The 144,179-nt window shown below is 40.4% G+C and overlaps 1 protein-coding gene across 16 annotated transcripts; it reads left to right on the top strand.

Annotated features, from left to right (window-relative positions):
- Positions 1-17,068: 17,068 nt before the first annotated feature.
- Positions 17,069-96,852, top strand: GK (glycerol kinase). Of its 16 annotated transcripts, none has more exons than XM_015127125.3 (22): positions 17,069-17,259; positions 28,905-28,978; positions 31,738-31,844; positions 41,654-41,731; positions 51,758-51,841; positions 55,331-55,407; positions 58,659-58,796; positions 60,811-60,920; positions 61,386-61,452; positions 62,798-62,815; positions 64,837-64,872; positions 65,267-65,334; positions 72,277-72,319; positions 72,774-72,854; positions 83,740-83,818; positions 84,640-84,736; positions 85,232-85,316; positions 85,840-85,960; positions 86,070-86,213; positions 88,999-89,079; positions 92,687-92,773; positions 94,976-96,852. In XM_015127125.3, exons 1-22 carry the CDS (start codon positions 17,182-17,184, stop codon positions 94,984-94,986), a joined length of 1,764 nt encoding a protein of 587 aa, XP_014982611.1. In that variant the 5' UTR covers positions 17,069-17,181; the 3' UTR covers positions 94,987-96,852. The 16 variants fall into 16 exon arrangements, with proteins under 16 accessions (XP_014982611.1, XP_077844418.1, XP_014982615.1 ...); XM_077988292.1 differs by having other exon boundaries at positions 88,999-89,076; XM_015127129.3 differs by lacking the exon at positions 92,687-92,773.
- Positions 96,853-144,179: the final 47,327 nt, after the last annotated feature.

Genomic DNA, 144,179 nt, shown 5'->3' on the forward strand with positions numbered 1-144,179 from the left:
GAGTAAATCCCTGTACATGACTTACTTCTATTACCTCTTCCTCCTACCATCAGTTTTACACTTACTGGGTCTTCTGACTTTGTAACCCTGATTTCTTAAATAATCAAGATCAAACAAAGAGGCATGGGCCTGATCTGAATTTTATTAAAAAATAGTTACAATATATTTCACATGATCCACACCTGACAAATTAAAGGAACAGATAAGGTGTAACATAATGAATTGACAACCAAGTCATTTAGATAATAACATGGTAGGGTGGGATGGGGCAGGGGATGGCAAATTTACAAGACAGAAAAGCACTGTGACGTAGCAGGATCAGTCCCATTTTTCTGGCAGGCCCTGAGGACCTTCAATAACCTTGTGTCTCTGGCCTGACCAAAGTGCATCTTCTGGATTCTGAAGTGGTCTTGCTCTCTTAGTCTTGGACCAGTGCTTGCTGTCATGCTCACACCTTGCCATGACCTCTACTATGTTGGTCTGATCTGTAACCATGTAGCTGTGTTGCTTTCCTGATGTGCACAGCAGTTTTCTCATTCCAGAGGGTACAGCTTTGCCCTGAGTTACTTGGCAGGCTAGCTCTTCACTATGGGCCATGTTACGCCTAGCAATTTCAGCTATGATACCATATTGGAACTCCTGGAATAATAGTATTGATCCAGAGCAAGCCCTTCAAATTCTGTAGTTTTGACTGCTGACAACTTTGAAAGCCATTCTTTGTTTGTTTGTTTGTTTGTTTGTTTGTTTTTGAGACGGAGTCTCACCCTGTAGCCCAGGCTGGAGTGCAGTGGTGCCATCTTGGCTCACTGCAAGCTCTGCCTCCGGGGTTCATGCCATTGTCCTGCCTCAGCCTCCCAAGTAGCTGGGACTGCCGGCACCCGCCACCACACCCTGGCTAAATTTTTTTGTATTTTTAGTAGAGATGGGGTTTCACTGTGTTAGCCAGGATGGTCTTGATCTCCTGACCTCGTGATCTGCCCACCTTGGCCTCTCAAAGTGCTGGGATTACAGGCGTGAGCCACCGCACCCGGCCTGAATGCCATTCTTATAGACAAATTAGTGCCTCTATCCCCTGGACCCATTTCTTCTGGCTCTTTACCGTTAGCCACTGCCACTACCATCTCTGCTGGTCCAAAGATGAGCATTCAAGACTGCTGATACCAGCTCGGTTGGGGAGATCCTAACCCAGCAGCGCTAGAGGAATTAAAGACACACACACAGAAATATAGCATGTGGAGTGGGAAATCAGGGGTCTCACAGCCTTCAGAGTTGAGAGCCTCAAACAGAGATTTACCCACATATTTATTGACAGCAAGCCAGTGATAAGCATTGTTTCTACAGATTATAGATAAACTAAAAGTATTCCTTATGGGAAACAAAAGGATGGGCCAAAATAAAGGGATGGGCTCTGGCTAGTTATCTGCAGCAGGAACATGCCCTTAAGGCACAGATCGCTCATGCTATCGTTTGTGGCTTAAGAACACTTTAAGCGGTTTTCCGCCCTGGGTGGGCCAGGTGTTCCTTGCCCGTATTCCGGTAAACCCACAACCTTCAGGGTGGGCGTCATGGCCATCACGAGCATGTCACAGTGCTGCAGAGATTTTGTTTATGGACAGTTTTGGGGTCAGTTTATGGCCAGATTTGGGGGCCTGTTCCCAACACAAGACCTGAAAAGAAGGTGTGCTAGGTTGCATTATTGGCCCTAATTCTTCAGCCTTACCTTCATGCAGACACTGCCATGGTCTCATCATGGATGCATAGTGCTTCCTTGCCCCTTGTCTTTGGACCTAGCCATGTAACTTGCTTTAGAGAATGATATCTGAAGGGAGTGTCAGTGTGACACTTTTGAGCCTAGGCCTTAATAGGCTTACATGTTTCCTCTTGTTCTCTTGCACTTTTGCCATCACCATGAGAAGAACATACCCCAAAACAAGCTATCTCACTGGTCCGAAGAAGAAAACACTCATAGAGCAAGCCACTCTACCCAATATGCAACCTACAGTGAGAAAAGGGTCCATGATAGCTAGCACAGCCTGAAGCAGCAATACCCAGCTGAGCCCAGCCTATATCTGCAGAACTCCAATCAACCAGCAGATAAATCTTCTTGCCCACCCCATCTGTCCCATGTCACCACTTCTCACTAGGTCAGGGGTGGCCACTTGACTAAAGGTAGTAGGCAAATGAGTTGAGCCAGTCAGATCTTCCTGAGGGTTTGTATTTGGAAACAGATTATAATCAATAAAGGATGGAATCTTCTAGACTTGGAGACTGAGGTGTCATTTGGAACCCTGTACAGCCTGATGAATAAATAGAGAAAGCCAATCTTCAGAGTGAAGTAGGAAAACAGAATGGATGCTGAAAAAGTTTCAAAAGAGTTCCAGAGGGAATGAAGAATAAAAATTGTGGAGAGCAGACTCAGTTCTCAGGGGCTTCCCAGCACCCACAAACATGAAGTCTGGCTGAGCTGCAGGTCTTGTGTCTAAATAGTTCTCTGTTCTAGGCCAGGCGCAGTGGCTCATGCCTGTAATCCCAGCACTTTGGGAGGCCGAGGCGGGTGGATCACCCTAGGTCAGGAGTTCGAGGTCTGATCAACATGGTGAAAACCCTTCTCTACTAAAAATACAACAATTAGCTGGGCGTGGTGGTGCATGCCTGTAATCACAGCTACTTGGGAGGCTGAGGCAGGAGAATCACTTGAACCTGGGAGGCGGAGGTTGCAGTGAGCCGAGATCACACCATTGCACTCCAACCTGGGCAACAAGAGCAAAACTCAGTCTTAAAAAAAATAAATGTTCTCTGTTTTAGTATCAAAACCATCTCTTACTTTCTACTCAGCACATGCCTCTGTGCTCATGTGCACGCAATCACACACATACACACACACAGAGTTTGGTTTTTAACTAACTTATATGAACATTTTTTCCCTTGCAACTGAAGAATTGACTAAGATACTTTCCATAATGGAAGAAGAGAAAAGATGGGCAACCAGGTGTGTAATTGATATTCCTCACAGAGTGGAAAATGGAACTCACTGTGCATGTGGGATGTGTGCCACTTAGCTTTTCCTGACTGGGTGTATACCCAAAAGAATATAAATCATTCTATTATAAAGATACATGCATGCATATTTTCATTGCAGTCCTATTCACAATAGCAAAGAAAAGGAATCAACCCAAATGCCTGGATATAATAGACTGGATAAAGAAAATGTATATATATATACAATGGAATACTATGCAGCCATAAAAACGAATGAGATCATGTCCTTTGCAGGGACATGGATGGAGCTGGAGGTCATTATCCTCATGCAGGAACTAACACAGGAACAAAAAACCAAACTCTGCACGTTCTCATTTATAAGTGGGAGCTGAACAATGAGGACACATGGACACAGGGAGCGAAACAACACACTCTGGGGCCTGTTGGTCGGGGAGGTTAGGGGAAGGAGAGCATCAGGAAAAACAGCTAATGCATGCTGGGTTTAACACCTAGATGATGGGTTGATATGTTTACCTATGTAACAAACCCACACATCCTAAACACATGTACCCCAGAACCTAAAAACCAAAAAAAATCTTGAAATTTTGGGGCTTAGAACAGCAGAATATTTTATTTAGATCACAATTTTGTGGATTATCTTGTGATAGATGGGATGTTTGTGATGTTTGTGATGGCACTTCTAGTCTAGGCTGGCTGAGCTGAGACTCCATGTTCTAGAATGGCCTCACTCACATGTCTGGTGATTGTCAAGCTGGTTTTTCTAGTAGGGCCTCAGTGGCAATGACTTGTCTCTGCTCCATGGGGTCTCTCATTCTCCAACAGGCTAGCCCAAGCTTCTTCACATGGTGGTTTGAGGATTCCCAAAAGAACTACAAAGGAGCCCTAGCTCTACTGAAGAAGTTCATTTTAACTCTCTGCTCATGTCATATTTACTACTGCCTCCTTAGCCAAAGCGAGTAACCTGGTCAAGCGTAGACTCAGAGTGGATAGGGACTAAACAAGGACTTGGATACAGGGAGGAGTGAACACATTGAGAGCCATTACTGCGACAATATAATGTACAGGGAGGGGGAAAATGCTGAGAAAGAATGGCCTGTGAGTAAAGGCCAAAGGCCAAGGGAGTGGTGTTTTTACAGGAGTGAGTCTATGAAAATCTCCAGTTTGTTATAACTTGACCTTACATATCTTTGGAGGTGTATAAGATTTTAACTTGGGGACTCATAATTCTACAGCCATAAAAACATTAGTCTAAATAGTTATAAAACATACAATAATTACCTATAGGCTTTCCATTCTCATTGGAGTACATAATCTGCCTTTCTTCCTTTAGAAAAATATAATTTCGGCCGGGCGCGGTGGCTCACGCCTGTAATTCCAGCACTTTGGGAGGCCGAGGCGGGCGGATCACGAGGTCAGGAGATCGAGACCATCCTGGCTAACACGGTGAAACCCCGTCTCTACTAAAAATGCAAAAAATTAGCCGGGCGTGGCGGCGGGAGCCTGTAGTCCCAGCTACTTGGGAGGCTGAGGCAGGAGAATGGCGTGAACCCGGGAGGTGGAACTTGCAGTGATCCGAGATCGTGCCGCTGCACTCCAGTCTGGGGGACTGAGCAAGACTCTGTCTCAAAAAAAAAAAAAAGAAAAAAAAGAAAAATGTAATTTCAGCAGAATTAACAGGAGAAATATCAAGAGAATGAAAATAAACTATTTCCTGAATACAATCCAGTTAACAAGCTCTCTTAGACTTGATAGCAGAGAAGGATCCCAAATAATAAAACATAGCTACGGAGTGAAAAACTATTTTGCTGCAAAACACTTCACCAGGGGATGCCACAGAAAGTACAAAACCCTTCCATGAAATGGGGCTTGTTCCTTTAAACTTTGGAACCACATAGCTGTGAATCATAAGTTAAAAGTGTTCATTCTGTTCCCTATTCCTGAACACATATGCCAGTCTGAGTGTCCATATCAGTGTGAAATTGACAGACTGGAGCTCTCCAATGGTCAAAGCATATGAACTCTGTCTCCTGTAGAATATGCAAGTCCCAAAGTATCTAACATAGGCACTACATCAAAGCAAGTCATCTTCAAAGCAAGAGACGTCACCCCATTTAGGAGAAGAGAGAGTCATGAGAGGAAAACCATACAAACATATGGTTTCCACATTGTACAAATACAAATTTACAAACATAAGTTATTTCCTCTTTAACCAGGTTCCTCTTGCTATGTTGCTTAACTTCAAACCAACAGTTGTGAGATCATCATTTCCAGGCAGTCAGACACAAACTACGAAAGAGAAAAGTTCCACTTGTGTACTGTAATGTCTTTAACCAGCAATCAGGGGAAGCGATATGCAGGAGTGGGGGTGGAGAAGTTAAGGTACATTTGAAAATGTAAATAGAAAATGTACTTGAAATTGTCCTGAATTGCACAGATTTTGGGGTCAACTGTTTTTTTTTTTTTTTTTTGAGATGGAGTCTCGCTCTGTCGCCCAGGCTGGAGTGCAGTGGCCGGATCTCAGCTCACTGCAAGCTCCGCCTCCCGGGTTTGCGCCATTCTCCTGCCTCAGCCTCCCGAGTAGCTGGGACTACAGGCGCCCGCCACCTCGCCCGGCTAGTTTTTTGTATTTTTTCAGTAGAGACGGGGTTTCACCGTGTTAGCCAGGATGGTCTCGATCTCCTGACCTCGTGATCCGCCCGTCTCGGCCTCCCAAAGTGCTGGGATTACAGGCTTGAGCCACCGCGCCCGGCCAGGGTCAACTGTTTTTAAAAGAAGAAAAAAATTATTCTACTTAAGTCAGTGATTTCATGTTGTGCCAACAGCTTACAAAATACTTAAAATAGCCTTAGCTTTTAAAAATTAGTAAATTAGGCCGGGCGCGGTGGCTCATGCCTGTAATCCCAGCACTTTGGGAGGCTGAGGCGGGCAGATCACCTGAGGTCGGGAGTTCAAGACCAGCCTGGCCAACATGGAGAAATCCTGTCTCTACTAGAAAATACAAAATTAGCCAGGCATGGTGGTGTATGCCTGTAATCCCAGCTACTCAGAAGGCTGAGGCAGGAGATCGCTTGAACCCAGGAGGCGGAGGTTGCAGTGAGCCAAGATCATGCCATTGCACTCCAGCCTGGGCAAAAAGAGTGAAACTCCGTCTCAAAAAAAAAAAAAAAAAAAAAGAAAAGAAAATAAAAAGAAAAAGGAAAAAGAAGAAATTAGTAAATTAAGGCTGGGTGCAGTGGTTCACACCTGTAATCCCAGCACTTTGGGAGGCCGAGGCAAGCGGATCACCTGAGGTCAGGAGCTCGAGACCAGCCTGGCCAACGTGGCGAAACCCCCGTCTCTACTAAAAATACAAAAGCTAGCCAGGTGTGGTGGCTCACGCCTCTAATCTCAGCTACTCGGGAGGCTGAGGCACGAGAATTGGTTGAACCCAGGAGGTGGAGGTTGCAATGAGCTGAGATCGCGCCACTGCACTCTAGCCTGGGCAACAGAGCAAAACTCCATCTCAAAAATAATAATAATAAAAATAATAAAATAAAAGTAAATTAATATGATTGCTTAAATATAACTAAAAAATTTCTAATAAAATCTATTTTATCATAAGCAAGGAAATATACCAATGCACACGATGTGGCCAACAGTAAGAGAGGTCAAGAGCAGGGAATGGAAGTGGCAATGGCAGGGAAAGAGTGATGATATCTAAATCAAGGTAACGAACACCCAGTAACGTGCAGTCAGCTGAGGAGAAGTAGGCAACAGAACCATCCAAATCTATTGAAATTATTTCTATGGTGTTTTTGGTTTTGTTTTTGTTTTGAGACAGAGTTGCTTTTGTTGCCCAGGCTAGAATGCAATGGTGTGATCTTGGCTCACCACAACATCTGCCTCCCCAGCTGAAGTGATTCTCCTGCCTTAGCCTCCTGAGTAGCAGGGATTACAGGCATGTGCCACCACGCCCAGCTAGTTTTGTATTTTCAGTAGAGACAGGGTTTCTCCATGTTGGTCAGGCTAGTCTTGAACTTCCAACCTCAGGTGATCCACCCGCCTTGGCCTCCCAAAGTGCTGGGATTACAGGTGTGAGCCACTGCGCCCGACCTATGGTGTTTTAAAATACATTTTATTTTTTAGGGCAGTTTAAAGTTCACAGCAAAATTGAGTGGAAAGTACAGAGATTTCTTGTGTACCCTCTGTCCCTGCACATGCATAGTCTCCTCCATTACAATTTTTTTTTTTTTGGAGACAGCGTCTTGCTCTGTCACCCAGGCTGGAGTGGAGTGCAGTGGCACAATCTCGGCTCACTGCAACCTCCAACTCCTGGGTCCAAGCGATTCTCCTGCCTCAGCCTCCCAAGTAGCTGGGATTACAGGTGTATGCCACCATGTCTGGCTAATTTTTGTATTTTTAGTAGATATGGGGTTTTGCCATGTTGGCCAGGCTGGTCTTGAACTCTTGACCCCGGTGATCCACCTGCTTCGGCCTCCCAAAGTGCTAGAATTATAGGTCTGAGCCACCGCACCCAGCCAGCCTCCCCTATTATCAACATCCCCCACCAGAGTGGTACATTTGTTGCTATCGATGAACCTATAATGATACGTCATTATCACCCAAAGTGCATAGTTTACATTAGGGTTCACTCTTGGTGTTGCACATTGTATGAGTTTGGACAAATGTATAAAGACACGTATCCACCATGATAGAATCACACAGAATAGTTTCACTGTCCTAAAAATCTTTTGTGCTCTGCCTATTTACTCCTCCCCACCAACTCCTAGCAACCACTGATCTTTTTACTGTCTCCATAGGTTTGCCTTTTCCAGAATGTCATGTAGTTGGAATCATGCAATATGTAGCCTTTTCAAATTGGCTTCTTTCACTCAATAATATGCATTTAAGCTGCAGTGAGCCGAGATCGCGCCTCTGCACTCCAGCCTGGGTGACAGAGTGAGACTCCTTCTCAAAAAAAAAAAAAAAAAAAAAAAAAAAAATGGCCATGTCTTTTCATGGCTTGATAGTTAATTTATTTTTAGCATTGAATAACATCCCATTGTCTGTGTGTACCAGTTTGTTTATCCATTCACCCAGTGAAGGACATCTTAGTTGCTTCCAAGTTTTGAAAAGTATGAATAAAACTGCTTATAAACATCATGTGCTGGTTTGTGTGTGAACACAAATTTTAAACTCATTTAGGTAAATACCAAGGAGTGTAATTGCTGGATCATATGTAAGAGTATTTTTCATTTTGTAATAAACTGCCAAACTGTCTTCCAAAATGGCTGTAACATTTTGCAACCCCACCAGCTATGAATGAGAGTTCTTATTGCTCCACATCCTTTCCAGCATTTGATGTTTCTCTACAGTACTTAATTCCTCAGTCTCTACCACAGACAGATTGATGACACAGATGAAGACTTGGGTTTTGTATACAGTAGTGAGGAATGGAGCTCTGGGAAAATAAAGTATAGAAAGCATGATAGAAAAACTCCCTGAAAAAGGCTGCAGATTTTATCAGTGATGGCTCAATTATTTACACATATAGTGTTTATATGTTTACAGTAACTTGGGGGGAAATAGTACTGTTGATTGATTATAGGTTGGCTTATACTCTGAGTTCTTTTTTTCATGAATAATAGTAAATTCGTAAAACACACATGCATCTCACCACTGGGTGAACAATATCATGCATTAGAATGACCTTGGACAACTTACCCTGATTCTTGCCCTCATTTTCTTCATCTCTAGTAAGTGCTACACAATCCTGAAAGTTCTTTTTAATCCTTTAATTAATAAAAATTGATCTAGGCCAGGCGCGGTGGCTCACACCTGTAATCCCAGCACTTTGGGAGACTGAGGCGGATCACAAGGTCAGGAGTTCGAGACCAGCCTGATCAACATGGTGAAATCCCATCTCTACTAAAAATACAAAAATTAGACGGGCATGCTGGCAAAAGCTTGTAGTCCCAGCTATTCGTGAAGATGAGGCAGGAGAATTGCTTCAACCCGGGAGGCGGAAAAAAAATTAAATCGATATATGTTTTCACAGAGAAATATCCCCAAAGATAAATGTGACCTCAGTTGAATATTTCAAAAAAAAGTAGAGTTTCCCATTTAAAAGACAAATAATATATTTCTTTTTTTTTTTTTTTTTTTTTTTTTGAGACGGAGTCTCGCTCTGTCGCCCAGGCTGGAGTGCAGTGGCCAGATCTCAGCTCACTGCAAGCTCCGCCTCCCGGGTTCACGCCATTCTCCTGCCTCAGCCTCCCCAGTAGCTGGGACTACAGGCGCCCGCCACCTCGCCCGGCTAGTTTTTTGTATTTTTTAGTAGAGACTGGGTTTCACCGGGTTAGCCAGGATGGTCTCGATCTCCTGACCTTGTGATCCGCCCGTCTCGGCCTCCCAAAGTGCTGGGATTACAGGCTTGAGCCACCGCGCCCGGCCGACAAATAATATATTTCAATTAAGATCATCATTCCTCTTTCTTCTCATGCCATTATTGAGTGATAAATGATACATTTTCTTCCTACTCAAGTTTAAATACAAGACCTAAACAAATAAAATGTAGTTACCTTTTCTTTTCAATAGCATATTTGTTTAAAGTCAGCAAATGAATGATTGTAATCTCATGGAGATTAGTGAATTCCCTACATCCATTCAACATATATTTTGTGCCTACTATGTGACTTGTCAAAGGAAGCATTACATATTATTTTCTTTGTATGATTTGAATGTGTGAATGGAGCACTTGAAGAGTCAGTGTCCCACGATTATAAATGTAATATAAATGTAGTACATGAACTAAATTGTGGTTCCTAAGGCTACATTTTTTTAATCAGTATCCATATTTTTTACTGTGTACATATAGTAGCAAAAGGTAGAAAATAAAAAAGAACGTACATCTTTGGGCCGGGCACGGTGGCTCACACCTGTAATCCCAGCACTTTGGGAGTGTAGAGGTGGGAGGATTGCTTGAGTCCAGGGATTCAAGAGCAGCCTGGACAACATAATGAAATCTTGTCTCTACAAAAACATCAAGAAATTAGCTGGAAGTGGTGGCTTGTGCCTGTAATGCCACTTACTTCATAGTTGGGAGTTTGAGGTGGGAGGATCTCTTAAGCCCGGGAGCTCAAGGCTGCAGTGAGCCACGATGGTGCCACTGCACTCCAGCCTGGGCAACAGAGTGAGACGCTGTCTTGAAAAAATAAATAAATAAATAAATAAAATAACCTACATTTTTGTCTTTCTTCTATTAGCCACTGGAGGCTTAGAGATGGACATAGAAAAATGAAAGATAAATAAGCACACAAAAGAGAAAGCATGAGGAAAATGAGAAGACTGTGAAACTGGAAGACCAAAGGGATATGGAAGAAGGAAATAAAACAGCCAAAGTTACCAATGGTCCCACCTTGAGCACCACTTTGCCCTTAACAGATCCAACCATGACCTCAAGGGCATTCCAAGTATAATCCTTACCCCAGACCCTTAGAAACAACAGGTTTTCAAATTGAAAACTGCTCGGGCCAGGTGGCTCATGCCTGTAATCTCAGCACTTTGGGAGGCTGAGGCAGAGGATCTCTTGAGCCCAGGAGTTCAAGACCACCCCGGGCAGCAAAATAAGACCCTCATCTCTACAAAAAAAAAAAAAAAAAAAAAAAAAAAGAAAGAAAAAAAAAATTAGCCAGGTGTGGTTGTGCAACCTTGACCTCCTGGATTCCAGCTACTCTGGAGGCTGAGGTGGGAGGATTCCTTGAATCCAGGAAGTCAAGGTTGCAGTGGGGTATGTTCATGCCACTGCACTCCAGCCTGGGAGACAGAGCAGGACCCTGTCTCAAAAAAGAAAGAAAATAAAAGAAAATTTCTCAATTTGCACCAGTAGCAAGTTTTTCAAACATGTTTGGAAAATGAGAAAACTTCTGGATACTCATATTTTTATTTTTCCAAAAGGCCCAATGCCTTGGTTATAACCAGATATGACCAAGAATTAGATTGTGAGGAATGGAGATCACACCAAAATGTACCAATTGCATCATTTATCTATTGCTGCATTAAAAAAATGACTCCAAAACTGGGTGGCTAAAAACAACAACCGTTTGTTATTTCTCATGATTCTGTGGATTCTATTTCTCATGATTCTAGTTGGGCTCAGCTGTGGCTTTTTTGTTGTTGTTGTCTTTGTTCTTGTCGTTTTCCATTCTCTGTGCTATTGGTTAAGGTCATTCATTCAACCAGGTCACTCATTCAGCAGCTGCAAACCGCCAGGACCTCGGACAGGGTTTAAATATGCAAGATGGTTTCATTCACATATCTGGAAGTTGGTGCTGGTCAGCTGGGGGGCCTTAGTTCTCCTTCACATAGCCTTTCATCTGCTAGCAGTTTAAATTATCTTTCTTACAGCATGGCAACTGAGTTCCAAGAGGGAAAGGCTCACTGCTCCATAAGCAGTTATTGAGTCTGCTTGCATTATGTTTGCTAACATCCTATTGCCCATGCAAGTCACATGGCCCAAGCCCAGGGTCAATATGAGAGGGCACAACACAAGGACATTATTATTAGAAGGCATGAGTCATTAGCAGCAGCCTATGTAGCAGTCTACAATATTCATTCATTCAACAATCACTTACAGGACTCCCAGATCCTAGGGATATAATAATTATCAGGGCAAAATCCCTGGCATCAAGTAGCCTAGCTCATTGCATTTAGGGGGAGGTCAGGGTAGGGCAAGTGTGGAAGGAACGAATATGCATCCTTAACAAGTACCCCAGGTGATTCTGACATAAACTAATATTTGAGAACCTCTACCTTAACCTTTACCTACCAATATTCTTTTTTTTTTTTTCTTTGAGATGGAGTCTCACTCCGACATCCAAGCTGGAGTGCACTGGCGAGATCTCAGCTCACTGCAACCTCTGCCTCTCAGGTTCAAACGATTCTCCTGCCTCAGCCTCCCGAGTAGCTGGGACTACAGGCATGTACCATCACACCTGGCTAAATTTTTTTTGTATTTTTAGTAGAGACGGAGTTTCGCCATGTTAGACAAGCTGGTCTTGAACTCCTGACTTCTGGTGATCCACCCACCCTGGCCTCCCAAAGTATTCCCTGGGAATACAGTTTTATCTACCAATATTCTAAGTGGATTGTCTAATTGTTAGCAGAGACCTAGGATATAAGAGAAAAGGGCAGTAACAACTCATAAAACAGAGTTCTCTTACCTAATGGTTTTGCCACAATTTTGTCAAACTAGAAAATTAAAGGTTCCAGCATATGCATAGCCCAGTGGTTCTCAAAGTGTGGTCCCTGTATCAGCAGTATCGGCATCACCTGAGAACTATTAAAACTACAAACTTTAAAAATCTGGGGCGTTTGCAGCCTGGCAACCTGGATTTTAACAAGCCCACTAGATAGTTTTGAAGTAGGTATAGTTTTTCTTGTTTTTGTTTTTGAGACAGAGTTTCGCTCTTGTTGCCCAGCCTGGAGTGCAATGGCGCGATCTAGGCTCACTGCAACCTCCTCCTCCTGGGTTCAAGTGATTCTCCTGCCTCAGCCTCCCGAGTAGCTGGGATTACAGGCATGCACCACCACACCCGGCTAATTTTGTATTTTTAGTAGAGACGGGGTTTCTCCATGTTGGTCAAGCTGGTGATCCACCCACCTCAACCTCCCAAAGTGCTGGGAGTACAGGTGTGAGCCACTGCGCTCGGCTTGAAGTAGGTAAAGTTTGAGAGAAACTACCAAACCCTAACTCGATTATAACTGCAACACTGCATAAAATGAAACATTATTCTGGATAGTTATAATTTAGATTATTAACATGCATGTGAGTGGATGCTTCAATTTATAGCGGGTAGGGGTAGGGTCCCAATTTGCCTATTTTTCTCAAGCAGGTTTAAATTCCAAATCTGTGGGCCGGGCGCGGTGGCTCACGCCTGTAATCCTAGCACTTCTGGAGGCCGAGGAGGGTGGATTGTCTGAGGTCAGGAGTTCGAGACCAGCCTGGCCAACATGGTGAAACCTCGTCTCTACTAAAAATACAAAAATTAGTCAGGCGTGGTGGCACACACCTGCAATCCCAGCTACTTGGGAGGCTGAGGCAGGAGAATCGCTTGAACCCTGTGGGCTGAGGTTGCAGTGAGCCAAGGTCAGGTCATTTCACTCTATCCTGGGAGACGATGAGACTCCATCTCAAACAAACAAACAACAACAACAACAACAAACTGAGTCCCGAATCTGTCTTTAACTCCCTCTGCTACCTTGGGCAAAATACTTTGTATATCTGCTTAAATCATCCCAATTCCATAAAATAACAGTGTGCCTGTGCTCTTTACTATAGTCCTTTCCAGCACTAACTCCACGTTATACTTCCAATATCCACATCAATCCATATCCAAGTAATCATTAGAATAGCAAGGAGGGGTTAAGGAAAGGGTAGCTTTCTGAACAGACTAAACTTGAACAAATAAGTGCTACTTCTCAGACTAGTACGTGAAGACCAAGAAGCACTTCCGGGGGAAAAGGGGGTGCAGAGATTCTCGAGGGAAGCATAGGCTTTCTGCTTACATAAATTCTGTGTAAATTAACAAAAAACAGGAAAAAACAGAGGAAGAGTAAGTGAAACACCTAGGTTCTCTCCAAGAGGGAAGTTAACATTGATTTCCTGCTTTACCAGTCAGAAATCATCACAGTGAGCTTTAGGTGACTCAAGCTACTTCATTTGCATGAAGGATCTTGATCCTCATCTCTGGGTTTTTGGTGGAGATAGGACAGTGAGATTGCCTCTTGCCTCTCATGATTAACTGTTCTGCTTGTACAGTACTTTAGCAGGCATTACATCATTTAGGTCTCACATTAACCCATCTACATCAGTGACATTTTCCCTATTTTACAAACAAATAACAAGAAGCCATGGAAATAAAGGAGTTATTACTCAAGCTCATGATGATTAAGTGTTGAATGGCAGGGCCAAGATCAAACCAATGTCCTTCCTTTCCCAGTCCAGCGCTTTCTCTATTGCTTTGCCTTCAGATCTGGGGTGGGTGGTGAGAAGAAGGTGAACCAGCATCCTATCTTTTTCCTTTTTGTTTGATTTCCTACCTAACTTCCTTCAGCTTCCCTTCCCTCAGATTCCTGTAAAAGGGCCCTAGGTTTGATGTCAGGAGACTGAAATTCTAGTTCTGATTCTGCCACAGGAGGCTAGCCAGTCTTAATGTGTGTCACTTATGCGCTCTTGGCCTCAGAGACCCCATTGTTTTTAATACTTCCAACTCTGTCTCAATGATAGTATGAAAAATGGAATCAGAGGGTCTATTGGTTGATTTTTACATTTATATAAAGGTTTTGGACAATAGCTGGGGCTTGAAGGAGTGAGAAAGGTCAAGCAAAAGGGGATTTGTCCCTCTGGGGATTAATTCCAGGACACCCCCTCCCCTGCCGCCCTCGCCACACACACTCACCCTCCCTACCCCAGGATACAAAAATCTGAGAATGCTCAAATGCCTTATATAAAACGGCATAGTATTTGCATATAACCTATGCACATCCTCCAGTAAATTTAAATCATCTTTAGATTAACTACAACACCTAATACAATGTAAATGCTATGTAAACAGTTGTTACATGTTATTGTTCTTATTTGTATTATTTGTTATTGTTGTACTGACATTTTTTCAAATATTTTTGATCTGCGGTTGGCTGAATCCTTGGATAAGAGACCCACACATATGGAAGGATGACTGTAATTCTAAAAAAATAAGACAAAGTGGACTTATAGGAATTCACAGTAGGCCGGGCGTGGTGGCTCACGCCTGTAATCCCAGCACTTTGGGAGGCCGAGGCAGGTGGATCACGAGGTCAGGAGTTCGAGACCAGCCTGCCCAGCATGGTGAAGCCCCGTCTCTACTAAAATACAACAAATTAGCCAGGCATGGGGGCACGGGCCTGTAGTCCCAGCTACTTGGGAGGCTGAGACAGGAGAATTGCTTGAACCCGGCAGGTGGAGGTTGCAGTGAGTCAAGATTGCACCACTGCACTCCAGCCTGGGCAAAAGAGCAAGACTCCATCTCAAAAAAAAGAAAAGAAAAGAAAAGTTCACAGTTAATATTTAAGATAGGCTGAGCTCAACTCTTCCATCTAACATCTTTCCCCTTATCTTTACTTTGTCTTTAACATGGTGCTGAGATGTGACTCCTGAAAGGCCAAATAATATTTTGGCTTTTCAGTTTTGATTTGGTGAAAGGAATGAGGATGTGGAATACACATTGTTGTAGGAACCACAGGATCGACAAATTTAAGAATCCCTCATGTACATCTAGCCCAATTTATTCTGAAATGTCTGAATTCTGATCCCATTGTGCTGCCAAACAAATAATTTGCTGTCCTGTTGGAATCTGAGAGTCAAAAGTATGTGAAAGTTCAAACGTGGTCAGGGATTTTTTTTTTTTTTTTAATGGATCGATGTGGTAGGTTTGGTGGCTTTGTTTTTACTGCCTTCTAGAACCAAGACAATTCTTTTCTATATCATTCACTCAATGCCTTTCACTGTTTTTAGAGGCAAGTTGGCCTAGTTCCTGTTTATATGCCTGTCTCCCTCTTTTCCTCTTCCAGGAAATTCAGAAATACTGACTCATCTTCACTCTTATATTAAAGCAAGCCAGTTTATCAATAGTTATTAAATCTAGTCTGTCCATAAGCAGGCTTCTTCTGGAACATTAGAATGTGAGGTCTAGACGGTGTTTAGGAAAATTTGCTTTCAGATCATGTGTGGTAAAACTATACAGAGATGGACAAGTGACGTGCAAGGCAAGAAAGGAAAAAAAAAAAAAGAAATGATGTTCCATAACACAGACATTTGGGAAAGGGATGGAAAGAAATGACAGTGAGTATAGCGGAGTGCTTTTAAAATTGATAGAGAGCATGGTGGGTTACAAAAGCAATTCAGTGATTTTCAATCAGCATTAAAAAAAATGATATGCCATAGAATAAAAGTACAGAATGCATACTGTGGAAGGACAAATATTGTTTTGGAAAGTTTTTCTCTCTATATATGTATATTAGATGTATATAACATGTATTTACATGTGTAACGATTGTAACTACAAATGCTCCCCGCACACACACACTCCAGCCTGGGTTTGTTTTGTAAACTGTTTTGCAGTGTGCGTCTTGGTTCCAAGTTTGAAAGCCCTTAGAACACAGGATCCAGAAGCATCCGGGCAAGGTAAATTCAAGGTCAAGGGAGAGACCCTTTTCTGTTCCCTGCCATGCAAAGCAGTTAATGGAGGGAGAGGAAATGGCGTGTGGAGGAGGGGACCGCAGAGTGAGGCCAAACGAGGAGCAGGGGCGCGTCAGGACTGGGTGGTGCCGGGCGCCTTCTGCCTGAATGGTCGATTGAGGAACTTGGGGAGGTTGATTTTGGGTGCTTTCCTTAATGCTAAACCGAAAGAACTTCCGCGTTTCTTGTCCCTGAAAAGCTCGCAACGGTGAAGGATTCGCGTTACTCCTTGAGGTGACCCTGTAAGGGGTCAGTTCCAGCCAAAGGAATGATTACGATTATTACCAGGGGTCAGATGCAGGGAGGTGGGCGGGGCGTGGGAAACGCGGGAAGGCCGGGCAGGTCGACACAGAGACTTACGTCGTGCTGTGCACAGCCCACCGGAGGGAACAAGCAGTTCTACACACTTCGGGACCCCTATCGAGGCGAGCCCCTGGACACGAGTGGAAGTGCGCTCTTTTCGCCGGCCAGGAGCGGTGTCTGCCAAAGGGCAGTACTCGTCTCCGCCCCAAGCCAGGCAGCTGGAAGGCTCGGCTGTCGACTCGCCGGGCCCCCACGTGACCTATTGCGCGGGCCACCGCCTCCACCGCGCCCAGGCCCCGCCCCCGTGACGTCTCTTCGCCCTCCGCTTGTCCGAGCGTTCGACTCTTTTGCGTTTGCTGATTGGCTAGCCCAGGTGACAGCGCCCACCCCCACCCCCCTGACCCGCCCCTGGAGCCTTGGAGAACGCGGTGGGGGGCGGGGCCTGAGCTGGAGGGGCGGGGTGAGAAGGCTGCGCGCGGGTAAAGGGGCCGCCTGGAGCGCGGTCCGAGCGTTCAGCGGACGCGCGCGGCCTCGCTCTTTGGACTCGTCACCCGCCCCTCCCCCTCCCGCCGCCGTCACCCAGGAAACCAGCAGCAATCGCCGGCCGACCTGAAGCTGGTTTCATGGCAGCCTCAAAGAAGGCAGTTTTAGGGCCATTGGTGGGGGCGGTGGACCAGGGCACCAGTTCGACGCGCTTTTTGGTGAGCCCGGGGTGACATTTGAAGAGGCGCTGAGCCGGGGCGGGAGTCGGGGGACGGAGGGGGTGGCTGTTGTGTCCCCATCCCGCGTCTCTCGGACCCGGGGCCCCGGCCGCTGGGCAAAGGAGGGAGGCCGGAACGGGACCTGCCACACTGGGGGTGCCCCACCCAGGCCTGGGGGACCTCGGCCTCTCATGACCCCCACGGCCGAGTTGAATAGTCGCAGTTTTGGTGGCGGAGCTGGGTCACCTACTAATGGGGTGACCCTTCCCCCAGAGGGAGCAGGGACTCTGAGCATCCGCTTAGAGCGGCCGGCTTGCAGGAGGGGACAGGTGGCCACAATGAAGGCTACCGCGGTCTTCCCTAGGAGCATTTGGCCTGCGAGACACAGGACGTCCTTGGATGGGGGGAAAGCTGTGTCACGGCTGTGGTAGCTAACACAGCGTCCTTTCCAGCAGTAGAACGAATAAAGTATTGGAGTGACGATGCGTTGTCATCCTCTCCCACAGAAATTGCAGAGGGTTGAATACTGGGGAGGGTGGCAGAACAAATTAGGAAACAGTCATACTACACTGCTTTTGCCAGAATCTTTATTTAATTCCGAAGACTCGCAAATTTCAGTTCTGAGACTTTGCCCATTACAAACAAATGATTGTCCTTACTGTGCTTCACAGCATAAAGCGAGACGGAAATTCTGTTTCTCTTTTTATTTACCATGTGTGACAGCACAGTTTTACCGCAAAAGATCGCTATTTAAGTGACTCTGCTGATTAATTTTTGTGCAATTAGGAAACTTGCTCTTAAAGTGACCTAGCACTGAGTTCAGTAAGATAATTTAAAAGTAATTGAGACCGGGCGCGGTGGCTCACACGTGTAATCCCAGCACTTTGGGAGGCTGAGGCCAGTGGATTACCTGAGGTCAGGAGTTCGAGACCAGCCTGGCCAACCTGGCATAATAGAAATTAGCTGGGCGTAGTGGCGGGCGCCTGTAATCCTAGCTACTCGGGAGGCTGAGGCGAGAGAATCACTTGAACCCGGGAGGCGGAGGCTGCAGTGAGCGAAGATCACACCACTGCACTCCAGCCTGGGCAACAGAGGGAGACTCTGTCTCAAAAAAATAAATAAAAATAAATAAATAAATAAATAAATAAAGATAATTGAAATGAATGCCTGCTGATAAAAGCCCATGCTTTCAATGGATATTTGACTAACTTGGCAAGTTGATGTAAATATGTAATGATTATTTAGCTCTTCACTTTACCCCAAATCATGTTTTCCTGCGTTATTTAGTATGTATGTATCTATACATATATACACTTATGTGTATATTTATACATATGCATTATACATACAGTGTATATATTTTTTCAAAGTTCTGTCAAAGCTGGCACTTGACTAAAAACTGCATTTGTGCTTTGATCCTGACATATCTTTTTTTGTCTAAAGTGAGAAGCTTTCAGTCTAATTTTGGTTTGAATCTTATTTAATGACTTACCTTGGTTTGAGCTGCCAAGCATAGTTCCACTGTCTCTTGCACTGTTTATCTTTTGATCACCCAGAGCAGGTTTCACTTTGTCTTATATTGCTAGAAATGTTTATAAAGTAATCCTGAATCAGAAGTAAGAAAGTCTGCTTAACTGGATTTGATTAATACATAATATACACGATCATCATCATCTTCCCACTTAAGAAAGACCATTAAGACATGTGCCAACTAACTGTGGGTTGATGTTTAAAGCCATATTCAAGAATTGCCCACACAAATGCCTGCAGGGACCAGGCAGGTAGAAGGGGGAAAGCAGACTAGAGAGATATCCAGGCCAAGGGGACAGCTAGTAGCTGCCAAGCAGGAACGCAAGCCCAGTGCTGCCAGATTGTCAGAATAAAAGCAGGTAGTCCAGAGTTTTCAATGAAATCTTTCAATTCTTAAATGTTGGCAATTAGTTTATAAGGCACTGTGGGGGCCATACCAAGCATGGCAGATGTTCTCAAGTTTATACAGCCTTTGCTCAGTATGAAAATGGGTAAAATATTTCATAACTTTGTAGGCTTCCTTTAGGAGTCAGCTTGAACTGTCCATGCCTTCTTTTTGACTCATCATTGCTGTCCATGTAGCCCAGCAATCTTCTTTATCCACTGCAGGTTGTTCTTGGTCCCTCAGGTTTTGTTGCCCAAAAGACATCTTTCTACATCAATGAAGAAGGACTTGATCAACTTCATATTGCTACAATTAATTGTTCAGTGTGTAACATGAACAACATGAGCCTTCAAAAATTGGCTCCTGTTTACTGGGCTCTGTGAGGCCTGGTCTCATTGCATGTAAGCGAAGATGCAAATTCAGAAGATTCTCATCCTGCTTAGAGAAGGATGTATAAAAGTTGATCAATAAAATGGCCCGCTCCTTGAGAAACAACTATGAAAGAATGCCCTAGAGGCAAATAAAAAAGCTTAGAGATCCTGTGTGAAATAGTGAAAAACTTGGGAATGGTTTCACAAGGTATTTTTTCCTTTGTTTATAAGGAAAGAGGTTGCTAAACCACTCCCTGCAAAATGCAGATAAAAGATTTGCTGAATAAGTGCTTCAATCACAAGGTGATTCCCGGGAGTTATTCCATATTACTCCATGTTGTAATTATGACTGAAAAATAATTGCTTACCTGTCAGGAAAGAATACAGTGGAAAAGAACTGTCATAAGGAAACTTATAAGATTAAAGATATTTAAGTAATTTCCTGACTATTATTCATTAATTTGCATATTTAACTTGACTTTCCTGAGACCAATAACCTCTGCAAGCTTCCTTCTTTTTTCTCGGTTAGCAATATTAGCTTTCTCCCATAAGGAGAAAAGACTTTATCTGAGCTCTCTCATTCCAGGGAAATGCCTCCACCTCTATCCCCCATATCTGCTTCTCTACCTCTAAATAGTGGCTTAACTGCCACCTTTTAGTGTAAGTCTTCCTCAAACCGTTATTCAGAATTTCCCCCCCTTCCTATAGCACTTTAAAAAATACTTCTATTAGTAGCTCTTATTACACTCCCCCCTTGTATTATAATTGTATACCTGCTGTACTTGGGAGCAGGGACCTCCTTTTAAGCTATTTGTCATGTTGACCAAGATGTTTTATGAAATACAAAGATGAACAGCACTTAAAGACTGTTCAGAGTGTTTTATACATGTTTATTGAGTAGATTTTTATTTCTCTTTAATAAGTTAACTGAATTTTTTTATTTTTTATTATTTTTATTATTTTTTGAGATGGAATCTTGCACTGTAGCCCAGTCCAGAGTGCGGTGGCATGATCTTGGCTTACTACAGCCTCTGCCTCCCAGGCTCAAGCGATTCTTCTGCCTCAGCTTCCTGAGTAACTGGGATTACAGGCATGCGCCACCATGCCCGGCTAATTTTTATATTTTTAGTAGAGACGGGGTTTCACCATGTTGGTCAGGCTGGTCTTGAACTCCTGACCTCGTGTTCCACCCACCTCAGCCTCCCAAAGTGCTGGGATTACAGGCGTGAGCCACCGTGCCCGGCCAAGTTAACTGAATTTTAATTCTGGTTTTCTTTCTTACCTCTTAAAACTTTCTTGGGTACATTTGGTTACTTAATTTCTTACATTTTAGTGGTAGACATACAATAGAACATGTTCATTTCCTCGTCAAATTGTCGAATAATTAATCTTGGGACCCCATGCATATGCTTTGTACAAGCGGAACATTTCCAACTTATCTGATAGGAAAGTGAACTGCGGTTGGCACATGGTAACTCAGATTGCAGAGTAGGAACTTCTTGGAAAGAGAATTAGTGTAACAGGAGCCATTTCTTTGTAAGACAAAAGTTTCAGCTTAAACAATCAACTTCCTTCTTTAATTTGGTAACTTAATTTTTTCCCCCGCTATGATGATTTTTTTAAATACTTTAGTATGTTGTGGCTTGAAATGTGTCAGGTACTATGTTGAGGACTTTTCCAGCATTATCTCATTTAATCCTCATAACTCTGTGATGTAGATAGTATTAGTAAGCTTCTTTACACAGGTGATTAGACTGTGGCTGAGGATTGCGCCCAAGGTCACAGAGTAACTGGTAGAGCAAGGATTCAAGTCCAGGTCTGTTATAATCTGAAACCAGTCCTCCTGACTACTGCCTTGGGTTCCTCAGCTGTCTAGAGTACTGCAGAGGGGAGATGAGAGAAGGGGGAGGCCACCTTCTCACCTATTAATCAAGTGTCAGTTCTGATTATCATCACAAATGAATGAATCTTCACCATGACAAACATACTTATAAATTGGTTTTGCAATCTATAAAAAATATTGCATTTGAATGAATACTGTGGGTTATGATCATCTTGTGACTCAAATTCAGTGGGTCCTAGGCAGGGCTCAGGTGTGTCACTGTGGATAATGGTTGCGTAATCATTTTGTTTCAACAGACAATACATATAAAGAATGACTAGAATTGTAGCTCAGTGTTTGCTTTGGCAGGAAGCATTCCCTTGGCCCCAGCTGTCCCATCATACTTAGAGATCTCATAAGGCTTACAGATGGATTTCCTCTTTCCTTCATTTGTTTATTCAACACATATTTATTAAGCACCCATTATGGGCCAAGGACTAATGAACAATAAATTTGGTAAAACTGATTTGGCTCACAGCTGGAATGAGGCCACTCTTGTGATAACTAGAGTTGTGATTCTTTGTTTTTTTCTGAGTCAGAGTCTCGCTCTGTTGCCCAGGCTGGAGTGCAGCGGCACGATCTCAGCTCACTGCAACCTCCACCTCCCAGGTTCAAGCAATTCTCCTGCCTCAGCCTACTGAGTAGCTAGGATTACAGGTGTGTGCTACCACAGCTGGCTAATTTTTTTGTATTTTTAGTAGAGACAGGGTTTCACCATGTTGGCCAGGCTGGCCTTGAAATCCTGACCTCATGATCTGCCTGCCTCGGCCTCCTAAAGTGCTGGGATTACAGGCGTGAGCCACCGCACCTGGCCAAGTTGTGGTTCTTTTGTTGTTTCTTTCTTTCCTCGCTACATTTGCTTGTTTCCTTGCCCGTCACGTTACACAAGTACCAGGAATACGTTCTCAACAGAGAGCTGCCACCCACTCTTGTCTTCTTGTCTGTCACAAGACTAAGTGGTAAGAGCTTTCAATTTTGAGCTTCTTGAGGGATAGAACCATGTCCTTTTTCTTCCTCAAAGCCTGACACAGCATCTGGCACATGGTAGACACATGGTACATGAATCAACATTAGCAGCAAGGGACCTACAAGGACTCAGGTGTGTTGACTGGAATGCTTGGTTTAGAAGAATAGACAGATAAAACTTGAGGCATCTTGAAAAAAGTCAAAATCAGAAACTATAGCTGTATTTGATGTATGTATATGCCATTTACTACAATTTCTTTCTTTCTTTTTTTTTTTTTTTCTTTTTGAGACAGAGTTTTGCTCTTGTTGCCCAGGCTGGAGTGCAATGGCGCGATCTCAGCTCACCGCAACCTCCGCCTCCCGGGTTCAAACGATTCTCCTGCCTCAGCCTCCCCAAGTAGCTGGGATTACAGGCATGTGCCACCACGTCCAGCTAATTTTTTATATTTTTAGTAGAGATGGGGTTTCTCCATGTTGGTCAGGCTGGTCTCGAACTCTGGACCTCAGGTGATCTACCCGCCTCGGCCTCCCAAAGTGCTGGGATTACAGGTGTGAGCCACCGCGCTCGGCCAATTTCATTTTTAAGAAAAACATAATTTCATTTGCTATGTTTTATTTACTTCTGTGGCTTGTTGGAAGATGCCTTTTCTGGTCAAATTTGGCATGGAACGTATTTGTGGCTAATATTTTTATTTTCAGTCACTCACATTTATGTAGTATCATGGTGTTCTCAAGAGGGAGTTTACATTTCTGAATAATGTCTTATCACATGGTAAAGTTTAGTGTGTCATAAAAGAGTAGGCTAGGCTAGTGGGGAAATCACATGGGGAAGGAAATGAATGTGCACATTTATGATAGGACAGATGAATTAGTCATAGGATGAGTGAGGTAAGCCTATAGGGCAGTTACTTAGTCAAGAGAGCATTTCAGCGCCCCACAACTCTCCTTCTTATAAGGCAGAAAATACATGTGTTGTTTCAGAAGCTAATTAAAAAAAATTTTTTTTGTTTTTGAGACAGAGTCTTGCTCTGTTGCCCAGGCTGGAGCGCAGTGGCATGATCTCAGCCTACTGCAACCTCCACCTCTTGAGTTCAAGTGATTCTCCCACCTCAGCCTCCCCAGTAGCTGGGATTATAGGTGTGCACCACCATACCCAGCTAATTTTTGTATTTTTAGTGGAGATGGGGTTTTACCATGTTGCCCAGGCTGGTCTTGAACCTCAGGTGATCCCCCTACCTCGGCCTTCCAAAGTGCTGGGATTACAGGCGTGAGCCACTGGGCCCGGCCAAACATTTTTTTATAAAAACAATTTTCCTTGTTTTTTCAGTTTTTAATTATTCTCCTCCTCCAAATCTGGAATTGAGTCATAGTTTGTGCATAGAGCTGAATATAGACCTGGAGACTTCCAATTCTAATACTACCACTTATAGGTAATAATAATAATAATAATAATAACGTAGCAGTAGTAGCAGCAGTGACAGTAGTGGTTACATCTTTCGAGTGTATACTGTGTCTGCACTGAGCTAAATTCTCATCCTATGTTCACTTGCCTTGTTTCTTCCTTTTTAAATTACCCTTCACCCAAAACAAAATCTGGAATTGAGACATGATTTGGGTTTAGAGATGAATATAGAACTGGCTTCCTATATTCATTATTCAGAATTAGTGATTTCTAATCTTTATTCTGTCATCTATTAGTGGTGGTGGGAGTAGTAATTGTAATAATAGTAATTATAAAATTAGTAGCGGTAGTAGCAACAGTAATAGTGTTAACACCTTTTGGATGTATACTCTGCCTATTCTATGCTAAATACTCTTCATTAATTACTTTAGTATCCTTTTACAAACGAAAAACATAGAGGCTCAGAAGAAAATGTCAAATAGCTGATGTGGGCAGAGCTGGAGCTTGATGTCCCCCAGCTCTCTGTGCTTCCGGGGTCTGTGTGTGCTCTTTGCCTCGACATCACACCAAGCATGACGTTCTCAACTACCTTTCTGGCCCACACAAAAGTCTGAGAACGGATCTTTTTTTTTCCTTTCTTCTTTTTTTTTTTTCGAGACAGAGTCTCTCTCTGTTACCAGACTGGATTGCAGTGGCGTGATCTCGGCTCACTGCACCCTCTGCCTCCTGGGTTCAATTGATTCTTCTGCCTCAGCCTCCTGAGTAGCTGGGATTACAGGTGTGCGCCACCACGCCTGGAAAATTTTTGTTGGTCAGGATGGTCCCGATCTCTTGACCTCATGATCTGCCTACCTCAGCCTCCCAAAGTGGCTGGGATTACAGGCATGAGCCACAGTGCCCAGCCTGGATCTTTTTCTTTAAGCTTATGACCTGAAATAGAAGCAACTGATCACTGGATATCTCCACTTCAGTGCCCAAGCAACACCTCAAACACACATTATCTAAAACAAAATTTGCAATCTCCTATGCGTTCCTATCCTGAAACTACTGCTCCTACCCTATCCCTTGTCTGGTAAACACTGCCTACTCAGTTGCACTGACCTGTAACTTCTCCTTCCTGAGTGTTGCTCTTTTTCCTGCTTGTACCTCCTGAATTAAGTATCTCTCTGCACTTGCACTTCACTTCTGTCAACCTCATCGCAGCTGCCCTCCTAGTGGAGGCCTCTGTATGTCTCACCTGAACTGCAGACACATTGCAACTGCTTTTCCTGTCCCAGCCTTGCCTCCCTCTAATCCTTTCTCATCAGCAAGTACTACGCACCCTCGCCCACCTGTACACCCTGCACTCCTACGCACACTGTCCCACATGGACTCCCTCTGTTCAACCTGAAGTCTTAGTTTAGAAGTTACCACTTCTGAGAGCCCTTCTCGGACCCTCAATTCTGGGTTACCTGTCCTTTCTCCTCTTCATAGCCCTGACACAGCCCTATGTGAGGCAGAGGTTGCAGTGAGCTGAGATTGTGCCACTGCACTTCAGCCTGGGTGACAGAGCCAGACCCTGTCTCAAACAAACACCCCCCAAGAAAACCAAATGACCAGGCTAGACATTGTGTAAAGCAAACGACACAGCCACTGCTGTCTTTAATTGACAATGATTTCTGAAATCTACTTGAAAAAATCAGACTAGCATTCTTGCCTCTGGGCACTGTGTTTTAATGTGGAGTTAATTACCCTGTACCATAGAGTCTTGTGGAAACATCATTAGCCTTCTTTGTACATTTGTCCATCTGCAGACAAATGAATGGCCAGAAGGCTTCATATGAACCTAGATATATGAGGAAAAAATTACTCTAGAACTTCATGTCCAGTACAATAGCCACTGGCCACATGTAGCTACTGATTACTTCAAATATGGCTAGTCTGAATTGAGTAGACTATAAGTGTAAAATATATACCAGATTTCAAAGACTTAGTAAAAACAAATCATTAATATTTTATATCTATCACATGTTAAAATAAGTTTATAGATATATTGGCTTAAATGTGTTATTAAAATTAATTTCGTATGTTTCTTTTTACTTTTTTAATGAGACAACTTAGGTAGTATGTGGCTTGCATTTTTGGTTTGGGTTATATTTCTATTGGACAGGCTACACTAAGGTGGTGTCAGTCTCCTAAGTTTCAGAGCTTTAATGAAGTCGGGAGGTTTAGGCTCCATCCTGGTACATCCAAATGTTGTTTGATTGGGTGGCTTCATGGTCTAATACAGCAAATAGAATTTACCAAAATCCTTCTGTTTTCTGTGTCTCTTCCAAAGATCCATGAATTCATTTTAGCATAAGGGCCCTGACGTTGCCCTAATTAAAACTAGGAGGTGATGGAAGAGGGGTCTCACTCCATTCAGAGCCCCACAGGTCTGCTATTGAGGTTTTTATGAATTCAGCCAGCAAAAAGGGACACCTTGTCTCCCTTCCTCCCTCCCTCCCTCCCTCCCTCCTTTCTTTCTTTCTTTCTTTCTTTCTTTCTTTCTTTCTTTCTTTCTTTCTTTCTTTCTTTCTTTCTTTCTTTCTTTCTTTCTTTTCTTTCTTTTTCTTTCTTTCTTCCTTCCTTTTTCTCTTTCTCTCTTTCTCTTTCTTTCTTTCTCTCTTTCTCTTTCTCTATCTCTCTCTCTTTCTTTCCTTTCTTTCTCTCTTTCTCTCTTTCTCTATCTCTCTCTCTTTCTTTCCTTTCTTTCTTATTTCTTGGAGTTTCAACGTGTGTACCGGGCTGGAGTGCAATGGTGTGATGTTAGCTCATTGCAACCTCCGCCTCCTGGGTTCAAGTGATTCTCCTGCCTCAGCCTCCTGAGTAGCTGGGATTACAGGCATGTGCCACCACACCCAACAAATTTTTGTATTTTTAGTAGAGACAGGGCTTTGCCATGTTGGCCAGGCTGGTCTCAAACTCCTGACCTCAGGTGATCCACCTGCTTCAGCCTCCCAAAGTGCTGGGATTACAGACATGAGCCACTGCGCCCAGCCAACACTTTGTTTCTTAGCCTAGAGTCCTTTAGGAATTTGAGAGTAGCAGGGAGCAGCAGTAATATGAATAACAGTAATACAGCTGGAGTTTCCTATTGTAGTGAAGTTTTTCTGCACATAAGTGTTTCTCACTTTATGTGATAATTTTTGTCCTAATAAGTATATGTAATACACCATATTTTTTGGACATTCAACAAATACTTATTGAGCACCAACTTTGTGCCCTAGTTCCTAGGGATACTTCAGTGAATAAAACAGGGCAAATGGAACTGACTTCCTAGAGACACACCCTAATGCTAATGGAGCTGGCATCCTAGAGACATGCCCTCATGCTGCCTTGTAAATCACAGGGCTATCACATGGTATATGATGTATGATGTGTCAAGTTAACCTTTGACTTGTAAGATATTTTATCTTCTCAAAGGACTTCAGAATTTGCCCTCTTGCTTTCATTATGTTTATTATTTCCTCCAGAAAAGAGGAAAGGGAGTGTGTGTGATGTAGAAGGAGGAAGGCAGCAAGTCACAGACTCAATGCTTTTTATTTTCTTAGTCTGCATTGAACAGGTAATTTTCTCCCACAGGAAACCTAAGCATGGAAACGCTTTACTAATTGGAAGTTACTTCACTGCTGTAATTAGAGTAATTTTGGAAGTTAATTTTAATCAAAATATGCATCTTACTCTGTAAGAGTAAGTACTTTGGTACTCAAATATAGATACTACAACATGGAAAACAATATATATGAAAAACTTGCATATAGCATCTTTTTTTTTTTTTCTTCAGACAGAGTTTCACTCTTGTTGCCCAGGCTGGAGTGCAATGGCGCGACCTTGGCTCACCGCAGCCTCTGCCTCCCAGCTCCTGGTTCAAGCAGTTCTCCTGCCTCAGCCTCCTGAGTAGCTGGGATTACAGGCACGCGCCACCACACCCAGCTAATTTTTGTATTTTTAGTAGAGACGAGGTTTCACCATGTTGGCCAGGCTGGTCTGGAGCTCCTGACCTTGTGATCCACCCGCCTCAACCTCCCAAAGTGCTGGGATTATAGGCCTGAGCCACCGTGCCCAGCAAAACTTGATATATTTTAAAAAGTGTTGTTTTTAGTAGTGCTAAAATTGTAGAGGATTGTATAGCACTTCTTTGTTAGTTTTCATCCATTGGTTTTAATGTTTTATATCAAGGGTCAGCAATTTATGACAAGCATGTCACAGAGTACTCAGCTGGATAGAGCCAAGTATATACTTATTCCTCTACTAACAAGGACTCTATTACCTTTTTGTTTTTGTTTTTTGTTTTTTGAGACAGAGTTTTACTCTTGTCGCCCAGGGTGGAGCTCAATCTCAGCTCACTGCAACCTCCATCTCCTGGGTGGGTTCAAGGGATTCTCCTGCCTCAGCCTCCCGAGTAGCTGGGATTACAGGCACCCACCACCACGCCTGGCTAATTTTTTGTATTTTTAGTAGAGATGGGGTTTCACCATGTTGGCCAGTCTGGTCTCAAACTCCTGACCTTAAGTGATCTGCCTGCTTCGGCCTCCCAAAGTGCTGGGATTACAGGTGTAAACCACTGCGTTGGCCTTCTATTTCTCTTTTATAAGAGCTAGATGCGTAGCCGCACTTCCCTTCAAAGGAATCTACACAGTACGCATCTATGTGCTGAGTATCTGTGACCCTTTCTGTCTCCACGTCCAAAATAAATGGAGTGGAACCTTACACCATTGCTATTAGTATTGTATCAGCTCTCTTTTATTATTCTTGTTTTTCCTATTCTGTAAAGGAAATCCATACTGTTAATTAATGTGTTAAATTTCCTACAATTAGAGAACCATTTTGGTTTTTTAAGGAGTAGGGAATTGCCTCTTAATTTACCTTTATCTTCAATAGGTTTCTTTTTACCTAAAGAGAAGTTATTTCTGATGCTGCCTTATATCTTTTATGAATCCATATGAAAAGAAAGTCGAACATCTTATATGGCATTTCATCTCATTGGACTTTTTCTACCAGTGAACAAGAACTTCAGTTACTGAATAACTTTAAACATCCTTGATATCTGCCTGCATTTTTACCTTAATATTACAATATATTTTTCAGGTTTTCAATTCAAAAACAGCTGAACTACTTAGTCATCATCAAGTGGAAATAAAACAAGAGTTCCCAAGAGAAGGGTATGTTTCCTAATTCGATATGTAAAGACACATTATGTTTGTTAGTCCATCTCACCTGACTTGCCCTGTGGATTTGTAAAGTAAACTTGGTCAGACATCCTCCTGAAAAGATTTGAGAGGTTGTTATTAGTCAAGAAAATATGCAATAACTTGGTATGTCTTACATGTCAGGAATTGATGGCTTAGGAATTCAGTTACCAACAAGGAATGAATAATAAAGTAATAAAGCAAAAGAGTATTAAATATCAGAAATTTTACGTTAACTTTGAAGTCATTGAGTTCTGTGTTCCTATTATTGCAAAAATGCTGCTTTGCTGATTTGAGTGTCAGGTTTGATTTATAATAAAGGTATCTTTTAAAAAAGTATTCACATATCTTAATATCTAATACTAAAATCACATTTTTGGGAATAGTATTCATAAGTAGTAATTGTAATTAAATATAATGTTAAGTATATTATTTAAAATTTAATAATGTTTATGATATAACCACTTTGAAAAACTGTGTTGCAGTTTATTGCAAAGCTAACCATACACCTGCAGCATTTCACTCTTAGGAATTTACCCAAGAGGAATAAAAGCATATGCCCATCGAAAGACTTGCACACGAATGTTTATAGTTACTTTATTAAAAGTAGCCCCAAACGCCAGTTGCGGTGGCTCACGCCTGTAATCCCAGCACTTTGGGAGGCCGAGGCGGGCAGATCACGAGGTCAGGAGATTGAGACCATCCTGGGGAACACTGTGAAACCCCGTCTGTATTAAAAATACAAAAAAAATTAACTGGGCGTGGTGGCGGGCACCTGTAGTCTCAGCTACTCGGGAGGCTGAGGCAGGAGAATGGCATGAACCCGGGAGGCGGAGCTTGCAGTAAGCAGAGATCGCGCCACTGCACTCCAGCCTGGGAGACAGTGAGACTCCATCTCAAAAAAAAAAGGTAGCCCCAACTGGAAACCACCCAAATGTCTGTCATCAGTAGGATGGATAACAATGGAATACCATTTAGTAATTTTTAAAAAGTGAACAGATACTTGCAACAACATGAGGGAATGTCACTGGAATTATGGAAAATAAAAAAGTTGGATACAAAAGAGTATATACTACATGACTCCATTGATCTGAAATTTTATAATAGTCTAAACTAATCTAGGATGATAGGAATCAGAAAAGTGGTTGTCTGTGAGGTGTGTCATTCACTTGAAAGGAGCATGAAAGAACTTTCTGAGATGCTGGAAGTATTTTGTATCTTGACTGGGGTGTTGCTTAGATGGGTATTTCCACTTGTCAAAACTCAGCAAATTGTGCGCTTTAGATCTGTGCATTTCACTGTAAAGTTTACCTCAATTTAAGAAAGAGAGAAAAAAATTGATGTGTTTCCAAATTGTATTGTCTTCTTCACATGAAAAAAATGTTCTATTTTTTAGAGTTCCTTTGTTTAATAATAAAAGTTATTGATACATTAGCAGCATTAGCATGACTGTCCACAAGACTGAGCCCAGTGCAATTTGTAAAGAAGATACCTGAGTCTTGGCTAGATGAAAATTATAAATACACAGAAGGAGACTGGGTTTTTAAAAATAAATTAAAGACGGCCAAGTGCGGTGGCTCACGCCTGTAATCCCAGCACTTTGGGAGGCTGAGGCAGGTGGATCACAAGGTCAGGAGATCGAGACCATCCTGGCTAACACGGTGAAACCCCGTCTCTACTAAAAATACGGCAAATTAGCTGGGCGTGGTGGCGGGTGCCTGTAGTCCCAGCTACTCGGGAGGCTGAGGCAGGAGCATGGCATGAACCCGGGAGGCGGAGCTTGCAGTGAGCCGAGATTGTGCTACTGCACTCCAGCCTGGGCGACAGAGCGAGACTCTGTCTCAAACAAACAAACAAACAAACAAACAATAAATAAATAAATAAAATACATAAAAATAATAAAATAAATTAGAGACAGAATTCAAAGCCCAGGAAAGGGAAGAATTTAGTTAGGCCTGAGAAAGGCAGAGAAGAAAGGCAGTTGGAATTCCCTTGCTACTTCTGGATCCTATGGTAGAATCATTTTAGGTTGTATCATTTCTACTTTTGAACTTCCTCAAATTACCATATTTCTCCTAGGCTTCTCACCCTTCTCATTTACTATTAGCCTTTCATCCTTCTGAGGCCCTGGTACTTTACCAAAATTGTACTGAGATTGGGTCTAAGAACTTGGACCAATCACTTATCTACATGAAATAGTTAAAAGGAGTTTTAAATTTTTCCCTAAATTTCAACAAAACATTTTGGGAAAAAAGTAGCAAAAAAGAATATTATACTTATTTGACTTTTCGGAATTCCTTTTGCTTCACAAATATATCATTCTGAATAATAATAAATATATTTCTGTCTACCTAGAAATAACCAGCGATTAGTGAAACATGCAGATAATTTATCAAAATTAATGGAATCTGCAGGATATAAAGAAGGGGAACAAATTTCTTATTGGACTTGGAAAAATAATTTAAAATAGGTAGATATTTGCTGTTTGTGGCCTGCTATTAGTGGCCTCCTTGAAAATGATTAATTACTATGTGGAGAATATTAAAATTGTAAGGAAATAGGCTTTTATTGAAATCGTTTCTTTAAAATGTGGAATGTAATTTGCTTTGCTTAATCTGATTTTCTTTAATGTATGCATCAGCCATACCCTCATAAGTTAACTTTTCTATAGAAAAAAGTTATATTTGTGTTGCTTTCTTACTGACTAACCAAATGCCTTCTTTTGTTCAAAGATGGGTGGAACAGGACCCTAAAGAAATTCTACACTCTGTCTATGAGTGTATAGAGAAAACATGTGAGAAACTTGGACAGCTCAATATTGATATTTCCAACATAAAAGGTATTTTAATAGAATATTTTACCCACATAATAAGACTCTCTCAATCAAATTCATTAATTTATTCTTTCAGCTTATAATTGAGTGTCTATGCAGTGCCAAGCATTTCTGTAAGAACTTGAGGATACAACACTAAACAGGAAGGTTCAAGTTCTTGTCCTTATGGAGCTTTTATTTGGATGGGGGCAAGATAATAAGAGCAGACAAATATAATTTCAAATACTAAAAAGTTCCATCCAAAAAATAAAAACCAAGTGGTATGGTGGGTTGTGCCTAGAAGGGCTTGCTTTAGATTAGGTGGCCAGGAAAAGCTTTTCTGAGGATGTGACACTTTTGCTGAGCTCTCAAAGGGCAAAAGGGGTCAGCTATGTGTCTAGAAGAGTGTTTGAGGGAAAGGATGCAGCACGTACAAAGGCCCTGAAGTGGGAATAAGCCTGGGACATTTCCGGGTCAGAAAGAAGGCCAGCATGTCAAAAGAAGACTAAAAGTGTTGAGCAGTGAGAGTGGGTAGGGGGTTTCCGTAGGAGATCAAATTGTGGAAGTGGGTCAGGCTTCATCAGCCATATTTAGGATTTTGGATGTTATTCTTAGTATCATAGGGAGCCATGAGAAAGTTTAAGCAAGGTGGCAAGGGATGACTTGCAGTTTCAAGGCAACTTTCTGACTGCTGTGTGGAGAGTAGATGGTAAAGGCAAAAGTGTGGACACAGGGAGACCAGTGCGGAGGCTGCTATGGAAGTCCTGAGAGAGGATGGTGGCTTGACCAATAATGGTAGCAGTGGAGGTGGAGAGAAAGGGTCATAATTTGCTGATAGACTGGATGTTTCGGTAACAGAGAGAGTAGAGGGAAGAGATTGGTCAAAGGTGATGCTTGCATTTTTGCCAGATCTCCTGGATAGATGAGGATGCCTTTTGCTAAGGAGAGAAAGACTAGAGGAAGGAGTAGGTTGTGGGGAAGGGGTGTTTGAAATCCAAACTCTTCACTTATAAAATTTCCCTGAAATAATTGCTTGAGAGTATTAGATTGTTATGAATTTCTCTGTGAAGTCCTAGTAGTTTTTTGTTGTTGTTGTTGTTGTTGTTGTTTTTGAGACAGAGTCTCAATCTTGTCACCTAGGCTGGAGTGCAGTGGCACAATCTCAGCTTGCTACAACTTCTACCTCCCAGGTTCAAGCAGTTCTCCTGCCTCAGCCTCTCGAGTAGCTGGGATTATAGGCACACACCACCATGCCCAGCTAATTTTTTTTTTTGTATTTTTAGTAGAGACAGGGTTTCACCATGCTGGCCAGGCTGGTCTCGAAATCCTGACCTCGTGACCCACCCGCCTAAGCCTCCCAAAGTGTTGGGATTACAGGCGTGAGCCACCGCGCCTGGTGAAGTCCTAGTAGTTTTAATTGAATATCTACGTTTGACTTTTCATCATTCATGTAGGGAAAAAAAAATCCAGCCACCCAAGATAGATGTAATAGCATAAAAGATGGAAGCGTAATGTGGAAGTTTGCTGTCTACTTTATAGCCTCAAATTTTCAAGTTCACCATTCAAGGGCTCTTTTTTTCCTCCTTAGGTAGTTTGACTATAGATAGAGAGATCATCAGTTGGTGGTGGTGGCTTGATTGCCATCATCTTGGCTTTGATACCATCACTCCTGAGCCTTTCCTCTGTTTGTATAAATTCAAACTCACTTAAAAAAACAGACTACAAATCTGTAGAGTGCCTACTATGTGCCAGATGTGCTAAGGATACAATGGAGCTAATGCTTAAGTGCAGACATGTTAATCTGATAATCACAAATAAATGGAAATGCATAAAATAATAGAGTTATTTCTGTTTTTGCAGATTTTTTAAAGTATAATTTGATATTTTATTAACAACTTTTAATATCGTGCACATATTAATCCTATCCTCCTTTCATCCCTATATCTAAGTGGAAGGGCTTCAACTTATTTTAGGGTTGCAGTCCTGAACTTTAGGTTAATTGTGCATTAGTGATTGTTGTTGATCATTTCCTTGAGCTGTTCTTGCAGGTCTCACAGTCTAAACAGTGGGAACAAATAATAGGTAATCAGTAGCACGCTCTGTCAAAATTACCAAAGACATAGGTAATCCAGGCAGCTTAAAGCCATGTTTAGAATGTAGAGTCCAGGGTGATTGACCATGGCTTCGACATCATTCTACCTCCCTTACAGGTAAGGTAGGCTGTGATATGTTGGCTTTCTGGACCCACTTGGGTGCTATTCCTTTTTCTCTTGCTTTTACGGTTTATGTGAAGATGACACACAACTCCTGCCCAAGTGACTTGTCTTCCACATGCACTACCTGGTCTAAGAATTGAACAGGCAACTTCTCTATACTCCTCTGTTTCTGGCCAGTGTGAAGTCCACATCTGAGCCAAAGTGACCCAGCACTTCCATCTGTACAACTACCATCCTCTGGCTACAGAAGAGAACATCCCACAAGCTCCTACATACCAGGCCAGTTGTACTATTTTTTTTTTCCCAGAAAATTTATCCAATTGGCATTGCCAAGGGCCAAGCTTTTGCTTGCCTGTGTAGAACTCTAGATCACAAACTGTTAAAGCTGTAAAGGAGACCGGGTGCAGTGGCTCATGCCTGTGATCCCAGAACTTTGGGAGGCCGAGGTGGGTGGATCACGAGATCAGGAGTTTGAGACCAGCCTGGTCAACATGGTGAAACCCCGTCTCTACTGAAAATACAAAAATTAGTCAGGCGTGCTGGTGGGTGCCTGTAATCCCAGCTACTTGGGAGGTTGAGGCAGGAGAATCGCTTGAACCTGGGAGGCAGAGGTTGTGGTGAGCCGAGATTGCCCCACTGTACTCCAACCTGGGCAACAGAGCAAGACTTTGTCTCAAAAAAAACAAAACAAACAAAAAAGGCTGGGCACACAGTGGCTCACGCGTGTAATCCCAGCACTTCGGGAGGTCGAGGCAGGCGGATCACCTGAGGTCAGGAGTTCTTGACCAGCCTGGCCAACATGGTGAAACCCTGTCTCTACTAAAAATACAAAAAATTAGCCAGGCGTGGTGGCACACACCTGTAATCCCAGCTACTCGGGAGGCTGAGGCAGGAGAATCTCTTGAACCTGGGAGGTGAAAGTTGAAGTGAGCTGAGATGGCGCCATTGCACTCCAGCTTGGGCAACAAGAGCGAAACTCCAACTCAAATAAAAAAAAAAAAAAGGAAAAACTGTAAAGGATCTTCAGTCAACTAGACCAGCTCCCTCTATCTGCAAATTAGGGAAGGGGACTTACTGCAGGTTACGTAGCTTTTTAATGGTGGATTAGCATTAAAGCACAGCTCCCCTGACTCCTAGACCAGTGTTCTTTATCCTGAGCCACACTGATGATAATCTCACAAACCACTTCTGTTTTTATTTCTTGTATGGCAAGTAAATTAACTTTGCCAACTGAAGAGTGATATCATTTATAGTCTTACCTGACAGTCATTAAGGGTTCTTCATGTCTGGTATTTCCTTGGCAAATTTCCATTTCATTGGTTTTGTTGTCCTTATCTGACAGAAGGTTTGTTGATTTCAGGTCACTAGGAGCAATGCCTCCAAAATTAAAATTAACTCTCCAACTGAGCAGCACACACTAGCCCAAGGCAATTAAATAGACTGCTTCTTTCCTTCTAGGGGTAGAGTCAGCTCTGTTTGCCTGTCACTGGGCTCAAGGAATTACGAAGTATAAAGAGTTACAGTATCAATTACAAAATATAAAGAGTTACGGCTGGGCATGGTGGCTCACGCCTGTAATCCCAGCACTTTGGGATGCCGAGGCGGGCGGATCACCTGAGGTCAGGAGTTCGAGACCTGCCTGATCAACTTGGAGAAACCCCGTCTCTACTAAAAATACAAAATTATCTGGGCGTGGTGGCTCATGCCTGTAATCTCAGCTACTCGGGAGGCTGAAGCAGGAAAATCGCTTGAACCCAGGAGGCAGAGGTTGCGGTGAGCCGAGATCACACCGAGCCAAGATTGCTCCATTGTACTCCAGCCTAGGCAACAAGAGTGAAATGCCGTCTCAAAAAAAAAAAAAAAAAAAAAAACACAAAACCAGTTACATATTCATTCATGTGATAGAACCAAAACATAACATAAACTGTTTCAAAATTGAGAGCATAAAATTCTCAGAGATTAGATTATCTTGTATCTAAAACAATTATTTCCCTGTTAGAGAAAAGGGAAACCCACACATCCATTCCTCCACTGCCTTGCCCTACCCAACATATTCACACACATTTCTATCACCTCTTAGACTCATACTCTCAGGGGCCTCTCAGGGGTTTCAGGAAGGCACCTCGTTCTCCAAAATGTTTCCAGCAGCAGCCACATCTCATTTGCAATTTTTCTAACTCACCTCAAGTACACATATTGCAGAGCCTGTTTTAAAAAGCTTTACCAGGCCGGGCGTGGTGGCTCACGCCTGTAATCCCAGCACTTTGGGAGACTGAGGCGAGCAGATCACCTGAGGTCTGGAGTTCAAGGCCAGCCTGACCAACATGGAGAAACCCTGTCTCTACTAAAAAATACAAAATTAGCCAGGCATGGTGGCACATGCCTGTAATCTCAGCTACTCGGGAGGCTGAGGCAGAAGAATCTCTTGAACCGGGGAGGCAGCGGTCGCGGTGAGCTGAGATCGCGCCACTGCACTCCAGCCCAGGCAACAACAGCAAAACTCTGTCTCAAAAAAAAAAAAAAGAAAATAAAAGCCTTATCTCTCTTCCCATATGGTATTACTTTTTGTAGCCAGAGAACCTTCCTCTGAAGCTCTTATTTTCTGTGTGTTTTTAGTTTTCTCCCAAAAAATGTGTTATACATTATGATTTGAATTTTAAAAAAGGATGCATCTCATCCATAATTCTACAGAGACAACAATTATTAACATCCTGGAGTATTTTCAAAGGCTCTTTTTTCTAAGGTATATTTTCTTTTTTTTTTTTTTTTTTGAGACAGAGTCTCGCTCTGTAGCCCAGGCTGGAGTGCAGTGGCCGGATCTCAGCTCACTGCAAGCTCCGCCTCCCGGGTTCACGCCATTCTCCGGCCTCAGCCTCCCGAGTAGCTGGGACTACAGGCGCTGCCACCTCGCCCGGCTATTTTTTGTATTTCTTAGTAGAGACGGGGTTTCACCGTGTTAGCCAGGATGGTCTCGATCTCCTGACCTCGTGATCCGCCCATCTCGGCCTCCCAAAGTGCTGGGATTACAGGCTTGAGCCACCGCGCCCGGCCCTAAGGTATATTTTCGTAACTGCGATTATAACTTCACACGTAATTTTAAGAAAAATTAACCAGAGATTTTGAGTGTAGATTTTAACTAGTTTAATTTTACTACTGACGTTCAGTGTAGAGAAAAGTGCCCCCAAAGAGAATATGTGGGTAAAGTATGAAGCTGGTAAATGCAAGAGTAATACAATATATGATAATGGTTATGATATCCGTAAATGAAAGACTTTGAGGCCAGGAAATATATGTTTTATTCATGTGACTTTCATATTATCTTAAATGGTGCACATGAGGAGGAGTGGAGAATTATAAAACCTGAATGTGTTATTCCAAGAAAGAAGGAATTAAAATTAGGAACCATTAGGAATGGCACATGTGCTGAGATTAGCAGTCAGAAACGTTTTCTTTAAAAAACATAGAGGATTTTAGGGTAGGAATGACAAGACACTGGAACATTGAAAGAGTTCGGAGATAAGTTCACACATACGACTTGTGTGCCCTGGGGAGAAATGGGTAATAAAGACATGTTTGTGGCCGGCAGAGAATCCTGGGAAGCTGTTTCACTGGACTTTGTCTGCAAGCAAAGCAATTTTACTTGGCATGAAGGAATCCAATTAAGATAGAAGAGAAAAAAGGAATGCCCAGGGAGGAACCCGTGACTGAAGAATCAGATTGAAATACCTCTAGATTAGATTCTGAAGAAAAGTTAGAATGACCCAGTAAAGATAGGTAGCATGAGAGGCATAGAATAGTTACTCAAGGATTGTGAATAAGAAAGCAGCCAGCTTATTGATGGTAAAATTAACATAGTGAGGAGGAATAGGAGATTTTAGTTGACCATGAGTTCATTTTGATCCCATGTTGTAAAGTTGTCACATACACAAAAAAATCACATTCACAGTATGTGCCCATAGAGCTGCTGCAGAATTCCTTTATTTGCCCTGCTTAGCTCAGTCCCATTCTCTGAAACTGTTACTCTACTCTCTTCTCAATAATGATGACCAAGGCAGCAGCAGTAGGTAATATTTATTGAGTGCTTACTGTGTACCAGGCATCTGTTTTAAAATACATTGACACCTCACTGTAACCCTGATTCCTCACTGTAACCCTGTAAAGTTGGAACTATTATTCTCTCCATTTCACAAGACACAAAACTGAGACTCAGAGTCACACTGCTAGGAAGCACAGGAATTGGAATTGGAATCCCAGCTATCTGGCCTCAGAGCCTGAGCTCTACTGAATGGTGCCCCAAACTCTTGCCCTGTTTTGGCAGATAACCTTACCTCCTGCTTCACGGAGAAAGTTGAGGCTCTGCGGCCTTAAATCCTCACCTTCCTGTTCCTGTGCTTAATATCTGGATCTCCTGCCAACATTCCTTCATCACAAGGGCAGCAATAGCCTTCTGCCCTACTTGGAACTCCTCCCTCCACTTGCGCTGGTAATCCATCCTCTCCTGTCACTACATCAGTCAGAACCAAGTCCCCATTGATTCCCAGCCCCATCCATCCCCTCATTCTCCTTTCTGTTTATTTACTTTTATAAACATTTTTGTCTTACCCAGAATCTCTTCCCTGTACCCAATGCCTCTAAATTTCTTTGGAGTAGAATCTCAATCATCTTTGTATCTCTAGAAAAGATTTAATATCTATATCTATATATAAACTTTTATTTTCGATACAGAGGGTACATGTGCAGGTTTGTTATGTAAGTATATTGCATGATGCTGAGTGCTGAGGTTTGGGGTACAGATCCCGTGACCCAGTTAGTATACCGCCCGATAGGTAGTTTTAGAAAAGATGTTAAAGTAAGTCAATCTGCATTGGATAAATAGTATTAGAACAAGGGAGCTGATAGTTCCCCCTCAGCTCTGTGCTGGTCAGAACATTCCTAGAGCATTGTGTTTTATTCTGGGTGTACAATTTGAGTGATGTGGACATATACTTGCATGTTCCTAGGCGTGGTGATAAAGGGACTTTAAACCATGCTGTGTTTAGGCAGGGTCAGCTGAAGGAAATTGGATTGTTTAGCCTACACAGCAGAAGACTTGAGGTACAAAAGAGCTGCTTCAAGTTTTTGAAAGACTGGCATGTAGAAGGATTACCCTTACTCTATATATTTCCAAAGAATATGACTAAGATTGGGAGGTGGAAGCTACACAGAAAATGATTTTTTTGTTTTGAGATGGAGTCTCGCTCTGTCACCCAGGCTGGAGTGCAGTGGCCCAATCTTGGCTCACTGCAAGCTCCACCTCCCAGGTTCATGCCATTCTTCTGCCTCAGCCTCCCAAGTAGCTGGGACTACAGGCGCCCACCACCACGCCCAGTTAAATTTTTTGTATTTTTAGTAGAGACGGCGTTTCACCGTGTTAGCCAGGATGGTCTCGATCTCCTGACCTTGGGATCAGCCCACCTCGGCCTCCCAAAGTGCTGGGATTACAGACGTGGCCGGACACAGAAAATGATTTTTATTTTTATTTTTATTTTTATTTTTTGAGACAGGATCTAACTATGTTGCCCAGGCTGGAGTGCAGTGGCACCATCATAGCTCACTGCAACCCCAAACTCCTGGGCTCAAGCAATCCTCCTGAGTAGCTGGGACTACAGGCGTGCATCACCATACCGCCCTAATTTTTAAAAATTTTTTTGTAGAAACAAGGTCCCACTATGTTGCCCAGGCTGGTCTTGAACTCCTGGGCTTAAGGAATCCTCCTGAGTAGCTGGGACTAAAGGAACACACCACCACACCTAGGTAATTTTTTTTTTTTTGAGATGCAGTCTCCCTCCATGGCCCAGGCTGGAGGGCAGTGGCGCAATCTTGGCTCACTGCAACCTCCGCCTCCTGGGTTCAAGTGCTTCTCCTGCCTCAGCCTCCTGAGTAGCTGGGATTACAGGCACACGCCACCACACCTGGCTGATTTTTTGTATTTTTAGTAGAGACAGGATTTCGCCATGGTGGCCAGGCTGGTCTTGCTCCTGACCTCAGGTGATCCACCTGCCTCGGCCTCCCAAAGTGTTGGAATTACAGGTGCAAGCCACCGCGCCAGGCCATCTGGCTAATTTTTAAAAATTTTTTATAGAGACTGGGTTTTGCTATTTTGCCCAGGGTGATTTTGAACTCCTGGGCTCAAGCAATCCTCCTGCCTCAGCCCCGAGTGGCTAGGACTACAGTTGTCCACTACCACATCTGGCTAATTAGTTTATTTCTTTGTAGAGATGAGGTCTTGCTACATTTTCCAGTCTGGAGGATTTACAAAAAGAAGAAAAGCACCAAAGTTGTCCAATAGAGATTGCTCTGCCTTGAGAGATGTAGTGAATATCTTGTCACTAGAAGTGCTGTCTGGATGGTCATATGCCAGGTGATTCTAGAGAAGATTTGAGCTTAGAAAGTATTTTTTGTTATACAGCCTTTAAGGTCTGTCCTGATCTTAAATTCTGGAAGAGCTGGATCCTTTAGCCCAGTGTGTTCTAGCCAGGATGCACATTAGAATCACCTGGGGAAGTTTTAGGAACCCATAGCAATGCTCACATCCCATCCCAGGTCAGTTAAATTGGAATGTTTTGACCAGGGCTTGGGCATTGGTATTTTTTAAGAGCTCCTCAGTTCATCCTGGCTAACACAGTGAAACCCTGTCTCTACTAAAAATACAAAAAATTAGCCAGGTGTGGTGGCAGATGCCTGTAGTCCCAGCTACTCGGGAGGCTGAGGCAGGAGAATGGCGTGAACCTGGGAGGTGGGACTTGCAGTGAGCCGAAATCGCGCCACTGCCCTGCAGCCTCCAGCCTGGGCCACAGAACGAGATTCCATCTTTAAAAAAAAAAAAAAAAGCTCAGTGGATTCTAAAGTACAATCAAGTCTGAAAACCTCCAATTTAGCTCAAGCAAGCTGAATTGAGTAAGATAGTGTGATAGTGTGGGTTAGTGTTTTTTACATTAAATACAGTACTTGTACTTGTTTTATGTAGGTCAGTGTAATGTAAATGCCATTATATATTATATTTATGCCTGATTCAAATTCTTATGTATTGTGACATATTAAATACAGGAATAAAACTGAATTTCTAACAAATCATAAGGATGCTCAGCATAAAGGATTTTGTCCATAGCTATTTTCTTAAAATGTAGGCATGTACATGCACGCACACACACACGCGCACACACACACACAAATGCACACACATAAGGAGGAAAATTTCTTGTAGCATTTGGTAAACAATTGAATGAGTTGATTATTGGTCTGCTCAGAATAATAAATTGGGTATTATAAATTTGCAAAGTTATTGCATTCCTTAAAGCAACCAGTGTGCCTTTTATTTGGGTATTGATCTGGGTCCATGTCATTGTGTGCTAGTAGTAAAGCTGGAAGGAGTATGTAGAAATGAAAAGAAATACTTGGCATTGAGTATTGACTTTTTCTGGAGCCACTCAAAGAAAATAAACGAATCACTACAAATATTTCAAATATTTTTTTGATTTGTTATGTTTAGTTGCGTCTCTAGTAAGATGAGAGCTATTCTCCTGAAGTAGTTTCCTACTTGTTAAAATTTCGACTTCCTTCTGTTTAACTTTCTCTTTAAAGCTATTGGTGTCAGCAACCAGAGGGAAACCACTGTAGTCTGGGACAAGATAACTGGAGAGCCTCTCTACAATGCTGTGGGTAAGCTGTCATGCATGGATGTCAAATGTAGGGCCTTTCTTCACATTGCAAATGTGGTCATGTTAAAATATCTTGCTAAAAAAGCATTTAGTTGCCAGGCGTGGTGGCTCACGCCTGTAATCCCAGCACTTTGGGAGACTGAGGTGGGTGGATCACGAGGTCAGGAGTTCAAGACCAACCTGGAAACCCCTTCTCTACTAAAAATACAAAAATTAGCCGGGTGTGGTGACACATGCCTGTAGTCCCAGCTACTTGGGAGGCTGAGGCAGGAGAATTGCTTGAACCTGGGAGGCAGAGGTTGCAGTGAACCAAGACCTTGCCATTGCACTCCAGCCTGGGCAACAGAGTGAGACTCCATCTCAAAAAAAAAAAGGAAAAAAAAAAAAAAAAGCATGCAGTCATGGTCACTATAATCTTGATGGGATGGGCAGAAGAGTCTGCTAAGAAATTGACTGCTGTATATTTACCATTTTTGGATCATACATATTCACATATTATATGTGAATTAACTCTCCTATGCTCTCTCCTCTTGCTGATTGTCTTACAAATGGGCAAATGTTTGCCAAATTGTTTTGACATCTAAAAGAGATCTTACCTCCTTACCCTCAAAAAATTGAAATAACGTATGTTCACAGTCATTTTTCTACAAAGTACTTGTGTGTTTGTCTTTCCATCTAGGAATCTGAATTCTTCTTGTAAGGTTATAAAAATAGAATATTCAAATTTTAGCTGCTTCTGCTACACATGTGGCTATTTGAGCAGGGATTAAAAAGCCCAAAATCTCAAATATACCACTTTTAGGTATCACAACTTATTAGGTGTAAATGATCCTAAGTATATTTTAGCATCATTATTAGCATATGACAGTTGTTGAACACTGAATGACACGACCACTTCCTAAAAGGAAAATTTTGTTCTAAATTGCAATCACTAAAAGACTTCATTGTGTCAGATAGCAAAGCACAATTTTTTATCAATAAAATACTAGGTTGTGGGGTGGGGAATGGAATCAGAAATTATCAGAGAGGGGATAATTTTGGGAGAATAATCTTTATTAAAAGTTAAAGTAATGTTATCGTATTATAGGAAAGCATTTACTATGTTTTCTACATTTATGATAAAATAAATTCTCAAAAAATTTGAAAGAATTACAACTAAAGATCCTTTTAGTACATCTTTTTCTGTAGTTTTTTTTTTTTCTTTCTTTTTTTATTGAGACAAGGGTCTTGCTGTCGCACAGGCTGGGGTGCAATGGCACAACCTTGGCTCACTGCAACTTCTGCCTCCTGGGTTCAAGCAATTCTCCTGCCTCAGCCTCCCAAGTAGCTGGGATCACAGGCGCCCACCACCACACCCAGCTATTTTTTTTTTTTTTTTTTGTATTTTTTAGTAGGGATGGGGTTTCACCATGGTGGCCAGGCTGGTCTTGAACTCCTGACCTCAGGTGATCCACCTGTCTCAGCCTCCCAAAGTGCTGGGATTACTGGTGTGAGCCACCACGCCCAGCCAAAAGTATATCTTTTAAATGTTTATTTTGTTCTCATTCTCATGAGTAGTTCATTTTGAATATAAGTAAGACAAATGACTAGTATTTAGGAGAGTATCCTTTGATAGATCAGTGTTAGCTAATTTCCTGAACTAGTTAAGGTTTTACTTTCTTTTGTTTTCTTAATGAAAGGAAGAGCCTACTCAGGCAAACCAGAAAGTTCCAGTTAAATTCTGAGCTTTTTTTTTTTTTTTCTTTTTTCTTTTTTTGAGACAGAGTCTTCTCTTTCACCCAGGCTGGAGTGCAGTGGCACAGTCTCGGCTCACTCTACCTCCCAGATTCAAGTGATTTTCATGCCTCGGCCTCCCAAGTAGCTGGGATTATAGGTGTGCACCATCACGCCCGGCTAATTTTTGTATTTTCAGTAGAGACAGGGTTTCACCATGTTGGCCGGGCTGGTCTCAAACTCCTGACCTCAGGTGATCCGCCCACCTTGGCACGCCTGGCCAGTTCCAGTTAAATTCTAAACACTGAATTGTAAAAATGGAACTTTGGACTTTGAATTGTTATTTTTCAAATAATGCAACTAGGTAAGCTGAAGTTACTCTTACAGTAAAGATTCAAGTAAATGTTTTACTAGAAAATCTTTCTGTGATGTGCTTATTTACTTATTTCCTTCTCTTCTGCCTGTGTCTCTCTGCACCCCTCCCCCATTCTACGTGCTTTGCAGTATTAATTCAAATGTTCATAGAATATGAGGAACTCTTTTCTTCTATCCTGAGCTACATGCATGTTTTGAGAACCTCTTACATGTTTGATGTTATCCTGGGTACTATAAAAGATACAAATTATATTGGCTGTTTTTGTAAGCACTTTATAATCTAGTTTTGGAAAGGAAAAACTAGATTAGGGAACAATCCATAAAACAAAATTAGGGAATAGTTGATAAATCATGTGTTGATAAGTTGAATAGGAATTAGAGCAAGTACATATCAGTATGGATTTTGAAATTTTAGCATACTTTTCACAGTGGAGGTTGAACTACACTTGGGCCTTGAAGCGTATGTTGGATTGCATTAGGAAAAGAGAAAATTGAGGAATAATGTGAACAAGCTATGAAGGTGAAAATGTGTACACATATTTTGCCAGAGTAAAGAAATGGATGAGTTTCACGCATAGGTTGACTCATTTTTTTATTTTTAGTAGAACTAGCAGTGATAATAATACTCAGTAAGTGCTAACTGCTATTACTTTGGGATTGTGCTAAGTATTTTACCCATATTATTTAATCTCACTGACCCTGTGAAACAGATTTTACTACCCCTATTTTATAAATTAATTGTGGAAAAGCTCAATAACTTGTCCAATGGCATGTAGCTATAAGTAGAGTAAAACCACAGTTTAAACATGAACACCCTCCAACCTCAAAGCTTATGTTCTAATTTGGATAGACGGGGGTTGGTGAGGATATAGAGGGGGCTGAAAGCCATGCAGTGTAGTGTAGACTTAAAGCATGGGGCAGCTTGAGGCAAAACAGATGATAAAGGAGAGTTTAGCCATCCCATGATGGTGGAATGGGTTGTTTCAAGTGCATCAGTATGCTGAGAACAGCCAGAAAACCTGGATGAAAATGAAATAGAATTCTGAACAACTGGAAGGCTACCAAGACAGTGAGGAGAGGAGGAAAGCCCAGAGATGTAAGCCTAGCACTTGGTGTTGCTTATCTCCTAGAGATACCAGTAGATTCTGAAAGGAGTATCTGACAGGTCCATAAAGATAAGGAGGCAAAAGGTGGAGTCAAGGGCTGCCAAGGGTCGGGATGAGTATTGGTAAAATCCCAGACTTTGAACTGGAACTGTGAAAGGTCAAATCCTGAAAGTGAGGTAGACTGAAAATAAAGCAACCCTCACAGGAATTGAAGCACAGATTCAAATGATCTTTAACGCTAATTGGATTAAGATGATCTGAGATTGCTAATGCTAGTAGCCTAACTTCCTTTCAGAAATAAAAGTAAATCCTTTCTGGAGGAAGACAACATCAATTAGAGCCTCAAAAAATCTCTAGAATTTTTCATATGCATTATCTAGTTTTCTATTTAAAAAAAAAGCATGCATACAAAACAAAACGTGACTGAAAAGCAACAGAAACAAGTGACATTAGAAACAAACTCAAGAAATTCAGATACTAGAGTTTTTAGACTTTAAAATAGCCATAATTAATATGTTCAAGGAATTAATTGACAAGATTGAGATCGATAATCTTGGCAAAGAATTGAAAGTGCATTTTAAATGGACATTTTAGAACTGTATTAAGAACTCAATTGATGGGGTTTTACCATCAGAGGAGACATAGCTGCAGATGAATTTGTGAGCTGGAAGATGAATCAGAACTGCAAGAGAGAGTAAAATATTTAGACTGAAGCACAGAGAAACAAAAGTTTAGAAAATGCACAAAAGAATGTAAGAGAAATACAGGAAAAGGTGAAGAAGTTTAATGTATTTGTAATTGGACTTCCAGAAGGAAAGGAAAGAGAAAAAACAAGGCAGAAATAACATTTGACAGATAATGGGAGAAAGTTTTTCAAAACTGATGAAAGATGCCAAGCTGTAGATTCAATAAGCACTATAATCCCTAGGCAAGATGAATATACAGAAGACCATACTTACGCTGGGATATGAAGATATAAAGTTTTGAAGTAGCCTGAGGAAAAAAGATATGTAAACTTCAAAAAGAGTGACCCTAAGACTTTCAGCTAAGTTATCAATGGAAGCAAAGGAAGTCAGAATGCAATGGAATGAAACCTTTAAAGTACTCAAAGAAAGTAACTTCCACATACAGTTCTATATCCAGTGAAAAAATTATTAAGAAATGAAAGTGAAATATACTAGGAGTTGGTGAGGATATAGAGGTCACCAAAAGCTATGCAGAGTAGTGTAGACTTGATACACTAGGCAGCTAACCCATTGTCTTAGTCCATTCAGGCTACTATAACAAAATACCCTAGATTGGATAATTTATAAACAATAAAAATTGTATTGTTTATACATTGGATAGGGCATAAAGAGGAGGGAGAAAATAAAGCAGGCCTGTGAGATTTTCAGCCTGAGAGAACAGAAGGAAATTAAATAATATTTAGGGGGTACCAAACTGAGAGAAAAAATGGCCTTGTTTTGGACAAGGTGAGTATTGGACTTGTAATAGAAGCTAATTTTGGGCAATGAGAAATTAGATGGTTCCAAATGTAGACTTGGAAATTGATAACATAGATGTGATAATCTCAATTTATTATAGATGAACTCACTATAGTAATTAATGTAAAATTAATTCAATGAAAGAATAGGTGCCTTTCTGTGTTCCAGGTTTTGTGATAACCCTTGGCATATAGTGACAAACCAGGAAGACCTTGTACTTGCCTTTGTGCTACAGAAACTAAGGATGGGAGTTTGGAAGCTAGAAGGAGAAAGGGAAATAGGAAAGGAGGAGAGCCACTAAGAAATAACAAGGATAGATTCTGCCTCCAGTTATATTTCATCCAGGAAAACACTGAAGTGTCATATCTCCATGTAGGTCTTCAGTTGAAAATATCAACATAATATTAAATCTTCAGCAGTTTTATTCTAAAGCAACACAAGGTAGGATGAATGGAAACAATGAGATTTTCACATATATTTGTCTTTGAACTTCTTTTGCTTTGTTTGTATCACAGTCTGTGGGTTTTATACTTTTTTCTCTGTCTCAGTTCATGCTGCTTTAACAAAAATATCATAGGCTGGGTGGCTTATAGAGTAGAAATTTATTTCTCACATTTCTGGAAGCTAGAAGTTCAAGATCAAGGTGCTCACCCATCTGGTGTCTAGTGAGGACCTACTTCCTGGTTTGCAGATGACTGTCTTCTCATCCTCATATGGCAGAGAGTGATAAAAAGAAAGCAAGCTCTCTCCTCTTTTAATGAGGGTACTGATCTCATTAATGAGGGCTCCACCCTCATGACCTAATTTACCTCTCAAAGGTCCCGTCTCTAATACCATCATATTAGGAGTTAAGATTTTAACATGTGAATTTGGAAGAGACATGTACATTCAGTCCATAGCATTCTCTTTGTATGCTTTCTTCTTTCCTTGTCTATTTCTCTTGTAAATCTCTGTAACTCTAGGCCTGTCCTTCTCCTCTTTATTTCTCTGTCTTACTAAATTATACAACAGATGATATATGCATATATATAGCTGTATGTAAATATATATATATTTTAAATAGAGATAGGGTCTCACTGTGTTGAGTAGGCTGGTCTTGAACTCCTGGCCTCAAGTGATCCTCCCATTTCGGCCTCCCAAAGTGCTGGGATTACAGGTGTGAGCCACCATGCCCGGCCAGATGAGCAATATTTATTACAAACAAGCATATGAGAGGAGCACCTTATGTTTCCCTTTTTAAAAACTTCTACATGGCCTCCTTTCTTTATGGCCCAGGGATACTTGATAAGCAGTAATTCACTCACCCCCACTACAGTAACAGAAAACCCAAGATAGGAGAACTTCAGGATGTCATTGTTGGCCATGGCATAGGCTTGATGAAGGTTAAGACCGAGAAGAGCTATTTGATTTTGCTTGCAATAAAGGTATGTTCGTTTATTGACATCTTTTCTATCAGATACGATTATAAACAGAAAAAAATTTAAATGGGTCCATTGAGGAACAGATGGCCTAATTTACAAGTTCTATATATTTTTTAATTCTGTGATTAACAAGGTAAACATTAATGTGATATCTAAAATGGGGAAATGTCACTTTGCATCACTGCTTCCCAGCCACTGTGCCATGATGCAGGCATTTACAATAATGACCTCATTGGTGGATCAGCAAGAGCTTTGTGGCCCTGGATCTGAAGCAGGCCTTGGGCTTCTCTTGCCTCTTTTCAGTTATCTGAGTCCTCCTGGTACTTCTCTCTCTCCCTTTTAGCATTATCTTCAATATTCCCTTCCACAGGGTTTCCTCTACCCACCCATTTTTCTTTTTTTTTTTTTTTTTTTTTTTGAGACGGAGTGATCTCACGCTGTTGCCCAGGCTGGAGTGCAGTGGCACCATCTCGGCTCACTGCAAGCTCCGCCTCCCGGGTTCCCGCCATTCTCCTGCCTCAGCCTCCTGAGTAGCTGGGACTACAGGCGCCCGCCACCGCGCCCGGCTAATTTTTTGTATTTTTAGTAGAGACGGGGTTTCACTGTGGTCTCGATCTCCTGACCTTGTGATCCGCCCGCCTCGGCCTCCCAAAGTGCTGGGATTACAGGCTTGAGCCACCGCGCCCGGCTACCCACCCATTTTTCTAAGCCTTTTCCTTCCAAACGCAGCTTTTATTAATGGTCTATATAACTGGTTGTCTTCTAACTATTATTGAAAAAGTAATTAAGCCACAGATTCAATTGATCAGAAAGCACGAAACTACCCAAGTAGTTAAAATGTGAAGTGGGAGAAGGCTTGAATCAGTGATGTTTAGTATGTTTACACATACATTTTATTGATGCTATCAGGGAAATGTTCTGTCCGAACTTTAAAGGCCTAGCTGTATTTCCCCCTAATTGGCCAAGTTTGCTCACTCACCACTGCAGTTGATTGGTATGCATGATAAGTATAGAGCAATATGACCCTCACTCTGGTAGCTTTCTGTAAAGCACAATTCTTGATTTAATATAAAAATACCATTAATAGGCCGGGCGTGGTGGCTCACGCCTATAATCCCAACACTTTGGGAGGCTAAGGTGGGTGGATCACCTGAGGTCAGGAGTTTGAGACCAGCCTGATCAACATGGAGAAACCCCGTCTCTACTAAAAATACAAAATTAGCTGGGTGTGGTGGTGCATGCCTCTAATCCCAGCTATTCAGAAGACTGAGGTAGGAGAATTGCTTGAACCCAGGATGCAGAGGTTGCAGTGAGCTGAGATTGCACCATTACACTCCAGCCTGGGCAACAAGAGTGAAACTCTATCTCAAAAAAAAAAAAAAAAAAAAAGAAAAAAGGAAACCATTCATAGTAGGGACTAATCCAGCAAGGCAAGAGTCCCTGGCTTAACACTTAGTATATTAAAGAAAACCACCCACAAAAAATATTTCATTGTCCCTGAAATATTTTTCTATGTTTAAATGGTAGTGCAAACATTTTTTTGCTAAGATGTTGGATTTAAAGTTCCCAATGGCACACATAACTCTTTATGCAGAGTGTTGCAATTTTAAAGATTGGTTATCGTTTTTACATTTGTTTTCACATACTGGTTAACAGTGGGCCAATTATTAAACCTATGTGATCATGAGTTGAGATCTGAACCTTGAGCTCAGTCCTTTTATCTTTTCTGGAACTGGCTTATGTTTCAAAGAATCAGCAGAAAAGAAAACCATAGATGACAAACCACCTAAAACTCCTAAGCACACTTAACTTTAGACAATAAAGTATGGTTTTTTTTTTAAATTGGTTCTTTGTGGGAGGTTTTTCACTTTTGTAAAATCTAGAATTTTCAGCTTTATTAAGATCCACTTATTTGCCTTTAAAAAAAATTCCATATTACAGGATTCTTTGAAAACCTTACATTTCCCTCAATCCTGGATAAAGAAATACTGCTGTATTTTGGAGTGAATGAATTATTCAAATCTGTCCAAATAAAAAGAAACTGATTTAGTTTTCAACTTTGAGTTATCCAATCTTTAATAATTATTTTTTATCCCGTTAAGACTGTGACGTCATCATGGCTATACCTACCTAGAGGTTTAATTCTAGATTCAGGCTCTGGGTTCAGATCCTAGCTTTTCCACTTCCTACCATTCTGTGCCTGTTCCCTTGAGAGTTAAACTGGGGAGACGAAAAGTGTATACCTTATAGGCTTGAGGTGTAGATCAGTGCGTTAATATATGTAGGATACTTAAGCCAGGGCCTGACAGACTCTAAGGCTTCAGTAATTGTTAGCTAGGGCCACTGTTCTGAATTGGCTGATAGCTTTTTTCATCCAGTAATGCCAGATGAAATGATTGGTTTATACATGACAGGTGTTCCTAGGGGAAATGCAGAGCCTACCTGGGATCACCCACACTCAAGTCAGTCATTGATATTTTGGCATTTTATACCCAAGAGCTGAAATTGGCTTTAGCCCCTGCCTTTTGGCATATATGTAAATCAATTTTTCCTTCCCAACTCTCTGGTTTACTTTTGGCCCCACCTGTTTCTGAGAATGAAGGTGAGGGGCAGCCATCAATATAGTCTCTTCCACCTTGCAAATGACCACTTACCCAGCTTAATTAATAGCTTAGCTTTTGACAAATAGTAAAATGCCATAACTAAATCTGTTTTACTATCATGTCTCTTGTGGGAGAAACAACCCCGTATGTAACACTTTGTGTAACTGTCAGCAGTCTGTGCTTAGGATGTGTTCCGTAACCTGGAGCCTCACCTTCACCTCACTTCCTATCACCCTAGCAGCTCATGACAGACCATTTCAGAGAAGATTTATTATTTGTCTTTGTTTCTAGTCAACTGGAAATCAGTTAGATGATTTTAGTGGGGTTTTTTTTTTTTTTTACTGTGTTTTGTTTTTCCTTCTATTGTTATGACTAATGAAACACTGGAAATTTATGAGGTTTTATTATTCTAAATATTTTAAAAATAATTTATTCCTCTGTACTGTTTGTTACTATGTCACTAACTCTAGTCCATGGGGATTGAGGCAACTACATTTATCTTCACTCTTCAAACTTTTTGTTTTTTCCAGAACAAACTAAATCTACCAGACAGATTGGATGTGACTATTTAATACAAATAAGTTCAGATCGTCCAAGTTGTGTTTATTAACTTACTTATTTGGTGGGCTTGACCATTTAATTCCGCTTTACTTGGTGTAGATAAGGGGAGGGATATACCTTCTAGAAGTGGGCTGTCTAGTGTTCTGACTCCCTAGCATCTATTTTCCTTCTATTTTTTTCCTAATTACTTTGGAAGTTAGCAATCCCCTGTTCCCTCTAGACACATTGCTCCCTTCTGTGGAGGTGCCTTTTACTCCCAGCTATCTTACCAGGAAAGTGCTTTCTTGGGGACCTGCCTTCCCAAAACAGCCCTTTCATGTCTTAGTGCAGATGGTCACAACACAGACTGTAGCATGCTCCTTGCCATTCCTTTCTAACATCCCCTAGGATTGTGCTTCCTCAGTACACCATCCATCATTTCAATTTAGTGGTTGAATGAATAGTCGATTACCACCTGAGCCACTTTTCTAATTAGGATGCATATATGTTGCCAGGTAGAGAAGAGTCATCCTAAACAAGAAGCAGGTATTTACCTGTCTTCATCCAAATGAAAATATTATTGAATCAGAGATTCATACTGGACTTCCTTTGTTCCCTTTCTGCTCCCCGCCTCTTCCTTTTCTTTTTCTACACTCCAGTGTGTAGAAAAATGTTCATTCTGACGAACTTGCCCAAGTGATCTATCATTTCCTACATGGTCAACAAGAGACCTTGAACCTGGCCATCTCTAGCATGAATTGCCCTTATTTCTTCTAATGCTCCAGCTGCTCCAGTTTCTCCTGGCCCTTCAGTTCCAGTTGCCGTTGTTCCCTCTGGCTCTTCAGTTCCAGCTGCTGGTACTTCCTCAGGTATTGGTGCTCTGGCTATTGCTCACTTCCCAGCCTCCCAAGTCCTATATGTTGGGGGAAATTGACTTCTGCTGCCAGATCTGGATCTGTCATTCCTTTTGATTGTTCTCAGAGATTACCTACACAAGGGGCTTAGTCCTCCAGCTTGGGAGTCTTCTCTTTGGCTTTGGTCTCTTCTGCAAGTCTAATTCTGCCGTCTTAGCTTCTTTAATGAGTTTTCTAATTTTTTTGTTCTTAATTCAATTAATTTTGAGCATTTGTGAATTGCTTGGTAGTGTACCAAACACTGATAGTTTTCTCTTTGGCAGTTTTACTAATGCATTCCATGTATTCTAACTGCCTTAACGTCTGGCTGTAAAAACAAAGTAATTCTTACGACAGCTTTCTATGATCATGGAACAATGGAAGGAGAAAGACTTTAGAGACCATCTAGTCCAGCCTCCTTATTTTATATTTACAGAATCCAGACCAAGAAGGGTAAAATGAATTGCCTAAGTCACATAGCTTATTGTTGGCAAAGCCAAACATTGAATTTTGGTCTCCCTGATTTCACATCCAGTGTTTTGATTCTTTGTGGTGAGGATTTAACTCTGTGTTTACCGCTATTGTCAGTCATAGCTGCAAACTTTCAAGTGAGGAATAAAGTGCCTAAGTGGTCCTTGCTAATAAACAATAGAATCACAGGGCCCCTGGGACTCAATTGGGGGGTTCTTTTAGATTTTTTTTTTATTTAACAAATAATTGGAACACACCTAGTATTTTAAAGAACATGCTCTTCAAAAGATGAAAAGAGTTTCTCCCGGGAGGCGGAGGCTGCAGTGAGCCGAGATTGCGTCACTGCACTCCAGACTGGGCCACAGCACGAGACTCTGTCTCAAAAAAAAAAAAAAAAAAAAAAAAAGAGAGCGAGAGAAAGAGAAAGAAAAGAGGTTCTCGTATTTTAGTTTTATACTGAATTACTTGAGATACTTTTAACAAAAGTACAGAGACTCAGAGCTCAGGCCTTGCCTAGACCTGCAATCAGAATCATGCAAGGTAGGGCCTGGATTTTAAGGTTTTCCAGGTAGTCATGGTATGCTTTGGAGGAAATAACCACTGCTGTGAAGTCTAGCAGTGTTTCTCAAAATGGGGCACCTATTTAAAATTCAGATTTCTGGGCCTCATTCCCAGAACTTCTATCCTAGAATTTATGGGGATGGAGCCCATCTTTAAGCTCCCTTGTGAATGTTATATCCATTAAAATATGAAAAAACACTGGTCTAGAATATTTTAAGTCATTAACCAAAAAAGCCTAGAGTAGTGGCTTTCAAATGTATTTGTTCATGCCCCTTGGTAAGAATTGCATTTTACATAATGATTCGGCAAATCCACATAACTAAAACAAAAGTTTCACAAATCAATATTTATCTTACCCAGTGCAGTGAACTCTGATATTTTCCATTCTAATTCATCCTATTTCAATTTTTAAAGTAGGCAATCAAAACTCACTAAATTCATTTTTAAACTCATAGCTCACTGTAGTTTGAAACACTGAGTATTGAGATGTGCTTGTTAATTCTACCTATCATAGATTTAAAACTTTTCTAATTCTTCTACTTTTTCTAGTTATTTCTGTAAGCCAATAACACCTGCTAGGATTGCTTACCTGTAAGGAAGGTCCACTTTTGTCACAGTGTAAAAGTAGACTGCCCTTGTTCCCTGGACATGGGAGATCTTGCCACCTCCATGATGATGTCACTAATGGCTTATATCAATCACAGTGTAAATAATATAAAATTCTATTTCAACTAAATGAAATTTAAAGCAGGGGGCAGTTCTTTTGCTCATGGAAGCAGCAGTCCAAGGGTAGCTACGTTCAGGTGCTGTTTGATTCCAGACTCAGACAGTATCACTTGCATCCCCCTCAAGCCTGCCTTTTCTGGGATGGCTCCTGATGTGGCATATTCAACTCTCCCTTCATGAGGGCAGCAGGCCCAAGCCACACACTGCCAAGGTCAACTGAGAAGAGGGACTCTTGCAGACTGAGCACAAATCTTTTTGACCACATGTTATCTCCTGATCCAGTCACTGGGATCCAGACCCATTCCTGGAGCTGGGAGTAAGATCAAATCTCAGGCACACTACATGGCTGAGGATGAGGGCGGACCGATTTCCTAAAAAGAATTCGAAATACCTCTCCCCAACAGATGCAGGAGGAGTAGATACTGGACAGCAAATGCAGACGTTATCTATTATAGGCCATCTATTTTCATGGTCTTTCTCTTTTCCCTCCTGTTTTCTTGGTTGTGATGAGTCTTTTCTTGCTGCTTTTCCCACCTACAGAAACCAGTATCTTGTCCTGAAGTCCCCAGTTTCAATCTTGTGGGAAGTAGCCACTGTCAAAATGAAGTGCAGGGCCCTCCAGGGAAATGACAGCATAAGTAATTAGAAAGAATTGATTAACATTTACTACAGGAAATAACTGCTTTTTAATGAAGAGAATGGAGTAATAGAGAAGAGTTAACCAAACTACACAGTGATTGCTACCATTCAAATATGTGGTAGTGGGCAAGCTTGCATAGTCTTCCCTGGAGTCCTTTAAATAGACTATGAGACTGAGTCTTTTCAGGAGGTATCTGAGCAGTCAGTGTCCTAAAAATATCAAATGACCACAAATAGATTAAAAGTTATCAAAGTTTAAGTACAAAACTTAAATCTGGCAAATAAAATTCAGATGATTCTATTGGCTGCCTTTCACAATTACTTTATGTACTATTTAATGTTTCCTCTTCCTCAAGCCTGCTATCATGAAGCAAAATAGAAATCCTTTCCACCAGGGGGTTAGAAAGTAGATAATAGCTACTTAGTAAAGATAATGTTGATCCATTAAAATGGAGATTTTTTTTTCTATAGTCCAGCAGAGAGAAAGAATGGTGCCTTTAAAAGTATTCTAACGATTCCGGGTCTAGCATACTTGGAAAGATTTCAATGTAAATAAGCATTTTATATATAACAGACGGAATCTTTTGTTTCCTCAATAATAGAATCAAGTTCTCTACTTTGTCTTTGTTACAAATTGCTCCCTAGTTTGTTAAGATGCACACTTTATATATGGTATGATGATCCTGGGTTTTGCATTTTGTGCTACCAACTAGCCTGCCTAGCTTTTAGATATTCTCTGGCCTCATTTGTGCTTAGAAAATCTATATTCCAAATATTTTTTGTAGTTTTGTTCTATAAAAATAATATAAAATAAGCACTCTAAGGTTTGTATTATTCTCCTAACTTGGTCTGTAATTTTGCATAAAAGCTTTAAATCCTCTCATAAATTTATTTTTATCTAACAATATGCCCATTCATTTCTAATTTTCTAATTTCTATCTCTTGAAAGCTATAGCATTTTAATTCCTTATAGAAACTAATCAATCTTTTATCCTTGATGGTGATTTCAGTAAGTTCTTATTTTTTAAATGAAGTTTTTCATGTATATTATTTTATTTTGGTCTATAGTGTGGCTTGATCTAAGAACCCAGTCTACCGTTGAGAGTCTTAGTAAAAGAATTCCAGGAAATAATAACTTTGTCAAGGTAAGAATTTCTTCAAAAGTATACTACAAGAATATTTCTTTTTTTAAAAAAAGGTTGCAGATTTCACTAGAAAGAAGCATCTTATGGTACAATAGTTATTTGATACAATTTATAGAATCTTTTTCCCGGATAATTGAGGCCAACTCAAGTCTTTACCTTCCTGTCTTTCTTGCTCTGTGGTGGATTGGAACAATAATACCACAAAATTGACAGGCTGGAGGAGATTATAATGTGTCCCAGTGGCTTAAGTCATAACTTCCCTAGGGGTGCTTTCTTTCTTTCTTTTTTTTTTTTTTTGAGACAGAGTTTCACTCTTGTTGCCCAGGCTGGAGTGTAATGGCACAATCTCGGCTCACCGCAACCTCCACCTCCTGGGTTCAAGCAATTCTCCTGCCTCAGCCTCCCAAGTAGCTGGGACTACAGGCACATGCCACCACGCCCAGCTAATTTTTTGTATTTTTAGTAGAGATGTGGTTTCACTGTGTTAGCCAGGATGGTCTCAATCTCCTGACCTCCTGATCTGCCCGCCTCGGCCTCCCAAAGTGCTGGGGGCGGTGTGCTTTCTATAATTGAACTATGCTTTCCAAATCTATCCCTGTTATTTTCTACTGCCCATCAAAGAATGTTCTGGCTGTTTTTGAGTTTTTAAGCATCTGGATTCAGGGAGAGAGAGAAAGTAGAAAATGCTCTAGCTCTTTATTGAACCCCTCTTCCACTTTCTTCATATGAAGAAGGCTAATAAAACTGCCTACTTTTCAGTCCTTATATAGATCCCTCTTCATATAAAGGAAGGGAGAGTGAATTTTTAAAATAGGCAAGGAATTTTTTTTAGCAAGGTCAAGGCCAAGTTCTTCTAGCATCTAAAAGGAAGTTCCCTTTTTCTGTTTTTGTTTTTTGTGTGTGTGGTTTTTTTTTTTTTTTTTTTTTTTTTGAGGCGGAGTCTTCACTCTGTCGCCCAGGCTGGAGTGCAGTGGCACCATCTCGGCTCACTGCAAGCTCCGCCTCCCGGGTTCGCGCCATTCTCCTGCCTCAGCCTCCCGAGTAGCTGGGACTACAGGCGCCCGCCACCGCGCCCGGCTAATTTTTTGTATTTTAGTGGAGACGGGGTTTCACCGTGTTAGCCAGGATGGTCTCGATCTACTGACCTCGTGATCCGCCCGCCTCGGCCTCCCAAAGTGCAGGGATTACAGGCGTGAGCCACCGTGCCCGGCCGTTTTTTGTGTTTTTGTTGTTGTTGTTTATCCCCTTTTTATTTGTCAGTTGGATGCTTGTGTCATTTTCTTCTAAAACTACTGTTGAAATCCCATTAATTGCAGTAATCTGACCATTCCGTCCCCCCACAATAACTTCAGACTTGTCCTGAATAAATCATTTTCTATTCCGTTCCCTTCATCACCCTGCCCAACCCTCATCCTCACCTCCAGCTGCACTCTGCTTCAAGGGATGCATGTTTTTCTCTCCAATGTCATTTTAGGCAACTTTTACACTTTCTACCCCCATCATGAAAATAAGATATTATGTATTACCTTGCCATTGACTTTGTGAGATCTTCCCAGGTCGTCTTTTGGGATGACCCTTGGTCCTTCAAATTAAATAATATTTCCATAAATTATCTCCTTCCTTTTTTTTTTTTTTTTTTTTTTGAGATAGAGTCTTACTCTGTCATCCAGGCTGGAGTGTAGTGGCACAATCTCTGCTCACTGCAACCTCCACCTCCCGGGTTCAAATGATTCTCCTGCCCCAGCCTCCACCGTAGCTGAGATTACAGGCATGCACCACCAAGCCCAGCTAATTTTTTTTCTATTTTTTAGTGGAGACGGGGTTTCACCGTCTTGGCCAGGCTGGCCTCGAACTCCTGAGCTCAGGTGATCCGCCCGCCTCAGCCTCCCAAAGTGCTGGGATTACAGATGTGAGCCACTGTGCCTGGTCTCTTTTCATTATTTTTGTACATTGATTATTATTATTTTTTTTTAAGAAAGCTAGAAAACCTTGAGTTAAGATTTTTAATTTACAGGTTGCATTAGAGTATTACATATTTTGGTTTGAGTTTTCTTACAAAACCATACTTGTATGAGATAGGAGGGAAAAAGTTATCACTCTCTGTAGTTAGGTGACAAATGAGAATAGGGATGGGGAGGGGAACATAGTTGCATTATTTTTGTGTGTGTATTTTCTTAACTAGTTAACTTTAATCAGCCTTTATATATGCATTTAGTGTTTAATATACTAACCACAAATGAGTTGGGTTTGACCCGTTCTCAAGGAAGATTGGTAAGCACATGTGTGTTTCATTTTTACCCATTAACCTTTCTTCAGTTCATGTTCCCTCTGTTTAATATATTTGCTAAATTTAGGCAACTGCTGTTTTATATAGAGTAATTCTGTGTTGTTTTATTTATTTTTTATTTATTTTTTTTGAGACAGAATCTCGCTCTGTCATCCAGGCTCGAGTGCAGTGGCGTGATCTTGGCTCACTGCAATCTCTGCCTCCCAGGTTCAATCGATTCTCTTGTCTCACCTTCCCAAGTAGCTGAGATTACAGGTGTGCACTACCATGCCCAGCTAAATTTTTATATTTTTAGTAGAGACGGGGTTTCACCATGTTGGCCAGGTTGGTTTTGAACTCCTGACCTCAAGTGATCCACCCGCCTCAGCCTCCCAAAGTGTTGGGATTACAGGCATGAATCACCACACCTGGCCCTGTGTTGCTTTGATTTGGCATGTCTTTGAGTTCTACTTTAGTGTCTACTAATTTCATGTTATGTTATTTGAACATGTGTGTGTATATATGTAAAATATGTTATTAAGTCTTATTGTTTTAAAAGTTTTCTGGTTATGATCATTAGTTTATGATTTGGTATACTCTCTGATTTTTAATAGTTTAAATACCATTTTTATGGAATATAAAATAAACAGCATAGTTTTGAACTAGGTTATACATACAATACTAATTTATTGCAAAAATCAACATCTGCATTGTCACTATCTAATTACAGGATGTTGTGTCATTTAATTTTTTCTTTACCTTGCTACGTGGATGCCCTTTGAACTGTAAACATGTCACCCTAATCTTTGTTCATGAACATGCTTTCCTGTGCCATGAGACAGGAAAAGCATTTTTATTCATAATACTATGGGATTGCCTTCAGGGTCTTTGAATATTTTGTGATTTGTTGAGTTCTTTGGTTTGGTGGTTTTGTTTTAAACTGTTACACATTTCATTTGCTAACTGAACTTCACAACTGTTTTAGTCCAAGACAGGCCTTCCACTTAGCACTTACTTCAGTGCAGTGAAACTTCGTTGGCTCCTTGACAATGTGAGAAAAGTTCAAAAGGCCGTTGAAGAAAAACGAGCTCTTTTTGGGACTATTGATTCATGGCTTATTTGGGTATGTTTAAATATAATGGATATATGGAGAATTTTTTCAGAAATTTTTCTAGACTGCCTTGCCTATTGTTTTCTACTAGCAGGTCAGACTTTTTAATTAGCAGCATTATGAAGAAAAACCACTCAAGAAGCAGCAGGAGAACATTTCAGCTTCCATTCGAGAAGGATTTTTGCCTACTTCCTCTTTATTTTTTCTTGTTTTATTTCAGTGAAAACGAAGGATAATTACCAAAACTGTATCTCATATCTATTATCTTTAGGATGAGTAATTTAGGTACCCTTTCTCTATTGTTTGTTATATACTCCTTTCCCACTAGCCATGTCTTAGACAAAATAACTCTTTTTTTTTTTTTTTTTTTTTTTTTTTTTTTTGAGACGGAGTCTCGCTTTGTCGCCCAGGCTGGAGTGCAGTGGCCGGATCTCAGCTCACTGCAAGCTCCGCCTCGCGGGTTTACGCCATTCTCCTGCCTCAGCCTCCCGAGTAGCTGGGACTACAGGCGCCCACCACCTCGCCCGGCTAGTTTTTTGTATTTTTAGTAGAGACGGGGTTTCACCATATTAGCCAGGATGGTCTCGATCTCCTGACCTCGTGATCCGCCCGTCTCGGCCTCCCAAAGTGCTGGGATTACAGGCTTGAGCCACCGCGCCCGGCCGACAAAATAACTCTTTAGCAGGATAAAATACTTAGAGTACTTTTATGTTTTGCTTTCAACATTACACAACTGTCTCTTGTATAATCAAGCCATAATATGAAACTAAATCATAGTGGACATTTCTATTCAGAATCTCTTTGCCTAAGCTGAACACGCAGCAATCATCAACCTATGGCCAATCTTGTTTCTACTATACTCACATATTCTTTCTCCCCACAGATAATTTTAAAACAAATGCCAGACATTTCATTTTATTTGTAAATATTTCAGTATGTAATGATCTTTTTCAACATTCAAGGAACGTCAAGGAAGTATTGTCCCCACTCTCACTTGCCAGATCCACAGAGCAGGTCTTTCAGAACCCGTATCAGGAAGAGGCACATTCTTCACCTCTCCATGTGCTTGGCCAGGGCAGAATGTGCTTTGTGTTCATGGCCAGCCATTTTCACGTGTGTCAGTCACAGTCGAATGAGTACCTTTGACAATTGCATCGACCAGAGTAAGGCAAGATGTGGAAACCGTGAGCTGCAGGAGACTCAAGGGAGCACATTTTGGCTATAACCCACTGGATGCTGTTTATCGACCTTTGTTCCTTTCCTACCTCTTATTGCTTCCATGTAAAGGAAGGCAGCAGTGCCTCCAGTTCAGGCATGTGGGTATACCTGAGAAAGAAAGTTTAAAACTCTCCTTTTAAGATATATGCTTAGGTGAGTGTAGGCAGCATAATGCGAATTGTTTAAACAACAACAGCAGAAACAACAACAAAAAAACAGATAACAACAACACAGAATTCTCTAATAATCCTTATGAGGCAAATATTTCAATTTATTTCATCTTGCCAAATTTAATAAGACTCTGAGTTTTCTAAACATAATAGGATGAAAACAAAACTGATTTTTTATTTATCCATCAAGTAACTGGAATTGTGCTGATAAGCTGGCCACTAGCCACATTTGGCTGTTGAGCACTTGAAACATGATCAAATTGAGGTTTGCTGTAAGCATGGAATATACACCAGATTTCAGAGACTTAGTACAGAAAAAAGAAGGTAAAATGTCTCAATATTTTCACTGATTATATGTTGAAATGATATTTTGGATATATTGGGTTAAATAAAATACACAGTATTAAGATTAATTCTACCTGTTTCTTGTATACTTTCAACATAGCTACTAGAAAATCTAAAATTACATATGTGGCTCACATTTTATTTCTATTGGACACTGCTGTAAACTAGAAAACTAGATAAATGTAATGTTCCATTGTTTTGCTTTATATGCTCTGCTGATTATGACCCTTAACAATATGTAAATTAAATTGCAAATAAGTACAAATTTAACCTGTCTTTTTTATTCTGTCTAGAGTTTGACAGGAGGAGTCAATGGAGGTGTCCACTGTACAGATGTAACAAATGCAAGTAGGACTATGCTTTTCAACATTCATTCTTTGGAATGGGATAAACAGCTCTGCGAGTAAGTTCTGCTTTGTTCTACATATAGTTTTCCCAATACACTACCTATTTATAACCGAAATCTTACTATTTTCAGATGTCAGTGGAGCACCAAAATTTAACTGTTGATATTTCAACTACAATATGCAAATCTATGTTGTGTGTTTTTTAAAGAGAGACTATTATTGCATATATAATAAACAGGCCAAATTAATTATTCTTCATGGAAGATTAGGTTCCTTTATAAAAGTACTTTGGTTTCTGTGTGCTTTCTAATTTTTATTGATTGACTTGCAGAAAGTTAGAATGTTAAATATCTAAGAATACAACTATGTTCTGTTGGCTTATGTATTTATTACTATCTAACTCCATGCTCAAAAACATCCATTTCTAATTGTTATTTACACTTTTTGCATTTAAATACATATATATGTTTCTATATGTCTATTTAAAGCAGTGTTAAATACCCAATCTTACTGTTTTTCAGATTTTTTGGAATTCCAATGGAAATTCTTCCAAATGTCCGGAGTTCTTCTGAGATCTATGGCCTAATGGTAAAAAAAAAAAAAAAAAAAAAAAAAAAAAAAAACAACAACAACAACAAAAAAGTAAAAACCTAATAATTAAAGTTTTTTTTATTAGAAAACACCTTTACTATTTGAAATTTAAAGGTCAACTGTGTTATATTTTGTAACTTAAAAACTTTAAAGCCCTTCTTATCAATGGATTTGCATTTATAAACTTTAATTGGTTTTTCTTTGAGTATTATTATTTTAAAAGAATTAATGGGATACTCTAACTTTAGATGTTGGCATGAGCCAATTTATTCTTTGAATCCAAATAACTGTTTAGTACTTGTGGTGTCTGCTTTTAATTTAGCGGAGAGACTCTGCATATTTAGTAGTGTTCTTTTTCCCGTTGTATCTTTTTTTATGGCCAAACTATGTTATATATTAGATTCTTTATCTGCCTGAGCAAAATTTAGCAAAGAAACTGAAAGCAAAGAGTCTGTTTCTTTTTTTTTTTTTTTTTTTGAGACGGAGTCTCGCTGTGTCTCCCAGGCTGGAGTGCAGTGGCGTGATCTCGGCTCACTGCAAGCTCCACCTCCCGGGTTCACGCCATTCTCCCGCCTCAGCCTCCCAAGTAGCTGAGACTACAGGCGCCCGCCACCACGCCCGGCTAGTTTTTTGTATTTTTAGTAGAGACGGGGTTTCACCATGTTAGCCAGGATAGTCTCGATCTCCTGACCTCGTGATCCACCCGCCTCGGCCTCCCAAAGTGCTGGGATTACAGGCTTGAGCCACCGAAGAGTCTGTTTCTGATTTGGGATTGCTAATTAAACTAGTTTCTGTAATGGACATTTTTACTTTTGTTTTAATTGAAATCCAGTAAAGACATAGCTTCAGCAAAAAGTGTGCATTAAGAGTCTGTGGTTAAACATCAGGAATGAAAACCTCTAGGAGGATTTGCACTGGTGTTTGAGCACAAAAATCTGGAATTTATGATAATACTCAAGAGTAAGTCCGATAAATTACAAAAAGTATTGCTTAGACATTTCGTGAAAGATAAGAGAAACTTCACTTACAAAGTTAATATAGATGAGCACTAAGTGCTCTGGATAAAGCTTGAGCAAGAATTTTTAACTGTTTCATTTACAATAAAGCTTTTTAAGGCAACATAGAATTTCTTAAGGGAGCCATAGTCATTGCTTATCTACAGTAAAAGTGCTTTGATCATTTCATAGCTGTCTGCAAACTGACTTGGGTCAAGGAAAAAGAAACGATGCTTGAGAAATAGTTTCAGAGGATGGTTAGAAAAAAAACGTTGAACTGGCCTAGTTTTCTCTTGCATTTAAAATATTATGCTTCTATCCTTCTTTTTCCCCCTTGCTGACTGTAGAAAATCTCTCATAGCCTGGTGAGTAGGTTGCCCACCAATTATGTACCCATTCATTTGGAAAAGATACAGTGCACTTCCATTTATTTTTACACAAGCAGAAGTCCATTTACTAAACATATATATCTAGAACTTCCGTGACCTTCCAAATTATTATAAGCTCTAGTCACATTTTAATTTTAAAAAACCTTAATCCTGTTTGTTTTTAAAGAGTAATGTTCTAAAATAAAAGACTAAGGTAGTTTCCTGGAATGAGAGATTCTGATATTCTCATAAAGTACAACTGTGATGTACTTTGGGCTTTACCATAATAGGGCAATTAGATAGATATAGTTTGAAACGTCTATTTTAAATGGCATATTGACCACCTTTCCAGACCAGTTAGTTGGAAATGCACTGTTACTTTTTCTGCATGCTTCATCAAGGATGCTCCAGGAGGAGCATCAGAGGTCCCTCCCTATGAAGAAAAAAGAGCACTTTACATGCCTGAACACACATAGTAGATCCTGTTGATAGTTTGTTAATTTTGAAAGTATAAGCAAAGACTTCTTATAGTATTTAAATATATCAGGATATATAGCTTCTAGGTTTCCTATAGATTCACTTTAAGCCTTTTATGAAATTTACCCTTTACTTAATATCCAGGTTCAGATTTTCAAAGAATATATACAGTAAATAAAAATAGCAGGTTTTGAATTAACTGGAAAACATGAAAGAAATAAAATAATACCAGCTATCTAGAGGACGTTTTCTGTTTTGTAAAGGGTTTCTACGTATATCCTATTATTTCTTCCTTATCGTAGCTATGTGAGGTGGATTCTATTCTTGCCCTCACTTTAATAGATGGGATATCTAAAGCTCTCAGAGCCTGGGAGATTTGCTTATACGTGGCAGACCAAGGAGTCAGGTCCAAAGCTTTAGTTTGGTGCTCATCCTAGTACATCACTCCTACTTCAGGGATTTTATATATATATATATATATATATATTTTTTTTTTTTTTTTTTTGAGACGGAGGCTCACTCTATCACCCAGACTGGAGTGCAATGGCACAATCTTGGCTCACTGCAACCTCTGCCTCCTGGGTTCAAGTGATTCTCCCACCTCAGCCTCTTGAGTAGCTGGGATTACAGGCACCTGCCATTATGCATGGCTAATTTTGGTATTTTTGTGGAGATGGGGTTTTACCATGTTGGCCAGGCTGGTCTTGAACTCCTGACCTGAGGTGATCCTCCCACCTCGGCCTCCCAAAGTGTTGGGATTACAGGCATGAGACACAGTGCCTGGCCAGGGATTCTATTTCTTAGTTCTCCTAATTCCTTAATATCATTAAATATTGCCTTAAGTTAGTATGTCTTTTTTAAAAATTAAGGTTGTAAAGTCTACAGTCAGTCACTTAAATCTCATTTTTCTTCCTAGAATGCTGGCCATCATGATCAAAATAAAAACCAGTATTTGTGACATAAATTAACTGTTGCTTATCTAAATTTGAAGAAAGATGTTTGCTATGAACAAATAATATCCAATACCTGAACACTCTTGTGTTTAGAGCAGCTTGAGTAGAAAGAAAAGTTGCTAAAATATGGCCTTGCAAAATAAATATGTTTCATACTGGTTTGATGGCTATTGCAAGAATATATTAGTCATTTCATTTCTTAATAATGGCAATAATAGCAAAGCACTAATGAACTTGAGCAACCACGTAGCCCAATCTCCATTTTGTAGAGAAATAATGTGATGTATTGAGAGGTTTCAGCAGCCTGCTAGTGGATTAATACTAACTAACTAACCAAGAGTAGAGCCCTCATTTACTGGCTCCCCGTCTAATGTTTTATGTTCATTCTCCAGTGCCACATCTCTTCCTGTCATTCTAGGAATACTTGTAGTATCTGTCTCTGTATCATTCATTTAGTTGAAATGCTTTCTTTGTCTTGTCTGCCCACATCCTCTGGCACATTGCTACTTGTGTTCACTCTTGTTGCAGTTATGTTAGTAGAGCCAAAATTTTGTGACTATTCATAATCCTTTTTTTAAATTTTATTAGAAAGCTGGGGCCTTGGAAGGTGTGCCAATATCTGGGGTAAGTTTCATCACCAAGTATCTTCCCATCCCCACCCTTTTCCATGTCAAGGCTTTCCTCCTCTTAGTTCATCAGTCTGCCCCTTTTTAAACTAGGGAAAACAAGTGAAAGTCACAAAATTGGCTAATTCTTGTTCTTATGTGACATACTGTAGGCCATTGAGAATCTTTTGAATAAATTAATTTTAACTCTCCCTTCCCATACCTATTCTCTTATATATTAACAAATGGTATTACCAAATGGGGAAAATGGCCAAATGGAGAAAATTCAAAGTAATGTAGACAGTTCATTCTTTGATAAATAAAAAATGAAAAATAAATCCTATGGCTCTTCTAAAAAGGAAATTAATACTATTGTATTAGTCAGTGTTCTTTATTGTCATTTGTACTTTCAGTGTTTAGGGGACCAGTCTGCTGCATTGGTGGGACAAATGTGCTTCCAGATTGGACAAGCCAAAAATACGTGAGTTTAAGAAACAGACTTAAAAACCAGTACTGTTTTGTTTTTTCTACTTGGTGCTTTGAATAAGGAATATGGATCTTATAAAGACCTTAATTTGTAGGCCGGGCACGGTGGTTCACGCCTGTAATCCCAGCACTTTGGGTAGCCAAGGCAGGTGGATCACCTGATGTCGGGAGTTCAAGACCAGCCTGACCAACATGGAGAAACCCCGTCTCTACTAAAAGTACAAAATTAGCCGGGCGGGCGTGGTGGCACGTGCCTGTAATCCCAGCTACTCAGGAGGCTGAGGCAGGAGAATCGCTTGAACTCGGGAGGTGGAGGTTGCAGTGAGCCGAGATCGCGCTATCGTACTTCAGCCTGGGCAACAAGAGCGAAACTCCGTCTCAAGAAAATAAAAATAAAAATAAAAAAATAAATAAATAATATTACCTTCAAATAAGTATAGTGATTGGTGGAACAGAAAGAAAGTGCCAGCTTCAGACTCAGAAGGCGTGGCCCAAAGTGCTGGGATTACAGGTATGAGCCACCGCTCCTGGCCAACGTAATCTTTTAAATATTAAAAAAGCTACCTGCCAAGTATATGTATTCATGAACAAAAATGAATATGCCTCAAAAGCTGAAATGATAGTGACAATTATAACACAAGCTCAGCCAATGGCTATTGTGTTACCTATAATGTTTCATGTGCTTTAAACACATGATATCATTTAATCCACATATAGATCCTATTATTCCCATTTTATACATCAGGAAACTGATAATTAAAGAAAATAATTTATGCAACAGCATACAACCAGTAAGTGGGAGATGTAATATTTGCACCCAGATCCATCTCATTCCTTAGCCAGGGTTCTTAACCTGTGTACTATACTACCTCCTGTATGGAAAAGATTTCTATACGACTGGCAAGAGGCTACATTTAATTGTTCTCTTCTTGAGGATTTCCTAATTATCTCATCGATTTTAACTTCAGTGGTTAAGTTCTTCCTTTGTGAATAATGGAATATGTAACATTTCTAGATTAAACGTTCTTGTAATCTAGCAGGGTCAGCGGTTCTCATGCAAGAGTGTGACATTATTTGTGTGAGAATTTTGTTGTTGTTGTTGTTGTTGTTGAGACGGAGTCTGGCTCTGTCGCCCAGGCTGGAGTATAGTGGCGCGATCTCGGCTCACTGCAAGCTCCGCCTCCCGGGTTTACGCCATTCTCCTGCCTCAGCCTCCCGAGTAGCTGGGACTACAGGCGCCCACCACCACGTCTGGCTAGTTTTTTGTATTTTTTTTAGTAGAGACGGGGTTTCACTGTGTTAGCCAGGATGGTCTCGATCTCCTGACCTCGTGATCCGCCCGTCTCAGCCTCCCAAAGTGCTGGGATTACAGGCTTGAGCCACCGCGCCCGGCCTGTGTGAGAAGTTTTTGAGGAGAAGGGATGTGGGAATTCTTTGCAGGTCATGGTAATCTGAGATTACATGACCAAGAGCATTTGAGTCAGCCTGAGTCTGGAAACATTCTTGGAATCTGGGTTCCAGGCAGCTGAATCAAGAGTCAAGAGAAATAAGGTAGAAAACTAGGTTATTTTTCTCTTTCTTTCCTCCTCTGCCAGGAACACTACTGCTAGTAAATCAAATGTTATCTATATTTTAGGTGCCTAGCATGGTACAATCAGCCCTCTGTATCTGCAGGTTCCATATCTGTGGATTAAAAATATTCAGGAAAAAAACCCATAAAAAATAACAATACAACAGAAAAATACAAATTTTAAAATACAGTATAACAACTATTTACACAGCATTTACATTGTGTTAGGTATTATAAATAATCTAGAAATGATTTAAAACATACAAGAGAAGGATGTATGTAGGTTACATGCAAATAGACACAATTTTATCCACAGTACTTGAACATCCTTGGATTTTAGTATCTGTTGGGGCGGTAGGGGACCCTGGAACCAATCAATGCCGTCCGCCCCAGATACCAAGGGATGACTGTATGTAGCATATGGTAGGTACCCAATACAGTAGCCTGCTTTTCCTCTTCTCTTTACTCCCCTCCCCGCTAGCATTATCAGCCAAGTCCTTAAGTGATGAATTTAAGTTAGGGAGGACTTGTTTGAGTACCTCTGCAGCTACTACAGATTGGAAGAGGGAAACAACAAATTATAAGATCTTTGATCTCATATTTATCTCCCTGAGGGAAAAGAACACAAATATGCAGTTAATCATGTATAAATCAGAACTTATGTGCCATGAGAAACTTTGAAGCAAAGCTGTTGGGTTTCAATGGGAGGAAATAAAAATTACAAAAGATTATCTTAGTAATGAGATGCTTTGAAAAATGAGCAGTATTGGAGGGTACAGGGAACATGGAACAAAGATACGTATGGGGAAATAGAAGACTTTGTTTAGAGAATATAGAGAACATTAGAGTAGGGAAGTGACAAAAAATATAAAGCTAGGATCATGTTGTGAAGCCTGATATTTCAGGCTAAGGAGCTTTTCTTGATAGGCAGTAGGAAACTTTTGAAGGCTTATGAGCTGGTGTTCAGAGATGACTGGAGTTGTCAGTAGCAGTCTTGGGTGAAAGTGAGGAAAGACTAGAGGCCAAGACGCCATGGAGGAAGCCACTATAGTGTCCTGGTAATGAGCACATGGGCTCAGAAGGATGGAGACAGAGGGAGGCCATGAGTGAATGTGCATGGCACTGTAGAGGAGAAAGGGAGGGGAAGTAGGTATGTCATCTAGGTACGTGGACCCTGTGGTTAGGCTTAGCCAAAGTGGAAAGGGTCTGAGTAGAAGAATTTCTGTTCAGAGCATGTTTGTGGTGCTGGCACACTGTATGTTGCACACATTTGGAAATGTGGAATAAGTTCTGTATAGAAATAGAAATTTTTGGCTAGGCGCAGTGGCTCATACCTGTAATTCCAGCACTTTGGGAGGCCAAGGCAGGTGGATCACTTGAGGTGAGGAGTTTGAGACCAGACTGGCCATCATGGCAGAACCCCGTCTCTACTAAAAATACAAAAATTAGCTGGGTGTGGTGGCAAGTGCTTGTAATCCCAGCTACTCAGAAGGCTGAGGCATGAGAATTGCTTGAACCTGGGAGGCAGAGGCTGCAGTGAGCTGAGATTGCATCACTGCATTCCAACCTGGGTGACAAAGTGAGACTGCCTCAAAAAAAAAAAAGATGGAAAATTTGGAATTTCCCTAGATAGAGGGGATTTTGAAGCAGTAGAAGTAGAAGAAATTACCAAGAAAAAATACACAAGTAGAGAAGATATTTACATAAGTAGAAGTAGCAGGCACCGGGATAGAGAAGTCAGAAAAACAATGCAGTTATTCATTTTTTGTTATATATATCTATATCTATCTTTGTTATATCTATATCTATCTTTGTTATATCTATCTTTGTTATATATATCTAGATATATATAGATATCTATCTATCTATCTATAGATATATATAGATATCTATATATAGATTATATATAGATTACAAATTATATATATATATATCTTATATATATATATAAGATAGGGTCTCACTCTGTCACCTAGGCTGGAGTGCAATAGTGAGATCTCAGCGTACTGCAGGCTTGACCTCCTGGGCTCAAGTAATCCTCTCCCCCTCAGCCTCCTGAGTAGCTGGTACTACAGGTGTATGCCACCACACTTAGCTAATTTTTAAATTTTTTGTAGAGATGGGGTCTTACTATATTGCCTAGGTTGTGTCAACTTCCTGGGCTCAAGCAATCCTCCTGCCTCAGCCTTCCAAACTATTGGGATTATAGGCATGAGCCACTGCACCTAGCCTGAAGTTATTCATTAGTGTGGAAATCCAGGGTGGAGATATTTATGAGGGAGGCATGGTCAGTAGCACAAAACATTATTAAGAGGTCATAGAGGCTGAGTACCAAGAATGGACCATTATACATAGAAATTAGGTCTTCATTTGGTGACTTTTTTTTTTTTTTTTTTGAGATGGAGTCTCGCTCTGTCACCAGGCTGGAGTGCAGTGGCATGATCTCGGCTCACTGCAACTTCGGCCTCCCAGGTTCAAGTGATTCTCCTGCCTCAGCCTCCCAAGTAGCTAGGACTACAGGTGCACGCCACTACACCTAGCTAATTTTTGTATTTTTAATAGAGACGGGGTTTCACCATGTTGGCCAGGATGATCTTGATCTCTTGACCTTGTGATCTGCCCACCTTGGCCTCCCAAAGTGCTGGGATTACAGGTGTGAGCCACCATGCCTGGCCATTTGGTGACTTTCAAGAGTGAAGTTTTACTAGAATGCTCAAGATAGAAGCCTGATTGCAAACGGTCAAAAGAGATGTAAGCAGGTAGGAAATCGAAGATATGTGCTTTGCAAAAATACAACCATCTAGGAATGGTGAGAGAAGGACATAGTTTGTGAGGTTAACAGGATTATGTAACATTTTGGGAATTTTGTTTGATTTTCTTTGTAAGTTATGGTAAGATCAGAGAATGTTTCTTTGGAGTCTGAGCAGAGAACAGATGAAAGTTGTAAAATAAATGGGGTATAAGTGATGGGCAAGACCAAGTAAGAGGTTAGAGAGACTGGGATTGAAAATTTAGTTAATTTCTCCCAACCTCAGCGGAGAGAAAATGACAGTCCACTCAGAATTCAATGAAAAGCCCATCTCTGTTTCAGAGTGGGGGAAGAAATTATGGATGATTCTAATTTTTCTTTCAGCTTAGCTGTATTTTCCAATTTTTCTAGAATGTTAAAAAAATTGATTATTTGAACATTAAATTTTATTTTTCTGAAAGAGCACCTAAGATAGCTGTCTCATTTATCCAGGAGTGCTGATTGAGTGTGACAAAGTTTTTACCTCCCTCATAGCTTCCTCCAGGGTCAACCCCCTGCCCCTGTGTGCCATCTTTGTCACACCTCTTTGGGCTGCTCAGTCCTGATCTGATAGTCATGAAGGAGAGCAAGCAACCTTTACCTTTGCAGAAGCTGGAAAAGTGAGACATCTTTCTGGGATGTTTGAACAAAGTACAGTGTTCTGTGAGTACAATGTACAGTGAAGAAGGCGAGGTAGATCACGTAAATGCTGAAAGCTCCATATGTGCTTGATGACTGGGAAGAAAGAACAATAAAATTTAAGAGGAAAATACTTGCATGTGTACTGCTTTAAAAGCTGTGGCCTAAATATAGCAAGGAAGTCTCTTCATATTTGCTAATACTCATTAATTGCTTATTAAGTATACTCACTTAAGAATTCACTTTTATTAAGTGCCTTGAGTCTTCTCATCAATTTTGCACTAAGACACATATGCAACTGTTCAGTATAGTGTTTATATGGATGCTAAATTGGTACAGAGTTCTCCTTTAAAAAGCATGAAATAGATAATTAACCTCCATTTTTATGAGTATTTATCACAGTAGATTAACTTGAAATATATAGCTTTTTCAGTGTGTGGCAATAAAACGGTATAGTGATTTTGTGTTTTAGTTTGTAAATGTGTTACCTGTACCTAGTGTTATTTGACAAGTGTCTTTACAAAATTAGATATTAGTCCCATGCTCCTTGAATTTGTCACCTGCTCATGAAGCAGGCCAAGCATATATTTGGATGAGAGGATATAGACTATCCTAGGCTAATCCTTATTCAGAACAATGGTACCTGGAAAAATGTCAGAAAACAATTTCCCTTGGTTTTGTGTTTGTTGCACAATCAAAATGCAGCTGATGGGATCTTTTGAATTAGTGCTGACTGGTAGTAGCTTCTTCTGGGATCCTTCTGCCAGCTCCTGGACTGAGTGCTGTCCCATCTTTCAATTGCTGGAATGTCACCAACACAGTCAGAACCCTGGTGGTGCAGGGCATAGCAGCAAGGCCCACGGGGAGGGAATGCCCAGCTTGGGCAGAGCTAAGCAAGGGTGACTGTAGCAACCTTGTTACCCCAACTCAGCTTAACTGTTCCTCTGTGACTCTTATTGGTATCACTTTGGGCCACTTATCTGCCTGGCACAAGTCAAAACTACCTATTAATGTCCAAGGGCCAGACTTGCTGCAGAGTCCAAAGTTTATATTGATAAGGCTGCCACAAAATAAATTTAGTTCTTCTGTAACAGCCATGTTACATTCTGGCTCTGATTATCAAAGGTAGACCTTAAATTGCCTTCCCTTCCATGCCACTCTTGTCCTAGCTTTCCAACTACACCCTCCCACACTCTGTATCCAGCCTCCCTACGCTGCCTGAAGATAGTGGTGTTTCTCGGTTTATGACTGTATTAATGAGCTAAGCTGGCTGTCAGTTATGATGCTTCACTCCACATGGATTAGTAGTAACATACTATGACAGAACTTAGAATTTATTGTAATTCAATGGTATTTTATAAACACAGCCCTGGCCTAGGACTAACTAAACACTAAATACTGTATCTGCATTTTTCTATTAAGATTGCACTGGCCAGGCACAGTGGCTTACATCTGTAATCCCAGCACTTTGGGAGGCCGAGGGGGGTGGATCACGAGATCAGGAGATCAAGACCATCGTGACTAACACGGTGAAACCCCGTCTCTACTAAAAATAGAAAAAATTAGCTGGGCGTGGTGACACATGCCTGTAGTCCCAGCTGCTTGGGAGGCTGAGGCAGGAGAATCACTTGAACTCGGGAGGCGGAGGTTGCAATGAGCCAAGATTGTGCAACTGCACTCCAGCCTGGGCAACAGAGCGAGACTCCATCTCAAAAAAAAAAAAAAAAAGATTGCTCTAAGTACATTTTCTTCTAGGCTGATTTCTAAAACATTCCATGAAGATATATGATTTTTGTTAACTTTAGGAACTTTTATAAAACTATAATATAATGACTTTTTTGGACTAAATTATATGTCAGTTTTGATCATTTGTATTATTAATGTTTCATTATTTGCTTTCAATAAAATTGTCTTACTATTCATTCTCCCTTCAACTCTAGGTATGGAACAGGATGTTTCTTACTATGTAATACAGGCCATAAGGTTGGTTCTTTAAATTAAAAAATTGATAAAAGTCTTTAAGTTCATATAAATAATGCTTGAACATAATTTGCTATTAAATTACTTTTAGTCTTTGGCTTTTAGTTAATCTTTATCAGGGTTTAATTTAGAGCTCAATACAAAATTTGAATGGTTCTAATAAGAACCATTTTAGACTTTTTGAATTTTATATGTGTGTTCTTAATTGTGTTGGTGGGAAATCTAGACTGAGACCTCATCAAATTCTTAATGCAAATCTAATTTGAAACAAGGAATAAACTTTTTATACAGCTGAAATGTGTTCTTAATTCTGATCATTTTGACTATATTTATTTTTAAAAATTGGTTTATTGATTGCATTATTTTGTACCTATGTTATTATAACTTTAAAAAAATGTTCTCATGTTATCTTTTCATTTTCCACTACTGAAATCTTTTTTTTTTTTCTTTCCTACAGTGTGTATTTTCTGATCATGGCCTTCTCACCACAGTGGCTTACAAACTTGGCAGAGACAAACCAGTATATTATGCTTTGGAAGTAAGTTCTTTTTAATCAATATGAATAATATGACAAACATTCAAAGCTAATAAAAGTTACAGTGTTTTCTAACACTTTTCTGGTAAATCTTAATACAGAGGACTCAAAAAGTTCTGCTTTCTTGGCATTTGATTGAGTTGAAGGAACCTGAGACTGACCTGGGTGTCAGGACTCACAGGAGACCTTGATTAGATTGGTTCCTCAGTTCTTATGCCAATTAATTGTGTCACCTTAGGCATATTACTTAACAGCTTTACAATGTAAGGTTTTTTTTTTTTTTCAATCTCTAAAGTTTAATTGGATTAACGTGCTAACATTTCTTTCATCTTGAAAATTATTTGTTTTTATAAATAAAATGCTCCAGTGTTCCAAAGAGAATCCTGGGCACAAAAAAGCAGAATAACTCTTTTCACTTGTCTCCTCATAAAAATAAATTTCGTGTAACGTTTTGATATAGAAAAGAAAGTGAGGAGATTTATGCCACTTATCACTGGAAACATTTGTTTCAAACATGTTTGTATGTTATAGTAGGAATATGCCAGCCTAAGCCTGTAGGATATGGTAAGTTTGTGTTAGAAACGTTTATTTATAAAGTCAAAGAAATAGTATTCTTTTTGTAAAATCAGATACATTTTTTATAAGCGTTTCTATATAATTAATTTTGAAATGGCTACCTTATAATGCACAAGTATACACGTGATCTGCAAACTTATTGAGGCTCATTTTTGGAGTGTCTGATAATAATTTGGTCACAAGTTAAAGACTTCTAGTTAGAGTTAAAACATTTTATTAGTCATTATGCCTAGCACATGAAGAATATTAGTTTATTTCTATTTTTCTCCCTTCCCCAACCCATAAACACTATAATATCTGCCCCCAGCTCCTTTTCTATGGATGGAAGCATTTGTGAAAACTTAGTCTGTATATTAAAGGTATCTTAACACTTCTCAGAACTTAAAATCCTACAAGCCCTCTCCCTTTCTACTTTCCATCTGTGGAGAGTGCATAGCACAACAATAGGCACATAGAATATGCACTTGATAAGTGTTACCTATAATATGATAAGAAGAATATGATTCTGCCTTTTTTCTTCTTGCATAGGAGACAATTAGTGCTTTAGAATTACAGGTGCCTTAGACAGGCCTGTAAAAAAGACCCCCCTGGGACAGGCCTCAGGGACAGGGGTCACCGGGTCTTAACTCCCCTCCCAATATGAAAAGCCTTCTCCTGTCTCCTTTACCAGTCCTTTACCAGTAGCCATCCAGCTTCTATCTGAAGACAGCACCCAAAGTTGCTTCTTAATAACACCTCTAGCATTGGACCTGCATTGGTTGTCAAAAGCGTTCTAACATTAGAGGCTGCAGTCAGTTTCTCTGGGTCTTCCTCCTCCAGGGTAAACTGACCCAATGCCTTGATCTCACATGGTTTATGGATGCTTTATAGTTCTGAGCTGCCTTCATTGGGTGCATTGCAATTCATGTCGTCCAGAATGGAATATAATATTCTACATCTAATCTGACCTGTACTCAATCAATAGGGTGATTTGTGCCTCTCCTACCATAAGCACTACTTTTGCTTTTCTAGCCTGAGAGTTCATTAATTTAGTAATAACCCCTTCATATTATTGGCCCTGGGAGCATATGCTAAAAAACCTAGCTTGTTTTCAAATGAATCATTGTCAAACCAAGTCTGCTTCGTTCTGTATTTGTGTAGTTTTTTTGTTAAATCTAAATTCAGGTCTTTGTTTCTTTCTGTTTAATTTCATAATAGTGATTTTAGCCTATTCCTATATAGTCTGAATTCGTTTTCATTCTTTACTGTTACTCTTTCAGTTTTGTCTCATCTAGAGATTTAACAGGCATATGCTTTATGATTTTGTTTCAATTTATGTAATGCTTTTAGATGCTTAGAATTGTAAAAGCTGAGAGAGACATTAGATCATATGACAATATACTTAGTTACACCCTCCTATCCCCATGTTTTACACGTGAGGAAACTGAGATTAGAAAAGTGAAATTGGACTCCCTTGGCCAAGTAACTTTTGACAACAGTAAGTAGCAGATCCAGGATGCACATCCAGATGCTTGGACATCAAAACCTTGATGCCTAGGCCACCCTGCTGTACCATTTCCTTCCTTGTAAGTCTGGAAGTTCTGGGCTCCAGTCTACCAAGCCCAGTGTTGTTGTCCCTGCATCTAGCTTATGTCCTTTCCTTCATCTGCTAACCTAGCAGTCTCAGCAACAACAACAACAGCACACATACACATACTAATGTTAACGGTGTAGTTAGAATTTTTTTCTTTATGTTTTCTTACCTTTTTTTTTTACAATTAACAAACATTTAAAAAAATTAAATTAAACCAAACCAAAAAACAAGGGTGGGGAATAATGCTAGATTGGTAAGACTTTTTATCAGTAAACTCATGCTAATTTCACTTGGTCATACTAATTCCTTTTTTTGTAAATGCTTACGAAGTATATATTTAATAACATTGTCTTTCATTTGATCGACTGTTGTTAGGCTTAGAAGTTGGAGATAGGAACATTTTAGTCTTTATGCTCTTTAAAACCTGAGACTATAGCTACCCATCTTCAGTCTTTTAGTCTTTTTTCATTCTTCCTCTGCTGATTTGGGAGGAATAAGAAGCATTTCTATGTTTTTATTTTGGTGATTTTTTTTTCTTTTGTGTATACCCTTAGATTTTTAAGACATTGTTTAACCATATATTTTTCTAAGCGTGTATGTCATTGTTTGGTATTTTTAATCTCCCAACCATGATGAGGACCTCTAATATTTTATTCTACCTCCTTCATCACCAATCGTGTTATCTTGTTTAAAGCTTTCATTTCCCCCATTTTGTTCAACATGCAATAATTACTATTGTTTACTTTGCAGTCCACAATAAATCATATTTATTGACATTTTTCTTAGTTTTCTGTGTCCAGTATCATTTCTTTCGTCTCATACCTTTTTTATTCCCACCTACTTTTTTTTTCTTCTTTTTTTTTGCTGAGGGGCATCCTTCTATATTTCTTTTAGTAGTAGTGTGGGATAGTAAGCCTATTCTTTTTAGGTTTGTCTTTATTTTGCCCTCACTCTGAGGATTAGTATAAAAGCCTATATTAATTGTTTTTCCCACATCCCTTCTGGCCATTTTCGATGCTGATGAGACCTCTGCTGTTAATATGTGGTTCATTTGTAGATAATCTGGTTTATTGTCTGGGAGTTTCTAACATTATCTCTTTATCATTGATGTTCTATAGTTTTACTATGATATGCCTGGGTTTGGATTTATTTTTATTTATCCTGTTAGGTACTTGGATCCAAGTCTGTCTTCAGATCTGGAAAGTTCTCAGCAATTATCTCTTCAAATATTGCTCCTCTACCATTACCTCCATCCTCTTCTGGAATTGCTATTGGATGAATATTGGAACCTTTCAACCCATCATCCATGTCTCTTAACTGCCCTTTTATATTTTTTTAATCTCTTTGTTTCTCTGTGCTGCGTCCCTGGTGAGTTTCTCAGTATCTACCTTCCATTTCCAAGTTCTCTCTTTAAAACAAACAAGACAAAACATAAAAGCCTTTTTTGTATTATGAAATATAAGACACATACAGAAAAATGCATTAAATATCAATGTACAACTCGAAAAACTACTGTAAAGTCTCATGTAACTTGTTCCTAGAATGCTGCCAATCCCAAGAACCTCTATTTGCCCCTGATCACAACTTCCTCCCTCTCCCTGAGATAAACATCAGCCTGACATTTATCATAATCACTTCCTTGCTTTTCTTTGTAGTTCTAACACTTAAATGTGCAGCCCTGAACACCAGAGTTTAGTTTTGCATGTGTTTAATATTTGATATATTAAAAATATAAAAGAGGAGAGAGAGAGCATGTGCATGCGTATCTCAGTCACTTAGTATATATTTTTTTGTATTTTTTGATCTGGCTTCTTTCAGTCAACATTATGTTTGTGAGATTCATCCACAGTATTATACATAGCTGTTTTTTTCATTCCTTCTTATTGCTATATGAAATTATTGAAGTTCAGTATTTATTCAGCTGTTGATGATATTCGAGTGGTTTTCAGTATTTGGCTATTATGAAAAATGCTGCTATGAACATTTTTGTATATGCCTCCTGATGTAAATATATTCACCTTTCTGTAGGAGTAGAATTTCTAGGCCATAGATTATGTGTGTCTTCACTTTGAGTAGATAATGCAAACCATTTTTCACAGTAGATGTGGCAAGTTACACTCCTACCAGCAATGTGGGGGAGTGCTAATTTACTCATCATCTCTATCTAGTCTAGAGTTTACCCCATCTATTACATTTTTCATCTTATTTAATATTTTCATTTCTATAGTTTTTATTTGGTTATTTTTCACATCCACCTGATTTTGTTTCAGTTCTCTGTTTTTATTTTGATTCTTTTTTTTTTTTTTTTTTTTTTGAGACGGAGTCTCGCTCTGTCGCCCAGGTTGGAGTGCAGTGGCCGGATCTCAGCTCACTGCAAGCTCCACCTCCCGGGTTTACGCCATTCTCCTGCCTCAGCCTCCTGAGTAGCTGGGACTACAGGCGCCCGCCACCTCGCCCGGCTAGTTTTTTGTATTTTTAGTAGAGATGGGGTTTCACGGTGTTAGCCAGGATGGTCTCGATCTCCTGACCTCGTGATCCGCCCGTCTCGGCCTCCCAAAGTGCTGGGATTACAGGCTTGAGCCACCGCGCCCGGCCTATTTTGATTCTTAATTTCACGTTTGTTTGTTTTTAAAATGGAACTCATTTCCTAATTTATCTCCGAATACTTAAAGCATATGTATTTTAAAATCTGTGTTAGGCCGGAATGAACTCTAGTCCAGCTATTAAGTTTGTTGGATTTCTTTCTTTCTTTTTTTTTTTGAGACGGAGTCTTGCTCTGTCGCCCAGGCTGGAATGCAGTGGCCCCATCTCGGCTCACTGCAAGCTCCACCTCCCGGGTTCATGCCATTCTCCTCCCTCAGCTGGGACTACACGCGCCCGCCACCACACCCGGCTAATTTTTTGTATTTTTAGTAGAGATGGGGTTTCGCCGTGTTAGCCAGGATGGTCTCGACCTCATGACCTCGTGATCCGCCCGCCTCGGCCTCCCAAAGTGCTGGGATTACAGGCGTGAGCCACCGCACCTAGCCTTGTTGGATTTCTTAATACAAGAGTTCTTCATATAATTTAGAATTGTCACTTCCAGCCTTGTCTTCCATTAAGCCATATAGCCTCAGTCAGCAAATACACACTTGCTTATTTTTCTAACATTCCTACACAAGTAAGAGAGCGCCACCTAGCCCCTGGCTTCAAGCATTGAGCCTGATTCTTTCTATTCCCTGTCTTACACAAAACATTTTGGACCCCTTTCTTCTGGAGGAACCAGTTCCCAGCCACCACTCCTACTCCCTGACACATACAGAAAAATAAATCAGAAGCCATCATGCTTGTGGCTTCAGTCCTGTTTGGTTATGTGTTTCCGTGTCTGTCCACATAGATGTTATTCTGTATTTGAGTCAGCATGTTGTTTCAGTTTTCTCTTTTATATAGTGTCTGTTATCCTCTGTGGTTAGAACAAAGGGGATTTTTGAAGTACAAACTCATTATTTCTGCTCATGTAAGCATCTGCATCTTCTTTTTCATCACCAAGAGAACTCTCTTTCTCTCTCTGAAGCCCCTGGCAGGTGATACTAAGGCCTGACATTTTAACACCTCTAAATTCTCATTTTCAATATTTGTAAAACGAAATTGGTTGTTCATGATCCTTAAGTTGTTCTGTGACATTAAACTCATATTAAACTGGTTAAATTTGTCCCACCCTTTCTAGTTGGAAAATATTTCTCAGTAGTGGAAGAGACTGGAGCAAAATAGAGCCACTGAATGGTTCTGCCTTCCCTCTGGCATCCTTGTTCCCCTTCTTTTTCCAAATACTGTTTCACAACACAAAAATCCTTTTGGGAACTTTTAATGTGATTATGAACTTGAGCTTATGACTTGAGACTTCCATGTTCTGTGTTTTGTCGCTAGAATATAGATTTCCCGAGGCCAGGGTACTTGTCTATCTTGTTTACCACTCTGTCCCAGCAGGCTGGCAGATAATACGTACCCATTAAATATTGTTTAAATACAGAATCCTATGTTAGGCCATTTTTTTCTTTTTAAATATGAACTTCAAAGAGGGTTCCCTATATCGCCTTATTGGTTTCTTTAAATGTCTCTTCCCCTATTTTTTCTTTGGTATGGTTTAACGATTATAGCATTAAGATTTCCTTTTTAGAGTTTTTCATCCTTCTTGAGCTAAATCCCGATTTTAGGTATAAACCTATGTAATAGATTATCTATTGCTGTGTAACAAGATTACCACAAACTTCAGTGGCTTAAAACAACACATGTGTTGTTTCTCAGTTCCCATGGGTTCAGAATCCAGGCACAGCTTAGCTCGGTACCCTGCTCGGAGTCTCACAGGGCTGCAGTCAAGGTGTTGACTGAGGCTCTTCTGTCATCTGAGGTTTAATCTGCTTCCAGGTTCATTCAGGTTATTGGCAAAATTCAGTTCCTTGTGGTTGTGTGCTTCCTTAAAGTCAGGATGGGAGGGAATATATCCAGCAAGACAGGCACAGTAAATCATGTAATGGAAGCACATACACATCACCACACATATCCCATCACTTTTGACACGTACTGTTGGGTAGAAGAAAGTCACAGATATCACCACACTCAAGAGGCGGTGATTATGCAAGGGTATGAACATCAAGAGGCAGGGATCATGGGAGCCACCTTAATTAAAAGTCTATCTGCCACAAGCATATAAACATTGTTTATGAACTTTTACAATGTTCTTTCTTGAAAAGTATACTTTCTGAGCAATAAATGCTTTTAATTGTAGTTCCCCAACTTGTTACTGAAGTATTAATGAAATCTGTCACATTTCAAAAATAATGTTGCTCCAATTCAACTCTTCCTTTTCTCTATGCAATTAAAAATGCTATAGAGTTAGACACTGCATTTGTAATATAATATATACAAATTAACTACATTATAAATTATATATGTACAGATACATGGCACTGTAGTATACACAAAACTGTGTTTGCTATGCCTGATGGATGATTGTAAGCAATTTAGGGTAATCTTTACATTACATGATTTTTCTTCATACTCACCAATTTTCACCCTAATTGCCTTGTAAGCTACAATTCTACTGCATCCTGAAATATCCTGCTTTATTTTTATACTGTTAGTGGCAGTGGCATTCATGTCAAGGAGCTTTTGAAGAAAAATGTGTTTGCCTGCTATGACATTACATCAGATCTACTTGATTATTTTTAATTCAATCTTCGTATAGCTTATTTCTTAGCCTTTCACTTTCCAGGCTACGTGTCTAGTTTTAAAATAATTTATTCCTCTTGCCCTGTTATAATTTAATTCATTATTCTTTACACCCTGTCACTTTCATTGCATCTCCCTTAGTGTACAACTGTTAGGCTTGCATGCATCTTTTCCAGGGAGTCATAACCTAGAACAAGGGCTGATTCAAATTTGTAGATGATATACTAAAGTGTTGGATCTTTATACTTAGGATGTAACTTATGGCAACTTAATTGATAACAAATAGACCGTCACCTTCTATTTATCACTTTAGGTTTTGGCTGCTATACTCTTTTCCTGTCCAACTTTGAAGCATTATACCATCTTCCTTTTTTTTTTTTTTTTGAGATGGAGTCTAGCTCTGTCGCCCTGGCTGGAGTGCAGTGGCTGGATCTCAGCTCACTACAAGCTCCGCCTCCCGGGTTGAGGCCATTCTCCTGCCTCAGCCTCCCGAGTAGCTGGGACTACAGGCGCCCGCCACCTTGCCCGGCTAGTTTTTTGTATTTTTTAGTAGAGACAGGGTTTCACTGTGTTAGCCAGGATGGTCTCGATCTCCTGACCTCGTGATCTGCCCGTCTCGGCCTCCCAAAGTGCTGGGATTACAGGCTTGAGCCACTGCTCCTGGCCAACCATCTTCCATTTTATTTCCTGCCTCTGAATTCAGAAGACCACATGTCTTTTGTGAATTTAGAGGTGTCTCTCATTTTTATTTCTTTAAAAGCTAAATCATACCATGTATTATATCCTGACAGCAAAATTATTTACTTTTTTCAGATAAGTGTTTTTATCTACCTTTTATTGTGTTATATTGAAACTAGTCACTTCTGTATATTCCTGATGACAGAATTTAAAACAATTATCTCCTGGAGCCTTAACAGTAACTATGTATTTTTTTTCTTTTGTTTTAATCTAAATGATACTCTGATTCTCAACTAGTTACCTCTAATCAAAACCTTGATTTTCCTTTTGCTAAAATCATATTGCTTCCTCTTAAAAATATGGTGTAAGCATGTCACATCCTATCTTTTTCAATGGAAATGAGGTGTATCAGCATGTGGTTTCCTAGAGTATAAAGTCCCACCAGCTGTGCCACAAAATCACTTTACTAGACTCCTAGCACAGTGGCTTCTAAAAATTCATAGTTTAACTCTACTTGCCTAAAACAATTATGTATGCATTTCTTGTTAGATGCCATTTAAGGGCAGTGTCTTTGAGAGTATAAGGAGGAGGGACACCTGTTTTTGTTTTTGTTTTTCAATTAGGTCTAGAATTATACTGCCCATGGCAGCCATGGCCACATGCAGCTATTGAGCACTGGAAATGTGGCTAGTCTTAACTGAGATGTGCTGTTAAGTGTAAAGTATATACCAGACTTCAAAGATAGTACAAAAAAAAACTCAATAATTTAATATTGATTTCATGTTGAAATTATTTTTTTAATACACTGGGTTAAATAAAATATTAATTTTACCTTACTTTTACCTTTTTAATGTGGCAAAAATGTAAATTACATATGTGACTCATTTTATATTTCTATTGGACAGCACTGGTCTAGAAACTCTTACATATTTACTAATATTTGGCAGCTGCTATCTCTGAATTGTCTGTTTCCAAAGGAAATTTGAGAGTAAAGTTCTTAAATCTCTTTAAACCAAAATTTTACTTAGTTCTCTTGAATGATCCCTCTAAGTACCTAAATATGTAAATGTGTCAAACTTAATAAGTACAACAAGTTCTTTTAGGCAGGGAATGAGCTGTGTTAGAGTCCCTTGTAAGGTATTTGTTGAATTGTTTTTGTCCCATTTTTAAAGCCTTGTCATATTTGCACAGCTATGTCAGATCTGTTCCTCAAATACTTTTTGTGGTTAAAAAGCCATTTTATGTATGTAGTAATACAGAGTACTGTATGTATGTCTACATATATAAAAATGTGTAAACGTATAAACAGAATACAGGCATTCTGTAGGTTTGCAGTAACATAGTAACTTCTCATAGAAGCTATGAATGATGGAATATGCCAGCATATTCATTCTCTAGTTTACTTGCATCTTGACAACTGACAATAAGAAGGCATTACCATTTGTAATTCAGTTAATAGAAATGGGGACAGGTCCCTACATTTAATATCACCTGACATTTGGTTTGGAGTGACTCTGTGGAAGTAATATACATTAATAATCTATATGAATGAACTATCAGAACTAAAAAAATTTTCTTGGAATTCCTAGTGGTTTGTGCTGGGACTTTTTTTTTTTTTTGCCGTCAGGATTTTTTTATAATAGCTTTATTGAGATATAATTCATATTCCACACAATTTACCTTTTTAAAGTATACAGTTCAATGGTTTATAGTAATACTATATTTACAGAGTTTTACAACCGTCACCACTATCTAACTTTAGAACATTGTCACCACCCCAGAAAGAAACCCCATAACCACCCCCTATCCCCTAGCCCAGGCAACCACTACTTTCTTTTTCTATGGATTTGTCTGTTCTGGACATTTTATATGAATGGGATCATACAATATATGGTCTTCTGTGCCTGGCTTCTTTCACTTTGCGTAATGTTTTCAATGCTCATCCATGTTGTAGCATGTATTAAGACATCATTCCTTTCATAATCCGATAATACTCCATTGTATAGACATACTGTGTTTCATCTATTCATCAGTCACTGGTGTTTGGCTGATACTTTAACATTAAAAAAATTAATGAAGTCAATATTTGCATTTAGTAAGAACCTTCACATATATTCTCATATTGAGCCTCACAGTAGTTTGTTTAGATAAGTGTTGTCATAGTCATCATTTTATAGGTGAAGAAATGGAGGCTCAGAAAGCCTAAGTAAAGTAGGCAAGTTACTTAATTTACTAAGATTAACTTACTAAAGTACTTAGATTAGTTACTAAGATTACACAGCAATTAGGTACTAGAACTGGGACTCAAAGCCAGTTTATCCAACTCTAAAATATGTTTTTATCGTTATTGCCACAGCTCTAGGTGATTTTGTTTTAAAGAAAAATTACTCACTAGCTAGCTTCTTTGCTTTTTTATTTTATTTTATTTTTTTTATTTATTATGCTGTTAGATATGGGAAACAGACTTGAAAAAACTTTTAATGTGGCCTCTCCCAGTAATTTTATGAATAATATGGCAATATATTTCTAAGTGATAACATACCTCAGTAGCTTAGCAACAGACAGAAAATTGTTCAAGAAGCAAACTGACCAACAGATCGATGTCCACCTATAGGGACAAATCCAAGGGTGTGCTGGAAGGCTCACTTCTTTTCCCCATCCCATGAAAAACTTTTATTAGTGACTTAGACAAAACTATGTTTGTATTAGAAGACCTAGTTTATCGTATTTGTCAGAGTCCCAAAATGGAAACTGAATTCTGTCCATCTGGTTGTGTCATACACAGAATATGCTCAATAAAAACCTTTGATCGTGATAAAATATGTTCTGTCTTGGATTCCTTTTTTTCTTTAGGGTTCTGTAGCTATAGCTGGTGCTGTTATTCGCTGGCTAAGAGACAATCTTGGAATTATAAAGACCTCAGAAGAAATTGGTGAGTGTGTTCTAACAAAAGGTCAGAAAATCTGAAAAATGACACATTTCAGTATTTTATCTCTGCAATCTGTGAATACTTATGCTTTGCCCCAAATGTGATCCATAAATTATATAGATCCCTAGTATGAGTTTGACTTATACAAAAGACTATTTTGTGAAGTCTTATAAAACAAGGAATTGTCATAATTAGTGGTGGTTATTAATAAACTGGCAATGTAGGGCATAAGAATTATCCAAGTGTAAAATTGAACACTGGAGATTGCCAGAAGCTGCAGATAGAGAAGTTGAGTTAAATTTATCTGATGACAAAGAGCTTTAACTCTTAGATTAGAGTGAGCATTAAAACTCTGGTACCTATAATTTAAGTATTAATATGGCTGTTTTCAGTCTATAGATAATTAGTTTGAGCTTCCCTAGTCACTCTTTCATCCGCTTGTTTAACTTTGCCTGAAGGTGAGACAATCAGAAATACATTTCTGATTAGGGACACACTAGAGGCCACTTTTTCATCTCCTAGTCAGCAACCTTAAAAATAGTGGAAATGAGCTAAAATACCTTAAAGAAACGCATCTGGTTCCTTGATTTCTTGAGCTAAGCTACATTTTAGTGGGGGGTATTTAATGTGGGAGAAACTCGTTTTTGTTGATCCTAGCATACTACTGTAGTTAGCAACATTTTGCTCTACCAATGAATTGGAAACCAAAACCCCTGTCCTAATTTTTCTAATTTTTAAAATAGGTGTGCTTATTTAATAATACACAATATTTGTATGATTTTTGTTTTTTGTTTTTTTTTTTTTTGCTTTGTTTTTAATGATAGAAAAGCTTGCTAAAGAAGTAGGTACTTCTTATGGCTGCTACTTCGTCCCAGCATTTTCGGGGTTATATGCACCTTATTGGGAGCCCAGCGCAAGAGGGTAAGTATTGAAAATGTGGTGTGCTTTTGGGGATCTTGATTTATTTACTAAAGTCATTAATAACTAATTAGTTTCTTATCTATTTTCAAATAATTATAATGTGTTGAGAAAACCTTTTCTTTTTGGAGAATATAATTTCAGAAACTTTAAGCTCTAAGAAGTTATGAATCAGCTGACAGTAACCCCTGCCATATCCATATTCATGTTATCTTTTATCTTCAAGATGTCTGCAAGTTGTATAGTGAAGGGACATCATCATAATGAATATTGGTTCAGTTTTACGATGCCATCATCTCTTCAAATGCATCATAAACTTTTTCATGTATGAATGCAGAATTGTGAAATATAAGGACTTTCTGAGTTACCTAATGATTATATCCAGTTTTCTCTTCCTGGACACTTCTATCTATCAAATTTGACCTTTTCATATTTGAGATATTTCAAATTGATTGGTTTATACCATTCTAATCTGAAAATCTTTGTGCGTATTTTTAGGATAATCTGTGGACTCACTCAGTTCACCAATAAATGCCATATTGCTTTTGCTGCATTAGAAGCTGTTTGTTTCCAAACTCGAGAGGTAACAAATACGGGCCTGTTTTCTTGTACTTAGTTCACTTTTATCACTCTTAAGTTATATGGTAACACCTGAGCTTTATTCAGTACTGAAAATGTAGTTAATCAAATATTACGGCTACCTAAATACTAATCTAAATATAAGCAGGGTTTTTTTTCCCTTTTTCCAGCTGTCATTACCTTCTAAGTTCCTGTTCCCTGTCAGGCACTGAGAATTTTATGGTTGTGGGGAGGCTGAGTGGCACACATTAGGCAAAGGAAATAGCACAAACATAGGCATCAAGGCAGAAAAACAGGGTACCAAACAGAGTTGTATAGCTTAGCTGAATATCAAGGTGAATGCAGAGGTGTAGTGAGAGAAAAGGCTGGCTGTGAGCAGATCAAAGAGGGCTTAGAAGACTAGAATAAGAAGTCTCAATTTATTCCATAGGCTCTTGGAAGCCTTGAGAGTTGAGTGGAGGATTGCCATTTTCAGAGATGTTACTATGAAATAGATTTATAACATTAATTGCACTGGTTTATTTAAGATTTTGGATGCCATGAATCGAGACTGTGGAATTCCACTCAGTCATTTGCAGGTAGATGGAGGAATGACCAGCAACAAAATTCTTATGCAGCTACAAGCAGACATTCTGTATATTCCAGTAGGTTAGTAAGTCTTCATTCCTTTAAACTCCTGGAGTAATGTTTCTTGGGAAAAACTAGTTCTTTGGGCATATGTAACCACAAAGATGTTGATGGAACTCTCTCCCCTCAGTGAAGCCCTCGATGCCCGAAACCACTGCACTAGGTGCTGCTATGGCTGCAGGGGCTGCAGAAGGAGTCGGCGTATGGAGTCTCGAACCCGAGGATTTGTCTGCCGTCACAATGGAGCGGTTTGAACCTCAGATTAATGCTGAGGGTACATTTAAATAATGAAATGTTTAGTGATAATACTGTGAAAACGACCTTAGTGCATGGGAGTTTTGTTTTTCTGTTTAGTTAAAAGTTAAGGAACCGGCCGGGCGCGGTGGCTCACGCCTGTAATCCCAGCACTTTGGGAGGCCAAGGTGGGTGGATCAGGAGGTCAGGAGATCCAGACCATCCTGGCTAACATGGTGAAACCCCGTCTCTACTAAAAATACATTAAAAAAAAAATTAGCGGGGCGTGCTGGCGGGCGCCTGTAGTCCCAGCTACTCAGGAGGCTGAGGCAGGAGAATGGCGTGAACCCAGGAGGTGGAGCTTGCAGTGAGCCGAGATCGCGCCACTGCACTCTAGCCTGGGCGACAGAGCGAGACTCCGTCTCAAAAAAAAAAAAAAAAAAAAGTTAAGGAACCAAGTAAAATAGTAAATGTTATCATTGCAGATTCGGGTACTAAGCATATTGGGCTTTACTGAATAAATGTGAATGACAGAAATCGTTGTTTATCAAAAGAACTTCTAAAATCACTTTTTGAAAACCATTTGCTTTTAATGTTTATGGTCCTTTAGTGTAGGATAATAATACTGACACACTGTCGGGTATAGCTAGTTAGAACAGCCTTTTTTAAAGTGAGAAGGAAGATATATCAGCCACTCATCTCTAATGTCTATACCAGATCATCTTTGGTGCCAGTGGTCCAGCTTTAGGACATAATTAGCTGGGTTAAGAGACACTCTGGTAACTTTTAAGCACAGCAGGACTAACCTGATGAAGGCAGCAACAATTTAAGTAAGTGAACATTAGATATCTGATTCACTGTGCTAACTAAGCTAAGCCACAAGCTGTGATCAGCACTTTCACTAAAATGTAGTGATGTCGTTCTTAAATTTAAATAAATGTAGAAAAAATAAGGTTTTATATATTAGAATTGGTTTTATAACTTTTTAAAAACCTATGCATAAAATAGCATCAGCTGGGAATGGTGATATGTGCCTATAGTCCCAGCTACCCAGGAGGATCTCTTGGGCCCAAGAGTTCGAGTCCAGCCTAGGTAACATAATGAGACCCCTGTCTCTTAAAAAAAAAGAAAGCATCGAAGTAGATTTTAAGATATTGGGAATAAGCTTTCAAATGCATTTTTCTTTGGTTTTCTGGGAGACTATGCCAGTGTTTCTCAATTTTATTCATTCAACATATAAGAAAATGAATACTAGTAATTTTATAGTCAGAGTATACCATGTACCTTGATTTAGAAATGTATTTCAACATCTGATATTCTGTCATTTTTAACTTTTGCAATACTGGATGAAATATGAAGTTCAAAAAATGTTTCTACTTTTCAAAAAAAAAATCAACTTTATAATAAGCAAATAATGTCCAGAGCAGGTATATGGCCTCTAAATGCCAATCTCACTCTTAAAGCAAGGAAGCTCTATGTCAAGACAGCCATCTCCATTCGTAGGAGAGCCATCTTTGCTGGTGTTGAAGGCCTTAGCCTGGGGTTGATCAGTCATGCCCTATTGTCCTCCCTGTCACCAGCCCTCACTCCTCCCCATAAATGAATGGGCGCCTAGATATAAATAGTACATTTTGCCAGCAAACAGTTGTTTATAGCCAACCACAGGCCAGAGACTGTACTGATGTGGGGATATAGAGATGAATAAAGCCTTATCTTCTTACCTTCTTTTGCCCTTCAGAAGATTAAAGTATATTGGGAGCAGTAGACAAAACCATAAAAATTCACTGTGGTAGCTGACATCCTGGGGTATGTGTGAAGAGGGGGCGGGGATAGAAATGGGGCACCAGAAAGCTTTCTGAAGTGAGTGATTCTTGAGCCTTGTCTCCTGGGTGTTGCAGGCCTCAGGTGCTATGGAAAGTCTGGGAGGCTTGAGAGAAAGGTAGCCCCACATGGGGTTCACCACCCTTAGAAGTACAGCATCAAGCTCATTTTTGTTTAGACTTTCTGTTGTGGATTTCCACCTTTAAAAAATCTTGCTTTAAGATGCTGGGGTTAGGGGGCATGGGGCTGACTCAGAGGAATGCAATTCAAATCTTATGAGAAACCAGTATTTGTTAAATCCTCTGACTGAAATAAAAACGCCTCCTTCTAGTCTTCCCACATTACAGCATACCCTTTTCCTCATACTCTTTCCCCCAAAAAGAAGAGAAAGCAGATCAAATGGGATTCCCCTTTCTAATTCATTACCACTTGTTTGTGTGTGGCCCAGTCTGCATAGCAGGCAGTCTGTCTACCAGTCTTCCTTTACCCTGCTGAATTTCCCCTATCCTGTTTTTGTTTGTTTGTTTGTTTGCTTGCTTGTTTTTGAGACCGAGTCTTGCTCTGTCACCCAGGCTAGAGTGCAGTGGTGTGATCTTGGCTCACTGCAACCTCCGCCTCCCAGGCTCAAATGATTCTCCTACTTTAGCCTCCCGGGTAGCTAGTACTACAGGCAGGGTTTTACCATGGTACTCAGGCTGGTCTCAAACTCCTGAGCTCAAGCGATCCTCCCTCTTCACCCTCCCAAAATGCTGGGATTACAGGCATGAGCCACCACACCCAGCCTCCCCGTGTCCTGTTTCACTCCAACTTCCAAGCAAGCATCTCTTCCAGTCACTGGCAGTCATCAGCAACCATGTGCTTTCAAATCTGAGTCCTGCTAAAGCCCCACTGCAGTTTAATGTGTGCAATAATTTGTGAAGAATGTTGAGTGATCATAAGTATGGTACGTAGAACATCTCAGCAAACTACCTTTCATATGTGTTTTTTCTACCTTCTAATTCTAGAAAGTGAAATTCGTTATTCTACATGGAAGAAAGCTGTGATGAAGTCAATGGGTTGGGTTACAACTCAATCTCCAGAAAGTGGTAAAAATGTTTTTGTTTATTACTGCCACATTTTCTTAGTATGTTAAATAGTTATTAAGTATCTAGCCATTTACACATAGCCAGGCTGCTCTGAAGCAAAGTGTTATCGTATGTCCAGAGATTCTAACATTTTGAAAACACTTTAAAGTTCTAAACACAAAATGTAAATTATCAGGTTGATATACATACTTAACTCTATCCTGCCATATCTTTCCTTATTAGTTTATTCTTGGTACTTCAATTGACAACTTAGTCTTCCAAGAGTAAAATTATTTCTAGTTTCTTCTTAATGAAAAAAAAATCAACTAGAGTCTTCATTTTTTTTCCCTTCTCCTCTTACTTTACCTTTTTGGGGGGCTGTCTTTATGACTTGAACCAACTGAAAACTGTATTAATTTCAGAATATATTCTGCTACTTCCTAGGCTGATTCCAAGTACATAATGGGAATTCCTTTGGAATCAGAGAGGAAGAAATATACCAAACATAGTAAATTCGAACTCTTATAAATAGATTGGGAAATGCTCTTAGCAGAAAAAATAGTGGACTATTCTACCTTACGATCACTTAGGAAGGTCAAGAGCTTAAGTAAACCATTTAAACAGCCTTAAGATGCATAGTATTATTTTTTGCTAAATACAAGATGTGGAGCATAATGAATGGAACAATGGCAAATAATTTATTGAAGCATATACTTTTTTTTTTTTTTTTTTTGAGATAGAGTCTTGCTCTGTCACCCAGGCTAGAGTACAGTGGCACGATCTTGGCCCACTGCAACCTCTGCCTCGTGGGTTTAAATGATTTTCTTGCCTCAGCCTCCCAAGTAGCTGGGGTTATAGGCACCCACCACCACGCCCAGCTAATTTTTTTGTATTTTTAGTAGAGACGGGGTTTCACCATGTTGGCCAGGCTGGTCTGGAACTCCTGACCTCAAGTGATCCACCCGCCTTGGCTTCCCAAAGTTCTGGGATTACAGGCGTGAGCCACCGCACCTGACTTGAGCATATACTTTAATGGGGAAGAGTTGACAAATGAAATAATACCTGCCTTCCTTCCAACCCCAAAGTTAATGTTTCTGTTTTTTAGGAAAGCTTCCAGAACTATCTACTGCCACAGATAACTGTGGTCTGTATTTTCAGTCCCGGATGTTCCTATTTGAAGCTTTTGTTTTTCTCCTAAATAAGCTTAATATCTTTTGTTGTGAGACTCAGCTTCCTTTTCCAAGATGGTGGCAAAGTTTTTCTTGCTAAGACTGTAATTTTGAGAGACCCTTTACAATTAAACTTCTCAATCATAAGTATTTTTCTAGCACAGTGCTAGTTGCTGTATGAGATAGACGTAAGCCCTGACTTCTTTTCTAGTTGCCCTTAATTATTGCTTGTAAGAAGTGGAGTTACATGATTTCTTTAACTAGCTGGACGTTTTAAAATGGCACTTTAACTGGCATGTTTAAAATGGCATTTCGTTTTGTTTTTTGTGTTTTGAGATGCAGTCTCACTCTGTCGCCCAGGCTGGAGTGCAGTGTTGTGATCTTAGCTCACTGCAACCTCTGCCCTCCAAGTTCAAGCCATTCTCCTGCCTCAGGCTCCCGAATAGCTGGGATTACAGGTGCCTGCCACCACGCCCGGCAATTTTTTTGTATTTTTAGTAGAGATGGGGTTTCACTATCTTGACCAGGCAGGTCTTGAACTCCTGACCTCGTGATCCACCAGCCTTGGCCTTCCAAAGTGCTGGGATTACAGGCGTGAGCCACCGCGCCCGGCCTTAAAATGGCATTTTAATCCTCCTGTCTCCCTCCCTTCAACCCCATGTCTTACACACAGATATACAGTTCTCCTCACTAGCAGTTCAGGATGTAATTTTAACTGCAAAATTCCCACAAAATCAACTGATCATTTTTCCCTTGTTTGTGTACTTGACTATCAATGAATTTAAAATGCTAAGAAAAAGTTGATAAAACAAAAAAAAATATGATTGCTCCAATTTCTGCTATCAGCATTAATGATAAAAGTAGTTTGGTTTGTGAGAGTTTTATATTTTAAAGAACTTTGTTTTTGTTTCAGTTAGGCTGCAGTGGATTTAAGCCAGTTTGAAATTTTTTTGTTTGTTTGTTTGTTGGAGATGGAGTTTCACACTTGTTGCCCAGGCTGGAGTGGTGCAATGGCGCGATCTCCGCTCACCGCAGCCTCTGCCTCCCGGGTTCAAGCAATTCTCCTGCCTCAGCCTCCTGAGTAGCTGGGATTACAGGCATGTGCCACCATGCCCAGCTAATTTTGTATTTTTAGTAGACACTAGATTTCTCCATGTTGGTCAGAGGTTGGTCTCGACTCCCAACCTCTCAGGTGGTCCGCCCACCTCGGCCTCCCAAAGTGCTAGGATTACAGGCATGAGCCACCGCACCCGGCCTGAAAATGTTTTTTGAATAGATTTATGAAAAACACTCTAATATGTAATATTTTGGGGGTCTCTAAGCTGTGTAATAAACTTGGAATAGTAATCGTCAGTTAATAAAATGCTAGTTGTATTCCTTTAAGCAATCTAAGCTATATAACTATATAATTTATATGATAACAGCAATACAGATAGAATCCTATTTTAATAAACTTGAAAGGATATTAGAACTGCTACCTGTATCTTTACCTATGGGAAGAATATGAGGCTTGCTTAAGTTTCAAAGCAGTTTGCCAATTTTGAAGCAATCATATTTATTTTCTTGTTTGTGACTACATTTGAATGCTTTGTAAACAATTTTTAACATACTTTTAATATGTGTTTAAAATGTATTGTCAGGTGCATTTTGTTACATACCAAATTCTATTAAAAAAATAACACTGGCCGGGCGTGGTGGCTCACGCCTGTAATCCCAGCACTTTGGGAGACTGAGGCGGGTGGATCACGAGGTCAGGAGATTGAGACCATCCTGGCTAACACGGCGAAACTCCGTCTCTACTAAAAATACAAAAATAAATTAGCCGGGCGTGGTGGCGGGTGCCTGTAGTCCCAGCTACTCGGGAGGCTGAAGCAGGAGAATGGCGTGAACCCGGGAGGCGGAGCTTGCAGTGAGCCGAGATTGCGCCACTGCACTCCAGTCTGGGTGACAGAGCGAGACTCCGTCTCAAAATAAATAAATAAATAAAAATTAAAACTGAACTAATATTTTAGCAAAAAATAGGGTTTTAAGTTCATCTTAGAACACTAATATAACTCTTCTCTCATAGCCAAAAGACCTATAATTTGAACTTGGGTGGAATTAAATAGATCATTTAGTATATTTGGGGGAAGAATCAAGAAAGCTAAAATTAACAGCCTCCCAAAAAGTTATCCATAGGCTCTCTCTGGCTTTGCCAGCGGAAGGCTAATGTTGGTCTATATGTATTATGTTCTTGGCTGTGTGGCATGCTATCTGTATTGTTTGTTAACTGTCATAAGCCTTCAATATTGATTATATTTTTGATTTGAAGTAATAACTCTTTGCTAGCTTTTATGAATATACTATTTTTATAGCTTATTTTGTTTTGCTATCTTGTGATTCTTAACACAAATATTGTAATTATGTGTCTCTCTTTTGGTTTGCTTGACTGGAATTCTCTTCTGCTTGGATGACCACAGGTGACCCTAGTATCTTCTGTAGTCTGCCCTTGGGCTTTTTTATAGTGAGTAGCATGGTAATGTTAATCGGAGCAAGGTACATCTCAGGTTAGTTACTCTTTAAATTAGACAACTCTATTTAGTTAGCTTTAATGTTTTCGTGTATAACTTAACAAATTTTTCAGTGTTTTTCATTCTTTCTGTGTCTAGGAAGCTGGAAACTCAATTAAAGGTCTAATTAGTTAGACCAATTAATCTTTGGGGGCAGTTAGAAGTAAGAACTGTGACTCTGCTTAACCTATTTACATTTTTAATGTGATGATTTATTTAAGAGGGACTACATTCTGCTGTGAGCTGCAGCAATAAGCAAAAGTGAAAATACTAATATTTAAATGAAAGGACTTTCAGACTGCTGAAAGTTAAAGTATAGTTTTGACATTAATTAAATTGTCTTTCAAATGTATACAAATTATTTTTCATACTCCTGAAAATTTGCTAAGCAAGTCTTAACTTTTCATTTCTGGCAAGAGTTTCAGCCAGAGCATGTCAGCAGAGTTCCTGTAAAACCCTAAAACCAGGGAAGATTTATAGTCACTTTTGTTTTAGTTAAAAGAATGTATTTTGTGAACTGAAGTTTTAAAAATGATTGCTTAAATAAAGGGGTTGAAATGAAAATAGAATTATTTTTCCACATTGATTTCTACTGAATAATCTTTTTAAAATAAAAGTAAAATGGCTCAGCATGTTATGAAATATATTGCATAATCTTATTAATTTATAATAGCCATTTTTGGAAGCTGCTCTTGATGATAGCTCAATTTTTCTTAAAATTACTGGCTTAAATGGAAATGATGCTTCTTATTCTGTATGTTCCCATGAAAGTGAAACTTAAAAAAAAAAATCTTCATGGTTAGGGAGAGTTAAATTCTCTCTCTCAATTAATAAGATAATGGCCTGAGCTTAAGATGTAAAATTTAAACTTTAGTGATATGAGAGGGAACATCTGTTTGTCGAGATCTGACAAACATTTATTTAGCTTGTCATTATCATTTTAGTGCTATACATAAATGTAGAACGAAAATTATTTACAGAAAATTATTTGCAGAACATTAGGTTATCTTTTAATGAGAAAATTTGGATTACTTGCATGAGAATTTAAAACTAGATTATATTACTTTTTCCATATTCTGAATATTCATGCATATTCAGAATAAATTTGTTCAAATTGTCTGCTTCTGTACTAACAATACCTTAATTTGGTATCAGTAACAGAAGAAAAAACTATGGAATGCTACAGTAAATACTGCGTTTCCAAAAACACAACCACTAGTCCAAATAGTTAGTTTTTCTTTGAATTACCTTACAAAAGGCCTCTGTATACATAAATCTATATGGAATCTGTTCTTTCTGCTTCTCAGGAATGTTTGGTGGAACATTCCCATGAGAACTGTAATTTAAATCTATAAAGAAACGTACACATTGTTTTAGAAAAAGTTCTGTTACTTTTTTTTTTTTTTTTTTTTTGAGGCGGAGTCTTCACTCTGTCGCCCAGGCTGGAGTGCAGTGGCACCATCTCGGCTCACTGCAAGCTCCGCCTCCCGGGTTCGCGCCATTCTCCTGCCTCAGCCTCCCGAGTAGCTGGGACTACAGGCGCCCGCCACCGCGCCCGGCTAATTTTTTTTTTTTTGTATTTTAGTAGAGACGGCGTTTCACCGTGTTAGCCAGGATGGTCTCGATCTCCTGACCTCGTGATCCGCCCATCTCGGCCTCCCAAAGTGCAGGGATTACAGGCGTGAGCCACCGCGCCCGGCCTCTGTTACTTTTCATTATCCTGAGTATTTTGGGCTGCATAACAATGGTCTGGAAAAGTAAAGAAAAGAAACATTGCAGCTGAAAGTTTTGATTTATTTGTTTGTTTGTTTCCCCCTTGGTATCATGACAGCATGAAAAGGCCTTGTCTCTATGAAAATTGAGACATGTGGCATCTCTCTAAGCTAAAAGATGTGCTACGTGTCTAGATTCTTAGGCTTCTAAAATGCACGTGGTCACTATATTTAGGTTCTCTCTTTGATGACATACCCTGCAATTTGAGAGGGCTGGAAATTGTTTGCCTTGGTAAACAATTAGCAACAGTGGCAATATTTGCTAATTTTGGAATTAGCCCTGTTTGTTGCATTTTAATTGTGAGGCATGATTTAGAAATCATATGGACTTTCTAGTTTAATAAATGATTGAATCGTCTTCATTGCTTTAACTCCTGCATTGTATGCATGTATTATTGACATATGTGGTTTTTATTCCCCATTTCAGGTATTCCATAAAACTTACCAACTCATGGAGTCCCAAGATGTGAGCTTTTTACATAATGAAAGAACCCAGCAATTCTGTCTCTTAATGCGATGACACTATTCATAGACTTTGATTTTATTTATAAGCCACTTGCTGCATGACCCTCCGAGTAGACCTGTGGCTTAAAATAAAGAAAATGCAGCAAAAAGAATGCTATAGAAATATTTGGTGGTTTTTTTTTGTTTTGTTTTTTTTTGTTTTTTTTTTTTAACATCCACAGTTAAGGTTGGACCAGCTACCTTTGGGGCTGACCCCCTCCATTGCCATAACATCCTGCTGCATTGCCTCTAAGATGTAGGAAGAATTTGGATCCTCACTATTGGAATCTTCCATCAAACATATTCAAACACTATTGGACCAGGATTTGAGTCTCTGCATGACATATACTTGATTAAAAGGTTATTACTAACCTGTTACAAATGAGCAGCTCTTTGATTTTAACGGACACCCCAAAAGTCTTCTTGTCTACATAGTAGAAGACGGCAACACCTTCACTGAATGTTTGAATAGAAACTTCTACTAAATTATTAAAATAGACATTTAGTGTTCTCACAGCTTGGATATTTTTCTGAAAAGTATTTGCCAAAACTGAAATCCTTCAGATATTTTCCTTTGTCCCACTAGTTATGATGACTTTCTGTCTGGATCTTACAGGAAAGGATACTTTCTTTTTTCTTCCATCTTTCCTTTTTATATTTTTTACTTTGTCATACCTGCCTATATATTTTATACACTGAGGGTAGCCCATTTATAAATTAAGAGCACATTAAATTCAGAAGGTTCTAACAGGGCTGGTCTTAAGTGAACCACTATGTATATAAATATGTTGGAAAACAGCTGTATACATTTTTGGGCAACGGTTATGCATAATATTTACCAGGAGAATTTTTTTCTTAAAGAGCCAACATTTAAAATTTATGTTTTATGTCAATAAAAGAAAATATACTTTATTGTGACTTCAACTATATTTCTTATCCCTTACATTTTTATTTGTCTTAGCTTAAAAAAAGAAGAAACTGTGGAATACTACAGTAAATATTGTTTTCAAACACAAGCAATAATTCAAATAGTTATTTTTCTTTTGAATTAATTTTAGACATATTTGGGATCCTATTGAGGGGATAAGAGGATGTCAAAAAAAGTTAAATACCTAAGTAGAAAAAAATATAGAAATAAAGCCAATAATCTCTTTCAGTTCAAATGTTAGCAATTGTTAATAAGAAATTGCTATCTGGGATGACGGAATTATCTCTGCTTAGTATCTTATTGTAACTGAAAAAAGGTTTATCATTACAAATGCCTTCCAATGAAACCAAGAATTTCTCAAAATATTTAATGTCACATAAGAAGTTACCTAATCTAGCTTCTTAATGTCAATTTTTAAAAAATCTTAACATTACTTAGTTTTGTAGTAAACAGTGAAGAAAAGATTGCCTCCTAATTATTTTTTTCAATTAGTGCTGAATGGGAAAACATTTATATCTTACTATAAAAGGTTCTGTTTTGTTTGGAATTGATGGTAGCTTTATTTACTGTTCTGATTGTGCGGTTTCTAAATTATTGAATCTGCTAGGTTTCATTGATGCAGCCACCACTTAAGTGACATAAATATTATAGAGAGGTACTGTGAAATGATCACTTTGTGGCAGGGGTACTTTTAAACAATGTTTCTACAAAAGTAGGTTGAGTTCATTGTAAATAATTGTGAAAACCACTGTTCAAATAATTTTAAGATTACATTAATTTTTCTATAAATTGTAGATTTATAAATGTTTGAAATTGTACATATTGATATTTAATGACAAATTTACTTAAAATAAATTGACCCCTCATTCTTACTTGCACTTCTCATTTACAGACTAGAACTTAGATGAAAGTTAAATTAAGAAAGATGTTTCAGGAAATGTGAAACTTGGCTGTTAGCACTTGATAGGGCACACTCTGAAGAGTTAACCAACAGCCGAAGAAGTAATTTCTGTAATGATGAACACCTTAATCATTCTGTTAGAACAGACTACACTGTCCCATCTCAGCATTTGCAGAAAATACGTTGGTAAGGTCAGCAGCCATTATCAATAGGGCCTTGCGTGGCTAACCTTGACCACCATTCTTCTCTCAATCTGATAGGCAACACCTCAATCCTTTGTTCTCCAACTAATCAGTAAAATAAGTAATGCATCTCTGCTTCTGTAATGATATCTTAGAATTTTTAGTATGTTTCTTTTGAAATGCCCAAAGCCCAATTCTTTGGGATATCTTTTGGGTATCTGGTATCATGTGGGAGTGAAGAAGTAAAGTTTTTGGAGAAACCAACAAATGAAAGCTGTGATAGCACAGAAGCTAACGGCGTTGACAGTGGAGTAGGTAGTATTTACTCTGTAGTGTTTACAACATAGTAGATAGAAGCACAAAATTTTTTTTAACTGTAACTCTTTCATAGCTTGTTTTATCTAGTAATATTTAAATATTGATGTTTCCTTGATCCTTTGCTTTTGCAACCTAACAACTTTAATAATAAGTTCACATAATAAACAATGAGTAGAAAATTGAGTGACTTTGTAAACCAATCTGATTTCTACTTTGTGTGTACTTTATAGGTACATATCTTCATTTTGGCCTTATCATTAAATATACATTATGCCAAGTATCGTAGACAAAAAAAACCTCTCACAGGTATTTCCTGAGATTGCCCCGTCATCAAATTTAATGAAAATGACCCATTAAATTAAATTTGAGGACCATAAAGATAAATATTCTGAGAAGGAGAAGTTAGGTTAAAAACAAGTTTCTCAACTAGGCCAATATCTTTAATTGCCAGTTTTCATTCAATTTCAAATAACTAGTTCTACCTGACAGCGTAACAGTTGAGAGGATGACAATATTTTATTTTAAAAAGCAGCTTCAGGCCACTTTCAATTTTCCTGTTTAGTATTAAGTAGTTTCTTTTATTCCTTATTATTGAACTTGATAATATTTATCTCATAGATTTCTTATTATTGTATGACTAGTTTACAAGTGGATTTCATAAATATCAAATCATTTAATCACCAAAATATCCATCAAAGAGAAGCTTGTTAAATAAATTCTGGTACAGCCATACAGAGAAAATGTGTAGCTTTAGAAAAGGATGAGGATACTCTCTAGAAAGATATGGTATTCAGGGTAAGTGAAAAAGCAAGGTGCGGAGCAGCATGTAACTGTACTACCCTTCTATTAGAGAGAGAGAGAGAGAGAGAGAGAAACTAGAATGTTTGCCTATGCCGGAAGGACAGAAAAGCTGTTAATAGTGCTTATCCACTGGGACAGAAAGGGGTGATAATTAGGCACTTGGGAGAAAGGGGTGGGAAAAAATTTTACTATACATATATGTGTGTGTGTGTGTGTGTGTGTGTATGTATATGTGTGTGTGTGTGTGGATATATACACATTTTTTTTTTTGTTTGAAACAGAGTCCCACTCTTGCCCAGGCTGGAGTGCAGTGGCATGATCTGGGCTCACCATAACCTCCGCCTCCAAGGTTCAAGCAATTCTCCTGCCTCAAGCCTCCCGAGTAGCTGGGACTACAGGTACATGCCACCACGCCCAGCTAATTTTTGTATTTTTGGTAGAGACGGGGGTCTCACCATATTGGCCAGATGGGTCTTGAACTCCTGACCTCGCGATCCACCCCCCCCTTGGCCTTCCAAAGTGCTGGGATGACAGGCGTGATGCCACTGTGTCCGTCTGTCCACTTTATTTCTTTGATAAAACTGTTTGCTTGGAAATGAGAATGTTACTCCTCTTATAAAAATTGTAAAATGAAAGGTTAGAAAGGAGAAAGTCACCCATAGTCCTAAAATGATCCCTGTGGTTATTTTGATTTTCCCCCAGACTTTAAGGGAATATTTCATAGAACTTGAGCGTTCATAAACTATATAAAAATTTCAACATGCAAAATAATCAGGGCTGTCATGTATGTAGACACAGGTAAACTAAAAGTATAGAACAGGCATAGAGATGATGAATACCAAGTTTAGTGGTGATTACCTCTGAAAGAGGTGGATGGGGTCAGGGAAGGGGACTTTGCTGAAACCTGGAAAGTTGTGTTTGTAAAAAAAATTAAGAGTTAAAACAAATATAGCAATACCGTAAGATTTGGCACTGCTTAGTGGTGGGTACACATGTCTTTATTATATCCTCTACATTTCTGTATGCTCCATATATTTCATAATAAAAAGATAAAGTGTGTTTCTCCTGATTGTGTGGATCTAAATCCATCACTTACTGTCTGTCTATCAGTGTAGTTTTGTTAGTACTGACAGCCTTCCCAATTAGAAGGGTTGAAATTTTATTGATCTTATCTTTTGGCAGAATTATTTCAAGCACCTCCTATGAAGCATCAATATACAGAAGAACTAATGTGTATTAGAAATTACATCCTGGCTGGGCGCAGTGGCTCACGGCTGTAATCCCAGCACTTTGGGAGGCTAAGGTGGGCGGATCAGTTGAGATCAGGTGTTTGAAACCAGCCTGGCCAACATGGTGAAACCCATCTCTAATAAAAATACAAGAATTAGCTGGGTGTGGTGGCACACGCCTGTAATCCTAGCTACTTGGGAGGCTGAGGCAGAAGAATCGCTTGAACCTGGTAGGTGGAGGCTGCAGTGAGCCAAGATGGCGCCACTGCACTCCAGCCTAGATGACAGGGCAAGACTCCATCTCTAACAACAACAACAAAACACACAAACAAAAAAAAGAAATTACATCCTTACTTAGCCATTCACTTGTTATGAACAGAATTTAGAAGACTCAAAAAAGAAATGCCCATTTGTTTTCTATATAGTACCTTCCATGAATTTTAATAGATAACTGCATGGCTGTAAGACCATCATATTTGTAATTACGTGTTAAGGCTAGAAAGTTTCTAGACAGAAAAGTCTTGACTCTACATTTAAGTTTAGTGTCCAAGGGAAAATAATTGTTATCATCATATTAGATTTTAAGTTACGTACGAGACCTGTTTTATTGTATTCCGTGTTCTAATTCATTACAGTCCAAAGAAAGCACTAAATAATAAAATGGAATGACATTTGTTTCCTTTCGAATATGTGTTTAAAAGACCACAAAAACATGGTTAAAACAAAACGGTAGGGTGATCATGGAAGTGATTAAAACCTGCTATTGAAGGGAAAACTTGACTCTAAAATAGAACAATTCTCTAATTTCACCTATGCTGGGTTTCTCCCCAATTATGGTTTGATATTTTAATTCTCCTTGCCCACTCAGGGAGACGTTACTGGTAGTTAGTTGCATTATATAATCGATTTTAAAGGAAGAGACATAACTAATGACTAAAACTAAGTTATTAGGATTCTTCCATGGCTTTTCAATGTTATCTATGTCTCCATCCCACAGGTTCAGTTAATTCTCTAATTCTATATGTTAAATAAATGTGTATCCTGCAAGGATATACACTCACCCCCAACACAGACACACACACACACACACACACACACACACACAGAGTACTTTTTTTTTTTCTTTTGAGACGGAGTCTCGTTCTGTCGCCCAGGCTGAAGTGCAGTGTTGCGATCTCAGCTCACTGCACTCCACCTCCCGGGTTCACACGATTCTCCTGTCTCGGTCTCCGGAGTAGCTGGGACTGCAGGCACATGCCGCCATGCCTGGTATTTTTGTATTTTTAGTACAGACACGGTTTCACTATGTTGGCCAGGCTTGTCTCGAACTCCTGACCTCGTGATCCATCCGCCTCAGCCTCCCAAAGTGCTGGGATTACAGGTGTGAGCTACTGCGCCCAGCCAGAGTACATATTTTTGTTCAGGATAATCAGAAATGAGTATAAGAGAGATTCTTAATGTTTTATATTAAGCAGGTTCATTTAGAATAAACAAAACCAGAGCTATTATCTTCTATGGATTAAGACTGGAATAATAAAAATTATTGGAAGGAGATTTTTTGTCAGGTCTCCCATGTATACAGGTGTTCATCAGAGACACCATGTTCCCCTTGTCTCCCCCTCAGAGAGAGACACCCATAGATGGCAGGCGTGGGCAGGGCCATGCCTGTCATACACAGGGCTTCGTATATGCTGAAGCCTGCAGCTGGTTATTACTGTCTCCTAGTTAGCTCCAATAACTGTGTTTGGCTAATTGAATTGTACTCCCTGCTAGCCACCTGAGTCTCCCCAAAAGAAGACTGCCCTTCAAAACTAAGGAAAGAAAATCTTCACACCATTATCCAGCCCCAGATTCTTGGCTTGAGCCAAGTACCTATGTAGCTCAAGCCAAGGATTTTTGTGCCCAACTCGAAGAACTGGTGAAGCTACAAGTGTTAACATAGATTTCTTACATTTAAATCATAGTGGACAGGACTTCAATGGTTGTGGTTTTATTATTAAGTTGTATTTTAGACACCATAATGCCAATATTAAGTGATTTTAATGTGAACAGATGCTGAACCATTTCTACTGAAATGTCTCAGATATCCAATCAAAATTTATTAAGGAATTGTACCATACAAGATTCCCCTGTTTTTCAACCAGAGAATCAGAAGCTTAGGGAAAAAAAAAATTCCCTTATTTTCCAAATCCATCACTTGTAGTCTAAACTATTTTAAGTTTTATTTATTTTCTTGAGATGGGGTGTTGCTCTATTGCCCAGGCTAGAGTGTAGTGGCACAATCACGGTTCACTGCAGCCTCGATCTCCCAGACTCAAGCCATCCTCCAGGATTAGCCTCCTGAGTAGCTGGGACCACAGGCACGCACCACCACACCCAGCTAATTTTTAAAAAAAAATTTGGGGAGATGGGGGCTCACTATATTTCCAAGGCTGGCCTTGAACTCCTGGGTTCAAGAGATCCTCCCACCTCGGCCTCCCAAAATGCTGGGACTACAGGTGTGAGCCACCACACTCAGCCTAAACTCTTTTATCAGCTTGCTAAAGGCCATGTAAATGGAACAGGCTCTAGTGACCCAGTCAGTCACCTTTTGAAAAGCTGGTCTCTTGTAAGAAACAAATTCGGCCGCTAGGTGGCGCTACTTTCCACAGTTGGGCTTCTCTGTCTCATCTATCAGCAGAAGTTGCTACTGTACTGGTTTTTAGTAATCATAGTAAAGTGAAAGCATTGTAGTGACCGTGGGAGATGTACAGAATGCTTTCATGCTAGGATCGTAAAAACCAGAGGATTAACTGAATCCAACAATCCGTTTACGCTCTTGCATCTTTGATTTTCCTTAGACTTTCAGCTCATCATAAAAGTAAGGTTTATAGACATTTCTCTTTATAATTTAACACTTACTACTTGAATATCTCCGCTAATTACACATATACTCTGCTAAATTTATTTAATCACAAATATAATCTTAGTTATACCCTGTTCTATTAAAGCGTTTTTTAATAAAAACATTTCTGTTTATGCTTGAGTCTTGGAATGACATACTAGAATCAACCAATTCCAAGGCAAAATTGTTCCTTCATTATTTTCCCAGTATGAACCAACTTTTTTTTACTCTTTTTTTTTTTTTTGCTTTTGCCTTTCACCGAATGATTCTAGAGAGGTATACAGAAAAAAAATCTCTTTTTATATAACAATCTATAAACATGGCCAAATCAAGACAAAATCATGTTAATTGTCCTGTATGTTGATAGCATCATTATTGCATCAATACCAGGCAAATCTGCAACTCTATTATCATTGTCATTAGCTTTTTACATGTTGAGCTTTACGAAGTTGTTAAGAAAGTATTCTTTATTACCACAATCCATCAGCATTTTGATCATATGTTGTAAGTGCCATAGCATCCAAGTATAATAAAACTGCCAGGCACAGTGGCTCACACTCGTAACCTCAACACTTTGGAGGCTGAGGTGGGAGGATTACTTGAGGCCAGGAGTTTGAGAGCAGCCTGGACAACACAGTGAGACCCCATCTCTACACAAAAATAATCTTAAAAAGAAAAATTGGCCAGGCATGGTGGTACATGCCGGTGGTCCTAGCTAACATTCCACATACAGTTTTAAGATACAAAGTATATGCTTCTTTAAAAAAACCACAATAGAGTCATATCAACAATAATAAGCTACATATAGGATTAAATTTATTTAATCACAAAATTTCTTTAATCTTTAAGCCAATAATTTTTTTTTTTTTTTTTTTTTTTTTGAGACAGGATCTTACTCTGTCACCCAGGCTGGAGAGCAGTGGCGTGATCATGGCTCACTGCAGCCTTGACCTTCCTGGGCTCAGGTGATCCTCCCAGCTCAGCCTCCCCAGTACGAGTACCTGGGACTCATACTTGCACCTGCACCCAGTTAATTTTTGTGTTTTTTGTAGAGACAGGGTTTTGCCATGTTTCCCAAGCTGGTCTCAAACTCCTGGGCTCAAGAGATCCTCCCACCTTGGCCTACCAAAGTGTTGGGATTACAGGCATGATCTACCATCCCCAGCCTAAACCAGCAATTTTAACACCGTAATCCGTTGGGCATCTTTTGGATAAGGTTTATTTCAAATTGAATTGTTTTATTTAAAATAAGAAATTTTTAAAAATTTAATATATTACTCTAAAAACCAAACTATTTTGGAACTGAGTAATCCAAATGTAAAAGAAGTAAAGGCATTTTGCTTTGCATTGTACTATTAGTGAGAATTGAGTTGTAGATTTATAGATGCTATAATTATACAACAATGAACGTACAGGCAAGGAAAGTAGGCATATAAATTGTCTTGCTCACAAAACTATTTTTGGAGCTAACTCCCTTATAGAAAATCATCAAAAAGGGTTTTATCCAAAATGTTTCAGTAGGATGTTAACTTGAAATAAAGTGAATGGCCTTAGGGTTATGCTATTCCTTCTCCTCTCAGGTTTCTAGGTTAAGAAATGATGAATTTTGTTTCTAAATGTTGCTTTGGCAGAGCTAATTGTAGTCCCCTTGGGTGAAGGGATTGGAAAAAGGAAAATTCAGTTTTTTTACCCTGCTTCAGTAATCAATTGACTTTGGTATACCCAAGTGGACTTGGCCATTTTAACTGTGTATGCTTAAAAATTTTTCTGAAGTCAAAAGGAAAAAAAATACAATTCTGCCATCAAATATTTGATGACTACAGTAAAATATATTTACATTGTTAACACGTTTTTCATAAATATCTTCTCAAAATAACAAATAACAAGAATTACGGTAGTAATGTTTTAGGCATTAAAATTTCAGTTTAAGATATTTGTGGGGGTTTGTTTGTTTGTTTGTTTGTTTGAGTTGGAGTCTCGCTCTGTTGCCCAGGCTGGAGTGCAGTGGCAGAATCTCGGCTCACTGCAAGCTCCGCCTCCCAGGTTCACGCCATTCTCCTGCCTCAGCCTCCCGAGTAGCTGGGACTACAGGCGCCCACCACCATGCCCAGCTAATTGTTTGTATTTTTAGTAGAGACAGGGTTTCACCGTGTTAGCCAGGATGGTCTCGATCTCCTGACCTCATGATCTGCCTGCCTCGGCCTCGCACAGTGCTGGGATTACAGGCGTGAGCCACCGCGCCCAGCCAGTGTTTGTGGTTTTTAATAAATAGTGAGCTGGGTGTATCAGTTATCTATTGCTATGTAAGAGACCACCTCACAACGTAGTGGCTTAAAACAACAACCCTTTTGTTGGTCAGTATTCTGTAGAGCATCGATTTGATCTGTTCTACTGAGGGCAGTTCTGTTGGTCTTGCTTAGATTACTCCTGGACAAGTAATCCAAGTCAAATGGCCCATTGGCTGGAGGCTGGATGGCCCTGGTTGACCTCACTCCTACATCTGGGAGTCAGCTGGGGCTATCAGCCAGAGCCCCTCAGTTTTCCACATTGCTTATCCAGCAGGATAGCTCAGACATCTTCCCATAGTGGCTGGATTCCAAGAGGGCAAGAGTGGAAGGCCTCATGAGGCCTTGACTTTGGAAAGTCCTACAGTGTCACTTCTGCCACTTTTTTTTTCTTTTGAGACAGGGTCTCACTCTGTCACCCAGGAGAGATGCAGCAGCATGATCACAGCAGTGGCACATTGCAGCCTCTACCTCCTGGGCTCAGGCAATCCTCCCATCTCAGCCTCCCAAGTAGCTGGGGTCACGGCACGTGCCTCCATGCTCGGCTAATTTTTGTATTTTTTGTAGAGAGAGGATTTTGCCATGTTGCTCAGGTTGGTCCTGAACTCCTGGACTCAAGCAATCCACCTGCCTCAGCCTCCCAGAGTGCTGGGATTACAGGCATGAGCCACCACAGCAAGCCTACTTCCACACCTTTCTATTGGTCAAAGCAAATCATAAGACTGCCTACATTCAAGGGAAGGGAAAACAGACCCCCCCCTTTTTTTTTTTTTTTTTTTTTTTTTTTTTGAGATGGAGTCTCGCTCTGTCACCCTGGCTGGAGTGCAGTGGCGCGATCTCGGCTTACTGCAGCCTCTGCCTCCCAGGTTTCAGTGATTCTCCTGCCTCAGCTTCCCAGGTAACTAGGATTACAGACATGTAGCCACTACGCCCTGCTAATTTTTGTATTTTTAGTAGAGACGGGATTTCACCATGTTGGCCAGGCTAGTCTCGAACTCCTGACCTCAGGTGATCTGCCCACCTTGGCTTCCCAAAGTGCTAGGATTACAGGCGTGAGCCACCGTGCCTGGCTGAGACCTCTTGATAGGAAGAGCAGCAGATAGTTTGTGGCTATATTTATCTTTCACAGTAGGTTATTCAGATCAACCTCATCGAAAATGTCAAAATAATACCTTAAAAGTATTGAAGTGGCCTGGTGTGGTGGCTAACGCCTGTCATCCCAACACTTTGGGAGGCCGAGGCAGGCGAATCACTGGAGGTCAGGAGTTCGAGACCAGCCTGGCCAACATGGCAAAACCCCATCTCGACTAAAAATACAAAAATTAGCCAGGCTTGGTGGCACACGCCTGTAATTCCAGCCGCTTGGGAGGCTGAGGCAAGAGAATTGCTTGGACCCAGGGGGCGGAGGTTGCAGTGAGCCAAGATTGCACCACTGCAGTCCAGCCTGGGTGACAAAGCGAGACTCCATCTCAAAAAAATAGAAGAGTATTGAAGAGCTGAAAAGACATTAGTGAACTCCTAGGGCAAGTTTTAATTTCGGGGGGATAGGCTGTAATCAGAGAAATAAGCTTCTGAGCACCAAAGATGAACAGGCTTCACACTTGAGATCCAGATCCAGAAGTCCAGGATCAAGATGCATTCAAAATATAGGGACTCTTCTAGAAGTTTCTCCAGCATTACAGAAGGATCCAAAAAGACTACACCTCCAGTATAAGGACTCGATCTATTGCCTAACTCCCCTGTCCCTGGGGACTACAGAGATGGTTGCCTTGGCTAAGAGCAGAGCTAGAGAAGAAAAAATAAAAGGAAACGTATCCCTCAGAAGTTGTTGCCACATACCTGCCCTTTTGCAAATTTGCACCCCAGGGACCCGTAGCCCCAATGAACAGGGTCCATCAAGCCCTGAACTTGGTCGTTGCAATCTGGATTGGAAGTGCTCCCAGGTGGCTGAGCGAATCAAATCACAAAGCCTCTTTAACCTAGGGCTTTGGAGGCCACCAAAAATAATTGTCCAAAGGCAATGAAAGGCATGGGGTCAGAGATAGTACTGATACAGCAGTTAAGAAGAAAGTACTTAGGCGGATAGGGAGGGTACAGGAACGGGAGTCCGCAGTAAGGTCTTCCTTATAATGAAAAGCAGCCCCCAAATCATTTTATTTTCTAACAAAAAGCAGCCTGTAAAATCGAGCTGCAGATAGAGACAAGCAAGCCTGAATTTTGCACGGGTGAATGCCGGTAGTTGTGACAATAGGAAAAGACATGATCAAAATGGCAGCTCCATCTTCCCTTCCTTTTGCCAGCCATGTGTACAATAGGGAACAGACAAGATGGCACCAGCGAAGTGGAAAGCCCATTTGCATAATAAGATTAGGTAGGGTGACTGGCTTTCCCCACAAACAATGCAAATGTCACACCTGGTCCAACCAATCTGTGGGTCTATGTAAATCAGACACTGTCTCCTCAATTCTGCCTATAAAATCTGCTGCAGTCCACCGCAGGCTGGCTTTTCCCTTTCAGACACCTCTCTCTCGCAAGAGAGAGCTGCTCTCCTCTCTTCTTTCTTTTGCCTGTTAGACTTTCCGCTTCTTAACCCACTCACATGTGTTTGTGTCCTTAATCTTCTTGGAGCAAGATGATGAACCCCGGGTATTTACCCTAGACAACGATGCTGCTTCAGTACTAGAAAGCAAGGCATCATGAATGTGAACCAGCTGATATAACAGCAGGAGATTTTAACAATTTCAGATGTTATCAGACAAGTTTCAAGAAATAAATGACAAACTTGAAAACATTCACAAGGCAGAAAGCTATAAAAGAGACATGGCAGGTTTGAAAAAGAAACGAACTGAACCTCTAGGGATGGAAAATTCAATAACCAAACTTAAGAACGCAGTGGATATTGTGAACCCTAAATATCTGAGACAGGTCACAACCAATTTAGAAAGTTTATTTTGTCAAGGTTAAGGAAGTGCCCGTGACACAGCCTCAGGAAGTCCTGATGACATGTGCCCAAGGTGATCGGCACACAGCTTGGTTTTATACATTTTAGGGAGACATGAGACATCAATCAATATATGTAAGATGTACATTGATTTGGTCTGGAAAGGCGGGACGACTCAGGCCACGGAGAGGGCCTCCTGGTCATAGGTAGCTAAGAGACAAACAGTTGTATTCTTTCGAGTTTCCGATTAGCTTTTCATTGAATGGACGATTTACATGTGAGAGGAGGGTAGAGGAACAGTCACTAACGTCTTAGTGTGGTTTAGTGAAATAACAGGGCAGAGGAAGGGGATCTCAGGAGCCTCAGACGGATCCCGTCTGTCTGTCCTTTGTCCACAAAGAATTTGTGGGCGAATTGTGAGGGAGGTCTGTAGCTTTTTTTTTTTTTTTTATTTTTAAATCTTTGTAGCTATGTTATTTAGAAATAAAATGGGAGGCAGGTTTGCCTGACGCAGTTCCCAGCTTGAGTTTTCCCTTGGTTTAGCGATTTGGGGGTACTGAAATTTATTTTCCTTTCACAATATATTGAACAGATTGGACACATCTTATTACTCTCCCAGTGTAATTAGTAAACTGTTTTGGTTTTTTTTTTAAGATGGAGTCTCACTCTGTCACCCAAGCTGGAGTGCAGTGGTGTAATCTCAGCTCACTGCAGCCTCCAACTCCTGGGTTCAGGTGATTCTCGTGCCTCAGCCTCCGGAGTAGCTGGGCCTATGGGCGCACACCACTATGCCCAACGAATTTTTGTATTTTCAGTAGAGATGGGGTTTCACTATGTTGGCCAGGCTGGTTGCAAACTCCTGACTTCCGACTTCAAGTGATCCACCCACCTCAGCCTCCCAACGTGCCGGGATTACAGGCTTGAGCTACCGTTCTCGGCCATTAATTAGCAAACTGGAAAGCAGATCGGGACAAATTACCCAGCATTGAGCAAAGAAAAAAAAGAAGGGGAAAAAAATCTCTGCCAGCCTGACTAGGAGTCCTGGAGTGGAGATTGCCAGTTAAAGAAGTCTCACACTGGGCAGAAGTGGCCAGGCCCAAGTTTCACTGAGCAGTCTTTGAAAGTGCTGAATGTTTGATAAATGTCTACAACTTTTATTTAAAGATAGGGATGGAAGGTGATCCTTCCTCTGTGAATAATAATGAAAAACCAGACAGGAAAAGAATCTCTTTATATAGTTTATATACCTCATGCTCAGTCATTGGCTGGGGGCCACCCTGAGAAAAGCATAATCTCTGTTCAAAAACTGACATGGGTCCTGCAGGAGCTAATGGCTGGAGGCATATATAGGTAGTAAAACTATTAAAAAATGCAAAGGAGGCTGGGCATGGTGGCTCAGGCCTGTAATCCCAGCACTTTGGGAGGCCAAGATGGGTGGATCACTTGAGGTCAGGAGTTTGAGACCAGCCTGGGCAACACGGTGAAACCCTGTATCTACAAAAAAAAAAAAAAAAAAAAAAAAAAAAAAAAAAAAATTAGCCTGGTGTGGTGGCACACACCTGTAGTCTCAGTTACTCAGGAGGCTGAGGTGGGAGAATTGCTTGAATCCAGGAGGCAGAGGTTGCGGTGAGCCAAGATCACACCACTGCACTCCAGCCTGAGCAACAGAGCGAGACCCTGTCTCAAAAAAAAAAAAAAAAAAAAAAAAGCAAAGGACACTGAGAGTCATCCCAAGTGTCAGACTCCAAAGCCAAACCTCTTAACCACTCCCCCAAGTTTCTTAGCATCATTGACCCTCTTCTGAACATGATCAACTATTGTTCTGCCATATGCATTTCTGGGGCCAAAAGTTGGGGGATGCATATGTTCAAATGTTACCAAGAAATGGTAGTGAGATAGTATATGGTCAGGCGCAATTCAGCCACCCACCTTGACATCCTACTAGGATAGCTTAGATTATACATTCTAGTCTATGACACACGCAGACTTTCCAGGAACGTGCGCCACTCCCACTCAATCAAGTTGCCATGACGAATATTTGCAGGTATATTTACTTCTAAGCCTTTATTTTCTACTTCAATAGCTTCTGCCATTAATATTTATTATTAATCCACAAAGCCTACATGATTGTACCTAAGTAGGTGACCCTAAATTATCAAATTTCTATCCTATCAACCACAGAAGATTTATTTGTTCCAGGAGTAATTTATTTTGTAATCACTGATTCTCTGTGGGGCGTGGGGATTTCAGAGCTTTTCATGGCCATTGCTTCTCAGCTCACTAGAAAAATAGACTGAGCAGTCTTTGAAAATGCTGGATGTTTGATAAATGTCTACAACTTTTATTTAAAAATAAGGATGGAAGGTGATCCTTCCTCTGTGAATAATAATTAAAAACCAGACAAGAAAAGAATCTCTTTACATACTTGGGGTGAAAGGGGCACAGTGAGTGATACATTTCATAACTCAGTTTAATGAACAAACTTTTTACCCACCTGTTCTGGCAATATACACATGTAGAAATAATAGATAAATTAAAAGGTTTGTATATGTTTTATAAATAAAATAAAGGAGAAGCCATCTCAGATAAATTTAACCATCATTTAGGGGAAAAAATTGGAAATAAAAGGTCAAATAAATCATCTTTTGCGCCTTAAAACTTTTTAAAACCACATTTTAAATGTGAGGTGGAGGAGGGAGAGGAAGGGGAACAGGGGAAGATAGGAGAAAGAGGAGAGAGGGAGAAAGAAGCAAATTAAAAACCAAATGGCCAGGCATGGTGGATGCTAGCACTTTGGGAAGCTGAGGCAAGAGGATCGCTTGAGCCCAGAAGTTCAAATCCAGCCTAGGTAATATAGTGAGACCTCATCTCTACAAAAAATTAAAAAATTAGCTGGGTGTGGTGGTGTACACCTGTGGTCCCAGCTACTTGGGAGGCTGAGGCTGGAGGATCACTTGAGCCCAGAAGGTTGAGGCTGTAGTGAGATGTGATCATGCCATTGCACTCCAGCCTGGGCAACAGAGTGAGACCCCATCTTGAAAAAAGAAAAACAAAACAAGCAAACCAACCAACCCAGGAACTCAGTGTGGCCAGTAGATTGAAAAGACAAGTCATTATTGAAAAACCCTTATTAGCTCACTGTCAAAGTCAATATGATAAATTATTGTGCAAAAATACTCCATCCCTCTCCCCTACTTCTGTGGAAGGACTCTATTTCACCCCATCTTAACTTTGAACTTGGCTACATGTTGGGCCAGTGGAATGTTAACAGATATGCCACAAGCAGAGACTTCAAAAGTGCCTGTGCAGTTGAGTGTGTCTTCTTGCGCCCCTGCATCATCAGGAGACGTGCCTTGGCTAACCCTCTGAATCAAGGATGATGAGAGACACATGGAGTTAATGAAAATCCAGCTTAAACCATCAGACCCCCCCAGCTGATCTGCAGACATATAAGCAAAATCAACGTTTATTGCTGTATGCCATAGAAACATTGCATTTTGTCATTACTTACCAATAGCTGACTGATACAATAATTTTATCTCTTCTAAATGTTCTAAAGAAAGGATTTTTTTTGAGATGAAAAGCTTACATAAGTAAATGTATAGTGGTCCATGAAATACTTTGAGTCAAGTAGAAGACATGGGACATACCAAAATACAATTCAAAGTTTTCTCATTAGAATCACAAAATCCACAAGAAGTGATACTGCAGTGGCTGGAGAACCTGCTAGGGAATCAATGCATCAAAGCCATGGAATGACTGAGCATCAATCAATTCTATGCTTTGGTCTTGACTACTGAGGACACAAATAACGTTAACATAGCTAGACACCAAGTCAAGAACACTAGGTCAAATCGGTGTTGGGCATATGCTAATGTACTGACTCTACATAAATGTCAATAAATCACTGGGATTGTAGAAAATTCTCCTACAAGTTTTGAAGTCATTCACTATTAAAACAATAAAAACATATGTGGCAGATTGTTTCAGTAATTATCTCAAATTTGGTCACAGCTCTCTATATCCAGGTCCTTAAGTGGTCCTCTTGTACAATGATTGTGGACTTCACTATGTGACTTTTGTCCAATGGAACAACAGTAAATGAGATGCAAATGAAAGCAGGGAAACTGACAGCACTCTGGGGCTAGCTAGTCTTTGGAGCTCTGATACCATCATGTAAAAGAGAGCAGGTGTATTAGTCTGTTTTCACGCTGCTAATAAAGACACATCCAAAACTGGGTAATTTATAAAGGTAAGAGGTTTAATGGATTCACATTTCCACATGGCTGGGGGTGGGGTGCCTCACAATCATGGTGGAAGGCAAAGGAGAAGCAAAGGCACGTCTTACATGGCAGCAGGCAAAAGAGAGCATGTGCAAGGAAACTGCCCTTTGTAAAACCATCGGATCTCATGAGACTTACTCACTACCATGAGAACAGTATGGGGGAAACTGCCCCCATAATTCAATTATCTCCACCTGCTCCCCCATGTGGGAATTATTACAATTATAGGTGAGATTTGGGTGGAGACACAGCCAAACCATATCAGCAGGCTAGCCTACTGGAAGATGAGCAGATCATGTGGAGCATACCACCCATCTGAGCACTGCCCAAATTGGCAAGCCTCAGAATTGTGAGTGAATAGATTATTGTTGTTTTAAACCATTACATTTTGGGGGTGATTATACAGTAAAAGCTACCTGATACACTGTGTGAGTGACCTCATGTGAATGCCTTTGCAATTCTTGTCCAAAAGAAAGTGCAGCTTGTTAGCTTGTTTTTACCTTTAAGAAGTTGCTAGAAACCTTAATAAAGATAATATTGAAATTTGGCGAGATATGTGAGTCAACTTTGACACTTTCTTCAGCCTGCATCTACCCATCACCAAAGTCTGTTGTTCTTATCTCCTATACATCTGAACTCCTTTTCTCCATGTCCACTGGCACCATCCTAGTCCAGGCTCTCAGCTATAGTAATAACCAGGGATTCCTCTTAACCCATCTCCCTGCACCCACCCTGGTCCCACTTTGAAGATCTGTTCTCCATGCAACTGTCAGAACAATCATTTTAAAAGCGAATCTGAACATGCCCTTTCCCCCAACTTAAGATCCTTTATTCACTCTCATTTATCTTAGGATAAAAACCTCTGTATTTCCTGGGACCTACAGCCCTTCCCAGGATATGCTGCTCCCCATCTCCAGCCTCCAGCCCTCTCCTTCAGTTCTGCTGAAGGGTGGTGGCTCCTCCTGCCACAGAACCTTTTCGTGTGCTGTTGCTTTTGCCTTGGATTCTGCACCTCTTGCTCCCCACTCTCTTCCCACCTTCTCATCTCATCTCAGGCATCACTTACTCAGGGAAGCCTTTTCTGCCCCCCAGGTCCAGGTTATATTCTTCTCCTTTATTTGTACTTTTATCGCATTTTTTGGATTGGATATACTTACGTTTGTATAATCATAAGATTGATGTCTGTATTCCCAACTACAGTATAAACTCTAGAAAGCAAAGAATGCTGAATTTTGCTCACCTGTAGAGTTCTAATATCAGGCATTGTACCCATCAAGCATAATGTCTGACACATAACTGACAGTATGTATTTGTCGATGGAATGGATGGTTTGATATGCAGAGTTGCAATTGTAGTACTTGGCATACAACATTTACTCAATAGATATTTGCTGAATGAGTACGGAATGAATGAATAAGCCTGCAATGAGGAGGGGCTGGCAAATAAGAAACCATATCTTACGTGACATTTAGCATTGCTCCTTGCACATAATAAGCCAAATAAGTATTTTCAGAATGAACAACTAACTAGGAAATTTTGAAGGGATAAATAGGAATACGGACAACAAGGGAACAATAATTTGTTTCCTTTATACTTGAAATAATCATGAATTAAGTGGCCTCCTTTGTGTAGATATGAAACTAATCTGCAAACAAAAAGTAAATTTAAATGGGTACCTCTCTGGATGTAGAGCTGGAAACAGTGGTGAGTTTCTATAGGACAATACTTTGGGATCATAATTACCTAACATTTCTATACAGTCTACAGGATGAATTTTCTAGGTTTGTACAACGTTAACATCTTCCCAGTACAGAAATGAGCACAAACTATAGTCAACTTTTCCTAAACATAAATAGAAATCAAAATAGAACATACATGTTAGCCTGTCCCCCAATTGTCCCCCTTATTAACCTTATTTAAAGCCTCATCAGCTCTCAAATGTACACAGATGTTTAAAAAGTCACCAGAGCTGCAGAAAATCTGCCCACAAAGTTTGAAGTAACCCACAGGTGATACAATGAAACCCTCTGCTATAGATTGCTGCAATGATAGGCCCCAATTTTGTCAGACCTCTCTGTATCCACGCCTTTGATTGGTCCCCACGTGCACAAGTGCACTAAATCAGGGCTTGACCATGTGATTTGCTTTGGCCACAGAATCATGAGCAATAAAATGACTGTTTTTTTTAAGCCTTTATGTTTGGGGTTCATTTTGCTACTCAGCAAAAACTAACTGCCCCAATGTTGCCACTGTAGCAGAGTTTTCCACACATGAATCTGATATGTCATTCTATTACTTAAAAACCTTCAAGAACCATCATCTCTGAGGAACCGGGGACTAGCCAAGAAGGTCTCTCTCAGAAAAAAAGTCAAGATTCATTCAGGAATTTGGTAAGGGGTGTGTGTGTGTGTACACGCGCGCGCGTGTGCCCGCGCGTGCATGTGTTTGGGGCAGAGAATGACTCAGTGTCCATGAAATTACACGTGTTTCTGTGGAATCTAATCTAGTGGCAAGTTTTAACCTTATTTTGAAAATTCAGACTTTTGGGGATTTTTTTTTCATACATGATATTGACAGAGTTCTAAGTGTTAGGGAAAGAGAAATGTTTGTAGTCATTCTCTCCTTGAATTTCTTTCTTTCTTTCTTTTTTTTTTTTTGATGCATACTTAGCATCTTAGTGCAATACTCTGTTTAGGATGCAACCCCTTCACATTTTTAAACAGTGATAAATAGGTGTAGATGTTTTACTTTAAAAGGACATTTTAGTTAATGTTCCTTGAGGAGAAGCGGTAGTAACCAATGTTGCCCATTTGTCTGGTCATTTTGGGCTCCAGATGGCTTCGTCAATGCTTGAGGAAATAAGAATGTTTTATTGAGCTGGGAGATTAAATATGTGTGGAGCCACTTGTACCACTTTGGGAGGAGTTTTCAGTTTAAGCCTACAGCATTTCTGGTAAAACTCACATGAAGTGTGACAAAGTAATCAGAACTGCTTGCTATTGCAACAGGGAACTGTTACTGTCTTTTCCACAACTGAGAATTTATAGAACTGTCCCTCAGCCTACTAGCAGAAAAGCACTTTGGAGTATTACCAACTGGATTTGCAAAGGATGTATAAGTTTCAGGACAAAGAATAAATATATACAATGTGCATCTCCGAGATCATTAATTAAATATCCTATCCAAAGTCCTTAAAAATGGGATTACCCAGCTAAAATGCCAGTAGGGGATTGCTTTGAAGTTACTGTTGGTTTAAAGACTTGAAATAGATGTCTCGTAAAATTTCCCTGATTAGTTGTAAGTGATTGCTGTGGCAATGATATATGACTGTAAACATTCCACACTAACGCTTTAACAATTGTTGTTGTTGTTTTTTTTTTTTTTTTTTTTTTTTTGGAGACGGAGTTTCGCTCTTTCACCGAGGCTGGAGTGGAGTAGCGTGATCTCGGCTCACTACAACCTCCGCCTTCCATTTTCCAGTTTCAAGTGATTCTCCTGCCTTAGCCTCCTGAGTAGCTGCGATTACAGGCATGTGCCACCATGCCTGGCTAAGTTTTGTATTTTTACTAGAGATGGTGTTTCACCATGTTGGCCAGGCTGGTCTCGAAAACCTGACCTGGTGATCCGTCCACCTCGGCCTCCCAAAGTGCTGGGATTACAGGCATGTGCCACCGTGCCCGGCCCACTTTAACAATTTTTAAATAGCTTCTATCAGTAGTTGATCAAGTGACAGAAATCCAAGTTGAACTAGCTATATAGTAGATTGCAAACTATCAAAATTATTTTCCTCCCTTCCCAAGGTGTAATTGATTTCTCTAACCTTTGCACCGGGATTGACCATGTGGCTGGCTTTGGCCAATCGGACACTAAAAAATGTGATGCAATCAAAAGCCTGAAAAGTGTTTGCATATTGAGGCTTGCCTTCTCCAGCAGCAAACAGAATCCCACAATTGCCGCGTGGAGAAGGCGAACTGGCCTACTGAAAACAAGAAAAAACATGGCTCCCCCACCTCCACAGCACCCTAACCAATAGCCAACCACCTGTCGGCCCATAAATGACGTCAGCCTCTGGATAACCCAGCTGCCAGCTAACCACAAATGCGTGAGTTAGCGCAGGTGAGATCAACTAACGCAGCCCAGCCCAGAGTCCTCTAGCTGACCCACATTATCAGGAGCTAAATAAATGCTGGTTTTACGCCACTGTCGTAAAGGAGGGAGTTACGCAGTAAAAGCCAACTGCCTAGCTTTTTTTTTTTTAAAGCTTAAAACAAGGAAAATTTGTCGGACAACCGTGTGTGTTCTGAGACTGAGCCAAGCAGAAGAAAGATGGGACGTACTTGGGCCTCAGGAACAACCAGAACTAACTATATGGATGTCAGCACAAAATAAAAGATGAAGGTATTTTAAAGGCTCATATCTGGTAAGCAATTAAAAAGTCAAATGTTGACCAAAACAGGAGTTCAAATCCACTGTTTTTTTTTTTACCCTTTGAAGTACTTCCTCCCACTTTTTTTTTTCATGCTCCCCGTTGCCGCCATTTTACCCTCTGTTTCTCTCTCTCTCTCTCTCTCCCCCCCCTCCCGTCTCTCCCCCCTCTCCCCCCTCTCCCCCTCTCCCCGCCTCCTCCCTCTCCCCGCCTCCTCCCTCTCCCCCCTCTCCCCCCTCTCCCCCCTTCCCCCTCTCCCCCCTCTCCCCCTCTTCCCCCTCTCCCCCCTCTCCCCCCTCTCTCCCCTCCCCCCTCTCCCCCCTCTCTCCCCTCCCCCCTCTCCCCCCTCTCTCCTTTCTCTTTCTTTCTTTTTTTGAGACAGAGCCTCGCTCTGTTGCCCAGGCTGGAGTGCAGTGGCGCCATCTCGGCTCACTGCAACCTCTGCTTCCCCGGTTCAAGCGATTCCCCTGCCTCAGCCTCCAGAATAGCTGGGATTACAGGCGCCTGCCACCAAGTCCTGCCAATTTTTCGTAGTTTTAGTAGAGACAGGATTTCACCATATTGGCCAGGCTGGTCTTGAACTCCTGGCCTCAAGTGATTCTCCCGCTTTGGCCACCCAAACTGCTGGGATTACAGGCGTGAGCCACCCTGTGCCCGGCCTACCCTCCGTTTCTATGTATTCAACCCTTTTTTTTTTTTTCGTACATAAAATCATGCAGCATTTTTTTCCTATGTCTGGTTTATTTCGTTTATCATAATGTTCTCCAGGTTCATCCATGTTGTCACAAATGGTAGGATTTCCTTCTTTTTAAAGGCTGAACAATATTGTACCAAAATACTCCTTTATATCACAATTTCATTATCCATTCATCTATCAACAGACATTTGTTTTCATATTTGGCTGTTGTGAATAGTGCTACAATGAACATGGGATTGCAGCTGTCCCTTCACCATATTGGTTTCAGTTCCTTTTGATATATGCCCAGAAGTGCAGAAGTGGGATTGCTGGGTTATATGGTACTTCTTTTTTGTTTGTTTTGAGACAGGGTCTTGCTCTGTCGCCCACACTGTAGTGCAGTGGCACAATCACGGCTCACTGTGGCCTTGACCTTCTGGGCTCAAGTGGTCCTCAGCCTCACAAGAGTAGCTGGGACCACAGGTGCGTCCCGCCATGCCTGGCTAACTTTTTTACTTTTTGTAGAGATGGAGTCTCCGGCCGGGTGCCGTGGCTCCCGGGTTCCACCTCCCCTCCTAGGTTCAAGTGACTCTCTTGCCTCAGCTTCCTGAGTACCTGGGATTACAGGCGCACACCACCACGTCCGGCTAATTTTTGTATTTTTAGTAGAGACGGGGTTTCACCATGTTGGTCAGTAATCCCAGCACTTTGGGAGTCCAAGGCAGACAGATCACTTGAGGTAAGGAGTTCAAGACCAGCCTGGCCAACATGGTGAAACCCTGTCTTCACTAAAAATACAAAAAAAAAAAAAAAAAAAAAAATTAGCTGGGCGTAGTGGCAGGCCCCAGTAATCCCAAGTACTCAGGAGGCTGAGACAGGAGAATCGATTGGATGCAGGAGGCAGAGGTTGCAGTGAGCGGAGATTGCACTTCAGCCTGGGTGACAAGGGTGAAACTCTGTCTCTGAAGGAAAAAAAAAAAGAGAGAGAGAGAGAGAGAGATGGGGTCTCCCTATGTTGCCCAGGCTGGTCTCGAATTCCTGGCCACAAGAGATTCTCTCACCTCAGCCTCCAAAAGTGTTATGATTACAGGTGTGAACCACCGTGCCTTGGCCAGTTCTACTTTTAATTTATTTAGAAACCTCACTATTGTTTTCCACAGTGGCTGCACTAATCTACATTCTCATCAACGGTGTTGATGAGAAAAGTTCCCTTTTCTCTGCACCCTTGTTAACATTTGTAATTTCTTGTTTTTTTGATAAAAGCCATCATAACAGATGTGAGATGATCTCATAATTTTGGTTTACATTTCCCTGATAATTAGCATACTGGCTATTTTTATGTCCTCTTGGACAAATGTTTATTGAGATCCTTTGCCCATTTTTAAACCAATTTATCCTATTTTATTTTATTTTTGCTATAGAGTTAGGTGAGCTCATATATTTTGGTTGATAACCCCTTATTATATGTAGCTTGCAAATATTTTCTCTCAACCTATAAATTGCCTTCTCATTTTGTTAACTGTTTCCTTTGCTGTTCAGAAGCCTTTTTGTTTGATGTGATCCCACTTGTTTGGTTTTTTGTTGCTTATGCTTTTGATGTCATAACCAAAAAAAATCATTGCTATGACCCATGTCAAACTCTTTTCCTATGTGTTGAGTTTTATGGTTTCAGGTTTTATGTTTGGGTTTTTAATACATTTAGGTTTGGGCGGGTTTTTTCATGCATGTATGGCATAAGGGTCCAATTTCATTCTTTTACACTTGGATATCCGGTTTTCCTTGTGCTACTTAATGAAAATACTTTTTTTTTTTTTTTGGGGGACGGAGTCTTGCTCTGTCGCCCAGGCTGGAGTGCAGTGGCTGGATCTCAGCTCACTGTAAGCTCCAGCTCCCAGGTTTACACCATTCTCCTGCCTCAGCCTCCCGAGTAGGGACTACAGGCGCCCACCACCTCGCCCAGCTAGGTTTTTTTTGTATTTTTTAGTAGAGATGGGGTTTCACCGTGTTAGCCAGGATGGTCTCGATCTCCTGACCTCGTGATCCGCCCATCCCAGCCTCCCAAAGTGCTGGGATTACAGGCTTGAGCCACCGCGCCCGGCCCGAAAAGACTATTGTTTCCCCATGGTGTCATCTTGGTGCCCTTATCAAAAGTTAGTTGACCATATATTCTGGGTTTACTGCTGGGTTTTTCTATTCTGTTCCATTGGTCTATGTGTCTGTTTATGCTACTGCTATAATGTTTTGGTTACAAAAGCTTTGTGTAGTAGATTTTGAAATCGGGTAGCGTGATACCTCCAGCATTGTTCTTTTTGCTCAGGATTGCTTTGGCTGTTTGGGGTCTTCATGGTTCCCTATGAATTTTATAATTTCTATTTTTGTGAAAAAAGACATTGGAATTTTGATAGGAATACAAATTAAAAGCTCAACTCCTTCTATCTAATTCAATGCAAATTGCATTGAATCTATAGATTGTTTTGGGTAGTACAGACATCTTAACTATTTTTCCAATCTGTGAAAAATGTTCTGTTTATTTGTGTCTTCAATTGTTTTTCAATTTTTGTCTTTTTGAGGCAGTTGTCCAGGCTGTAGGGTAGTGACACAATCATGACTCACTGAAGCCTCCAACTCCTGGGTTTAAGCATTTAAGTAGGTATGACTACAGGCATGCACCATCACACCTGGCTAGTGGTTTTTATTTAATTTTTTTTTTTTTTGTAGAAACAGGTCTCACTATGTTTCCCAGGCTGGTCTCAAACTTCTGACTTCAAGTGATCCTCCCACGTCAGCCTCCAAAAGTGTTGGGATTACAGGCATGAGCCATCATGCCTGGCCTCTTTCAATGTTTTATAGTTCTCTCTGTACACACCTTTGACCTTTGGTTTAATATATTCCCAACTATTTTTTAATGCTATTGTAAGTGGGATTGTCTTCTTGATTTCTTTTACAGATAGTTCATTGTTAGTGTATAGAGAATCACTGCTGATTTTTCTTTGTTGTTGAGATTTTTCTTTTCTTTTTTTTTTTTTTTGAGATGGCGTCTTGTTCTGTCACTGAGGCTGGAGTGCAGTGGTGCGATCTCGGCTCACTATAACCTCCCCTCCCAGGTTCAAGCGATTCTCTTGCCTCAGCTTCCTGAGTACCTGCGATTACAGGCACACACCACTACGCCCGGCTAATTTTTGTATTTTTAGTAGAGACGAGGTTTCACCGTGTTGGTCAGGCTGGTCTCGAACTCTTGACCTCGTGATCTGCCCGCCTCTACCTCCCAAAGTGCTGGGATTACAGGCATGAGCCACCATGCCCAGCCTGTTGTTGAGTTTTTAAAATAAGTATCCTGCAACTTTACCAAACTCATTTATTGGTTCTAACCGTTCTTTAGAGTCTTTGGGGTTTTCTATATATAAAATGATGTTGTCTTCAAACAGGGACAATTTAACTTCCTTTCCAATTTGAATGCCTTTTATTTCTTGACTGGGACTTCCAGTCAAGAAAAGTAAAACAGAAGTGACAAGAATGGGCATCTTTGTCTTGTTCCTGATTTATTTTACAGAAAAAGCTTTCAACTTTTCCACATTCAGTATGCTAGCTATGAACTTCTCATATATGGCCTTTATTATGTTGAGGTACATTCCTTCTTTTATATATTGGCAAACTATAGTTGTATATATTTATGGAGTACAAACTGATGGTATGATTTAAAAAAAATACAATGTGGAATAATTAAGTCAAGCTAACCTACCCATCATCTCAAATTTTTGACATTTTTTGTGATGAGAACATTTGAGATTTACACTTAGTGACATTGAAATGTTCAGTACTCAGTTGTTAGCTATAATCGCCAAACTGTGCAATAGCTCTCAAAAAAAAATCAAACTTATTTCTCCTATCTGATTGAGGCTTTTTACCTTTTGACCATCATCTCCCCATTCCTCCAGCCCCCATCCTCTGGTAACTTGTCCCTGCCCTCCTAGTTTAAAAACTGTCTTCTTGGCTAAATATATTTAAGTCATTGCCTAGCATATTACAAAAGTACCAATTACATATATTCATATATTTAAAATATTCTTGTAAGCATAAATACTCTTGTTAACAAACAGGAAAGCACTACTTTCTTTCCAAATAACATTTTAGAAAATTATAATGATGAGGATAGCTATTGGCTAATATACTACCTTCTATGGCCAAAATTCCAGAGCACCATTTAAAATACTTCACAAAGATTTGTCCAGTTTTCTGGTGAGAACATTTAAATCCTCTTAAAAACTTGTTATTTGGGGTATTGCAAAGGATAGATCAAACCACCTTAAAGGGGGAGAAATGTGGAGCAAAAGTTTCTCATGTAACCTATCAGCTGTAGAGCTAGATTCATGGCCACAAAGGCACCAGTGATCTTTCTCACAGCAGACAGAATCGGAGAGAATCCTCCCCAGAAAAGGGTATCTGACCTGAAAGCTCTGGGTGCCCATCTCTACAGTGTTCTGGCCAATGAAGAAGGAAGACTTCCTTTCCAACTGCAATACAGAAAGGTCTGGGGAAGAACTTTGGCCCAACTGGAGCCATGTGCCCACCCCTCAGATTTACTGTGACAATGGGATGAAAAGACTACAGTTAGCAGTTCCAGAAGCACATGGATGAAGTGAGGTAGGAGCAGCCTCCTAAAGATCATTCTGTCAAGATAGATAGCAAATATTCTCCAAATAAAGCCTATAATCCAGCTGTGAGCAAAGCTATCTAAACACAGCAGAATACAATGCAAAGCCTTACTGAAGACTCTTTTTTAAATGACCATTGTAAGTTCCAGTTTTCTAAGAAGTTATAACAAACTCTTATGCACTTTATAACAGACCCCCAATATATAGAGCAAAAATTGACAGAAATATGAGGATAGACAAACCCATAGATATAGTGGGAGGTACTAACCTACCTGCTCAGTTTAATATATCAAGAAAATAAGAAGATGGCTGGCTAAACACAGCCAGGTAGAACAGCTGCCACCAAGGGATCAGGACAACTGGTGTACTCCTAGCCGATCTTCAGAGGGAAGGCACTGAGACTGGAAGGAGGGAAGATACAGAAGCTGGGCTGAAGGGGGAGGAAGCTAGAGCTACTGCACACTGGGATTCATACCTGGCCCCTAACGACTCTGGAGCAATGGGTGAGTTGAACAGGCAAGGAGAAACCTGATCTGGCACTGGGCCTCTGGAATCCCGGCAGGAGGAGACCACTCGACCACCACAGAAACTTGAGTTGGCCAGGAAATCTGCTTAGAGAAGTAGTAGGGACAGTATCCAGCTGGTGTGGAGCCCAGAGGGTTTGGCAGGGGAGCATGTGTAGTGGAGCATGGCCAGCAAAGTCCATCCTCCTAGGCTCAACTTTATTCCATAGGAGACTTCAGCCCTAGGAGAACTGTCAGACCTTAACTCTGTAGGGTGGTCTTGCTTATCAGATGGGGCTGGTCCTGCCTGAGTACCACTTGGAGCAGGCCTCATGTGCACTGGCGGCCCACATCATAGCTCCTGCACTGGCAGACTATGCTTGACCAGCAGAGAGGGCGTCATGGCCATGCACTAGCCCAGCCAACCCCACATTGCTTTGCCAGTGCAGTTCCTGTGTGCAGGGGTAGATCTTGCCTTCCCTGCCCTACCAGCATGCATGTGCACATGCACCCTGCCCTGCCACTGCTGATGGAGTGAGTGCACTCCAATCCTTTCCTCCTACCATATCACCATTGCAATGGGAGCCTTGATGGGCACAGAGCCCACCAGTGCCATCCCCCGCCAGCACCCAACCCCTGCACTGATACTGCCACCAGTTTGAAACTAGGCACAGAGAACAGTGGGCCCTCCCCAGCCCTGAGTGGCTACCTCTGCCTGTGTGAACATGCACAGAGAAAGCACACAGTCTTGCACGTGCCAGTACCCCAACACCTTGCTAACACCACCACTATCTCAACCTGTGTACACGGTTGTCAGCAGTGGTTCCTCCACCTCCTGGAGCCATGTTAGCTCCACTGCAGCTGCAAATGCCCACACAGAAGCTGGTAGCCTGGCACCTGCTAGCACCCTGCTGCAGCCAACAGGTGTGCACACAGCTCCGCTGCTGCTGGCATGTATGAACAAGAATGGATCCTACTGCCACCATCCTATGAAATGCTTTGGTTGGCACCATCCATCAGAGTGTTGTGACCAGCGGTCTGGGAGTACCTCAGCCCCCCAACCCAGAACAGTGGGTTCCTAACTTTGAGGAGCCAGAGAACAAAGTTGGGGCCCAAAACCAGTACCCCAGAGTTAGAGCATGCAGCCTAGGAGTCAGGAGCTGAACCTATGCCCCCTATTCTAGAAACGAAGCCAGTTGACTGAATTCACCTTATACCACAGTCAAACCCTCAAGGTTACCAAGAACTATACCACCTCTGCAGCAGGGGTTCTTAACCAGACTGTGATGGCTGAAATGACAGAAATAGAATTCAAAATATGGATAAGAACAAAGATCATTGAGATGCAGGAGTACATGGGAACCCAGTCCAAGAATCACAGTAAAACAGTACAGGAGCTGACAGAGAACCTAGCCAGTATATAAAAGTACATAACCTAATAGAGCTGAAAAACACAAATTTTGTAATGCAATCGCAAGTATTTTTTTCTTCTTCTTCTTGAGACAGAGTCTTGCTCTGTTGCCCAGGCTGGAGTGCAGAGGGGTGATCTTGGCTCATTGCAACCTCTGTCTCCCAGGTTCAAGCGATTCTTGTGCCTCAACCTCCTGAGTAACTGGGATTACAGGTATGCACCATCATGCCTGGCTAACTTTTGTATTTTTAGTAGAGATGGGGTTTCACCATGTTGACCAGGTTGGTCTTGAACTCCTGGTCTCAAGTAATCCACCTGTCTGGCCCTCTCAAAGTGCTGGGATTACAGGCATGAGCCACCATGCCCGGCCAACACAATCCCAAGTATTAATAGCAGAATAGACCAAGCGAAGGAAAGAATCTCAGAGCTTCAAGAGTGGCTTTCTGAAATAAGACAGTCAAGAATAGAGAAGAGAATGACAAGGAACAAACAAAACCTCTGAAAATATGGTTTTATAAAAGACCAAATCTACCATGCATTCATGTCTCTGAAGGAGGGGAGGGAGAGTGTAAGCACCTTGGAAAACATATTTCAGGATATCATCCATGAGAACTTCCCCAGTCCAGCTAGAGAGACCAGCAGTCAAATTCAGGAAATGCAGAGAGCTCCAGTAAGATATTTCACAAGATCATCCCCAAGACACATAATTATCAGATTCTCCAAGGTCATAATAAAAGAAAAAATGTTAAAGGCAGCTAGAGAGAAAAGCCAGGTCACCCATCAGACTAACAGCGAACCTCTTAGAAACCCTACAAGCCAGAAGAGATTGGGGGCCAATATTCAAACCTTTATTTTGAGACAGTGTCTCACTTCTGTTGCCCAGGCTGCAGTTCGGTGGCACAATCTCAAGCTCACTGCAGTCTCAAACTCCTGGACTCAGGTGATCTTCCCACCTCAGCCTCCTGAGTAGGTGGGACTACAGGTGTATGCCACCATGCCCAGCTAATTTTTGTATTTTTAGTAGAGACAGGGGTCTCGCCATGTTGTCCAGGCTAGTCTTGAACTCCTGGACTCTAGTGATCTGCCTAACTTGGCCTCCCAAAGTGATGGGATCACAGGTGTGGGCCACTGCACCTGGCCTATATTCAACGTTCTTGAAGAAAAATACTAACCAAGGGCCAGGTATGGCTGCTCATGCCTATAATCCCAGCACTTTGAGAGGCCAAGGCAGGCGGATCACTTGAAGCCAGGAGTTTGAGACCAGCCTGGGCAACATTGTGAAACCCCGTCTCTATTAAAAATACAAAAATTAGCCGGGGCATGGTGGTGCGTTCCTGTAATCCCAGCTACTTGGTTGGCTGAAGCACGAGAATCACTTGAACCTGGGAGGCAGAAGCTGCAGTGAGCCAAGATCATGCCACTGTACTCTAGCCTGGGTGACAGAGCAATACTCTGTCTCAAAAAAAAAAAAAAAAAAGAGGGGGGCGGGAGGCAGTAATTACCACTGACCCCACAGAAACACAAATAACCATCAGAGAATATTATGAACATCTTTATGTATACAAACTAGGAAACCTAGAAGAAATGGATAAATTCCTGGACACATACATCCTCCCAAGACTGAACCAGGAAGAAATGGAATCCCTAAACAGACAATAATAAGCTCCTAAATTGAATCAGTAATAACTTACCAACCAAAAAAGGCCTAGGACCAGAAAGATTCACAGCTGGATTCTACCAGTTGTACAAAGAAGAACTTGTACCATTCCTACTGAAACTACTCCTAAAAATTGGGGAGGAGGGACTCCTCCCTAACTAATTCTATGAGGCCAGCATCATGATGATACTAAGACCTGGAAGTGACACAAGAAAAAATGAAAACTTCAGGCCAGTATCCTTTGTGGACATTAATGCAAAAGTCCTCAACAAAATATTAGCAAACTGAATCCAGGAGTACATCGAAAAGCTTATTCACCACGATCAAGTAGGCTTTATCTCTGGGATGCAAGGTTGGTTCAACATATACAAGTCAATAAATGTGATTCATCACATAAATAAAACTAAAGACAAAAATCACATGATATCTTAACAGATGCAGAAAAGGCTTTTGATAAAATTCACCCTTCATGTTAAAAACTCTCAGTAAACTAGGTATTGAAGGGATGAACATACCTCAAAATAATAAGAGCCAGCTACGATACTGAATGGGCAAAAGTTTGAAACATTTCCCTTGAAAACCAGCACAAGAAAAGGATGCCCTCTCTCACCATTCCTGTTCAACATAGTATTGGAAGTCCTGGCCAATGACTGAAACAAGATAAAAAAAGTAAGGGGTGGCTGGCACGGTGGCTCACGCCTGTAATCCCAGCACTTTGGGAGGTCAAGTTGGGCAGATCACGAGGTCGGGAGCTGGAGACCAACTTGGCTAACACGGTGAAACCCCATCTCTACTAAAAATACCAAAAATAGCCAGGTGTGGTGGCATGTGCCTATAGTCCCAGCTACTTGGGAGGTTGAGGCAGGAGAATTGCTTGAACCTGAGAGGTGGATGTTGCAGTGAGCCGAGATTGTGCCACTGCACTCTAGCCTGGGAGACAGAGTGAGACTCAGTCTCCAAAAAAAAAAAAAAAAGTCATCCAAATTGGTAAAGAGAAAGTCAGGTATCAGACATGATTCTGTATCTAGAAAACCCCATAGTCTCGGCCTGAAAGCTCTTTAACCTGATAAATAACTTCAGCAAAGTCTCGGGATACAAAATCAATGTACAAAAATCACTATCATTCCTGTACACCAACAACAGTCAAGCCGAAAGCCAAATCAAGTATGCAATCTTGTTCACAATTGCCACAAACAGAATAAAATACCTAGGAATATAGCTAACTGGGGAGGTGAAAGATAAGGAGAACAATAAAACACTGCTCAATGAAATCAGAGATGACACAGATGGAAAATCATTCCATGCCTGTAGATAAGAATCAATATCATTAATATGGCTATACTGCCCAAAGCAATTTATAGATTCGTCGCTATTCTTTTCAAACTACCAATGGCATTCTTCACAGAACTAGAAAGAAAAACCTATTTTAAAATGTATATGGAACCGAAAAAGAACCCAAATAGCCAAGGCAACCCTAAGCAAAAAGAGCAAAGCTGGAGGCATCACACTACCCAACTTCAGACTATATTACAGGGCTATAGTAACCAAAACTGAATGGTACTGGTACAAAAACAGACCCACTGAGCAACGGAACAGAATAGAGAACTCAGATAAGGCCACACACCTACAACCAACCATCTGATCATTGACAAAGCTGACAAAAACAAGCAATGGGGAAAGGACTCCCTATTTAATAAATAGTGCTGGGATAACTGCAAAAGATTGAAACTGGACCTCCTCCTTATACCATATTACAAAACCCAACTCAAGATGGCTTAAAGACTTAAAACCCAAACTATAAAAACCCTGGAAAACAACCTGGGAACTACCATTCTGGACATAGGAACTGGCAAAGATTTCATGATGAAGACGTCAAAAGCAATTGCAACAAAAGCAGTAACTCACAAATGGTATCTAATCAAAGCAAAGAGCTTCTGCACAGCAAAAGAAACCAACAACGGAGTAAACAGACAACCTACAGAATGAGAAAAAATATTTGCAAACTATGCATCTGACAAAGGTCTAACATCCAGCATTTATAAGGAACTTAAACAAATTTACAAGAGAAAAATCCCATTACAAAGTGGGCAAAGGACATGAACAGACACTTTTCAGAAGAAGACATACATGTGGCCAACAAGCATATGAAAAAAAGCTCAATATCACTGATCATTAGAGAAATGCAAATTGAAACTACAATGAGGTACCATCTCATGCCTACCAGAATGGCTATTACTAAGTCAAGGCTGCAGTGACTCATGCCTGTAATCCCAGCACTTTAGGAGGCCAAGGCAGGTGGATCATGAGGTCAGGAGTTTGAGACCAGCCTGGCCAACATGGTGAAACCCTGTCTGTACTAAAAATACAAAAATTAGCTGGGCATGGTGGTGTGTTCCTGTAATCCCAGCTACTCCAGAGGCCGAGGCAGGAGAATTGCTTGAACCTGGGAGGTAGAGGTTGCAGTGAGCTGAGATTGTGCCACTGCACTCCAGCCTGGGGGACTGAGCAAGACTCCTTCTCAGGGGGTGGGGGGAAAGTCAAAACAGATACTTGTGAGGTTGCAGAGAAAAAGGATTGGTTATATACTGCTGGTGGGTGTATTAGCCTGTTCTCGCATTGCAATAAGGACCTACCTGAGACTGGGCAATTTATGAAGAAAAGAGGTTTAATTGACTCACAGTTCCACAGGCTGTGCAGGAAGCATGGCTGGGGAGGCCTCAGGAAATTTACAATCATGGCAGAAAGCGAAGGGGAAGCAAGTACATCTTCACATGGTGGAGAAGGAGAGAGAGTGGGAAGTGTGACATACTTTTAAACAACCAGATCTCGTAAGCACTCAGATCACATGAACAGAAAGGGGGAAGTCCACCCCCATGATCCAGTCACCTCCCAGCTTGCCACTCCTCCAACACGTGGTGATTACAACTCAACATGAGATTTGGGCAGGGATACAAATCCAAACCATATCAGTGGGAGTGTAAATTAGTTCAGCCATTGTGGAAAGCAGTGTGGTGATTCCTCAAAGCCCTAAAAAACAGAACTATCATTTGACCCTGCAATCCCATTACTGGGTATATACCCAAAGGAATAGAAATCTATCATAAAGACACATGCACACATGTTCACTGCAGCACTATTCACAGTAGCAAACACATGAAATCTAAATGCCTAGGAATGGTAGACTGGTTAAAGAAAATGTGGTACATAAACACCATGGAATACTACAGCCATAGAAAGGAATGAGACCATGTCCTTCGCAGGAACATAGATGGAGCTGAAGGCTGTTATCCTTAGCAAACTAACGCAGGAACAGAAAACCAAATACCACATGTTCTCACCTTTAAATGGGGCTAAATTATGAGAACACATGGATACATAGAGGGGAACAATTGACACTGAGGGCCTGAGGGTAGAGGCTGGGAGGAGGGAGAGCAGCAGAAAAAATAACTAATAGGTATGAGACTTAATACCTTAGTGATGAAATAGGCAGTACACCAAACCCCTGTGACATGAGTCTAAATAACAAATCTGCACATGTACCCCAAACCTAAAAAATAAAATTGAGGATATAGACAATTTGAACCATGCAATTACATTTGATTTAATAGAAATACAGCAGCCAATAACCAATTCCATCATGACTGATACTGAAACAGTAGTCTTAGCTCACTGGGTTACCTTCCAAAATTCATTCCAAGAAGATTCACATAGACATTGACATTATAGAAAGATGGCCTAAACTATCATAGGGAAGTTAGAATTCACTTACTACTTCCTTCTCTGATCCTTTTTTTCCCTCCTCCTCTTCTAATGAGTTAGAAACTTGATGCCTCTGAAATCATCCTGTTAGATTAATAGCAGGTCTGTAACTAGGGTAATGTTCTATTTGTCCATATTCTTATTATGTTTTTACCATGTATATAGTCTCAGTAATAGAAATCTGGTAAATGGAGACAACTTAAACTACATTTATGTGTCTCATGTATATCTGTAACAATTTTGGTGAGAAAGACCCCATGGAAAAACCAATAAACTTGCCAAAATTCCTACTAGAAAGTCATTTGGAAATTGATCAGGGCAGCCAAGAACTGAATAGGGAGCACATGAAAAATTAGAACCTGCTGAAAGAACAAAATATAGTCTGTCCAAAACCCAAAACCTCTTCAAAAAGGTGGAGGCCCTTGGGCATCTGCTGCTCATTCTTGCATAGAGGAGGTACTCTTGTTAAAAGGCCCTTGTAATGAGTCAAGTAAAGGAAATGTTTATTATATGGATTTTTTTTAAAAAAAGCAAATGGGAACTACTTATTACTTGTCGGTATTTGTGAGTTTTATGGCTGTGACTTATTTGCTGCCAAACAAGCAAGTAAGTGCTGTATCTCCTAGCGACTCCCTCAGTCACCATTCCTGGTACTCTGTTGTCAAATGGCCTGTCAGTTGGTTTTTATTCTAGCATGTGTTTTAAATAAGTTTTCAAAGTGGGGAATAGTTAAATCTATTTCTTCTTTTCAGAAGTCTTAACTTTGCTTGGAAGCTATTAACAAGATTGAAATCCGTAGAAAAAAAAGGTTGAAGAGGAATTTGCTGAAATGTTAACAGTAGTTATCTCTTAGCAATGAAATTTTAGTTAATTTTACTTTCCTCTTTGCACTTATTTTTCTACTGTGAACATAAATTGCAAAATCAGAAGGAAAAAAGACACTAAAATAGAAAGCATTTATGGCAAAGGCCATTTAAAGTCATTCCATTTCTCAGGGCAATCATTTAATCTTTATAAGCAGAAGATATTTACTGCCATCATTTATCCTTGTATCCTCCATAACTCCTAGTTTAAAAAAAAAAAAAAAAAAACAGCCAGGTGTAGTGGTTCACACCTGCAATCCTAGCACTTTGGGAGGCCAAGGTGGGTGGATCACTAAGCCCAGGAGTTTGAGACCAGCTTGGGCAACATGGCAAAACCCTGTGTCTGCAAAGCATACAAAATTAGCCAGGCATGGTGGCGTGTGCCTGTAGTCCCAGCTACTTGGGAGGCTGAGGTGGAAGAATCACCTGAGCCCAAGGAGGTCAAGGCTGCAGTGAGCTGTGATTGAACCACTGCACTCCAGCCTGGGCAACAGAAAGAGACCTTGTCTCAAAGACAAAACAAACAAACACACACCACACATAATAAAGAAGTGTAAGGCACAGTACTAAGCATTGCAAGAGATAAGGGATTATCATAAACACATGTAAAGAATTTAAAATTATTCATCTTTACAAGGAACTTTGTGATATAAATGGTTTCTGTATTTTACAGATAAAGTATCAGAGAGACAAATGCCTTGCTCAATGTTACATAGTGAGTGGCTGGGCTAGATTGGTTAGTAATGACCCCTTAAAAAGCAAATCTTATGTGGCTTGCTGTGTCCAATGGGACATTAGCAAATAGGACATGAGCAGAGGCTTGAAAAGGTCTCAAACATTGGAGCTTGTTCTCTTGCTGCTGTTTTTTGTTGGTTTTGGTTTTTTTTGTTTGTGTTTTTTTTTTTCTTTGAGGCGGAGTCTTGCTCTGTTGCCCAGGCTGGAGTGCAGTGGCATGATCTCGGCTCACTGCAACCTCCGCCTCCCGGGTTCAAGTGATTCTCCTGCCTTAGCCTCCCGAGTAGCTGGGATTACAGGTGCCTGCCACCACGCCCAGCTAATTTTTGTATTTTCAGTAGAGACTGGGTTTCACCATGTTGGCCAGGCTGGTCTCAAAACTCCTGACCTTGAGTGATCTGCCCGCCTTGGCCTCCCAAAGTGTTGGAATTGCAGGCATTAGGCACCACGCCTGGCCCTCTTACTGTTCTTTGTAACCCTGAGTCGACCATGTGAAGAAGCCAGGACTACCCTATTGGAAGATAAGACGTCATGTGGAGCAGAAATAAGCCCTCACAGCTGAGGCACATGAGACATTCTAGACTCACCGCTGCCACACATCTAAGGCCATACTAAATATCCAGTCTCAACGGAGGCTCCAAATGATTTCAGGAGTCAAATGAGCTAGCTGGGACCAGAACTGCCCAGCAGACCCACAGAACTGTGAGAAATGATAAATGCTTATTGTTTTAAGCCACTAAGTTTCGGAGTCTGTTATGCAGAAAAATTATGTTACGCAGTGACCAAACCTGAATTTGATCTTTCTCCGTTGGAAACTCTGATCTTTCCTATTGTATGCCACTGACTACCCATTCCTGCCAGCTTTCAAACAGATGAAAGGGATAATGACCCAAATAACTGGACACAAAGGGGCCATGTCATACACATGTGTAACAGATTCTACTAGATATAATTGGCAAAAAGGGAAGTCAACTCAGGCAAAATTATGTAGAGTCAAAATTGTCTTTGGAAACACCTTAGGTCCAGGCAGAGAAAACAGCAAGTATAAAGGCCCTGAGGAAAGTAGAAGATGGGCTTAGAGAGATAGCAGGGCCCTGCAGCCCAAGATTGAAAAGCCTTGATCAACAAACACAACAAACTGAGTGGGATTTTAATAGATTTAACAAAACACAGCAGATGCAGGTTTGTGAGCAAAATTGTAGTAAGATGGCTCAGAAAGCAAGCAGTTAGAGGAAGGAAGAAGAGATGGGGAATAATTGCAGCCATTTAGGGAAGAAACAAGGGAATGGCCATGTTGATGGAAAAGATGCGCTGGAATCAAAGCCTGCTGCAGAAGTTGAATCATGGCAGTTATTGACTAAGTAGATGCGGAGTGCAAAATCCAAGAAAAGAACATGAGTGACTAACATTTCGAAAAGTGTGTAGGTTGAATGCAGTGGCTCACGCCTGGAATCCCAGCACTTTGGGAGGCTGAAGTAGGGAGATTGCTTGGGTTCAGGAACCAGCCTGGGCAACATAGGGAGAGCCTGTCTTTACAAAAAATTTTCAAAAGTTAACTGGGCATGGTGGTACATGCCTGTAGTATCTTGGCTACTTGGGAGGCCGAAGTGGGAGGATCACTTGAGCCTGGGAGGACAGAGCAAGACCCTGTCTCATATCTCAAAAACAAAAAAAAAAGTGTATAGAAGAAATCTTTTTTTTTTTTTGAGACAGGGTCTCACTGTGTTGCCCAGGCTGGAGTATAGTGGTATGATAGTGGCTTACTGCAGCCTCAACTTCCAGGGCTGAAGTGAGCCTTTCTCCTTTAGTAGCTGGGATTACAGGTACATACCACTATGCCCTGCTAATTGTTATTATTTTTAAACTTTTCGTAGAGATGGGGGTCTTTATGTTGCCCAGGCTCGTCTCCAGCTCCTGACCTCAAGCTTTCCTCCAGCTGCGGCCTCCCAAAGTGCTAGAATTATAGGTGTGAGCCACTGGGCCTAGTCAGAAGAAAGTTTTTTTTTTTTTTTTTTTCTTTTCTGAGACAGGTCTCACTCTGTCACCCAGGTTGAAGTGCAGTGGGTGATTTTGACCCACTGCAACCTCTACCCGCTGGGCTGAAGGGATCCTCCCACCTCAGCCTCACGAGTAGCTGGGACCACAGGTGTGCACCACCATACCCGGCTATTTTTTTTTTTTTTTTGTATTTTTAGTAGAGCCGGGGGTCTCACCATGTTGCCCAACCTGGTCTCGAACTCCTGGCCTCAAACAATCCACTCATCTCAGCCTCTCAAATTGCTGGGATTATAGACATGAGCCACCGCGCCCGGCCCAGAAGAAATTTTTTATACCTACTGTCTGCCAAGCACTTTATACTCAGTGCCTCCTTTAATTTTTACACCAATCCTTAATGAGATAATTGTTCTCCACGTTGCACAAAAAAGAAAACTGAAGCTTGAGACAGTTTGAAAAATACGCCAAACTTAAAGGGGTGGCAAAGTCACAACTTGAACTCAAGTGTGTATGACCTCTAGTTGGGTGGGGAGGGTGGCTAGTGGCATCACAAACAAAGAACAAACCTGGGACAAGTCTGGAGGAAGAGTTAAGTTGAGCTTGACGCCTGCTGCATGTGAGGCACTGGAAAGCATTCAGGTATGGATGTTCGGCCACCGGGGGAACGGGAACTAACCAAGGAGCTCAGGAGAGGCAAGGAAGCAGATTTGGGTCCGCTGCATTTGCCTTGCCTCATATATACACTGATATATTCTTATGAAACAAATTAATATTTTTTTTCAGTAAAACTGTGCATATCAGTTTGTATTCTAGAGAAGTTATCCAAAAATTTCATCTAAGCCAACCAGGCCGAATTTTTATCTTCTTGAACAGGGTGAGTTAATTCTGTCTCTGAACCTTAAAGTACCTCACTGTTAGTTAAAACATTTTGAGACAGGATCTCTCTCTCTTGCCCAGCTAGAGTGCAGTGGCACCATCTTGGCTCAATGCAGCCTCTACCCCCTGGGTTCAAGTGATTCTCCTGCCTCTGCCACCGAGTAGCTGGGGTTACAGGTGTGCCACCACCACACCCGGCTAATTTTTGTATTTTTAGTAGAGACCAGGTTTCACCCTGTTGACCGGGCTGGTCTGAAACTCCTGAGCTCAAGTGATCCACCTGCCTTGGCCTCCCAAAGTGCTGGGATTACAGGCATAAGCCACTGTACCCGACCAGTGAAAACATTCTTTTAATGTTTTCAAGGCAACAGTGGCACAAGTAATCAAGGTCTTATATTACTGATGTCAACTTACTGTCTGCTGAACTTGCAGGAAGCAAAAAACCAGTGAGTCAAATTTAGTAACTCATCTTTACGTTATATAAGCTTTCTTCTTCCCCACCCCCTTAGTTAAGGGGCCGACAAACTGTTTTTGTAAAGGGCCAGAGAGTATGTATTTTAGACTTTGCAGGCTATATGGCTTCCATCACAACTACTCAGCTGTGTTGCAACTGTTCAGCTCTACCATTGTAGCAAGAAAGAAGCCATAGACAATATGTAAACAAATGGGCATGGCTGTGTTCTGATAAAACTTTATTTACAAGAACAGGCCATGGGCTGGATTTGTCCCACAGGTTATAGTTTACTAACCTCTGCCTTAGATAATTATGTAAGCTATGAGTAATATTTTCTGATGTACATTCTGTACCTTAGAATGGGTACTATATTCATTTTATTGTTTTAAAAATCACAATTATATTATCTTTGAATCTGGCACATTAGAGATCATTCAGATTTTGAGGAAAGAAACCATTTCTTCTTCTTCTTGCATCTCCTGCTCCTTGCTCAGTGCATGGCATACATCAAATGCTTGGTTAATGCTCCTTTATAAATTGAAGGGTTAATTGCATCTAGCCAGCCAACACTCTCATCTCGGAGGTGAGGATATGGTATCATTGAAGAAACACTGCAGCCAGTGGGGGATGCTTACTAGATATAGATTCTAATTCTAAATCTGGCTGTGATGCTAAGTTGCTACTAGTCAGTTCCTTTCTCTGGACAGATCTTCATCTGTTAAACCAAGGGCTGGAATTGTGGCAGACTCTGTTGGTTCCCTAGCTGACTGCTCTATATATTTTTTGACTGCTATTTCTAACCACCTTCTTCTTGCCTGTCTCCCTACAGAGGCTGTAAATGCCAAATATACACTTTCCACCCTCATTTGCAGTCAGAATTGACCATAGGACCCAGTTTTGGTCAGTGAGATAGAAGAAATATAGGAGGCTTCTGAGGAAGACTCCCCCTCTGCCTATGAAAGGAGCAAGGCCTGTAGGAAAAGCGCCTTTCCTTTTTCACTTTGGACACCCTGCCATTTGTGGACATCATGCCTACAGCTGTGACAGCCATATTGCAGCCGTAAGGCTGTAAGCCTTTAGGGAAGCCATAGACACCTCTAGTTTGTTGCTGTTATTTTGCTGCCAAACTCATTTTAACCAATGTGGTGATCCTTAGGGTACCCTTTAGATCTCTGAGTAAAGACATAGATGCAGTTAATCAAAGAACTGAGCCTTGAACTGAGTTTCGCTTTTTTGCCCAGGCTGGAGTGCAGTGGTGTAATCTTGGCTCACTGCAACCTCCACCTTCTGGTTTCAAGTTATTCTCCTGCCTCAGCCTCCCAGGTAGCTGGGGTTACAAGCATCCGCCACCATGCATGGCTAATTTTTGTATTTTTAGTGGAGGCGGGGTTTCACCATGTTGGCCAGGCTGGTCTTGAACTCCTGACCTTGTGATCCGCCCACTTTGGCCTCCCAAAGTGTTGGGATTACAGGTGTGAGCCACCACGCCCAGCTCACATGTGCTTTTAATAGTATATGAATCTGCTTTATTTAATGTCTCATTTTATATTTGACTCACCCAGTCATTAATTTAACTAAAATATATGGGACTTAAGAGAATGCAGTCATTTTCTTAAGCAGGCATTGATACCCATACTCCATAGATAGCATTTTGCATGAATGTCCTCCAAAAGGATACATAATCAACTGAGAGATGGCTCAATAAAAGCTGAGAGTTTGTTTGCTTTTTCTTTCTCAGATATGTGTGCCAACAAAACATCATAAATGATTTTTAAAACTTAAAGTTGGAAAACACTGAGCAGTATTATTTGATATTTGATGAAAACCAAACTGCTTAGTTCTGATTAGGCCAAATAGCACACTTCTAGTTCAGCTGAAAAAAAAGTTGCTGTGACAACCTCAAAAACAAATATTCTCTCAGATCACACCAGAAACATTTAGAAGCGATGTGCTAATCGGTTTACTCAATTGCCCTCAGTTCAGAATAACCCTTTTATTAGATGTTTTATTTCTTATATTCTTTTGCTATGAAGTAAAAACTACCCTTGTATAACAATCAAACATTTGAGACCAAATATTTAAGGAAGATTCATTTTATGCAGTCCATGGACCTGAAAGGATTTTAGAAAACTAGGGATAAATCTGAGAGCTGGAGGGAAATTCATCAAAATCTGATAATCTGGGCCATCATTAACCAGACAGATGGCACTGTCAGGAAATCAGAATTTAAAAGTAATATTAAGAATTAAGCTGTTGCTTACTAATGAATTAATGACAATGTGGCATCTTGGAATAATTTTGCAATTTTTAATTATGAGAAGTTTATGGGTCAGGCGCAGTAGCTCACGCCAGCACTTTGGCAGGCCAAGGCGGGTGGATCAGTTGAGGTCAGGAGTTCCAGACCAGCCTGGTCAGCATGGTAAAATCCTGTCTCTACTGAAAATACAAAAATTAGACAGGTGTGGTAGCGCATACCTGTAATCCCAGCTACTCAGGAGGCTGAGGCACAAGAATCGCTTGAACCCAGGAGACAGAGGTTGCCATGAGCCGAGATCGTGCCACTGTACTCCAGCCTGGGTGACAGAGTAAGACTCTGTCTCAAAAAAAAAAAAAAAAAAGAAAAGAAAAAAATTTATGAAATAAAATTAGCTGAGGAAAAAGGTAACAAGTTCATAATGTAAATAGGAGTGACTAGTTAAATGATGCCTGTTCTTAAAAAAAAATCTAGAAAAAACTTTTAGCAGAGAAAGACTTTTTGATGAAGGAAAAAATCCAAGCCACTCTATCTTTCAATAATAACTTGATTTTATGATTATAAAAAATTGTTACAAGTTCTTAATAATTTATTTTGTATTTTATATTTACTATATTCCAAAATGTCATTTTGGACATTCATCTCCCATGTCGTTTGTATTGTTCTAGAATGTCATGCTTTTAAATTATGTAACTAACCAAAAGTTATATTACAGATTAATATTTTTATTGACTCTGATATTTAGTCTTACATCTGTTAGTCTCTAGATTTACATAGGTCTCTATTTCAAAATTCACAATATGACTTCTTTAAAATTTTTTTCTCTCTACATTGTTTACCAAAGTGTAAGGGTAACTTTATTATTGGCTTATATACTTTAACTATGCTAAATGAATACTGCTAAGCATAGCTAAATTTTAGTTGAGATAATTTTATGTTATACAAGTAGGGTTCCATATTTCTGCAAACTTGTTTTTATTCTATGGTGCATATGGGATGGATTGTAAAAATGACCATAATATTTTGCAGCTCTTGCCACCAAACAGTGAAGTCTATTTCCTGACCCCTTGAATCTGGGCTGGCCAAGTGTCCTGCTTTGATGAACAGAATGTAAGAAATGTGCAAAATTTTGAGCTTCAGCCTAACAAAGCCTTGCAGTTTTTGCTTTCTTGTGGCTCTTGGAACCATTTTACCACTGTGTAATAACGCTGGGCTAGCCTGCTGGAGGGTGAGACCAAATGGAGCAGAGATAAACTGTCTTAGCTGAGCCCTGCACCAAAACCAACCGGTTCCCAGCCAACCTGGCAGCTAACCATAGAAACTTGAGGGAACCCAGCAAAGACCAGGGGAGAACATCCCTGCTGAGCCCAGCCCACATTGTTGGCCCACAGAATTCTGAGATAAGCGAACAGTGGTGGTTTTAAGCCAAGAAGCTGTGGAGTCGTTTGTTACATAGCAATAGATAACCGATATACTCCATCTCTAAAGGACTTAAGTAAAAATCATTAGTGCATTTTTTCTACTTTTATATTTCCATTTATATGTGTTTATTCTTTTGTAATTTGTGCCTTAAAGATCATATAAATGATTCTGAAAAAAGACACTTATAGTCTTGAGCTGACAAAGTAGATGTGTGTTGGAGTTTGAGAAGGATCAAGGATAATCTTTTTTAAAAAATTATTTGTTTTGAATTAAATAAGAATTAAACATTTATAGGGTAGAACATATTTTGATATATGCATACAATGTAGAATGATGAAATCAAGTGAATTAGCATCTCCTTCACGTCACCTACTTTTCTTTTATTGGTGAGAACATTTAAGATCTTCTCTTTTAGCGCTTTCAAAATATACAATACTCTTTCCCCTTAGTTTCCCACTGAGGTGTAGAACAGTTCAGTGACAGGCTCAGGAGTAAGGCATGAAGATAGTAAACGATCACTGCTATTACTCTCTAGTACTGGGCTGAATCTCAGGAATCTATAAATGGTCTAGGTTCTGATCCTGACACTACTGAGTGGCAGATTGAGAATTATACAGCCACCAGCTGCATTGTATGAATTTAGGCAACTCTCTTAGGGGACCAGCCCCTGTGAAACTTTAAGCATGGAGGGGAAGAGCAGAGTAAATTCCCTCTATAGGCAGAAAGGACAGGGAAGAGAAATTGTGTCAAAACGAGCAAGTATCTTCTCTTAGATTCACCAATAGTTCAGTCACCTCCCTCCATAGAAGAGCAGAGAAAGGCTAGGAATACTGCTTTAATGGAGCAGAGAAAGGCTAGGAATACTGCTTTAATGGACTGTCTCCCCAAATGTCAAGCCACATTAGGAGCAATAAATAAGTACTCTTACTTGACAGTGTCATGAACTGAAAATGCTGAGGGTAACCTGACCATCAGCCAAAAGTTAGCCGATTTAAAATGAGAAACATGCCATCTTGAAAAAAGTGAAAACAAGAAAACAAAACAACTTTTGCACCAGTAATAATGGCAGTAATAGCTATTGGCTTTTGAGTATTTATTACATGCCAGGCTGTGTTTTAATGAAAGTATTTTGTTTAACCCTCATGTAACCCTATGATATAGGTATATTTATTGTCTCCTTTTAACAGGTGGGGATAATAGTGCACAGACATCCTAAGGAACTTGCCCTATGATACGTAAGATGGGATGAAATTTGTATCTTTTCTGGCTTGTTTCCATCCAAGAGTAAGTATATTTTGAGAAATTTATGTAGTTCACATGGATGGATTTGTGTAGTTCATAGACTTACCCTAGTATGCAATTTGAAACCTCTTCATTCTGTGATCATTTATTTATTCTTATTGTACAAACACTGAACTACCATAAACTTTGTTTGTTTTAATTCAATGATTAGTTCTTTTCTTCCATCTAAGACATTCAATCCAATGCCCTGTTTGATTTTATTGAGGTACAGTTTTTAAACAAAAGCTTTCTATTTAACTGTCAGTATGGCTTATCCAATCAATTACACCATTTTACTTATAGCCCCCTCCTCTTTACCCTATTGTAGATAGATAATCAGAACAAAAGCTTGAAAAGTTTGAGGCTACCATTACAGTTTGAAAAATTTGTCAGAAGCAGACTTATCCTAGGATGCAATTTGAAATCTCTTCTTAACATTCTGTGGTCATTTATTTGTTTTTGTTTTTTTTCTTTTCTCTTTTTGATATGGAGTCTTACTCTATTGCCCAGACTAGAGTGCAGTGGCGCAATCTTGGCTCACTGCAACCTCTGCCTCCCAGGTTCAAGTGATTCTCATGCCTCAGCCCCCTGAGTAGCTGGGATTATAGATATGCACCATCATGCCCAGCTAATTTTTCTATTTTTTGTAGAGATGGGGTTTCACCATGCTGGCCAGGCTGGTCTCGAGCTCCTGACCTCAGGTGATCCGCCCACCTCAGCCTCCCAAAGTACTGGGATTACGGGCATGAGCCACCTTGCCTGGCCCATTTATTTAGTCTTATTGCACAAACATTGACCTACCATACGCTTTGCTGGTGATTCACAGATACTATGAGTCTACTGTTGTAGTTATCTGTTGCTTCATAGCAAGTTATCCCGTACTTAATACCTTAAAACTAAAGCCATTCATTATATTTCATGGTTTTGTGGCTCATGAATTTGGACGAGTCCTGACTGGCTGATTCTTTTACTCCATATGGCACTGACTTTTAGTAAGGGAGAGTGGGTACATGGTAGACCCATTAAATGAAGCCGTGGGATTCAGGAGGATAAGTCACCGTAGTGTTTGCAGAAAAAGTAAAGATTCAGGAGGGTGGGGAAGGCATACATTTTTCTTGAATTTGTTTCTTGAGGTAGAATTCACATACCATAAATTTACCTAAAGTATACATTTCAATGGTTTTAGCATATTCGCAGTTGTACAATTGCCTCCACCATCTAAGTTTAGAACATTTTCTTCATCCCAAAAAGAAACCCCTTACTCATCAGTAGTCACTTTCCATGCCCGCTCCAACTGTAGACAACCACTAATCTTCTTTCTGTTTCTATAGATTTACCTATTATAAAATTTTCATATAAGTGGAATCATGCAATATGTGGCCTTTGTGTCTGGTCTCTTTCAGTTAGCATAGTGTTTTAAAGGTTCATCTGTGTTATGGTACATATCAGAACCTTATTCCTTTTTTTTTTCTTTTTTTTTTTGAGACTGAGTTTTGCTCTTGTTGCCCAAGCTGGAGTGCAATGACGCGATCTCGGCTCACCACAACCTCCGCCTCCTGGGTTCAAGCAATTCTCCTGCCTCAGCCTCCCGAGTAGCTGGGATTACAGGCATGTGCCACCACACCTGGCTAATTTTGTATTTTTAGTAGAGGCGGTGTTTCTCCATGTTGGTCAGGCTGATCTCGAACTCCCAACCTCAGCTGATCCGCCCGCTTCAGCCTTCCAAAGTGCTGGGATTACAGGCGTGAGCCATCGTGCCCAGCTACAACTTTATTTTTTATGACTGAATAATATTCCATTGTAGAGATATGTCACATTTGGTTAGCCATTAATCAGTTGACATTTGGGTGGCTTCTACTTTTTGGCTATTATGAATAATACTGGGCACAGTGGATCACACCTGTAATCCCACCACTTTGGGAGACTGAAGCAGGTGGATCTCTTGAGCCCAGGAGTTCAAGATGAGCCTGGGCAACATGGTGAAACCCGTGTCTACAAAAAATACAAAAATTAGCTGAGCATGGTGGTGCGCACCTGTGGCTCCAGCTACTCGGGAGGCCGAGGTGGGAGGATTGCTTGATCCCAGGAGGTGGAGGTTGCAGTGAGCTGAAATAGAGCCACTGCACTCCAACCTGGGCAACAAAATGAGACCCTGTCCCCTCCTCCAAAAAAAAAATGAGATTTCTAATTTTTTCACATTCTCACCAACACTTATTATCTTTCTGATTTAGCCATTCTGGTGGGTGTGAAATGGTATTTCATTGTGGTTTTGATTTGGATTTCCCTAATGTGTAATAATGTTGAGTCTCTTTTAATGTGTTTGTTAGCCATGTATATATCTTCTTTATAGAAATGTCTATTCATCTCCTTTTCCTATTTTTAAATTGGATTATTTTCCTTTTTATTGAGTTGTAAAGGTATTTTTTATATTTTGGATACCAGTAGCTTATCTGATATCTGATATATGCCTTATAAATATTTTTCTCCCATTCTGTGGGCTGTCTTTTCACTTTCTTTCTTTCTTTTTTTTTTTTTTTTGAGATGGAGTTTCACTCTTGTTGCCCAGGCCGGAGTGCAGTGGCTCACTGCCGCCTCTGCCTCCCAGGTTCAAGCGATTCTCCCGCCTCAGCCTCCTGAGTAGCTGGGATTGTGCCACCACGCCTGGCTAATTTTTCTATTTTTAGTAGAGATGGCGTTTCACCATGTTGGCCAGGCTTGTCTCGAACTCCTGACCTCAGATGATTAGCCCACCTCGGCCTCCTAGAGTGCTGGGAATACAGGTGTGAGCCACTGCGCCTGGCCTTCACTTTCTTAATGGTATCATTTGAAAAAAAAGTTTTAAATTTTTATGTAATCCAATTTACCTATATTTTATTACTTATGTTTTTAATGCCATGTCTAGAAACTGGGGTCTAATCTAAAGTCATGAAGACGTATGTGTTTTCTTCTAAGAATTTTATAGTTCGAGCTCTTACAATTTGGTCTATTTTTGTGTATGGTGATAAAAAGAGGTGGGGGTTCCCACTTCTTTTTCATGTGAATATTCAGTGGTCCCACCACCATTTATTGAAACACCATATGTTCCCCCCATTGAATTATCTTGACAACCTTGTTGAAAATCAACCATAAGGCCGGGCACGGTGGCTCAAGCCTGTAATCCCAGCACTTTGGGAGGCCGAGACGGGTGGATCACGAGGTCAGGAGATCGAGACCATCCTGGATAACACGGTGAAACCCCGTCTCTACTAAGAAATACAAAAAACTAGCCGGGCGAGGTGGCGGGCGCCTATAGTCCCAGCTACTTGGGAGGCTGAGGCCGGAGAATGGCGTGAACCTGGGAGGCGGAGCTTGCAGTGAGCTGAGATCCGGCCACTGCACTCCAGCCTGGGCTACAGAGTGAGACTCCGTCTCAAAAAAAAAAAAAATATCAACCATAAATATAAGAATTAATTTCTGGAGTCTCAGTTCTATTCCATTGATATACATGTCTATCCTCATGCCAGTATCATGCTGTTTTGACTACTAGCTTTGAAGTTTTGACTACTAGCTTTGAAGTAAGTTTTGAAATTGGAAAGTGTGACTCCTCTAACTTTATATTTGAAGATTGTGTTGACATCTAGTTCCTTGTATTTCCTTATGAAATGGAGAATCATCTTGTCAATTTATTCAAAGAAATCAACTAGGATTCTGATAGCTACTGCATCGAATCTGTGGATCAGTTTGGGGAGTATTGTCATTTTAACAATGTTAAATCTTCTGATCTATCCACATGGATGGCTTTCTACATATTTAGATCTTCTCCAATTTCTTTCAACCACATTTTTTAGTTTTTAGTGTACAAATCTTACGTTGCTTTTGTTTTATTCCTGAGTTTTAATCTTTTTGGTGCTGTTATAAATGGAATTTTCTTATTTTAATTTTCAGATTGTTCATTGCTAGTGTATAGAAATGCAGTTGATTTTGTATATTGATCTTGTATCCTACAACTTTGCTGAACTTATTTATTCTAATAATTTTTAGTGGATTTCTTAGGATTTTCTATATACAAGAGTATGTCATCTGCAAATATAGTTTTACTTCCTCCTTTCCAATTTGGATGTGTTTTATTTCTTTTTCTAGCCTAACTACCATGGGCTAGAAGACTTAGTACAACATCGAATAGAAATGGTGAGAATGAACATCCTTATCTTGTTCCTGATGTATCCAGTCTTTCACCATTAAATATGATGTTACCTATTACCTGTGGGGTTTTTTTTTTTCTTCATAAATGCCCTTTATTAGGTTCAGGAAGCTCCCTTATATTCCTATACTGTTGGGCATTTTAATCACAAAAGGGTGTTAGATTTTTGTCAAATGCCTTTTCTGCGTCTATTGAGATCATGTGATTTTTGTTCTTTATTAATATGGTATATTACTGACATGGTTTGGATTTGTATCCTCTTGCAAATCTCATATTCTATTGCAGCCTCATTGTTGGAGGTGGGGCCTGGTGATTGGATCATGGGTGCGGTTTCTCATGAATGGTTTAGCACCATCCCCTCAGTGGTGTTCTAGTGATAGTGAGTGAGTGATTTATCGTTACATCTGGTCGTTTAAAAGTGTATAGCACTTCCCCCATCTCTCTCTTGGTCCTGCTTTTATTGGCCATGTAAGATCAATAAAAACTCCCTGAGGCCTCCCCAGCAGCAGATGCTGGCACTGTGCTTCCTGAACAGCCTGTGGAACCATGAGCCAATTAAACCTTTCTTCTTTATAAATTATTCAGTCTCAGGTATTTATTTATAGCAATGCAAGAATGGACTAACACGATTACATTTCCGCCCTCCCCCGATATTAAATCAGTCTTGTATTCTTAGAACAAAACCCACTTGGTCATGGTATATAATCACTCTTATATATGTCTGGATTCAATTTGCTAGTATTTTGTTGATGGCTTTTGCATAAATATCCTTAAAGGATATTGTGATGGTTTTTTTTTTTTTTTTTTTTTTTTTTTTGAGACAGAGTCTTGATCTGTCACACAGGCTGGAGTGCAGTAGTGTGATCTCGACTCACTGCAAGCTCCGTCTCCTGGGTTCATGCCATTCTCCTGCCTCAGCCTCTCGAGTAGCTGGGACTACAGGCGCCCACCACCATGCCCGGCTAATTTTTTGTATTTTTGGTAGAGACGGGGTTTCGCCATGTTAGCCAGGATGGTCTCAATCTCCTGACCTCGTGTGATCCGCCCACCTCGGCCTCCCAAAGTACTGGGATTACAGGCATGAGCCACTGCTCCTGGCCATGATGGTTAATTTTATGTGTCAGTTTGATTGAGTAAGGGATGCCTGGATAGCTAGTAAAACATTATTTTTTGATGTGTCTGTGAGGGTGTTTCTGGAAGAGATAAGCATTTTAATTGGTAGATTGGATAA

This window comes from Macaca mulatta, chromosome X, assembly GCF_049350105.2.
Source record: "Macaca mulatta isolate MMU2019108-1 chromosome X, T2T-MMU8v2.0, whole genome shotgun sequence".
NCBI classification, from domain to species: Eukaryota; Metazoa; Chordata; class Mammalia; order Primates; family Cercopithecidae; genus Macaca; species Macaca mulatta.

What these genes read in the sequence shown, in the direction of transcription:
- GK (XM_015127125.3), top strand. Translation starts at nt 17,182, where the DNA reads ATGGCAGCCTCAAAGAAGGCAGTTTTAGGGCCATTGGTGGGGGCGGTG. An exon ending in AGCTGCTGGTACTTCCTCAG is followed by an intron (nt 51,842 to 55,330) that starts GTATTGGTGCTC and finishes TTTGGTCTATAG; the next exon opens with TGTGGCTTGATCTAAGAACC. An exon ending in CAGTATATTATGCTTTGGAA is followed by an intron (nt 72,855 to 83,739) that starts GTAAGTTCTTTT and finishes TTTTTTCTTTAG; the next exon opens with GGTTCTGTAGCTATAGCTGG.